Raw genomic sequence first — 103,922 nt, forward strand, 5'->3', positions numbered from 1 at the left:
AACTTTCAAGAAAACTGCATTGAAGAATGCAGAAACTGAGTTTATCTTTACCCTTTATTTTGTAATGGTGACCCAGAATGTTAGATTACTTGAGTAAATCATGGGTAAGCATGTGGTATGAGTTGTGCACATACTGTTCCCAATAATTTTATTTTAATGTATAGTTTGCTCTCGAGCTAAACTCATGACACATTTTTTCCTATGGGAATAGTCTGAAAGTACTGTATATATTGGCCCTCACTCTTGCTTTACAGGCCAAGAAACTAAGGTGGGTTCCTTCTGAGATTGTGTGCCACGCCCACATTCCTGTTGCAGGATAAGCTGCCTCTTACCAGACAATTGCCCTGGTCCCACCAGAAGAAATTAAATGATAATTTAGACATAATTATTGAACATGGACAGCTCCTGGAATGCAGTTACACAGAAGAAAATAAATTTGGAGGGCAATATTTACAGCTGTTGGAGTTGCTATGAACTATAAAGGCGTTCATGAGTTGGCTGAATTTGTTGCAAATCTGTTTATAGCTTTTGAAGCTTTGTAAATGACACTGAAAAAAGCCATGAGCTATTTCAGGATGAAATCCTTTTTCTGAAAGATGTAGTACTGCAAAATAGGCTGGCCGTAGAGTTGTTATGAGTGGAACAAGGGGGTGGGGTACCAACCTGGAAAGAGCAAACTCTAGGTTCCCTCCCTTAAATGTTGCTATCTGTGGAATGAAGGAAGGGTGCCTTTTCCATAGCAACTCTTACCTGGTGGAATTCTCTTCCCTTAGTATTCCCTTAGAATACTCTTCCCTTCAGCAGGTCCCCAGTCTCTTGGCCTTCTGGAAGGCTGCTAAAGGCTACTCCTTCCCCCTAGTGCTGGGATAGGGTGAGATTGGAACCTGGAGATGGTGGTGCTAGCTGCATTGGAGAAGATTGGTTGTGACTCCAAGTTTTTCTTGTTGCCATTATTGCTTTTTTTATTATCTTTTATCATTTTTTTCTATGACATTTTGGTTGTACAATTGCTATGAGCCACCCAGAGTTGCAGCTGAAGATGGGTAGCCATCTAGGTCTTATGAATAAATAAAACAATTGTCTTGTAGTAGCAGTGTAATGACTAGTCAAGTTATTATGGTGTAGATTCCGTGGAGAAAAGTCCTCATCATTATACAATTTGAGGGAAGATAGTTATAGATGGCTACAAAATGTAAAAAGTGCCATTTGTAACAATAGCAGTGAAAATGCAAAAATGAAGCTACCGGGTTAGACAATACAAAACAAGGCTGCCCTTGAAAACCAGCCAGAAGCTACAGCTGGTTCAAAAGGCAGTGGTGCCAGCAGTAACAGGCACTTCTCCCTCTACGCATATGTCACCCTGCTATGTGAGCTGTATCAGTTGGCTTCTGGATGTCATTCAAGGTGCAGGTTTTCACAGCTATGATTTGCTGGAAATATTTCTAAAGATGACTGATTAAACTAAATTCAGACAAATTGCTTATATACTGATCTATAAGGGTCTGCAGATGATTTTCTATAATTTTTCATCTGGCATTCAGGGCATTATAATCTACAGCAGGGGTGTCAAATTCGTGGGCATGGACAACGCGTAATGCTCTGGCCCGCAGGCCACAAGTTTGACACCCCTGATCTATAGCACAGAATAGCTAGCTAGGCTTATAGGCTCATCCACACATTGGCATTTTTTTCCAATTCTTGAGATGAGAAGAAAATATACTGATATAAAAACCATTTGTCTCACAAGATATTTTTCATAAGGGCTCAGTAAGAAGGCTGATACAGATAATTTTTGACTTACAGACCATTCATTTAACAATGGTTTGCAGTTACAATGGCCTCCGAAAAAGTTACTAATGACCTATCTTCAAAGTTATGACTTGCACTACCTTCCCCAGTCATGTGACTACAATTTGGTTGCTTGGAAACCAGATCACTTTTGCAATGGCCCCTGCTTGGCTCACACATTCTTACACTGTGCAAAATAGATTACAACAATGACTGCAACCCCACAGCAGTCCCGCCTGGACTACTGTAATGTTCTCTACATGGGGCTCCCCTTGAGGAGTACCCGGAGGCTCCAACTGGTCCAGAATGCGGCCGCGCGGGTGGTTATGGGAACAACATGGCGCTCCCCTGTAACCTCTCCTGCGCGAGCTGCACTGGCTCCTGGTGGTCTTCCGGGTGCGCTTCAAGGTACTGGTTACCATCTTTAGAGCGCTCCATGGCTCAGGACCTGGTTATTTACGAGACCGCCTTCTGCCACCGGTAGCCTCTCACCGACCAGTATGCTCCCACAGAGAGGGGCTTCTCAGGGTGCCGTTGGCCAAACAGTGTTGACTGGCGGCCCCCAGGGGGAGAGCCTTCTCTGTGGGGGCACCTGCCCTTTGGAACGAGCTCCCCCCAGAGATATGGTGGATCCCAGATCTGCGCACCTTCCGCCGTGCCCTTAAGACCTTTTTATTCCATCAAGCGGGGCTGGCCTAACCCTTTTTAATTGTTTAATTTTAATTCAGATCTGTTCTTAAAAATAGGGGTATTTTAATTAGTGGGCCAAATCTATTTAATATGTCTTTTAACTTGTTTTGAAATTTTATATTATATTTGTTTTATTTATGGCTGTTCACCGCCCTGAGTCCTTCGTGAGTAGGGCGGTATATAAATTTAAATAAACTGAAACTGAAACAGGAAATAATTTGGCCACATGTGTCTTCTACATTGGTGCCCAAATGGAAGACATGGTGTACAGATGTGGCTGCTCTTCCCAACTGGTGCTGCTTTCTACTTATCTACTACTTATCAATGGAAATATTGCTCTTCTTGAAGACCCATGACCCAAATTCAACTTTGCACTAGGTCAGTGATGGCAAATCTATGGCACACATGCCACAGGTGGCACGCGTAGCCATATCAGTGGGCACGCCAGCTCAGATCTGGTGCGCATGCATGCACTGGCCAGTTGATTTTCAGGCCTTCTGGAGGCTCTGGAAGCTAGGGACAGCAAAAAACATCACTTCCTGTCCCACCGGGAATTGGGAAATGGGCCATTACCCGATGGAGTGGGTAAGGCTGTTTTCGTCCTCCCCAGATGCATAGAGAGGATCTGGTGCCAGGTGAGAAAGAAAAACAGGCCTACCAGGCCATCACGAGCCAGGAGCGGGGGGGGAGGGGGGGTTGTGCACGCATGTGCAGGGCGGAGCGCATAGAATTATGGTTGTGGGCATGCCTTCCTGGCATGCGATGGCAAAAAGGTTAGCCATCACTGCACTAAGTTGACATTTGCCTGACCAAACAACCCAACAAAAAAGAAAATGGCTCATTACCAAAATGTTCTGGCGCAAAGAGCCATGGAGGCATAGCAAATGGTTAGGTAAGTGGGACATTTTTCTACCACAATAAATGGGCTGTTTGGGGAAGCTCAAACAGAATATTATGTTTATACACCAGATCTTGAAGGTAACATTTCACAATGCTAAAAATAAGTGATATTGAAACTGAATTGAGAGAGATTGTTTTATTGTGGTTTGGAGGCTGTAGGAAAGGAAGACCCACTAATGGTTTTTCCAATTTTTTGGAAAATAGTTTGTTACATAGTTCCTTATTACTGTTGGGGAAGACTTTTTGACATCACAATATTTGCATTCTTAAATGAATTAGCAACATACAACCTGAGTATATTTACATATCTAGTTATGTAGCTTAGGATGTAACATGCAAAATATTATGGAGATCAGATGTATCTGATTGCAAAGTGCAGTACTGTACTAAAGTCTGTACCCATTTCTAAAATCTCAGGCATTATATACTGTATGTATATGACTACCATATGTGGATTGCAAATCCAGAAAAATACAAATAATCATCACATGGAAGCAGATGCAAACAGTTCTTTATCCTTTGTTTTCATCTGGTGATTGCTTAATATTTTTTTCAGTTCAGATATGGCAGCCCTTATATACACTCACTTGCTTATATCTCTCTCTGCATTTAATGAAGTTGGCTGTCTTATGCCATACTGTAATAATTTTCCAAGTCTTTAAGATACAATTTTAATGCAAATGTGTATCTGGAAAATAACTAAAAGGAATTGTTGCAAGGTAGAATAAATAAGGAAAGTCTACATACCCCCCTTAAATTGCCCGATTCTTGAGAGGTAAAAAAAATCTGACCAAGATAAATCATTTCAGCATTCTTTCTACCTTTAATATAACATACAGTATAAGCTGTACAGTTCAATTGAAAAACAAACTGAAAACTTTTAGGGGGAAAATAATAAAAAAATCTTACAATAATATGGTTGCAAAAGGATAAAGGTGAAAGTAAAGATTCCCTTCACACATATGTGCTAGTTGTTTCTGGCTCTAGGGGGCAGTGCACATCTCAGTTTTAAAGCTGAAGAGCCAGCACTGTCTGAAGACGTCTCTATGGTCATGTGGCTGGCATGACTAAAATCCAAAGGCGCACAGAACGCTGTTACCTTCCCACCAAAGGTGGTCCCTATTTTTCTACTTGCATTTTTTACGTGCTTTCGAACTGCTAGGTTGGCAGAAGCTGGGACAAGTAACAGGAGCTCACCCCGTTACGCAGCACTAGGGATTTGAACTGCTGAACTGTCAACCTTTTGATCGACAAGCTCAGCGTCTTAGTCACTGAGCCACCACATCCCTTTGCATAAGGATAAACTAATAGTTCATTGATTTTCACTCTTTTGGGGTAAGAACCTATCAGCATGGCACATCTTGCCTTGGGAATCTTTGACCGCTTTTATTTGAAAAAGTGCTCCAAATCAGCCCGATTGTGAGGGCATCTCCTGTGCACAGACTTCTTCAGTTCACCCCACAGATTTTCAAATGGTTTCAGCCCAGGCTCTAGCTGGTCCATTCCAAAACTTTGATCTTCTGGTAAAGCCATTCTTTCCTTGACATGGGGGGTATGTTTTGGGTCGTTATTGTGTTGAAACGGGAAATTCCTCTTCCTCTTCAGCATTTTAGCAGAGGCCTGAAGATTTTGTGCCAAAATTGACTGGTTTTTGGAATTGTTCATAATTCCCTGCATCTTGATTAAAGCCACAGTTCCAGCTGAAAAAAAGCAGCCCTAAAGCCTAATGCTGCCACCACCATGCATGTATGGGCAGTGGTGAAATCTGAACCGGTTTGCTACCGGTTTGCTGGCTGCACATGCGCGCTGTGTGTCAAGTGCGCACTGCGCTTGCGCATGCATGTTTTGCACCAAATGTGCGCTGCACGCGCATGGGCACTATACACCAAAAGGAGGCTTGGGTAGGTAAGTAGAAGAGCTGGGGAAGGGCAGAATCAGCTGTGGCGTGCGATCTTGGGAACCTTTTTAAAAACTTTTTAAAAGCAATTTTTACTACTGGTTCAGGCGAATAGGTAGTAAAAAATGCTTTTAAAAAAGGAAAAAAAGGGTTCCGACAATCACAGCTATGCCACGCTAACGTTGGAACCTCTTTTTTTTTACTTTTTAAAAGCATTTCTTTACTACCTATTTGCCTGAACTGATAGTAAAAAAATGCTTAAAAAGTTAAAAAAAAAAGTTCCAACGATCAGCTGAGCGATGTGCGGTTTTTTTTTTTTTTTTTACTTTTTAAAGCATTTTTAACTGCTTAAAGCATTTTAAAAATGCTTAAAAAGTAAAAAAAAAAAAAAGTTCCGACGATTGTGCGTTGCTCAGCTGATCGTTGGAACTTGTTTTTTACATTTTTTTACTACTGGTTCAGCAAACCAGTAGCATTTTTTACTACCGGTTCAGGTGAACCAGCCCGAACCGGTAGCATTTCACCCCTGGGTATGGGTATGGTGCACTTTTGGTGATGTGCAGTATTGTTTTTGCACCAAACATACTTTTTGGACTTATGACCAATCTTGGGTCTCATCAAAACATAACACATTTTTCCACATGCTTTGGTCAGACTTGATGTCGTTTTTACATGAAGGTTTAGGGTTAGGGTGGACGTTTTTCCTTGTAAGAAAAATTTCCATCTTGCTACCCTACCCCAGATATATGAAAAATACAGGAGATTGTTGCCAAATACAACCGGTATTTGCTAGAAATTCCTATAGCTTCTTTAACATTGCTGTAAGTCTCTTGGCAACCTCTTGAACCAGTTTTCTTCTAATTTTTTCTTCAACTTTGAAGGGGCATCTAATTCTTGGTAATATCACTGTTGTGCCATATTTGCTCAAAGTGACAGTCTGTTGATAATAATTGTGTTGCATATAGTGGTAGGATTCAGCTGGTTTGCACTGGTTCAGTAGAACCGGTAGCTAAATTTTTCTGGAGTTCGGCAAACCGGCTGAAATGAGGGGCAGGAAGCCCTGCCATGCTCGGTGAGGGGGAAAGAAGACACAGCAAGAGGAGCCCCGTCTTGCTTCACGCACCCCAATGAAAGGCAGTGGCAGCCCGGCTGCTTCTCTTCCCCGCCCTCTCTGGCATTGGAAGCCAGCTGTCAGCAACACATGCAGTGGCCCATTCATCCCTCACTCTCTTTCTCTCTCTCTCTCGTGTGGCTCACCCAGTGCCACAGTCCACTATGCAGGCCGGGAGCCGCTCTGCCATCCTCCATGGGTTTGAGACACTGCTGAGGAAAGGTGCTGATGACCCCACGGGCCTCTCTCTCTATCTCTCTCTCCTCCTTCCACCACCACCTAGATGCCCGTGCTTCCCCCAAGAATGCGGGCATGGGAGGGAGCAAGCAACAGAAGAGGCAGAGTGGGTTGGTGCGTCAAACCAGAGGCCTTTAGGAGAAGCAGGGCAGACAAGGGACATGGGCGGGTGCTGCTCTCACGTTTCTTCTTTCACTTTGTTGGGGCTGGAGGTACTCGCTGCCTTGAGTTGCCCTCCTCGCTTTATCCAGTGACAGAGATGGCATTTTAGGAAGCCATAGTTTAATTATGGCATTCAGCACGTGATGGAATCCTCTTTCTTTGACCACCATTCTTGGGGGAAGCGAGGGCATCCGGGCGGTAGTGGGTGGGTAAGCGCCGCAGCACTGCAATGGAGAAACAGGCAAAGGAGTGGCCAGTGTGAGGGTAGGAGGCGGCCACTTTCCCTCTCCCTGCTCCTCCTCCTTCCCTCATGCCGGCCTCTCCATTTCCCATTTCTCCCTTGCAGAGCAGTGTCCAGGATCCACTATAACGGGGGAAGGGGGGAATTTAACAACCAGTTCGCCCAGGGCCAGGTTGGCTGTCATGGGAGGTTCATCCCACATGTGCAGTGGAGCTGGGGGATGGGGATGATCCACGCCTCCCACGATGGCCAACCTGACCCTGGGTGAACCGGTTGTTAAATTTGAATCCCACCACTGGTTTCATGGTATATCCAATACCTTGGGAAATTTTTATATCCTTCTCCTGATACTTTCCCACAGTAAGATCATTTTGATGCTTTGTAAGCTGTTTTTAGACCATGGCTTTTGATGGAAGAGGCAATTGCGTCAATGTCAGAAAAATCATATTACAACAGCTGAACCAATGGTGGGTTGCCCCCGGTTCACACCGGTTCTATAGTACCGGTAGTAAAACCGGCGGGAGGCTCCGCCCACCGATCCTGATGTCATCAAAAAGCTTCTGCGCTTGCGCGCGAGCGAAGCAAACACCCGCAGCCCTGCTGCGAACCAGTTGTAAAGGTAAGTAGAACCCACCCCTGAGCTGAACTTTATATGGGCTTGATCAGTGTCACCTTAATTGATGACAGGTATTACTTAACATCAGTTTGAACGTGATTAATTCTGAACAGTCACATTCCTACTTTTAAGAGGCTATGAACACTTATGCAGCCACATTCTAATTTATTTCCCCCCTAAAAGATTTGTTTTTCAATTGAATTGTACACCTTATGTGTATACTAAGTATGGAAAAAATTCCAAAGATCTTCATCTTTTTTTTTTTTTACATTTACAAAACACTGACATTTTAACAGGGATGTGGTAACTTTCCATTGTATTCATAAATACATTTATACAGAAAATCCTCCCCGTTCTTAGGTGGCAAGAAGCAACAAAGGTATGTTATTTATCTGTGAAGATTGAGTGAGTAACCAAAAGTTGAATCACTGGATTTAACAGCTGTTATACAATCGCAGTAATACAAATGAAGAATATAGTACGAATTCAGCAACGAAAAAGGTGTGCAATATATTTTCCAAATACACACCCGCAGTTAATCTGCATTATTTTCGTACAGAAGTACCTATGGAGCGTTTGCTGCAACTTTTCCTCTATCAAATACAAAATTGCAACGCAAAAAGCACCAGGAAGTAGTTTCCCGGTTCGGCGCATGCTCACTCCGAAAGCTCCTCTCTCTTAATCTTTCCATCACTTCCTTCATTCTGAAAACTCGCCGCTTTTCATCTTTTCCACCTCATCCCGTTGCACCAGGCCGAACTGACGCATGCGCAGCATCGCGGTAAACAGGGAAAAGGCTTCGCCCCTCCTACTTCATGGCACGAACGTTTCGCCAGCTTCCCTTCATGCGCTTTCAGACAGGAGAAACAGTTTCCCTCTTCGCTGCGTCTGCGCGCTGGCCTTTCATCCGGGTACTGGAAGACGATGAATGCTCCTTTCCAAGATGGCGGCGGAGGGAGGAGGGAAGGAGATGAACGAGATTAAGACCCAGTTTACCACCCGCGAGGGGCTCTACAAGCTCCTGAGCCACTCGGAGTACAGCCGGCCCAACCGGGTGCCTTTCAATTCGCAGGGCTCCAATCCCGTTCGCGTTTCCTTCGTCAACGTCAACGACCAGAGTGGCAATGGGGACCGGCTCTGCTTCAATGTGGGCCGGGAGCTTTACTTCTACATTTACAAGGGGGTCCGCAAGGTAACGCGCCGAAGAGGAGGGAGGGGAGCGCCGTTTGTCAGCACTGCTGGGGGTGGTGGGCGGGTGGGTGGGTGAGGAGGAGGCACAAGGGGGACGGGTCTTCCGGCTCTTTGCTCATCCCTAGCAAAGGGGTCGGCCGCGTGGTGTAGCAAACTCAGGCACACCGTGGTTGTCAACAAGGCGTTTCCTCGCCGGTTTATTTCCCCCCTCCCCCCGTTGATACAGGGTCCTACTCCCTTGTCGTTTCCGAATGCAAGTGATTTACCTCAGAAATAGGAGGCAAAATCTTGATTTTGCGGTGGCAAAGTTGTTACCGTTTAGCTCAGCCGGGCACATTACGCGGGATTCTAAAAGCTTAAAGAACGGGTCGGATTTGCTTTTGTTTTGTTTTTATTTTATTTTAAAGGTGGGGAGTACTTTGCAAAGTTTTGATCTCATTTCCCTAAGACAGCGCAGATGCTCTTTGAGCTTTGTGAAGGCAGGTATCCTCTAAAATAAATGTTGGATTATGCTTCTGAGGGCAATGATGGAACTCACGGTTTTTAAAAAATTTTTTTAAAAAAAGATTAGCTAAAATTGTACTTAGTCTAGTGCTCTGTGAATGTTGAAGCCGCAAGAGGAATATCTTTCAAATTAAAGAGAGAGTTGATCTGTGAACACCTTTTCTACTTGTCAAAAAAGCCTGGATTTGTGTGTTTGTTTTCCCTTGTGCAAAGTGTTAGATTTGATAAGGAATAATTTTCAGAGGTTGGAATAGTCCTTTAAGTACATGTATCTGTCAGAACTAGGTGTTTTACTGTTTGAACTTGGCATGTGTTGTTAAAGACCCAGGTTAAATAGCCATTCAATCACCAAAGTTAGTAGTAGTTCTGGTCCTACAATGTACTTCATAGCATTGTGAAATTATCGGAGAAGGGACTGCTGTATATGCTGCTTGAGCCTTTCAGGGAAAAAGCTTCAAATATGAATGTAATATGTTTAAAAGTACCTTAGTTACAGGGAGAAAAAGTATTTTGTCAGATAGTGAAATAGAAACAGGAGCAGACCTTTTCATAACTTTAATAATGTGATTATTATTTAGCTTTTTGATAATATACTTTATGAAGCCTTTACTTTGTAAAAGTGTGATAGATATATTTTGAGTCTTTGACTTAAGGTAGTTAACAAAATATTAAATTCTTCCTTTGAATGCATATTATATGAAGTAAATGTAACAGTTCATGTACATACTGAAACATGCAATATAGATATTATTTAGTTAATACATTGATTTTAGTTCTGATTAGTTTGAACACAATATGTCTTACGTGGTTTACCTAACGTGTTAGCACTGAATTCAGATGTGCTGCAGTAGTCAGGCTGTATATTTTACTAAAATATTGAATGTAATAGCTAAACCAAAGATAAAGGATTTAGATATACTCAGATAGATGCATTTGATGCTAAGGAATTTGTCCTAAGTATTTTAGCAGGTCAAGGGAAAATATTGAGAAATAGTGAATATTGAATGTATATTTGTTTAATAGTGAAGATGTTACACAGTGTTCAGAAAAGGCTAAATTAAATTCACAGTTCTGTGTCTTCCAATATGTTGGACAATATCTTCCATCATTAATAGGCAGCATGGCAATGCTCTTGTTAGCTTGTGACAGATGCCATAGTTAAGCGTGAGCTGTCAGATTGGAAAAAGTTGATGTAAAATATTCTGTAATAAATGATACATTGTCAAGCATTTGTGGAAATGTCACACTTCTACTATACTTGCTACTTTTCTGCTGTTGAAAGTAGATGTGCTCAGTCTTTTCAGTGGAAAATAATGTCTGCTCCCACTTTATTTAGAGTGCCCTGGATTTCAAAGTGATATGTGTCATAAAATATGGGTAGGAAATAGGAATCTTTGTTAAAGTTGATGCATACATAGCAACAAAGTCTTAACTTTTATATGTGCGTTGTACATCTTATGTAACAATTGGTGACTTTTAAGTTAAAAGATTAAAAACGAATGTTCATACTCTGTGACAACAGGATAGATACTGAATGGTGAATTCTTGTTTAAGAAGAGCCTTTCAAATCATACTGGATGTATCTGGAGTCCATCAGGTTGGTTAAGGTATCATATAGTCCAATAATGAATAAAAACCGGTAAGTTTACTACAAACTTGGTAGTGGAACATAGTCTATCTAATAAGTATACCAAATTACTAATTGCTTCTAGAATAAAAGTTTCATTAAAAAAAGTTTAAAACAATGCATCCATACAGATGTTTATGCCAGATTTTTAAATTGTTTATTCTAATAGTATGTTAGGATTAGGATTAATACAATTTAAATCATACAAGTTTTCTGACCTTCATTTAGACAAAATCATTGAACTATTTTGGCTTTCTCTACATACGATAATATACTTCAAATGAAGTAAGCTTCTAATAAGATACTTTTGGAATCAGAGGCAGATGTTCTACAATTTGAAATTATGTCCATCTGCCTCAGTCTTGAAAGAAACCCAGACTGCAGTTAAAATAACTAACAGAAATATATAGGTTCTCTGACTTTTACAGTTTTAAACTTCATATTTTTCTGCTCTTTCATTGTAATGATTATTATTTCACAGTCCTGTTAACATTCTGTTGGAAAACACATTTATGATCTTGTCTTATTAGTTTTTGTATTGCAAAGCTGAAATCATAATAGAGCTGGAAGGGACCTTGGAGGTCTTCTAGTCCAACCCCTTGGTCAAACAAGAAACCCTATACAATTTGAGCAAGTGGCCCTCCAGTGTCGTCTTAAAAACCTCCAGTGATGAAGCACCCTCAACTTCTGAAGGCAGGCTGTTCCACTGGTTAATTGTCCTCACTGTTAGGAAGTTTCTCCTTAATTCCAGGTTGCTTCTCTCCTTGATTAGTTTCCATCCATTATCTTGCCTTCTGGTGCTTTAGAAAATAAGTTGACCCCCCTCTTCTTTGTGGCAGTCCCTCAAATACTGGAATACTGCTATCATGTCTCCCTTAGTCCTTTTTTTCTCTAGTTTATTTGTATAAATGTCTTGTGGTATGACTGTGTGTGTGCATACTCAAAATTCTATTCAGGATTACTTAATATGTAAATATAAATACATTTTCTTAATTTGTTACAGAAAATACCTGAAAAAGTTATGTTCAGTTAACATAAATGTCAGTTTATGGGGCACTATTCAGGGAGTCTTTGACTTATAATCATTGGTTTGGTGACCATTAGAAGTTAAATGCACTGAAAAAAATGACTTAGAACCAGTTTTCACACAATGGTTGCTGTATCTCAGTGGTTCTGTGATCAAAATTCGGATGCTTGGCAACTGGCATGTATATATGGTTGTAGTGTCCAGTGGTCATGTGATCACCTATTGTGTGACAACCTGACAACCAAAGTCAAGGTTCTGGTTGAAGCCAGATTCACTTAACAACCATGGTGCTAAGTTAACAGCCACAGTGATTCACTTAACAACTGTGGTAAGAAAGGTTGTAAAATGGACCAAAATGCTTAACAACAGAAATGTCATGCTTAGCAAGAGACATTTTGGGCTCAATTTGTGGCTCCAAGTTGAAGACTGCCTGTAGTATATTGTGTATGGGACTGCCTTTGAATATTGCTTGAAAGGTATAATTGATGACAACTGTATTGCTTCAAACTGTTTTCAAATTTCGGAATACCACCCCCTTCCTCATCCTATTTGGGAGCTTAAATATGTTTCCTCCCTTGTGCCAAAAGAAGAAAGTGTCAAACAATTTCAATATTGTTGCCAACAGTATTAACAATATTGTCTCTTAAGAAAATTCCTGGAATCAAGCTTAACTTGAAAACCCCTTTTTCATGGGTTTGATGTATTATTATTAATTCCTACGTCCACAGTGGAGGGTTTATCAGTGGTGCTTGCCTTTGTCTGGCCTCTCTAGAAAGTCCCAAGATTTTTTTTTCTATGCCAGAGTTTGTTTTTGGATAGCAAATATTTTAATAGAACAATTTGTTCTGTTTCTTAATTTGTTTCTTTAGTTGCTTTTTGTGTTTTATTGTTTTATTTTCTTTCAGTATAAATGATTTAAATATTATTTCAGCTGTGAATACATTTGGCAAGCCCTATCCAAAACCAGAACCTTCTATGGATAGTTAGTTTGGTAGGATTATAATAAGGATGCTTGACAGTGTATTTTTTCTGAAATGATTTGCTTACCAATGGTATTCTGTATTTCCTTTGCATGTCTATCAACTGTTTAGCCATTATGAATTTTTATTTTCTTAACTGACTTGAAAGAACTGTCTGATAGAGAGGATTTTTTTTAGTATGTTTTATATTCTGAAAATAGGTTCTGTAAATTTGAATCTATTTCTGTATATCTGGACAATATATAGAACAATTTACCAGGTTTTTTTGCTCTATCCCAAATTTGTTCTTTTACTTTCTTACACTTGTACTGTATCATTCTGCATATTATCTTAAATTGTTTCCCATAATATGCTGGATATCTATCTCACAGCTGTTATACTTTATATAGATAAAATGCTGCAGTTTGGTTTAATTTGTCCATTGCTGTAATTAAATAGCCTAATGACTTGATACTATATTCTTGTCTCCTTGTCTTAAACACATTCCTTTTCTGTATTGTGAACTTTCAAAATTAGTGGTTTTCTGAGATTTTTAGCTAAATTAATTTGTGTCAGTGGTGAAAGGTTTTAGCTGAAATATACAGATATCTATATATATATATACTTTATATATATAAAAAATATATAAAGTATATATATACTTTGATCTCTTCCCTTTGTATTTCTTGATCATTTTCACAATGATGGAATTTATTTTAAAGCATAGATTAAATTCTTCTTTGTTTCCTGAGTAATCTCTTAGCAGTTTATGTTGTTGTTATGGTACAAATGATACCTTGCCACAAAAGAGAAAGGTGTAGTGTGGTTGAAATTGACAGTCACTCTTGCAGGTACTTCACTTGGATTGCCAGGTGGAAATCCCTTGTTAGGAAAAGCAAGTGCCATGGCACTTTTCCTAGTAAGGGAACAAGTAGGACAGTTTGCAGCTCTGTTCACTGGTTCCCTACTTTATTTGCATGAACTTTTGAGTTCATCTTATATGTCAAAAACATTATTTTCTGTCCATGAGAGAAAATAGAGAATGGTGGCTCCTGATCATGGAGGTGAGAAGTGTGCTACCAGAGGGTCTGGTTTCCATTTGTTTAACTTGTCCCAATATCATCTAGTCTGCCTGGGTAGGTGGAGAAACTGATCTGAACTCTGAACTGTTATCAGATTCCTCAGCCTGATTTATGAGGGTTCTGCAGAAATTATGTAGAAAAATAATCCAGAAAATTGGCTGAGGTAGTGTTGCTTTCTAGATCTATAACTATGTACAAGGAGCATGTTTATTTATTTTTCACACATTATACTAATATGACATTTCTTAGCGATATATACAATTTGACATGGACAGAGACTTTATTTTCTGCACAATAGGATAACTGCATTTATTCCTTATCTTGTTTATATCTATAGGCAAGAGTTCATTGGTTCCTTGAATCATGTCTCCAGAGATATTACAAGGAAATGGCTGTTCCTGCAGTAAACATGTTTCTTGTTGTAGTTAGTACAACTGTACATTTCTTTTATGGGAACAGTACATATAGTATGTTTTTTTAAAAAAATGTGGAAGATTTTGAGATAATCAGAAAAACAATTCTTCTATATTTTTTATCACTTAACCAATGTCTTTGTCTTAGCAATATTAATATCATGTATGTATATTCTATGGAAAATGAGAACTAGAATATTGCTCATGATTACAGAACAGTGTGGTGACTCTAGTTGGATCCTGTTTCTTTTTTGAGCAGCGTCCCAGGACTAAAGTGCTGTTGTATCTGGGAACCTTTGTTGTCTGGATATCACCATTGTCAAGGCACCAGGAACAGAATCTCAGATGTTTACTATATACAGAAGTGGATAAAGAAGAAACCTTTCTTCAGAATATCCCATCCCAAGCTGTTCAGGAGTTTAAAAGTTTATAACGGAACTCTTACATTGAGCCCACTGATTATGGGGAAACAGACTGAATATAAGAATAATATAATTTGATGAATCAATCCATGCCAATAATCTGTATTTTCTGTCTGTCTGAATAGCAATGCACTATGTATAGAAGATGCCATATTGAGAAAATGTAAATGCTTTTCTGCGCTCCTAATATTTAGAAACCAAACTTCTAAATGTTACTTGACCAGATTAACTAGTTTCCTTTTTTTGTTTCATAATCAAGGCTAATTACTTTACATTTGTTTTAATACTGGATTACTTCTTTTGTGGTTCTAGTTTTTTTCTAGAAAAAGCCCAAAATAGAAATTATTTTAGTAGATCTGTCAAAATTGAATTGCAGGCTCATTGATGATCTTATTCATGGGCTTTGACTTATTTTCTGCCTCACTGCTTATAGAATCTTCTCCATTTTAAGGAAGTTAAAACATTTTTCCATACATTTAAAAAACCCCAAAATAAATTGGATAGCAGAAATGTGCAGTGTTTCGGATTTAATTCAGAATAGGTACTTTGGCACATATGTGAGTACAGACATAACACCTGACTGCAATTCATTAAAGCAGTGAGCAGCCACAGATCCTGTAGAAAGACCCAGCTGCCTTAACACATTGCGGACAGCTGATGTATTCTTAGGGTTCCAAAGCATTTCTTCCTAACACAGTGCAAAACATTTTGCAGCTGCTACTAACTTGCAGCCTTTATAATTGTTGCCTGTTATTTAGCTTAGTCATTTGGGAAAGTTGATATTTGTAAGGTCAATAAAGGAGAAGGAATGATTGCAACAGATTTTCAACTTTGTAGCTGAATTCTATCACCTAGTTAAGATTTCTCCTTCCTAGTTATCATTGATGCTTTATTGTTGCTACTCCCTTCATGATTATATAATTGCCCTTGATTTATCTATCATCTTACTACCTTGTTTCCTGTTTGGAGAAAGGCAGCAGCAATGATCAAAGCTGACTATCCAAGAGAAGGAAAATACACTACTAGATTGTAGTAACAGCTTATCTCCTGAATACTGCTGAAAAAAGATTATGGAAGCTTGCATGTGTAATGCCATCTATGCTGGAAAAGGAAGAGAACGATCAGAACTATATTGATCAGTGTGTAAAAGTAGAATGAGGGACTATCTTATTGTTATGGTGGAGACCCTCTGCAAATTGAAAACTCTTGATTCAGTCCTAATATTACTATAAAACCAGAGGTTCATCAATAACATGATATTGATTTAAAATAGGCATGTGATTTTAATTCAGGATATAGTTTGATATGGTCAAATTCAGAGGCCAATCAATTTGTCAGGGTCATACTGAAACCAAAACTTTGTATTTCCCATTAATTATAATGAAAAATCCACAAGTATGCACAATTATTTACTTTTAAATCAGGACAAATTGAAAATTTAGGAGACTTTGTTACCAGGAAGAAGCCAAGATGCAGCAAATAGTTATAGGAGTTTGGATGATGGAGCTCTATAAATTATTTACATACAAAGATGCTACAATTTTACTTTTGCAGGCACATAGGTTCTTATTTGGAGATACATTTTACCAAATTTGAAATTATTGTGATACAGTATAGTTTTGGTTTGATTTTTGGTTTTGAAAGATGTATAGGATCTTGAACCACACAGATATGACTCTTATTTTGTTTGGCAGGCAGTTTGTATGAAAAGAATACCTATTGTAACACTTACCCCTTAATTAAAAGTTGAATGGTGGGTAAGTGTAGATATTTATTAGATACATAAGGAAGGAAAATTGAGGGGGCATATTTCTAAAAAGTGTTAATACAGAACCCTTATTAAAAGAACCCTTGTGTTATAATCCTGTCAGCAAGGCTGGAGAAAGAGGTAGCTTTAGGTGAATGAATAGAAAACAACATTGGATTGATACCAGGTTCTCATGCTATATATTGCAGTGCCTGTTACTCAATGACTGCAGTTCCATCACTCCTTCCTGGATTAAATACTTCAGAATGAGGTCTTCAGTGTTAGATATCATGAATGAGGCAATCACGGTAGCCATCTATGCAGCTGCAAGCCAAACAATTGCTACAGTGGTTAGATCATTGCTCCTCACTCTGAAGATCATTTGTTATGAGTTACTCGGGCTAAGAAGAGAGAGTGAAAGGAGCAGCATGCTGGCTAGCAGGTAGATACTTAAGTAGACGACCAGGACAGTAGACAGGACAAGGGTGCCAGAAAGAAATCCTTTTCTCTTTGAAATGGGGACTACTTGACTCCATAGTGTGACATTATCTAAAATGCATTTCTGGAATCCTTCAAGATAATCAAATAATATGAGATGCTTCAAGAAAATCTACATCCTGTTCTGTAAGCTGTGAAGGCAGTCACTCTTCATTTGTAAAGACATATAGCAGTGATGGCGAACCTTTTCGGCACCGAGTGCCCAAACCAGAACGTGTGCATGCCAGAAACCCGAAGCCCAGTCTGATTCAGTTTGGGATTCAGCAAAATTCAGTGTGTATTTCTGGTTTACATACTCTGTATTTCCTACTCTATCCTCTTACCCATGCATCCCGAACACCCATCATGTATTATTGAACCTGAGCTGGTTAATTGCTTTCCAAGATAATGTGTTGTTTTAAAAAGATCACAGATGTTATCTGTTATACATTATCTATAAACCTGTCCATTTCTATAGCAGTTGAGATACAGGAACAAGATAGGGATGCTACTGTTGCAGAACCCTCCCATCTGCACAGTGGCATCCTGGCCTGAGCTGTCAGTCTTACCTTAGGGTAATGATTGATATACCAAAGCTGTTTATCCTGTGTGGTTTCAGCACTTCATCCCTGGGGTAGTTCTGAGGAGTTTAGGATTTCATGGCTTCCATCGGAACAGTGGACTTGTCTAGGTCATCAGGTGCCTATGTGTGTGGGGGGTGGGGGGCATCCTGTCATATCTGATTTCTGTTGCAGAGTACTTAATCTGTCAGAAGAGAAAAAAAATTGTAAATAGCTCAATTTTGGTTGCTTTGATTTCTAGAATGGGTCTAGTTAGATAGATGCTTAAGCCCTCCTCCTGGAGAGAGTACATATACAGCCTGGGGGCATCTGACAGCCTAGGTCTAGGCAATTGTGAATGCTTTTCTATTGGGGGGAAGGTACCAACATTTATTAAGAGGCACCGATACATCTCTTTAATGTTTAGGTCCAGCTATTAATACTGATAAAACTCTTGCATCCATTAGATACTTAGTAACCTTCAATTGGGTATCATAGGACAAAACCTTTTCAACAAATGTAGCAGAAATAAATTAGCTTACAGAATGCTCAGGTCCTGTACTCCTGAGGAGATGAAATGTGGGGAATTTTTGGCTGCTTTAGCACCATTGTGCTGCTGGTGGTCATTGCTGGTCAGCCACAGTCACATGATCCTCATTTTCAACATTCCTTGACAGCTTCCCACAAGTTGATGGGGAACCTGAAAAGAATGGATATGATTGCTGTTGCTTCTTGCCATATTCCTACTAGGAAAGTTTTTGCTTGTGGGAGCTTTCAGGGAGAAGGTCAATGGAGAAATGCTGCACCTTCTACACCCAGTCCCTCTATACTTGCACTGCACCAACTACTCATGTACGCCCTCATTCCCTCACTCATCCAGCTGCAGTTATTTGCCTGCCAGCTGGCAAGGGAAGGAAGGAAGATTTCCGATGCTCAGAGCCAGCTTTCTATAAGGAAGCTCAATGGGGAAGCCATTGAAGTCAGTCGCTTCTGCTCCCACTGATTTTTTTTTTCTTGCCTACCTTGGTCATTCTGTCTGTGTTTAGGTAAAGAAATATTTCTGAAAATAAATAAGGAAATATTAATGAAATAATGAGCCAATGGGTCATGGATTGTCTAGTATTAATTAATATTACCTTAGTCTTCAAGCTTTCCCTCCTTGTTCAGGAGGTGGAGGGGTGGCAACTAAGATTCTGGAAGAAGTGATTATCTTAACCTTTACAGGTCCTGCCAAGCGATGAAAAATGGTCAATCTCACCAGGGACCCATGGAAGGCCTTGGGTAAGGAGAATGCAACTCTACTTGTCTTGTTCAACCTTTCAGTGGTTAATGATGGAATCCTTTTGTAATTTTTCCAAGAATTGGAAGTTGGGGGTACTCATAATAATTCTTCTCTTTCCTACAGTAGGTGGCCAGTTGAGTCAGTGTATGTGTTGGGGCAGAGAGATTAAGCCCTAAGGCCCTTCACTGACCTGGGGGGAGTCAACCATCTTTTCATCTAATTGAAGCTGTTATTCAATGGCTTGGGATATGGTGTTATCAGTGTGCAAATAATACTCAATTATACATCTCCAGACCAGTCAAGAGATAGAGTAGAAGTCATGACTTGATCCGAAGGTTATAAAGGTCTGGATGAGAAGGACCTACTAGGACCTAACTCTACCAGGACAGAGTGACTATTGGTTCAGAAGTCAAAGCTGGCTCTTGCTAAGATTGTGCTACAACAGAATTGGTGTGGAATTAAGGCCAGAGTTTCTCCCTGCTGTCCAGCAGAAATGAGAGTCCAGGAGAACCTTTGCATATAGTTAATGCACCAATTATAAGTAATCTTCAACTTATGATGGTTATTGAGCCCAAAATTACAGTTGTAAGTCATTGCAGTCATTAATAGAGGCATCACAAACTAGACCTGATTTTTTTTTTACATTTTTTTGTAGTGGCTGCTAAATTAATTTCCCCCAATGGGTATTTTTTGCTGGAAATCGAAGTAAACGTAGGAAATCAGCAAAAAAGTCACAAATCATGTTCATATGAATGTAGGGCCCTGCAAACAGCCGTAAAGCTGAGCCAGTTGCTAAGTGCCCCAAATGCGATCCATGACTATGGGGTGTGTGGCTGTCATAACTTTGAAAATGGGTTGTAAGTAGCTTTGGGAGAGTCCATCATAACTTTGAATGGTCGCTAAGCAGCAAGTTGTTGAGAAATACCTGTATGGTATTTTTATGGAACAGAAAACCAGCAGTAATTAGTTATGCACTTGTCACATCAAGGTTGCCCTTGAAGATTATCCACAACATATTTAACGCAGAATGTGGTGAGCTGCATGTTACCTAGTGGTGTGTATTTATTTATTTAAAATTATATCTTGCATTTATTATTTTTATAAAAATCTCAAGGCAGCAAACATGCTTAATAACCTTCCTCCTTTTTTCCTCCACAACAACTCTGTGAGATGGCTCGGGCTGAGAGAGGCCGACAGGCCCAAAGTCACCAGTTGCTTTCATGCCTAAAACAGGACTAGAACAACCAAGCTCAGAGAGCACCAAGGACCACATAATATATGTTCCATTGACTATATATCATGTTTATTACAGGGACCAAGCAGGGTGGATTTGATTTAAATCAAACTGATTTAAATCACGATTTAAATCACTAGTCAGTAAGGCTTGATTTAAATCATAGTTTTCTACATAAAGACTAATTCTTCCTGGTATAACTTTAATATGCAAGTAGATGAAGATTTTTAGAATAACAACTTTTCATATTAGTTTTTTTATCCCTAGTTTAATAGGTTCATCATTCATATTTGGATAACTTTTCTGTTGTACCGTATTTTCCGGCGTATAAGACGACTTTTTAACACATGAAAATCTTCTCAAAAGTCGGGGGTCGTCTTATACGCCGGGTGTCGTTCTCCTGTAACCAGGCAGACCAGCCCGAAAGGTTCTGATGAGCCTTAAATAGCTCTGGCGATCCAAACTCTGACGATCCCAGCTTTGCCTGCTAATCAGGCAACTCAGCTGGGATAGCCAGAGCCATGTAAAAGGAAAAAACTTTTTTCCTTTCACATGGCTCTGGCGATCCAAGCTCTGACGATCTGCTAATCAGGCAACTCAGCTGGGATCGCCAGAGCCATGTAGAAGGAAAAAACTTTTTTCCTTTCACATGGCTCTGGCGATCCAAGCTCTGACGATCTGCTAATCAGGCAACTCAGCTGGGATCGCCAGAGCCATGTAAAAGGAAAAAGTTTTCCCCCTCCAGCTTGCTTAGCTTAGCTGCTAGTCGCAACGCTTGCCTTGCTTCGCTTGCCTGAATCCATTCCATCAGCAAGCAACACCCTGCCTGCAATCAAGCAGGCAGGGAGTTGTGGACTTCAACTCCCAGAATTCCTCAGCCAGCAAAACAAAGCTGGCTGAGGAATTCTGGGAGTTGAAGTCTACAAGTCTTAAAGTTGCCAAGGTTGGAGACCCCTGTTCTATTGGGTAAGTTTTTTCCCCCTTTGGGATCTTTAAAAAAAAAAGTTAATTGGGTTTTTTTTTAGTTGTTCTTTTTTAGACCTAGCCATTTAAAGTTTAGGAAGTTTTAAATTTAGCTTTCATATAAAAATAAAAATAAAATAAAATAATATTTGTGCAGCTTTCTGAGATTTAGTGTGTTTTTGTAGTGTTTCACTCTAACTATACAAACACACAAAATCTCACAAAGCTGTATGTGGAATTTTGTGTGTGTAAAGTGTGAAAGTTGTTTTTTTGGGCTTTTTGTGGCTGTGTGAGGTTTCTGCTTGTTGCAGGGGCTATTTTGGGTCTAGCACAGCTGCTTTTACATTGTGGGTGAGCCAGTTGTGTTGTGTTGTGTGTGTGTAAAGTGTGAAAGTTGGTTTTTTTGGGGCTTTTTGTGGCTGTGTGAGGTTCCTGCTTGTTGCAGGGGCCATTTTGGGTCTAGCACAGCTGCTTTTACATTGTGGGTGAGCCAGTTGATGTTTTTTAATTTTTATTTGGTGTGTGTTGGAAGAGGGGTAGTCTTATATGGCGAGTATTTCCCAAACCCTATATTTTAACAGGAAAATTTGGGGGTCGTCTTATACGCCCAGTCATCTTATATGCCGGAAAATACGGTACTTAGGAAGGAGAAAAATAATCATTACCTTAATAATAACAATTTAAATAGATTTATTCAACTGAAACAATAACATTACAGCATATGTTATTTGCTTAAACAAACATCCATGTTTGTTAACTAATTTGGCTAAACAAAATATATATATTTTAAGAAACTTAGACTGTCAGCCCAGCCTACATATGAAAAACTTAAATACTGTCCTCTGTAGCTCACTCGTCATCGTCATCTTCTTCTTTGTTCATAATCTGGAAAAGAAAAACAAGCTTTCCTGCTTTATCGGGTCCCAAACGATTTCTCAATTTAGAATGAATGAGTCCAAAGGAAGAGAATATTCTTTCAACGCCTGCAGAAGAAGCTACTGCTGTTAAAAGTGAAATCATTACTTGAACAGTCTCTAAATTCAAGTGCTTAAGTGACTTCCACCAGTTCACTGGTGTGACTTTCTTTAAAATATCTTCAGCAAACATATATTTCTTGAATGGTTCCCCCTCAGCTTTGAAGTTTATTATAGTTGGCATTACAGATGGATGATTGCTGGATACCAGTGTCATAGCTAACTCCTCTTCCTCAGCACTTAAGTTTTGACCCTGATACTGGATATTGACAATATTTGCCAAAAAATGAGTTGGAGACAGTACTTGTCCCATTCGTTTTTTTAATGCTTGTAATTTAATTCTGTCCATGTGTAGTTCTGTTTTTAAGTGTTCACTCAGTTCCTTCCAAATTTCAACAGCATCAGCAATAAAACAGCTATTTTTCTGTATTTTGTTTAAAGCTTCAGAGATGGGTTTTAGGATGCTCAGCATATGTTCAACATTTCTCTTAAGGCCAATGTTGAGGATTTTGGCCGTGACAGTGCCATCTATTTTATCTCGATTTTCTTCACAAACTGTCATCAGAATAAGCCAGTTCTTGATATACTGCTCAAAACAGTCCACCACAGAGTTCCATCTAACATCTTGTGGGAGCGTTAGCTTGGTTCCACCCATCCTTTTCAGAGCTGCTGCAGCAAAATGATTGTTACGGAAGTATTTAGCAATTTCAACAACATTAGTCTTTATTTCTGGAACACTTAAGTCTTTGGCTAAGAGGTGCAGCAAACGAGCACTGCAACCATATGTTATTAGCTTTGTATTCCTTTCCTGCTCTTCTAAATTTCTTCTCATCTTGGATACATTTGCAGCATTGTCTGTGACCAAACTGCGTACTAGACATTTCAATTTTTGTTCACATGTTATAGCTTTTACTGCCACTTCTTGTAAGTATTCTTCTGTGTGTACATTTCCTGACGTATCAATTGTTTGTGCAAGGAAGACTTTCCCTTCTTCTGTTGTTATACAAGCACATACAATAGGATCATTGTGGACATTACTCCACCCATCAATACTTAGGTTAACAATTCTACCCTCCAGAGCTGTTGCACATTGCTCCATTTCTCTGTCATACACTTTATCCAGCAGTTTCCCTGCAACATCTGCTCTGCTGGGTGGACTGTATCTTGGTCTCAGTGACTGAACCATATTAATGAAACGTGGGTTCTCAGTCAGACGGAAAGAAGAGTTCATTGCATAAACAAACTGGGCAATTTTTTCATCAATTAACTCTTTCTAATCTGCTAGTTTTTATCACAAATTTATCTATGGTGGTTCCAGGAGGGAAGGGTTTTTTCTTTCTTTTAGGTGATAGTGATATGTGGCTGTGGGTGTCTGATGATGATGATGCTAATGAAGCACTATCCTGGATGGATAACTCTGAAACTGTAGAACAGGAGGATGGTGATCTTGAAGATGGATAGTTTCCAGAATCCATGAATTCCCCTAAACAAAAAAGTCAATGCTGTTATTTTATTGTTTATACAATTTCTGCTTATTGTACACAGCACTGCCCCAACAGGAATATTTGCTTTTCTTCATAACTGTACCAAATGACAGTAACATGCAGTATTAATAAGAAATATAATTTTGCTCAAACATGACAGTTCAAGGCAGTCTTTAGAAATACGATTCAATAAAAATGTTTACCAACCTGAAGATCCTGCCTGTTCAAATGTGTTTCTTTGGTCATCTTCATCACAGCACTTCTTATGATGTTGCCTCATTCGGGCCACCAGGCCTTGCATTTCTTTGTTGCAGTGTTTGCAGTTTGCAGGCATGCCTGCCTTACCTATAGGTAAAGGAACTTCATTAAAATATTGCCAAACTGGGTCTCTTTTACGGCCTGCTGCCATTATAGGTTTTTTCCTCCAAGGAAAGAATGTGATAAACCTCAGGTCATACACACAAAAAGATCCAAAGACTTGTCTGTCTGTGGCTGTGCAGTATTGTGCTCAGAAAGTTTCACTTTCATTTTGTACTGCTTGCTTGCACCTTCCTCCTCACACTTAGTTTCACTTTCTTCTTGTGCAGATCTATTCCACTCCAAACAATCAGAAAAATATTGTTTCTATTCTATTCACTGAACTTCTTGAAACTTAGCACTGAACGGGTTGATTCTGTATTCATAGATTTGTAGAACAATAGGATTAAGGTCTTTTTCTCAACTCTGTTCATGTTATAACATTTTTGCTGTGAAGAAGAGGCATGTGATCTCTGCTGAGTCAAATTCAGTTTTGAGAACTGCAAAAGTAAACCAAACATCTGTGATAATATCTTGTAGGCAGAGAAACTGCCCAATAATTTTACAAAAACCTCTGGAAGAGCATGACATTGTGAATGGATTAATGGAATTTATTTACCAAAAAAATTATACATATACAGCCTTATTCTACATAATTAAAAAACTAATCTTTATTTCATGATGGAATAACCTTTGGATGGTAATATATTTTCCTCAAAAAGCATTTTATTTAAAAAAATCCGATTTAAATAAAAAAAATCTGATTTAAATAAAAAAAATCTGATTTTTTTGATTTTTTAAAAAAAATCATTGATTTTTATCCACCCTGGGACCAAGTCTTTTGGAGCATTAATTCCCTTATATCTTCCCCTTGATTTATGGGATGGGAAGACATTAGTTTAACCTTGGCAAGAGTCCAACTATATTTTAATGTGGAAATATTTTTAGTGTAAGGTAAAATACTTTTGCAAATTTTTTCCAAACTATACTGAGGTACAAGATACTTCAGATGTTGCTTTTGCAAATCTTGGTGGGTGATGTCTAAAAGTATCTTTTGTTCAATTTGAGCATTTGCTGAGGAATAATCTAAACCTGATAAGCTTGTCAAATTAATACCTATTAGTTGCATGTTTCTTGTCCAGGATTGGTGTAATCATCTGAAAGGTCTAGTGCCAATAGGCCAGCAGATATTATAAAATACACTTTCCACTGTAATTTACTAATGGCTAACTAGGCTAAAATTGAAGGAGAACATACCATATTTTTCGGAGTATAAGATGCACCCCCCCCCCAAAGAGGATGGAAATGTTGGTGCATCTTATACACCAAATACAGCCCTTTCTACTGGAGCATGGGGCCAGTAGTCATGAATGGGTTAATAGCGACTTCCGTCCTGGACTGAGTCTGCAATTTGTGAAGCTCCTCCTCTTCCTCTTGCTTCCAGATTTCAGACTCAGTCAATCTGAATGGACTGTTTTTTGCTGAGCTGCCCATTCTTGACTGTTTTTTTCACAGCAATTTGACTATTTTTTGAATTGCTCTGTTACCTAAGGGTTTGCAGGGCTCCCAGAGACCTGGTAGAGCCCTGCCCTTTCCAGCGAGAAGGGCTCACACCCGATACCACTGAAGACTGCATCAGCAGTTTGGGCGGGCTCTCTCAGCTTGTCTGGTTGAGGGCTGCCCATCCCAGCAAGAACAGCCTCGGTTGGAGCCCACTAAAGGCTGCTCCTCATAGCAGTGGTTCTGCCGGCTGGCAGACCCTGGATCAGCGTCCCTGGGTTTCTCCCCTACATGCTCCTTTGCAGCAGCGGCGTTTTCCACAGCAATTCCTGCAGAACTGCCAGAGCGCCGCACGGAGGGCACTGGGACAGACGGTTTCCCCTGCAGCATCACCTTTTTGGTAAGCCTATTCCGATAGCTCCTGCTCCTGGGAGCGTGCTTCTGGCGGAGCTGGTTTTCCTCTCGGCTACCTCTGATGGCCGCCTTTTGTTTGATCCCTCGTGCAGCCGCCATTTTGAACGAGCCCTCGTGCGGCCGCCATTTTGAATGAACCCTTGTGCCAGCCGCCATTTTGTTGTCACTAAAAATTCTAACAGCGGCCGAATTTATTGCATAATATGGGCCGATTGCAGGCACTTCTAGCGACTTTGATGGCATCCAGGTCTTCAGCTCGCCTCTCCAAGAGGGCGTCGGCTAGCCAGTCGTCTTCGGAGCAAGCGGGGCCCTCTGATCTGGGACCATCTAAATGGGGCAGGGCTGCCGCCTCTAAGCCTCCAACTTCCCATAAGGCTTCTAAAGCCTGGGAAAAAGCTGAATCCCAGAGGCACAAGACCCTCGAACGGGTCATTGAGAAGGCCATAAAAGAGGCCACCAGGAAAGAATTCCATTATTCCCCCTCTGCCATGGTCCCAGCTGCTGAACCTGCTGTGCTCCAGGAGAAGCCTGTTACTCCTACAATCAGCCTGCCCCTGCAGCCTGGTCCCCAGATGGGGATCCTGTCCATTCTTATTCTGCACAGGCTGAGGCCAGCGCTAATTTATTTGGGGCCATTCATTCTTCACCAACTGTTCAAGTCCAAGGGGCTTCTCCTTCCCAGGCGGCCCCTCCTGCCCCATTGTTGCCTCAGGATCAAGGGGATTCCCAGTCACCTCCTGAGGATCTTACTAGTGGATGCATCCCAGTCTGCAGCTGGGGTCCTCCCCAATCAGTCCCCTGACTTAGCAGCTCTTATCCAAGAAGCAGTACAGCAAGGCATAACTGCAGAAATGCAACGTAAAACAAGTTCTTGGGTTTCAGAGCAAGCCAGGTCCCAGGGGACCTTTCAATCTCAGGATTCTGCAGATCTAGATCAGGTTCAGGACCAGGTTTATACTAGGGCCTCCACCAGTCAGGGGCCTGTAGTAGGAGATGACCTAGGGCCGTGAGGGCGAACCTATGGCATGCGTGCCACACGTGGCACGTGTAGCCATATCAGTGGGCACACCAGCTGAGCTCTGGCATGCATGCACGCGCTGGCCAGCTGATTTTTGAGCCTTCTGGGCCAACCAGAACTAGGAAAACAGGCTGTTTCCTGCCTCCGGAGGGGCTGGGGGTGGGTGGGGAAGGCCTGTTTTTCTTTCTTACTCCAGATCCTCTCTGTGCATCTGCAGAGGACGAAAACAGCCTTTCCCACTCCCTCGGAGGCCCTCCAAAGGTCTGAAATGGCCCATTTCCCAACTCCCGATGGGACAGGAAGTGATGTTTTTTGCTGTCCCCAGCCTCCAGAGACTCCTAGAGAGGCAAAAAACGTCACTTCCTGTCCCACCGGGAGTTGGAAATGGGCTGTTTCAGGCCTTTGGAAGGCCTCTGAGGGAGTGAGAAAGGCTGTTTTCACCCCTCCCAGATAAATAGAGAGGATTTAGAACCAGGTAAGAAAGAAAAACGGGCCTACCAGGCCATTGCATGTCAGGAGCAGGAGGGGGGGTTTGCACGTGCATGCGCAGGGCAGGGTGCATAGAATTATCAGTTTGGGCACACACACACGACCCTCCCCCGCCCCCCCCTCTCCTGGCACGCGATGGCAAAAAGGTTAGCCATCACTGACCTAGGGGAACCTGGTTTGTCTGATGATGAGGACCTTTCCCCAGATCAGCCTTCCTTCATTGGCCTGTTCAAACCTCAGGTCTTCAGGTCCCTCCTCCACAAGGCCAAGCTCACCACCAGACTAGGCCTCCCTTTGCCCAGAACTACCTCCTCAGGTGATGGGAGTGGGCCCTCTTCCTCCTTGTTTGAGGAACCTACCTTTGAGGCTGAGGAAATTCCCGGCCCCAAGATGTTCAAGGATGTGGTCACTCGCCAATGGTCAGCCTCTGTCCTGGGCCCTAATCCAAATACACTGGACAGACGTCTATATAACCTGGCTTCTGACATTTCTTCCATTTTGCAGGTTCCTTCAGTGGACCCCCCAGTTGTCGCTTTATCGACTCCTTCTGTCCTTACAGGTCCACCAGAGGAGGGTCTTCGGCCCGAGGACAAACACCTGGAGCATTCCTTGACAAAAGCTCACCAGGCAGCGGCTTGGGCCATTAAGGCATCGTCAGCTGCTTTTTTCTTTAACAGAGCTACCCTAATGTGGGTCAAGCAATTGCAGGATCGCTTACCAGTTGCAGATACCAGGGCTCACCAGGATGTGAACAAGATTCTGGCTGCCCTGGAGTACTTGGCAGATGCCACCCTAAACGCTTCGAGGTTTGCCGCCAAGGCCATTGGCTCCAATGTCACCTCCTGCCACCTTCTTTGGCTTCGCTCGTGGCAGGCAGACGCCAAAAATAAATGGCGTCTGGCGTCTTTCCCGTACTCGGGGGACAAGCTCTTTGATCCTCCCCTTGAGCCCTTGCTTACTGAATCCAAGGACAAACGAAAAATTCTTCCCAATTTATCCCGAAGGATGGACACTCGTCCTCCTTCTTCCTTTCGTTCCTTTCGGGGAACAACATTCGGCTTTTCTTCTTCCAGAATTCAGAGGTTTTCCTTCCCTAGACAGGACAGGTTCCAGGACAGGCAATCCAGTCCAGGTCATAGAGGCCAAGGCTGCAAGCCCCTCCCGCAGATATCTCTGACAGCTTGTTTGACCCTCCCATTGGATACTGCCTGGCGCTTTTCGTCAGCCAGTGGGAGACGTCGACCTTGGATGCCTGGGTCAGGGAGACGGTCACCCACGGCCTCTCCCTGGAGTTCCTCTTCACCCCACCGACCAGATTTCTCCGATGCCCACTGCCAAGGGATCCGTTGCAGAGACTCCTGGTGGAATCAGCAATAGATCATCTTTTACAGATTCAGGCCATAGAGCTGGTTCCGCAGGAACAACTCGGACAGGGCTTTTACTCCTGCCTGTTCATCATCCAGAAGTCTTCGGGGGGTTGGAGAGCAATTCTCGACCTAAAATCATTGAACCGTCGGATCATATACCGGCAGTTCAAGATGCAATCCTTGCAAACCATCCTGGAATCCATCAGGGTGGGGGATGTCCTCATGTCAATTGACCTGACGGAGGCCTATCTCCACGTCCCCTTTCATCTGGCCTACCACAAATTCCTTCGCTTCTGCCATGCGACTTGTCACTACCAGTACAGAGCTCTCCCTTTTGGTCTATCCTCGGCACCCTGAGTGTTTACCAAATTGATGGCTGCGCTGGCGGGCCACCTCCGAACTCTTCCGATAAGGATTCAGTTCTACCTGGACGATCTTCTGATCCAGTCCAGTTCAAAGCGGCTAGCGTGACAGGACTGGGACACCACCATTCGGGTCCTGCAGAGCCGCAGGTTTTCCATCAACAAGGCCAAGAGCCATCTGGTACCGACGACCCGCATTCAGCATCTCGGGGCAGTGATAGACACTATACAGGGCAAGGTCTATCTTTCCCAGGAGCGCCTGACCAGCTTGTGGTCACTGGTCAGGAAGGTTTCAACGGGACTGCCCGTTTCCATACAGCTGCTGTCTCAGCTCCTCGGGAAGATGGTGTCATGCATAGGCATTGTGCCGTGGGCACGTCCCCCTTGCAGGGTTCTGCAGTGGTTTCTCCTCCCGTACCAGCGAGCTCACAGGAGCTCTTCTGCCCGTCTGATTCGGTTTCCTCCCAAGGTTTCCCTCTCTCTCCGCTGGTGGTCCTCTCCAGCTCTGACCAAGGGTCAGTTTTTCAGGGATCCTCCTTGCCTAGTTGTCACGACGGATGCCAGCCTCTTCGGTTGGGGAGCTCACCTGGGCTCCCACTTCGCCCAGAGCTGGTGGACCCTGGTCGACCTGACCAACGGCATCAACTGGCTGGAGCTTCGGGCCATTCACCTGGTCCTCCGGGCCTTCCAGGACAAGGTGCAGGACCGTCATGTCCTAGTCAGGACAGACAATGTGGCCGCAAAAGCTCACGTGAACTGCCTGGGGCGAACCCACTCCCATCGCCTGATGCGGGAGGCCGAACGTCTGGGGCTTTAGGCGGAAAGACATCTGAGGTCCATCAAAGCCACCCACGTTTCCGGGTGGGCAAACGTGTGAGCGGACCTTCTCAGCAGGACCACGGGGGACCAAGGCAAGTGGCATCTGCTTCCATCCATCTTCCAAGATGTCATCCTACGGTTCGGCAATCTGGCAGTCGATCTCTTCGCCTCCAACACCAACAACCAGACGAGCAGGTTCTTCTCTCTGTTCCCAACTCAGGGGGCGGAGGGCTTGGACGCTCTGCGGAGTCCGTGGCCTCCAGGCCTACTTTATGCCTTCTCGCCTCTGGCAATAATTGCCAAAATCATCCAGAAGATGCTGGGCGAAGAGACCGAGTTGATTCTGATCGCGCCTCATTGGCCTCGTCGTCCCTGGTTCGCGGATCTGGTGGCCCTGTTGGTGGCCCCTCCTTGGTGGCTTCCCCTAGACCAGCGGGCCCTCAGCCAGGGGCCCTGACTCCACCCAGACGTCGATTGGCTCAAGTTAACCACATGGAGATTGAGCAGCAAATCCTAAGGGCCCGCAACCTCTCCTCTGAGATCATAGCCACTCTTCAAGCTTTGAGGTGGCCTTCCATCAACCGGATCTACTACTCCACCTGGACCACCTTCTGCCGCTGGTGTGATCGTCTTAACTTCGTAGCTACTGAGGTGTCGACGGAACAAGACTTGGAGTGCCTTCAGACTGGTCTGACATCAGGTTTGTCACCCAACACTCTGCGGAGACAGGTAGCTGCCCTTTCATCTGTTCTGTCATGTGGGTCCTCAGTACCCCTCACCAGCCACCCTCTGATCAGGCAGTTCCTCTGGGGGGCTACTAACCTTCGCCCTCCCACTCTGCATAGGTACCCTACCTGGGACCTTCCCAAGGTGCTCACCGCCCTGACCAGAGGCTCCTTTGAACCCCTGTGGGAGGTGGGTTTACGTTTCCTCTCTTATAAGGTTTCCTTTTTAGTGGCCATCACCTCGGCCTGCCGGGTCTCGGAGCTTGCTGCTCTCTCTACGAGACCTGACCTCTGTATCTTCCATATGGACTGGTGGTTCTTCGCTTGGACCCTTCATTTATCCTGAAGGTTAATTCCACTTTCCATAGAGCCCAAGAGTTGGTCCTCCCTAATTTCTGTCCCTCCCCGTCCCATCATCTAGAACTGACCTGGCATACCTTGGACGTCCGTTGGGCTCTCCGAATTTACCTTAAAAGGACTGCCGCTATCAGGCGATCAGAGAGTCTCTTCGTGTCCTTCCAACCATCCTCCTTGGGCCAAAAGTTTTCTTCTTCCACAGTTGGCCGTTGGCTTCGGGCAACTATTGCCACGGCTTACGAGGCTCAAGCCTTGCCAGCCCCACGCCGTATCACAGCTCACTCGACCTGTAGCGCCTCTACTTCCGCGGCCTGGTCCACTCAGGCCTCATTGGAGGACATCTGCCAGGCGGCCACCTGGTCGTCACCCTCCCCATTCATCCGCCCATAAATTGGATGCGTATGCATCAGCGGAGGCGGCATTTGGCCATTGGGTTTTACAACAAGTCGTTACAGGGGTGGCGGCTTTGGACCGGTCTACTCCCACTGAGGGGTCTGCTTTGGCAAGTCCCATTCATGACTGCTGGCCCCGCGCTCCAGTAGAATGGACGTTGTCTTACCTGAACGTCCTTTCTGCTGAGCAGTGGGGCCAGCAGTCATCCCCACCCTGGTTCTACTGGTCCTTGCTCGCGGGTGGGGCTGCTTCTAATCTTGTTTGTGTCAGCTCAGCTCTCCAGTCTGCAGCATCTCCTTCGTCAGAAATCTGGGAAGCAAGAGGAAGAGAAGGAGCTTCACAAATTGCAGACTCAGTCCAAGATTGAAGTCGCTATTAACCCATTCATGACTGCTGGCCCTGCTGCTCAGCAGAAAGGATGTACAGGTAAGACAACGTCCATTTTGGCTTCCTGAAGCCCCGCCTGCTCATCCCATTTTTGCAAAAAACGGGCCCGTTTTTGTGAAAAATGGGATGCGCAGAGGGTTTGGGAGCCCTGCAGACTGCTCCTGGTGGCCGGGGAGGGCAAAAACACCCCCATTTTTGCAAAAAATGGGGCACGCAGAGGGTTTGGGATGCCTGCAGAGTGCTCCTGGGGGCCAGGGAGGGCAAAAAACTTTTTTTTCTTACTTACCTCTTCGAAATCTTGGTGCGTCTTATACACTAGTGCGTCTTATAGTCCGAAAAATATGGTAAATCTGTTTCAAGAAACAAGACATACTGAGGACAGAATTTGGGACATGAGGTCCAAGGGTTCTGAAAATTTTTGCCATCACATCTCCCTTTAGTGTAACCTTAACATACATACCTCCCCTAAAAGTCCAAATGCCAAAATGAACACAATTGAGCAATACAACAATACATTGAAATTTTGGTAATGATGGATTTATTGTAAGAATGGTTTAGTGGTTAAGGCACCAGGCTAGAAACAACTAGACTTTGAGTTGTAGTCGAAATTGTAGTCCTGCCTCAAGGCATGTTGTGGGGAAAATAGGGAATATTGTGTGTGTTTGCCGCTTTGAATTATTCATGAAAATAATAATGGAGGAGTATTAAATAAATAAATATCTTATAGGTTTGGGAAACCCATCCCTAGACCCTCTTGCATATATAAGACAACCAAATACCCTCTTTCTCTCTTTATTAGTCAGACCACTAAGTGCTGTTTGGTCATAAACGTTCTTAGTTGTGCAGAAACTCGATATATGTAGAAACCTATTTATAAAAATAGTGATATACCAAATAAATTTTAATTAAAAACTAAACCTTTGAAAAGTCATTGTATCACATACACCAGGGCTGTCAAACTCCAAGCCCACGGGCCAGATGCATCACATGATGGCCACGCCCACACCTAGTTTAGCGATGGGGGGGAAAGTCCCGATACATCTTGTGACGCCGCTGTAATGACGTGAGTTTGACACCCCTGACATAGACTCTTTTACATTGTAACTTGTTGCTGTATCCTTACGATTTATATTATTTGCTAGTATGATTTGATTGCTTATTTGTACCCTATGACTATCATTAAGTGTTGTACCTTATGATTCTTAACGAATGTATCTTTTCTTTTTATGTACACTGTGAGCATATGCACCAAAGACAAATTCCTTGGCCAATAAAGAATAAAGAAAGATAAAGATAACTAATGTATGTTGGAAGCATACAAATACATGTCATACTTATCAGGTCTTTATAAGGTATTCTTGTGTGACTTCTGTTTTGCCTTGGTGTTGTATTAATTCAACTTCTTCATGTCACCTTGATTATGAATATGTGCCATCAAGCCTTTTTCGACTCCTGGGCCACATAGGTAAATTTTCTCCATGACAATTTATCCCTAATTTGTTCTTTCAAGTCTCTCAATGGTGCACTCATTGGCATTGTCACTGAGATTATCTACCTTGCTGCTGGTCTTCTTATCTTTTCCAACTTTCCCAGCATTAGAACCTTTTTCAGACAGCCGAATCTTAATGTGCCGAGAACAAGGTAATCTGGACCAGGTCATTTGTGCCTCAAGTGAGAACTCTTCTTTTTTGCTCATCCATTCATTTATTTCTTCTAAAAAATTTAATTACCATATTTTTCAGACTATAAGTCGCACCTGACTATAAGACGCACCTAAATTTAGAAGAGGAAATCAACAAAAAAAGGTTTTGGCATACGTGCTCCCCACTTTCGGGCCTTTTTTCAGGCCTTTTCCAGCCTTTTTTCGGCCCATTTTTGAGGCTTTTTTTCTGAAAAAAGTGGGCAAAAAAAGCCTAGAAAATGGGCCAAAAAAAGTCTTGAAAATGGGCTGAAAAAAGCCAGAAAAATGGGCCGAAAAAAGTCTCAAAAACAGGCTGTGCGGAGGCAAAAACAAACAGCCAGTGGGTGGGCAGGGCTTCAGCAATATTCAGTCTATAAGATGCACAGACATTTTCACCCCCTAAGACAAAAAGTGCATCTTATAGTCAGAAATATACGGTAGTATATTCAACATTGTCAGAAAGAATGAAAGAATTTTGAAATTGATGTGAAGGCAGTTTTATCTTTTAACTATGAAGCAGATAGTTATGTTGATTCAAGTAACAGTACAGAACTTTCAAATCATCATACATGTATAAACCATCTGTATTCCATTTTAGAATTTAAGCAATTTCTTAAAATGACATTTTGTTTATATATACTTTATAATTAAGATGTTTAAGAATTTCTTACATATAGTACATCAAAACAATTTTCCTTCCTTTGTAGATATGTTTTTGTAATCTACAGTAGAAAATTATTCAAACATTTCCCAATTCTCACTTATTTTTATTGACAAATATGAATTTAAACATGACATCCATCAAGTGTGGCATGTGTGATCGGCATTACAGAAATTTTATAAATAAATAAAAATAAATAAAATAATTGAATCCAATTTGTGATAAAAACAAGAACAAAAATAGGTAAACTAATTTCACCATGTTGGAATGTTTCCATAACGATACAAAATAACATCTGAACAACTTGCATTTCTGAGAACATTCCCATTTAAGTAAACTTTGATCCAAGTTAATTTTTGTAATGAGCACATTCTTTGACAGAATAAACCCTTGCAAACAGATTCTTGTAGACTGAATTTTATTGCAATTATATTCTGTAGGAGCTCAAGCAGTATTCACGATTCTCCTATATTTAATTGCCATTATTGGCAGGAGTGAAAAAAGTGTGGTATTCCACATTGGTTGAATCATATTATCCAGCATTTTACATATTGGCCATCTGTTTGAAGCTGTAGTTGTAACATTTGGATGGTTATAGTTTCTTTATTTCTGTTATATTGAATTCATATAATTATAAAAAATGTTAACTCTCTGGAATTTCATTAAAATTTTATGCATGTACTCATTTCCGATATATTTAGATATTTCCACTTGAGAAACAAACCTTAGCAGTTTAAGGGCTGAAATACAGCTTTAAAAATAAAAATCAATATTGGGATGGGACACTTGGAATAATAGAAATGCCTAATTCTTCTGGCAGCTAACTTTCCTTCAATATAGCCTTCTCTCTTTAAAACTTGTGGAAGGATGGGGTTGGTTGAGAAGGTCAGCAAGTAGTTGAAGCATTATATTCCTGCTGTTACCCTACCTTCAATACCTTCATCTTGAGGCTGCTTTTGATGTTTTTGTAAGATTCATTAAAAGTCTTGTAAGTTTCATAAAATTCATAACTATGTATAGTGTTTACTTTTTTCTCAAATCCAGCTAGTCTGACAAGAGAAAAACAAATCAGTTGTAATAGCTTAACAAATTTTTGTACCAAACAAAAGAACGAAGACCTTTATGCATTCATGTAGCACAATTACATGGTGCATTGTGTTTAGTTGCTATCTGAACAATGTAAGACAGAAGATAAAAGTTGATGTAATATGTAATAGACAGTGGCGTTATGCAGATTGAATGAATGTTTTAGATTATGACCCCAGTCTTCAACTCCATTTGTCTAAAGTTATACACATTTTGGTAACATAAAGTTGTGTTAAGAAACGTTCATCATATTTGGACCTATGGCTTAAATAAATATGCAGAGAATTTTTAAAAAGAGGGGATGGTCTGGGGTGGAGATGTACAGCTGAGTGTCATCAGTGTACAGATGGCACCACACCCCAAATCCATGGATGATCTCACCCAGCGGCTTCACATAAATGTTGAACAGGAGAGGCGAGAGGACCGACCCTTGTGGCACCCCACAAACAAGGTGCCTCGAGGTCGACCTCTGCTCCCCAGCCAACACGGACTGCGACCGGTCGGAGAGATAGGAGGAGAACCACCGTAGGACGGTGCCTCCCACTCCCAACCCTTCCAGCCGGCGCATCATGATACCATGGTCAATGGTATCAAAAGCCGCTGAAAGATCTAATAGGACCAGAACAGAGGAACATCCCCTGTCCCGAGCCCTCCAGAGATCATCAACCAAAGCGACCAATGCCGTTTCCGTGCTGTACCCAGGCCTGAAGCCGGACTGGAACAGATCCAGATAGACAGTTTCATCCAGGTACTGTGGGAGCTGTCGCGCAACCACACTCTCAACAACCTTCGCCACAAAGCGAAGGTTGGAGACAGGACGGTAATTTGCCAAAACAGCCGGATCCAGAGAAGGCTTCTTGAGGAAGGGCCTCACCACCGCCTCTTTCAAGGTGGGAGGTAAGAAACCCTCAGTCAGAGAAGCGTTTATAATCCTCTGGAACCAACCTCGTGTAACCTCCCGGGTAGCCAGCACCAGTCAGGAGGGACACGGATCCAATAAACGTGGTTGTGTTCAACCTCCCCAGCATCCTGTCCATGTCCTCTGGAGTCATAGGATCAAACTCCTCCCAGATAACATTCTCAAGACCTGCCTCGGACACCTCGCCTGAACCCACACAGTCAGAGTCCAGGCCGTCCCGAATTTGAGCGATTTTATGGTGCAGATAATGCGCAAAATCCTCAGCACGCCCTTGCAAGGGGTCTTCCCGCGCTCCCAGGTGGAGAAGGGAGCTGGTCACCCTGAACAGGGCAGCTGGGCAATTATCTGCCGACGCGATAAGAGCGGAAAAGTAGTTACACTTTGCCGCTTTTATCGCCACTAAGTAGGTCTTGATATAAGACCTCACTAGTGCTCGGTCAGATCCAGAATGACTAGCCCTCCAACTACTCTCTAGGCATCTTTTCTGGCGCTTCATCTCCCTCAGCTCCTCGGAGAACCAAGGAGCTGGGCCGATTCGGCGCCGGGTCAGAGGCTGCAAAGGCACGACCTGATCTAAAGCACCAGCAACAGGGATGAGCTCCGATCCTTGCCCCAGCTTCTGCCAACCTAGCAGTCCGAAAGCATGTAAATAGAAGTAGATAAATAGGTACCACTTCAATAGGAAGATAACAGTGCTCCACGACATTATGCTGGCCACATGACCACAGAAATGTCTTCGGACAGTGCTGGCTCAATGGCCTTGAAACAGAGAAGAGCACCTCCAAAGCTATAGTTGGCAATGAAAGCAGAGTAAAATCCATAGGGACCACTTTATGAAAACATATTTATCTGTCTGAAATAGATTTCAGTGTATTAATTTAGACAATTTAAATAAAGAGATGTATAGTTTGTTACTGTCAGCTCTCTTCTGCTGCTCTATTTTTGCTTATTAACAGAATAACAGAGTTGGAAGGGATATTTATTTATTTATTTATTTATTTATTTATTTATTTATTTATTTATTTATTTTTATATGCCGCCCTTCTCGGGAGACTCAGGGCGGCTTACAATGCGTTAAGCAATACCCTTCATACTTTTATATATTTTATACAAAGTCAGCTTATTGTCCCCACAAACTGGGTCCTCATTTTACCCACCTTAGAAAGGATGGAAGGCTGAGTCCACCTTGAGCCTGGTGAGAATTGAACTCGCAGTAATTGCAGGCAGCTGGATGTTAAATGCTGCCTTAGTAGGAGGCGTTAGCCTCCTACGCCACTCAGGCTACTCTTGGAGGTCTTCCAATCCAACTCCTGCTCAGGCAGAAATCCCTATACCATTTCAGACAAATAGTTGTCCAATCTCTTAAAAACTTCCAGTTTTGCATGAAGAAAAATTTCTATTCTAAGAGCAAATCCAGTAATGTCCGGGAAAAAGAATTCTTTCCAGTTCCAAAATTACAGATATTTCTCTTCTGAGCACGCAGATTAAATACATTTCTGCCCACATGATTGCACTGTTTATCCTTTGACAACTATCTGGGTTAACAGAAAAATTGTAGTAGAACTATCAAACTTTACAAATGCAAAGAAGATTCAGTTCATAAAGAACTGGATTCTTCTTATGTGAAAACAGCAATACTCTCTGGAGACAATAATGCAGCTTTATCTTGTATGTAGTGTTCTCAGTGGAGGGGTTATAATGATTCTGTGAAGAAAAGAGTTTCTGCGGCAGTTTTTACCAGTATGGATTTGATTCAAATATATTTAATTAAACCATGAACTATTCACTATTCAGCAATAATCTATAATCAGATTTTCTAGTAAAAATACAATTTAGTTTGATGTAAACTAAATACATGTTGTTTAGCTCTTAGAGACCAAGATTTCTTTTTGAGATGATGCATCAGATTTTTTTTTCAGTTTAATTTTAATCTCAAATGGAAATAAAGGCTTTAATATAATATTTTGATAGCTCCTTGATGAGGGTATTGTTTTCTGCTTGCTTGTTTGCCTGGAGCTAATCCCTGCTTATCTGGGTGCTGGTTACTGGAGAAACTGTGTTTTGGTCTTTTTATTTCTTCCTTTGCTTTTTTATTGCCTCTTTTGAAGAAGAAAACCGTATTTGCACCCATTACTAGTTGAGTAATGGAACATCTGCAAGCAAACCACCAAGCTCAGAGATCATTGAGACTCTATAGTTGAACTCTGAGATATATATATTTATTCCCTTCTATTGGAAGTAATGAATTGAATTCCAGTTCAAATATAGTTGTGGATGTTTGGGAAAATATTTTGCCATAATAACCTGGGAGAAAAGCCATTATCCACTTTTATTATTAATCTGGCTAGTTTTCCCAAATGACAATTTTTGAACCAAAATGTCCAAACACATCCATTTCAATGAAAAACCAGCAATTTAAATCAAGTCAGAAGAGGATGGCAAATTCAGCTTTCATCTTTTGCTTTATGCAGATGCTGAAAAATAAATAGGATTCCCAGGATTTTCTCTCCTGGCCGAAAAAAACTACTGCTGCTAAAAGTTGAATTAGTGCAACGAGTATTTCTGGATCCCACTATTTAAACTAGGTATTTCTATCAAAGTGAATTTCTTTAAACAGTCATTAGCAGGCACACATGGATTACCTTTCCCCCTGAAATGTATTAGTTGACATTGTAAGAGGATGATTGCTCAATGCTTATATCAAAGCTTGTTCAGCTTTTCCTTAATTAAAAAGTCTTATCCTGGTACTATTGAAAATATTGGCTAGAAAATGAACTTAGTCCAGTACGTACTTACTCCATTATTGGAGCTTGTCTGTTTCTATTTATTACAGTAAGTTCCTTTCAATAAATTTGTTATTTCTCTTCATTTATTCAACGTAATAAAACTAGACTTTAATGTATGTGATGTTTTCTTTAGCCCCATAAAAGAACTTTGGTCCTTATTTCTTTATTATTTTGTTCACAAATTGCTGTCACAATAAGCAGTCTTTAACAGACTGTTTCAAACCATCCATTAATATGTTCCAGATATCTTGTGAGAAAATTAATTTGGTTCCCCCTGCTTTCTTCAGCGTAGCTGTTGCAGAGTGTTTATTGTAAAAATATGTAGCAGTATATATTACAGTGGCCTTTGTTGTTTTGAACACTAACGTCTTTTGTTGAGAGATATATTAAATGAATATTGCAACCATACGCTGTGAGTTTGGTAACTGTTTTACTTTCTCTTAAATTTCTTCTTGACATGGATATATTTATAATATTATTTGAGAAAACTTGCATAGAAATGTCATTATTGTAGCTGATTGCTATTGTTTGTAAATATTTAGTAGTGTGTTCATTTTAGCTGTTTTTAGTAAGGAAGGCTGTCCTGTCATGGATTAATAATGCTCTAACCAGCTGGTACCAAGGGTTACATTTTTCCAGTCTAGATTATTTGTACACACCTGAATCTTCCTGATATTCTTCATCCAATAACATTCCCTTGCAATATCAGATGTGTTGGCTAGACCAGGGGTCCCCAGCCCCCGGTCCTTGGACCGGCACCAGTCCACAACATATCAGAAACCGGTCCGTGCCAACAAGGGAAGCAGGATGCAGGCACCACACGAAACCACCACCCCCCCCGGTCCATGGAAAAACCTCTTTCCACGGAACTGGGCAAGATTCTATCCTGGTCAAACCTGATTAAAGTATATTGGTGAAGTCTGTGTTTTCATCCAAAACAGAAAGAGTTTATTGCATAAATAAAACCAAACATTTTTTATCAATTATTTTTTTTGCTGGTGTTTATTGTGAAGTTCTTTATATCTATTTCAACAATATATATATATATATATATAGTGTGTGTGTGTGTGTGTGTGTGTGTGTGTGTTCTGAGGTTTTCGCGGGTATTTGTATGTAGGTCTTTGGTTATTCAGGTTTTCTCCCATGTAAAATTGGAAGTGGCTTGGTGTCTTGACGACGTTTCAATGAAGTCTCATTCGTCATCTTCAGGCTGGTGTTTTGCTCCTAGAAGCACAAAGCCGAAAACACCAGCCTGAAGATGACGAATGAGACTTTGTCGAAACATCGCCAAGACACTTCCAATTTTACACAGGAGAAAACCCGAATAACCAAAGACCTACGTATGTATGTATGTATGTATGTATGTATGTATGTATGTATGTATTTCTCTTTAGCCAGGTTCTTCCTACGTAAACCAAGATTTTTCTGCAGCCCTAGTTCAGTGAAATCCCAATCCACTTGTTTCTAGGCTTTTTTTCTCCAGCAGCCAGCAAGCTCCCTGCTGCCCATTGGGAGACTAAGGAGACTAAGGTAGATCTATTTCAGGCTTATAAGCTCTCATATATATATATATATAGTGTCAGTATATAGCCACTATATATATAGTCAGTATATAGCCACTATATATATAGTGTCAGGAAAGCTGCTATAAAATCCTTTTGAAATGGTAGATGCTGATGATACGGAAGATGGTACAAATGGAAAGCATTAAGATTTTATATTTTGAGGATTGATTCACATAATTCATGGGGTTAATGCAGTTAGTGTACCTACTGTTTGTGACTAATTACATCCACGGAGAGACTTGTAAGAGTAAAAGGAATATCTGATGCCTAACTGAATTAATTGCCATAATCTAATAACATATACTTAAGTTCATACAAGACAATTCTAGTGGTAACTTGAGAAACTATGATTGAAAGTTATGACCAAATACTAGAGACCTCCTTAAAAAAAAGAACGTAATTAATGTTATAAGAATATTTATCAACATCCAACTTTCATGTTCAGTCATGCTTCTTTTAACATCTTCAGAGCAGACACAATATTCATTCAGGCAACCAAGACCTATATTTTTACCACATCATTTGCATTGCTTGACTATCTCATTCACAGCTATAAGAACATCATTAAAAGATTCCCAAATGAGATCTTCTTTACAGCCCACTGCTGTGATATAGAACCAGAAATAAATTCCTCAGATCTTCATAATTGTAGAAATCTGTGCATGTTCTCATTTTCATTCTCTTTCAACCAGTAGAATATGAGAAATTAAATTATGTAAAGGAAATGGGGACTTTGTCACCTCACTGGGATGATAATTATCTGAAAGTTCAACAGAATGGGATCAGATTTGTACTGGAAGGTGAGCTTGCAAAAGGAGTTTAAAAATGAGCCAATTAGGCTAGACTTCCAAAGGAAAAAATCCCAAAATTTTCCCTAATATGTTTTAATGAGACCATTGGAGAGCAGCTTCAAATGTTGGTAACTGCACCATGTTAATTCTCTCACTCCATTTTGATATGATTCTATGCTGCCCAATCCATGTCTCTCAGTGCACATGTACACTCATACTGGTTAAGAAGAGTCATCAAGTTTGTGAGGACAGAAGGACGTAACCTAAGAAATACCAGTTAAGAGAAAAGGGCATTTTAGAAAAAGAAAAAAGAAAACATTGTTTCAAAATACCACTTGTTTAGGGCCATCCTTTGTATGGGGTGGCAAAGATGGCCAGTCAAGACAGATTGTACATTCTGGGATAATTGTGGCTCTCCAGAGGGCATGGACCATGGAGTGATTGCTTGTTGCAGAATACTGGCTGATTTGCTCATTAGAAGATAAACAGAAAGAAATAGCAATCAATAGTGAGGAGGAGGCCCTAAAAAGTGAATGAAATTTGGCAAGAAGGGAGAAAATAATACAAGCAGTTCCATTAAATCACATAGAAGAGAGCATTTGTGGCTCAGTGTTGAATTGTGGAGTCCTTGGTTAGTTTGGTTGTTTTCTTTCAGATGTTTCATTACCCAACTAGATAACATTCTCAGTGCTAGAAGGTAGTGGCATTTGCTCTCTGTTTATATATGGTGGTTTGCCCTGTCAATGTTGATGGGAGTGGGGGTTTTTTTGGTTGTTCCTTGATTAGGCTGTTGTGTACTGTTTTATTTTTTTGACTGAATTGGTAGTTTTTTGATTGGGGTATTGTTTACTGCTTGATTGTTGATCTGGTATTAATTCTGATGTTAATCCCTGCTTATCCACTAAATCAGTTTGGAGGCAAGTTAAGATTAGAGGTACCACCACTGGATTTGCCATTACCCTAGCCATTGGCATTGGAAGACTAAATCGGTGTGGAAGAGGATGGATTGTGCTGGCATCAGTTTTGTGCTGTAAGAAATACCAGAACTCTTGAAAGTGTGACATGTTTCTCCATAGTGTAGAAATGGGAGGTGCCAGGCTGGGTTATTCTATTCTCTAGCTCTATGAACTGAATTGAAACTCTTGAAGGTCCGCCTCCCTGGTCCCTGGGCTAAATTCATGATTTACTAATGGCTGCTGCATACCTTCTCCAGCAACAGCACTGTGATCCACTACTTTCCACACCCTGGGTAAAAAGTACTGTAGAGAGAAGATTGCCTCCCCTAGTGGTGAGAACTTAGGTTTTCCTCGCTTCATGGCATTACAATGATTAAAAAAAGAAGCCTGGGTGGAGAAATTAAAATGATGTTAGAAAGCAAGAAGTAACAGACTTTAATTGGAGGATTGTAGGGATGTGTGATGTAGTGAGAGAGGGAACTATGTGGAGTAGCCCTCACCACTTTGCTGACTGGGGTGCCTGGGAGGGAAACTGACTTGGCTATTAGTGACCCTCATATAGTTTTTTTTAGCCTGTAGTCAGATGGTAAGTTATATACATGGAGATCTTAAGATGGGGAAATCAGTATTCATTTATGATACAATGGGAAAATATGACAGGATATTTTGAAAGACCTGCAGTTTGTTACCTGTCTCAACTTCTGTCTACCTGCCTCACTCCTGGATTTGGCAGACTGGATCTTTAAAGCCACATGTAGCTTGTATTTCAGACATTCTCAGGGCCAGCACCACCAAGTGTAACTTTCTGTGGGATACAGACCATTTCTTTATGATGGTTTCCACACTGGAATGGCCTCACAACAGAATCAAGCTGCTATCTTTCTGAAATGCAATAAACTTTGGTAGGACCTTTGAATTATAATTTCTTGCTGTGTAAACTAGGGTTAGTGCCATGACTATAATTGCTTCTGTTCTATTAGTCAAGTCAATAATTCTTGTTTTTATCAATTTTATGTTTAAATTTGATTTTACTGTTTTTTGAGTTTTATTTGCACAGCATAAGTACCACAGGTAAGTTTGATTTGATGGAAAGTAAATATAATTAATAAAAGGATTGAAAGAATTCTAGAACCCATTACATTCTAAGCTTTCCCTACCTTTTAAAAACATTTTTTTCTCTTCCTCAACTCCTGCATTTATATTTAGCCTCTCTTGGTTCAGAGCTGTCCAGTCACATCAGGTTTTCTATTCAATGACCTTTATTCTTGCACTTTACTACAATGTTTATTGCAATAAATATTCTACAGTTCTATTGTATTGTAATATTCCCTGCAGACTATTACCTTCTCTGGCATAGTAAATTCCAGGATCTAGTCTAGTAAAAGCTTCTTGAAGAGCGGGTACTTTTCAGCCTCATTCAAGGCCAAAGGGACTGCCTCTTCACTGAAGAAAGCCAACCCCACCACATGAACCCAACCATCATTTATCTCCTGTACGGCTTTAACCATCAAAGATAGACATGAATCTAATAAGCAGCTGACCAGGATACCGGATGTGAAAACCCTATCAACTTCCTCAGGAATCACAGAGTCAAACTTACTACAAATAATCCCTTAAATCCATGAAGCAGGCATCTCAATCCAAATCTGACAAGATGTCAGTTTTTGCAAAATAAATATAATATTCTTCCCAGCGATATGCTGATGTCCTGAGCCCTATCTTTCCCCACAAGGACCAGGTCACCTTAAAAAGGGCTGCCAGATAATTATTGGCAAGCCCTCCCAAGTCCAGAGGAGAGGTTCCCTAGAAGGTTATAGTGAATAATAGAGCCAGGTTTCCTCTAAGGTTGCCAGATCCAGACAGAGGCAGATATTAGCCAGTCAACCAAACATTGTGGTAATAGACAAACACCAGAAGATCGCAATGGTGATATATGTAGCGGTGCCAAGTGACAACAACATCAGGAAGGAGGAGTATGGAGAAGGATCAAGGCCTGAAGGAAGAATTGGAGAGGATGTGGAAAGTACAGGTCAAAATGGTCCCAGTGGTGGTAGGAACATTTGGGGCTGTGACTACTAAGCTGGGAGAGAACCCAGGAATGAGGTCAGAGCTCTCTGTCCATAAGAGTGCAGTGCCGGGGAACAGCTAAGAGACCACAGAGAACCCTCAAACTCTGAGGCCTCTGGTAGAGAACCCGAGATTGAGGAAAATACTTATCACTCAAAGGCATGAGCAGGGAATTTGTGTGTGAATTTCAGATATTGAGTTGAATATGTAATAAGAGAGAGGCAGGGGAATTATCTGATCCTCACTTTTCAAAAAGAATTTGTAATACTATTAGTACTTACTTGAAGCAACATTGAAGTATATACAGGTAGTCCTCATTTAGTGACCACACTTTGAAGTTACCATGACATTGAGGAGTCCTCAGAGTTGTAGTTCCAGTGTCTCCATGGTCATGTAATTGCAATTCAGGAGCTTGTCACCCAGCTTACAATTACAATAGTCACAATTTCATGTGGTGATGGCCTCACCATTTGTGACCTTCATTTTCTGGCTTCTGATAAGCAAAGTCAATGGTTTGCAAATGACGAGCATGCGACATGCCAAAGCACTGCACAGGATTTGACTAATGACAGCAATTGGAACTAACATAGTAAGTTGGCACAGTCACATAACAGGATAACAGCGTTGGAAGTGACCTTGGAGGTATTTTGCTTTATAGCTGCATCTCTTGGCAATAGAATTCTTGGTCCCAATTACTATTGTTTTTTTGTTTTTGTTTTTGTTTTGCTTTAATTTATATGCCGCCCTTCTCCGGAGACTCAGGGCGGCTTACAATGCGTTAAGCAATAGCCTTCATACTTTTGTATATTTATACAAAGTCAGCTTATTGCCTCCACAATCTGGGTCCTCATTTTACCTACCTTTGAAAGGATGGAAGGCTGAGTCAACCTTGAGCCTGGTGAGATTTGAACTTGCAGTAATTGCAAGAGCAGATGTTAATAACAGTGTTTTAGTCCACTGTACTACAGGCTCTTAAGTAGTTGGAGGACTACTGGTACTACTGCAGTAAATATTTCTTGATACATACTTGACATATTTAGATTTTAAGATTTTCAAATGTTCTGATATTACAAAGAATTTTCCATGTGAAATACTGATGAAGTAGTAATAACAACAGTCCAGTATTATTTGTTTTGTCCTTGATTTCTGCAACTTGGCATTAGTTTGTAGGAAATTGTTTTGCATTTTGAAATAATTAACATAACTAACTCCAATCTTAGAAATAATACTTGAATCCAAATATTTATCTTATAATTGAATCTTATACTAGTTTTGTGCATGTTTAATATTTGTAGGTATATTTTATCCATCAGTGCATTGTTTTGTTCCATATTTCTTTAATGTTTCAATTGAGTTTCACTTTAAAGTTGGAGTTGATGTGAAGATGAACCATTTATATGCTCCTTCCACGTAAAACTCCAGTCTGATTGGCTGCTCTTTGTTGTTGAATGACAAAAATCTACAGCCTTTCTATCTAGAACAGGGATGTCAAACTTACAGCCCATGGGCCACACCCACCCCGTTTTAGCGAAGGGGGAAAAGTTGAAATACGTCATGAGACAACATGTCGCAAGTTTGACACCCATGATCTAGAACCTTTATCTGAGCAGATTGTGGCTTTTATGTGCACATTCCTTTTGTTTAATGAAGAGACTCACTCTAACTCAGACTAACATTTGAGAGCATACTTGGATTTGCCCCAATGCTTCTTATGTTCAGTTTTCAGTGAATGCTTTCCTAGGCTTTGTTAGCTATCCACATAGCCCTTAACAGTTCACCTATAACTTCCTTCTTCATCCTTCCTCTGTCCTTAAACAAGGGTAGAGTCACATGTATGTTTATCTATATTAAACTGCCAATATGGAGTTAAGATGTATCATTATGTTTTAAAAATAAAACAGATACAAGAGTGTGAAATTTAGTAGATTTATAGTGGTTACTGAGGGTTGCATATCCTATATCCAAAACATTTTTTCTGCACCGTAATAATTGAGAATCTCTTCTGGGAAGTTTACTGATGCCCCACTCAATACAGAGATTTAATTAGTTCTTGAAATGTTTGCTTTAATTGGTTAATCAAACATGACCATCTGCCAGGAATTGCATTTGTCATCTAGATTCAGTAACAAATGCTTATAAAGGCATGGTAAAAAGTTCATTGTTTGTATTTGTAGTGAAAAATATTATAAAGAGTAAAATTACCTCTTGTACTTTATATGCATAATCTGTGTCCATATTTTTTATGAATCTATGTTTCATCTGCAAAATGCAGATAGTATGAACTTTAATTACAGAACATGACTATTAACAGTTTGTGGCAGAAATACATCAACTCCCCGATGAGAGTTAAGAAAACAGTAATCCCTAATTATACAAAAATTTGGCAAATTTTAATACATGGTTGAATAAGGACATGACTGGTTTCTTAAAAAGTTCTGCTTTTTAAATCTGTCTTGGTCGCTATAAATAGTTGATTTGCTTTTTCTCTTAGCAAAGAGTCAAGAGTTAGCATTTTAGACTGAAGTATTAACCATTGCTAATCCCAATTTCAATCTTTCTTGCAGGCTGCTGATTTGAGTAAACCAATAGATAAAAGAATATACAAAGGAACGCAACCTACATGTCATGACTTCAATCACTTAACAGCCACAGCAGAAAGTGTTTCTCTTCTAGTGGGCTTCTCTGCAGGACAGGTGCAGCTAATAGATCCTATTAAAAAAGAAACTAGCAAGTTATTTAACGAAGAAGTAAGTGAATGTTAATCTTGGTGCATGCAAATGTGCTTGCATTCTTTACAACATTTTCTTCATGTGTGGCATAATTATTTTTTACTTGGAAACAATTTTCCCTGGTGAATATTGAATATGACAATGTATATTTATAGTACTATTGCAAAATGGATATATTGGCTTTTTCTTCCAGATATTTCTCCAACTTCCTATCCTTACAATAAAAAATGCAAGAGTACAATGCTAAGGTAGATAAGGGTATACTGTACTTCAATTGTAGTCAGTTTTATACCAGTGACAATTATTTCTCTATCTTAAAGCTGTGTGTTCCCCAGTTTAAATTAGCATTTCATATGCTTCATTGAAGTTGCTAAAATAGTTTGTAATCATGGTTAGAAATATATTGCAGACTAAATAATAATAAAATAAATATGTGCAGAAAGCTTGCATGAATAAGTGTTTTTAGGAACTTTTTTTGCTTTTTTTAATGCTATGAAAAATGAGCCTTGGCATGAACAATGTTTTTCATGTACATTTGTTCAGATAAAAATAGGGTAGGTTTAGCTATTAGATTCTTGTTCAGCTATGGCATCCTGTCAGTGAAAGGTAATCTTCTGATAGACAATTCTTCTCATCCAAACTATTTCTCAATTATTACAAATTCATCAAAACAGATAGAGTATAAGCTGGGGGGAGGAAGCTTGCAGTGAGAGGAGAAGAGAAATTGAAAGGATGAAAATCAATGTATGTTTTCCGAGAAATTACAAGTTATGCTAGCTTTCATAGCACAAAACCCCATACAATTTTGTTTAAACACCCTCTTCTCCCCTCTATCACCATTACCTATTCACTGATTTAATCTTTTATTCAAAGCAATTTATAGCAGGGACTCTTGCAGCTTCTATATCAGTTTATCTGCTGGACTATAATTCAAGACTGTTCTTCCCAAAAGTTTTGGTACAGTTTTCCTTTAACTCACAATCAGCACCAAAAATTGTAGCTCCTGATGAGGAGAAACTAGCATTTTTGCCACCTACTTACTCATCTATAAATATAGCCTATTTAGCTCCAGTTGTACAATAAAACACAACACACTCATGGTGTCTATTCTAAATAAAAAATAATGGAAGAAAAAAAATGCCAAGATGGAATTATTCTATTTCATGCTTCTCTAAATATTACAACAGCTATGTAAATTAATCCAAGTATATCATAACTTGAATAATTGGGGGCAGTACTTTTATTGGGGCCAGCTTAAGTTATATTAAATCATTTCAGGATTTTTAATTTCAAAACCTTTTCATAAGGGAAGTTGGTTAAAATTAAAATGGTAGGTGGATGATTTTGGAGCTATAATTATATTAATTTACATTGTTAGGTGTAATGGGGAGCTTCAGAGTTACAGATTTTTGATTATAATTAAAATTTTCTATTCTAATTGGTGAGAAAATAGCACAAGGATATGTTTTCCAATTCTTTATTTTTAATTTTATTTTTAATTATTTCTTCACTTTATTCTTCAGTCATCTTACGATAAAGAGATCTTAAAGCTCAAGTGTTGGTAATATTGTAATTTTGTACAACTTCAGAGCATTGCTTCAGTGAATTTTGGGATTTTTTTCCCATGGAAGAAGGCTTTGTTGCTTTCACAGGACGAGAATAAATTTATTTTGTTTTTATAAGTAGATAACAAGAATCCTGATGGGTTGTCCACTATGACACCTGTTTGTTAAGAGCTCCAGAATACATCTATGAAATTTATATCCCAGTTAAAACCAATATTATACTTTTTTGGAGAAAGAAGCAATTTTGTTATTTTTAGCTGCCTTTAAAAATTGTTAACACTTATATGACTTGAAATGAACAATGAATTGAATACTGTAATAGTTTTAAAAATATTGGAAAATAAGTCAGAATTTAGTAGATTAGTATTTTTTCTTTGGAATATGTGTAATTTTCTGAGCCTGATTTTATACTAAAAATGTTAATGACAAATCTGGCTGGTTATTATATTCATATTTATAAGAAAGATATTCTTTTAACTTCAGTACCATTCAAAGTCATAATGAGTTAGTTGTCTTCAAGAAGAAATATGTATTTTTGATAAAGAATTATTACATGAACAATGCAGAACTGTGTTAACTATATTTTTCTTTTGTTTTTCAGAGACTAATAGACAAGTCCAGAGTAACTTGTGTAAAATGGGTGCCTGGTTCAGAAAGTCTCTTCCTAGTAGCTCATTCCAGTGGCAATATGTACTTATATAATGTGGAACACAACTGTGGTACCACAGCTCCACACTATCAGCTACTTAAACAAGGAGAAAGTTTTGCAGTCCATACATGCAAAAGTAAATCTACACGAAATCCTTTACTTAAATGGACAGTAGGTGAAGGTGCTCTAAATGAATTTGGTTTTTCTCCAGATGGAAAATTCTTGGCATGTGTAAGTCAGGATGGCTTTCTTCGTGTATTTAACTTTGATTCAGTTGAGTTGCATGGTACAATGAAAAGCTACTTTGGAGGACTGCTGTGTGCATGTTGGAGCCCAGATGGAAAATATATTGTAACAGGTGGAGAGGATGATTTGGTGACTGTCTGGTCTTTTGTGGACTGTCGAGTGATAGCTAGAGGCCATGGGCACAAATCATGGGTCAGTGTTGTGGCCTTTGATCCATATACAACCAGTGTAGAAGAAAATGATCCAATGGAATTCAGCGGCAGCGACGAGGACTTCCAAGACCTCCTCCATTTTGGACGAGATCGAGCAAATAGCACGCAGTCAAGATTATCAAAAAGGAACTCTACAGAGAGTCGCCCAGTAAGTGTAACGTATAGGTTTGGCTCAGTAGGTCAGGACACGCAGCTATGTTTATGGGATCTAACAGAAGACATCCTCTTCCCACACCAGCCCCTCTCAAGAGCAAGGACACATACAAATGTCATGACTGCCACAAGTCCTCCCACAGGAAGTAGTGGAGCTAACCCAGGAAGTAATGGAAATAGCATCACAACACCTGGAAACTCTGTACCACCTCCTCTTCCACGTTCCAATAGCCTTCCACATTCTGCAGTTTCCAATTCTGGCAGCAAAAGCAGTGTCATGGATGGTGCCATTGCCTCTGGTGTTAGTAAGTTTGCAACCTTATCATTACATGACCGGAAGGAAAAACACCATGAAAAAGATCATAAGCGAAATCATAGTATGGGACATATATCTAGTAAGAGCAGTGACAAACTGAATCTAGTTACTAAAACCAAAACAGACCCAGCAAAAACTTTGGGAACGCCTCTGTGCCCCAGAATGGAAGATGTTCCTTTGTTAGAGCCTCTTATCTGTAAAAAGATAGCACATGAAAGACTGACTGTGTTAATTTTTCTTGAAGACTGTATAGTCACTGCTTGTCAGGAGGGATTTATTTGCACATGGGCAAGGCCTGGTAAAGTGGTAAGTTTTAATCCTTAATGCTGCATCAAAGAAATAGAACTTGAATAGGTAGTTTTTTTTCTCAAAACATAAGTGAATGTTGAATATAAACAATCTTTACGCTTAATGTAAAAATTATTTCCTCAGAGCCATACTTTTGGATACTGCATGCCGTATTTCTGAACAATTTGAAGTGTCTGGCCTAGGTGAAGTCCTTTTGAAATACAGTTGCCTTCCAGCCAGAGATGTGTTGTGTATCCAAAGTGTCAGTGATAGGTTTCTTATATTTTCAAAACTATTTTTATATGAACATAATTGAAACAAATCTAAATTACTGAGGGTAAAGTTGCAAGGGCATTCAGGAATATAGCTTACTAGACTGTAATTTGACCTAGTGTGACATTTTGGAAAGCTGAATTTCAAATAGTTAACTGATAGGAGTCAATAAACAGAAGATATTCTCACCTTTTTCGAAAGCTATTCATAGTGATGGGTTTTTAATTCTACAGTGATCAGGATAATTTATAGTGTCTCCATTTAAAATTTGAATGAACTGATATTAAATATGCATTGTAATATTCTTGACTTTTAATATTGACTTCTTCAAGTATTTTTGTGTGTAAAATCACAAAAGTCCCTTAGCAGAATGTATCCCCATCCCATAATTTTCCTTGTCAGTTCAGATTATTTTCATGTTAACACTATTTTTAACTCAAGCATTGTTCATTAAATCCATAGGCTTAAATCTGGCAGCGGTAATCTTTTATTTCATATTTAACAAAATTAGCTATTTAATTTTTTTAGCACTTTATGCTGATAAAGGTTGACTTCAATGTTTATTGGCAATTTGAAGGCTGTAGCTAAGATTAAAAAAAAAACTTGAGGTGATTTCTGTGCACTCACTTGGCCATCCTGGGCTCAGTCTCGACAAACTGATTCCTTATGTAGCCACATATAAGGCTTTGGGGAAATCTTTTGTTATATAGTCCAACACAATAGAGCTAGAGCTAGAATCAGAACTAGCACAATCTCATTTGTTATTGGGCAAGCTAGAGAAAATGATATCTGAAATGGCTGATGGTTGACTTTTTTTAGAGATGTAGCATTGGGCGCTTTTAAAACATCTTCCAGAGAATAAGCCATGAAGTACTTGACAGTTGTCAATTCCTGGAGTGAACAGACTTCAGAAAATTATTGCAAGTAGAGTTCTTCCAATAGAAATCAAAGCCTATTGGGATTTACAGTTTCATTGTTGCTCTGTAATGTGTAATAAATTTTATTCGTTAAATTCTCAACAAACATGCTCTGATATGTGGTCTTTCCTGTATGCCTTATCTTGGATAGACAATCTAAAAATGTGACATTATTTTCATGTGGGTGAGAGAAACAAATTACGCGGATAAAATCTCACACTTCATTCATTTCCGTTAAGATAATTTCCATCTTAGTCTATGCAGGGGCCAAAGAAAGCTGATAGTGATTTTGCAGATGTGTGTTGATGAAATTGGAAATTATTGCCCTTCTGTTTAATGTACCAGAGATTCCAAAGTAATTTAACACTGGCTCTTAGGTTGCTTCCATTTTTATTAGATTGAGATTCTTAAAGGAGCTGAAGTGAACTAATTAATACAACTTGCATTTAGCAACAGTTTAATTTGGAGGACATTTCAAATATTTCAGAGATAGAGTATGCAGTATCAAAAGCTAGGATTTCTATATTTGGCAAATGCAGAAATCTTTAAGGTAAGTTTCATGCTGATAGTATTCATGAGGTCTCTGAAAACTAATATTGCACACTGTTGTAAATGCCATTTTATTTAGGATGCGTTTACTTAGGATGGGTTTCTTATTGCTGTTGTTGTTATTCTTTATTTTGCAGTTGGTGAGCTTACTTAGCTGGCCTAAACTAGCAAATTAGGTGATATGTTTACAGGGTTCTGGCCAGGGTGGTCATTGTAACAGAAACCTTGCTTTTTGTTTTATAGGAGAGCACTTAATTTAACTCTATGCCTATTTAATTAATCTTCAAAACAATGGTAACATATTTCTTCCCCCGGGTTAAACACTGCCTACATTTATCTTATCCTAGGTTTACTCTCTTTAGCTTCATTTTAAAGCCTTTAAAGCTGCTGTATTCCTGCACTGTTATTTGTTAACAATGATCCTAGCATATAGTTTCCACTCATCCATTTTCTGCTGCTAAAATTGTTTTCTGCCTTTGTCAGAAGAATTCAGTTGGATAAAAGGGTCACAAACCTCCAGGTTGAGGAAAACCAATTTTGCAATTTGAATCTTCATTGCTACTGAGCCAGCCTTTTCTGTCTTCCCGACCGTCCCGCTTTGCCAGACTGGTGCAGCAAGCTTAGCAGAAGAACAGGTTAAAATATTTATTCATTAGAATAAACTCCTTTGGTCTGGCTGCTCTCTGCCTTGGCTGAAGTATCTAATTATGGTTTCAGTATCAGGAACCCATAGGTTAGAAAGAAACACTTTCAGATTGGAGTAAGAAGATTTACACTACAGCCTTAGGTTTTCTTACTCTGCATTCGCATGTTTTGAGCTTCCTTGTGTCCTTTCTTTTTCAAAATACAGTTTAGACACATGTTAAAATGTAACATTGTGTTCAATAAAAACACACAGTAAAGTCATTTTGCACATAAAAGCAACATTTTAGAACTGTGCTGATTTATGGGAAAGCTGCCTATTCTACTGGCATGAAAGTTTTTCAGTAATGCTTTGTAAAAATAATTGTTGCATCACTAAGAAAGTTAAGTTGCTCATGAATCTTTTGACCAATTCCTTGCTTGCTAGTCTGGTGGAAACAGCAAGAAAGTTCTTGGATTTCTTTTGGGATGCTAGTCACACCTAGATTTCTATCAGGTATTGCCTTCATTGACAGATTTTATCCAACGTGATAATTAACCACTTGTAATTTTCAGAAAACCTGCAGCTATTTATCTTTGCATATTCTTAGTATGATTTGACTAACTATAAAGGTTGAATTGAATGAACTGGCAGCATATACCCTGGCAGAGTAAATGTGTTACCAATTTGTATAATAAAATCCACATTAAATTTACAACATTTATTTGAACCATGTTGTACAAGAAAAAAAATTAGATCTAAATTGTAGAACATTTTCCAATAAGCAGCAACTGTAGTTCAGCATCATTATTTAACTTAGTTCTGTGCTAAAATATTGTACAGATATTTTGTGATGCTATATTGGAGTGTGATCAATTGCATTTGAAATGAAATTTTCATTGGCAAAATGGTTTCATTGAATGGAAATATAAAATGCTGTGGAAAGTGCTAGCTATGATTGGCGTAATGCTAGATTTAATGATTTAAACAGGATCTGGGGATTCCTTGAAAAGTTTTTATACATAATTGTTGGGATGAATTAATATGAGTTAACGATACCCAGTCAAAAATTAGCCAGTTCCTTCTGTGAAGCCAAAAAAGAGTAATTGTCTCCACATGGTTATCCAAATTAGAAAGAAAAGAGTCATGCTAAAATATTTCAGAAATGCTTCATTTTTTGGAACTAAGTAATGTACTTGAACAGACCATGTATGTTTCCCTTCCATCACTTTAAAGCTACTAAAGAATAATTGCTGGCCTGCATTATGTTGAAAGAAAGAAAACCAGCTAATTTATTGTCATATAACTTGTATAAAGTTTAAAAGCAAGATTTTTCCCTGCATTTATGAAATCTGTATACATGAATTTGTTAAGACTGACACGTTAGGTTATACTGTACAAAATTGTAATGATATAGTGAAAATCAACAGTAAATTCATATGTATTTTCTTTATAAACGTCCATCTGATTTCTTGGCAATTTAAATAAATTTCATAAGAGCCTTTCTAACATAAATTGTTAATCTAAATTGACTGTTGCAATAATAATGAAGCTTTAATAAGTATTGTTCATATATTTATAATTTTTAAAAATCATGTTTGTTTCATACTGCTTATTTTTTAGCATTTTATGTCACTGTTTCAGCTGAAGAACCCTACTAAATACTTGACGTTACAACTTACCGGGGTTGTCCTCTGTATACTGACATTAAATAAAAAATGAGACTGAATTGTAAAATATAGTTAACTGTCAGTAGTGCTTCTCATGCCTGAAGTTGCAATGTTGTTTTGCCACAGCTGATACTTCACTAAATGCAACAGGCGGCTTTCTGAAAAACTGGCCACTGTAACTGCTGCTTCTGTAATTGCGGTTTTTATAAATGAGCCTAAATGAATGATACAATTTCTTGAGTATTTCATACCCATCTCAAATATTGGTTTGAGTTCTTTTATCATATTAATATATCATAAGTATATCCTGTTCAGTTATTATTAATTGAAGGTGCACCTGATACATTGGTATTTCCAGTTTGAATGACAAAACCATGGGATGAAGAAGGTTATCTAAATCTAAAGAGCTATTGAAATGAAAACATGATATCTTCTGGATTCTATAGGAGCTCTTTTATTTATCAACTGTGTTAGTTAAACACTATGAGTTGCTTATCAGAATTAGGTGCATAAACAGGCAGTCCAAAACTTAATTTGGCAGAATCCTAAGTACATATCAATTTTCATATGGATTGCTGACATTGCTAGATGTTGCTGACCAATTTTAGCTTTCGTTGGATTGCTTTAATCATTTTGGAAAATAAGGTGTGTTTTCAAGGTGGTACTTTCAAAATGAAGTTCCAAAGCACACCCCTCCTCCCCCAAGTTTTTCATCTAACACATTCACTTTACTAATAATTTATTTTTGGGAAGTACGTAATTCTCTTCACTATTTTGTTACGGTATAAAAACTACAAAGCACTATTTAAAAGTCACAGGTGAATAAAACAATTTCTTCCTACTGACATAGAACACTAATACTAGTTGGGACATTGTTTTATCTTATCACAATAGTAAAAATTACCTTGTCCTTAGATTCTAACTATATCTTTCATATATAAGGCCATAGAGATGGTTTATGAAGATTATTTAGATTAATATTAAAATAGATTGGTTTGTTTGAAAATTAAGAAAGTCATAGAGTTTTCAGAGGTGACAAGCAATGAGAAAAAATGCACACTTTGTAAATACTGTGACTGCCCCCTGGGAGTATACTGCATTGTCCTAAATTAAATGCTATGTGGTGATACCCTGTGTGTAGAGATAAATTGTATTTACCATATAAGTGTGATTGCCGTGATATTATAAAACACTGGTCTAGTCATATGGGATTAGACCTTCTTTTAAAAGTTACCCAACAGTTACCCGACTTATGAATTAAGCGTATGCAGTTAATTACTTTTAGGAATGGAATTTTTATGCAGAACCTGATGTTTTGTTTAACGTTAAATAAAATGAGTCCCCCTAATGTTAAACAAAATGAATTCCCTAATTTTAGAGCAAATTAATCTTGTTCTTTTGTTCTTATATGTTGTCAGACTTCATCTATATCCTTATTTGTGTGTGTAGAGAGTGACCTACCTTATTTCTTTTGTCTAAATCTTGCTTCTTCAACTGGAATATTTATTTGACCAAGAAAATTACTTGATTTATTCATGACACTGCATGCATGCTTTTATTTGTTAATCAACTTATACTTGGTTTTTAAAAAATATGCTTGATTAAAAAAATAATATTGAATTGTAACATTCTTTTTATGAAGATAAATTATGAAAAGTGCTTTGATAAAGTATATATGAAAAAATAGATTCAGAAAACATTATCTCTTAAAATTAGTTCCATCCTCAAGAGAATGTGCCCTTCCCTTTCACAGATAAAAAAGCATCTTATTTTCTCTCTGCCGTGCATAAAAATGAAGTCATTTAAGAAGAGAAAATTGTACTAATGAAAAGTATTTATTTATGTTCCCTCTGGTAAGGAACTCAAAAACATTTTAGTGTATTTAGCATGCATAGTAAATACTAAATTCATTTCTGATCTGTATTTTAAGCATGCCAGCCCACTGTATACTCACTTACAGCCCACCTATGTGCACCAGGAAAAGCTCAGCTGGAAAAAAAAATTAAGCTAATTTTAGCTGAAGTAGTTATCAAAGAGAATGTGATGATTCACATTTCTGTATTGTTGGTCCTTTTTCAGTAAGCTAGAGGAGGGGATACTTTTTACTTTAAAAAGTTGTTTTCTGACCAGTTACAATCAAATTTCTGGGCCTAACAATGCCAGAATGTGAGTAATGCTGGTATTGCTGCACAAGAGAACTTTATTTAAATGAAATGGCAGCACCTTACAATTGTAGCATCTTCATTGTCAATCAAGTGGTTTATTTAACAACCATTTGGCTTCTAATTTAAAGAACAAGTAGCAGTCACTAAACAAGGAGAAGGTGTATTAGCATCTGTTGATAGCTGAATGGTGAATAATACGTTTGAAACAACAAATCTAAAACTAATGATGAACTAAGATTTCTTCTGGCTTGTTTGGAACTTCTTAATGATCTTTTAATTTTTTAAAAAAACATATTTTACAGTAAATAGTCTTATACTCTGACAAAACATAAGATTTTAAACAAATCTAGGCAAACAACCAAAAAGACTATAGGTATTTGCACAGCGTTTGCAGAAATATATGTGTAGAAAATTTAAAACTAGGGAAAAGGAAATAGGGAAATAATACAATTACATTATTACTATATCTGAGATCAGGAAATTTGGAGAGAAATTTCTTAATTGCACAGTAATGTCTATTTCTCACAAGACTGGATTGTCTGTTACCACTGATTTTACTTTGGGGAGGGAGCTTGGAGAAATTGCTGTCATTAAAGTACTTAGCAGATTAACAGATTGCATCTGATTTCACATTTGCTTATTTTTCGTTTCTTCTATTGAATTCTTGTTCATGCTATACTTTTTTTAAAAAGTGGGTTCAATCTTACTGATACCTTTTCCCGAGTTTAAATATTAGTACTGTATTGAGACTAAAGTTCCATGCTGAATTTCTAATGTACTAGGCAAAGTAATATTGTATATTACAAAGGATGCCTAGCAGAATAATTATTTACTTCTGGCCTTAAAACATATAAGGTGCTCTAAATCAGGGTTTGTCTGTTTTTTTGTTGGCTTCTACCAGAAATAGCATCTTAGCTAAAAAATAGGTGCTAGATCTTTGGTGTATATGAAAGTGTTGAAACGGATTCTGTTGGCTTACCTTGTTTAGGGCAAGAGTTCATTGTAGAACTTTCTGGGTACAAAAACATGCTTGTTTCTTAGCATTTTATCATTATTGGGAAAAAGTAAGAAAGAGCTCCTGTAGATTCCAAAGATGTAATTAATTCTATATTAGAAGTGGACTTTAAACTTGAGTGTGACCAACTGTAGCTGTGTGATACAAACTAAGAAAAATATCTGGAAAGTCTGTATTTTAGAGTATGAAGGATTCCATCCCCAAACATTTAAAGCTTTTATTGATGTTATACTGTTTGCAGAATTGTGAAATGTCAGAGGTTTGAGTGCATATCAGAAATTTATCTCTTGCTCATATTTTTAAACCTCTGTTGTCAACTTCAAGAATCAGTTTCTGATCACAAAAACGATGGCTTATTAAACCATAAACTAAAGACAAAATCAACTGTTAGAGGAAAATATGACACGTTAGTTGCTTAAAAATTAGTGGGCTGCAGCTACAGTTCACATCAAATTTGGGGCAGAGTTGCTCATTATGTTTCATTCATGGAGGGACATTCTTCACTAAAATGGCTCATATCCTAGAGATTTTCCATGTAATGTCTGAATGAATTACATATCTGCTGAAGAAAAACAGAACATCTGTCAGGTGAACAGACAAAGCCAGAAATGTTTACCTTCCTCATCTAACAAAAAAATTAAATAGATTGAAGCATCTGTTTCTGTCCAAAGAGTACATAAATTGGCTGAGAATCTTCAAATTGCTATTTCAGGCATCAGATTGAAAACCCATTCATTAATAAAAATCTCAGTCTGGTAAAAATTGCTTATGAGTAATCGTATTTTATGAGTACAAACTATAAACTGTAAGGAGTATAAATAACCTGAAAGGCAAATTACATCAGCAAATAACTAATTTTTCCCAGCAAAGGGCTCATAATTCAGACACATTTCCTTTTCTTAATATTATAAATAACAGAAACTATTCTGTGCAGCTTTATCACATTTTCTGCATAAAGAAACCCAAGTGTTCTATGATTCTGATAAACTCAACATCTGATACAGCATGAAATCTCTATTGTAAGAGTTTCCTGTGAGATGTATGAGGATATTTCTGAAGCCAGTTTGGGAAAACTTGCAGAACAAGACTTCTTGTTTGTTATACCAGACTACAACTTGTTATTGCCTTGATCTTCTTTTCATATTCTAAATCTTGGAACTTGTTTTGTTATATCCAAGTAGTATATATTCACTAACATTTTTGAACAATATGATCTAAAATTATAAATTGAGTATGCAAATATTCTGCAAGAAAAATCTGCAAACATAAGTGTTTAGCAAAGTAAATGTTGCATTCTCTTGCTGGATTAATGTAAACTGCTTTGTTTGCAGGGTGTTTTGCCATCCCAAAACCAGGCCAATTCTCCAAGTGGAACTGTAGTATAGCCATCACACTCCTCCTAGCAAACCTTTGAACACAGAACAAGAAGTAATGACAATGGAACCAGGAGCTGCTGTTCAGCCAGAAAGCATCACAAATTCTTAAAAGGCAGAGTGTTATGTGAATCACATAGTGTTTTACAAAATAATTCTGTAATGAGTTATATTTTTACATCTAATACTTTGAGGCTGCTCACCTAAGGAAGAATTTTGCTTAAAAATGCTTCTTTTGGTGCTACAATTAAAATTCACAATTGCTTTATATTTCTCAATGTAATTTAATCACATACCTACATTCACACACATCTACACGTGTAAAATAAAATGTTTCTTAAATCCAAGTAAGTTTAATGGTGTTATAAATTAGAATACTACTGTTGCGTTTTTTTCTTTGCACTGCTTTTTTAAAATCAGAGATGGTTAACCTGAAAAGCTCTCATGGGAAATTAAAGTCATTACTTTCTGGCTCCACAAATGTAATTCAGGAAGATGGATGCTACAATCATAGGTTTTTCTAAAAAAGATTGTTTGCACTTAAATAGCATAATGCTAGTGGATAATTACTTTTAAAATGGGTGTTTGGGCACCCTCTAAAGTTATGTTATAAAGAAACAAATCCTTTGTATCAAACATTTTATTTTAATAATGTTTCAACTACAGTCAATCTGTATTATATATGTAAATAATGTAATTCAGTGATTGGGGAAATCATTACACTAGTAATTTTAATCATTTAAGGAAGTGATATTTCTAATTCAGAAAATACATATTAAACTATCTTGAATATGCAGTTTTGTTTACTTTCTGTTTAAATCACCTTTGATGTAACTTTTTGAATGTAATATTTTTGGTATGGACATGATTTAAATTCTTGTAGAAGATGTTATTTCTGAAAACACTCAGGTCAGATTTAGGAGCTATGAACTGGGCTTTTTATTAGTAGGTGTTATTTTCCTGCACTTTATTCTAAATGGCTTTTCCTCAGTACGGTTTAGAACACTACAAAGTTCTTAAGCCTAGTTTTTTAAATATATGTTAATTAACAGTGGTAGTCACCATTTTCATGCATTGGGAAACTATAATATCTGTTAATGTGATTAGTAACACTAAAATGTTTATTTAAAATTATTGTAACAACAATAAGTTGCCACTGTAGAATAATGTGCCAAAGTACATAGTTCTCCTGTTTCAATGAAAAATGGATGCCTTGTTGGAGGATAAATATGAGAGTCTGCGTAATTAAATTGCTGCTTGGTTAGTTCTATTAAACTAATTTTGAACACACTAAAATCTGAAGAATTCCCTTCAGTTTTTTTTGCTTGAAGAAAATGCTGTCTGCTTGATAGTGGAATTATGCGCCTGAGGATTCCTCTCTGGAGATCAGATCAAGAGGCAGAACTTCCCATATTCTTCTCAAAGTAGTATCAGCATTTCAGCCATTGTGAAGCAAGCCCTGCCCCTTTCTTGTAGGCCTGGAGCCTCAGGATGCACATAGAAAAAGACGCAGAACTTGCATTGCAACCATCCGCTGCTGCTTTCTTCACATCCTTCCCGCCCCCTGCCCATCCCCAGCTCTATCAAAAACCCTGATGTTTGGAAGGGTTTTTTTTCTTGGACTGAGATGTTGCAGAGGTATTTCCCTCTTTATCCCCATGCCAATCTTATATTTGATGGCGGTTCTGAAGCAGAACAACGGGGGAAGCAAAGAGCTTATTTGAATACTTGCGGTTGCCACGTAGTCTCCTCACTTTCTGGCTATGGAAAAAAATGCTGAGTGCTAAAGACTACAATTCCCAGACCACTTTTTGATAAATAATGTTTCAAGGTTGTAGATTTTATGTATATGAATGTTCGTGCAGATAATCCTGCTATTTGCTGGATTTCCACAGTTCCATATTTTTAACACTGCCCCGCACACTCTTTGAAACAGAGTTTCAGTAGTGTCTTTGATGCATTACTATTCATTGGACTGCATATAAGCCCTTTTGACATACTTAAAAGTGTGTTTGGGCTTATAGTAAATACTTTCAAAATTAGTTCGAAATAATTAAATAGTGCCAGGCTATTTTTGATTGCATAATACAAACTGCTAGTGAAAGCAAAATAAAAGTGCCATTTTAACTACTGTGCATTGGCAGGTTTAAGATCTTAGGCAAGACATTTTTTATGCCTTAAGAACAAACCATAGCTTGCTTCACACTTTGATAAGCCTTAAACATGAATTATATATTATAATGGCTGGATTCATACATCATGCTAAGCCAAAACTACATAAGCCATATTATGGCTCAGCACAGTGTGTGAACCAGATGCTTAAACCCAAAATTTGGATTTAACTGTGAACACAATGTTTCTCTCCACAGAAGGCATTTCATCCTGTGGAGGCAGAAGGGGCTGCTTTTGCTGAGTCTGTCTCTGCAAAAATGTATTTGGGGGAGGGCAGTCATCACAGAATTGCTTCTTCCCTTTCTGCCGCTGTGAGTCAACTCTGGAAATCGGTATGTATAATTATACTTTTAGAAGCAAGAAACACTAAGTGGTTCAACCAAACTATCTTCTTTAGAAATAATAATAAAAAAATAATAATAAAAAAATCACAATTCTGTAGTAAAAGTGCTGTAGAACTAGAAAGCAGGAAAAAAAAAACAGGCTTTAAAAACAGTTCATAATCCTGTGATCTAAGGAACACAAAGTGCAGAGAATCCGTTTTTTTAGTCTAAACCCGTGTCAAGTAATCCCTCCGAAAAATTTTATGTATGGAGAGAGCGGAAGTCACTTGTCTGTGCTTACCTTTGCCTAATTCTGAAAAAGTCCTCACTTTTGGAAAACAAGTACAAAATTACAGCTTTTATAAAATAGAATAGTCTAGCTTGTCAAGTATCAGGGTAGACTTCTAGATAGTGCTATGCTAAAGCATTAAAAAGCTGAACAGGAACATTTGGGGAAACTTGTCTTTTCTCACTATGCATGACACTCAAGCAGTTGTGCAGGTCTTTGTGCTACCATTTCTTGATTAGAAAGTTACATGCAGCCATCCTTCTGCTTACCTTTGCAATTATAAAATCTACAAGCTTTAAAAAAAATATTCCAAAGCTGAAATTGACCAACATTCTATTATTCTATTCTATTGAATAACATTCTATTGACCAACATTAACTATTTTTAGTGTTTGATCTCATGCAATTCAAAAGCACTTACATTGTACTGTATTACAAATTATTAATTCAACATATGAACAGAGGTTGCCTTATTGTCAAATATCTAAGCATACCTAAAAGCAATATATGTTCTGAATTTTCCTTTTGTTTCCAAAATTGTCAAGTAATTTGTCCTCAACATTATGTTAATGGGAGATGAATCTCAGATTTAGTTTCCAATGAAATGTGCTTCTGATTATGCATATATGTAGAGAATAATGTGAGAATATAATGTACAAGGGTTTTTATTATTGTTTAAGGGATGAAATCATAAAGTATATTATTCTATCAAATCAGACTTCTTCATAATGGGGGTATTTAGCCTGGTATTGCCTCTTTGGGATATTAAACAGAAAGATTTTGTCATCAACTGTGGGAGATTGCACATGACTGTCAACAGGCAAAATCTGTTCTTGAGCACTTCCTTCTTGAGTGCTCTTAAGAGTAAACATCTCCATTTTTTTGGCTACTTGAAGAGAGTTTCAGATATCTAAAGGCAAAGTAGCTGCTTAATACATAATCTGAATCATTATTTTAGAAGTTTGTAAATTGACTAGAGATTCTATAGTATTTCAACTCTTTAATCAAAACACAATGCACTTTATTCAATACTGTAGATGCCTTGTTTTAAATTACAAGATCCTAGAATAAACTTCTAATGTTTTGGATATGACTAAAGCCAGTAACTATATGAAATAATGCTTATGCATTATGAACATAAACATTTTTAAAGGATATTTTTCCATCCTTGTTTAGCACAGTACCATGGCTTGTTCGGAACCAGGCCGTGCAAGCACTGGGCGAGTGTGTATGTGAAGCTCCACCTGCATGAGTGGTGGGTGTTCACACACGTGAGTGCACACAAAAAGCTCCATTTGTGCGAGTGGTAGGCACACGCACATGCCTGCTGCTGGCCCAGAATCATCCCCTCTTTCCCCATGAGTCTGGCATGCTGGAAAGGTTGGGAACCGCTGCTTTAATATTTATAGGTTGAGATCCAGATTACATTTGAGAATTTTACTCAGAATTTCCTGCTGGAGAGTTTTTTGGGAGGGGGAATGAATAATAGAGTTGGAAGGGACCTTGGTGACCTTGTCCAACCCCCTGCTCAAGCACAAAACCCTATACCATTTCAGACAAATGGTTGCCCAGTCTCTTCTTAAAAACGTCCAGTGTTGAACGTTTTCAACTTCTGAAGGCAAGTGGTTCCACTGATTAATTGTTCTGTCAGGAAATTTCTCATTCATTCTAGGTTGCTTCTCTCCTTTATTAGTTCCATCTATTGCTGCTTGTCCTGCCTTCAGATACTTTGTGGAAGCTCCTTAAATATTGGAACACTGCTATCATGTTACCCCTAGTCCTTCTTTTCATTAAATTATACCTACTCAATTCCTGCAACCATTCTTCAAATGGTTTAGCATCCAGTCCCCTCAGCATCTTTATTGCTCTTCTCTGCACTCTTTTCAGAGTCTCAACATCATTTTATATCATGGCAACTAAAACTAGATACAATATTCATCCAGTTACAAAAATGCAGATGCAAAAAATAATGCTCCTCAAATTCTAAATTTTAAATTAAGTTCCTATCCTTCCCAAAAGAAAACCTTATCCTAAAAACTTGAATGATTCTGTGAAATAATATGAAAATTCTTCAAAATAAATCTCAATCCTTCCATAGTTTGGTTTGTACAGAAATAATGGCAAGATTACATTCCACCAATTTATTATGACTACTGAATCCTCAAGCAAATGATTGCCTTCATATAGGAAGAAAAATACAGCAGTTTTAGGACTTGCTTTATGTTTTATATTTCATTTGTGTTCTTTTTGTGATTTTTCAGCAAACTTTACCATTGTGGTTTTCCTCCTCAAAGATATAGTCCAGTCTTAGTTATCTTTTTGCCACTTTATTGAAGCATTGCTATTTGGCTGTTATTTAAGGTGCACCTGTTATACAGTATCAATATTTTTTACTCTAGTGCAGTACATCATTTTTTTCTTGTTACAGAGTAATGGTATTTGACAGTTCTTTGTGAGAGGACATGGTACTTGATCTCATAATCTATAAAAATCTTCTTAGTCCTTTAATAAATTTATTTTTACTGATACTTCTATAAAAGCTAACTTAAATGCCCTTTAGACTGGATTATTTCCTCCAGCACAAGAGTTTCAAACATCATGGCCTTTTCAAAACAAATGTGTAACATTCTACATTGAACTATGCCAATATGCCAATATACATCTACCAAAAGCTTACTTATAGTTTTCCATACAAGAGAATATTGAGTAATGACTGATCTTTTTCATCCACCATCCATACAAAGACCTGCTAATTTATATTATTTATTTCAGAACACAAATTTTTATACTAGGTTATATTTAAATTTTGTACTTTCTAAATGATAAAGAAGATTGGCTCTGATTATCCTTATGGTCACATGTACAACCCCCTCCCCCAGAAATTCACTTTTATTATTTATATTTATATATATATATAAACACAATGTAGCATTTAATATAAAAGTTGGAATAATTCACTCCTGCCAATACAACACCATTAAATATATGATCACCATAGAAGAAAACTTAAAAAAAATAGGAACTCCTTTAAAAAAATCAAAGTGCATTCTGAGCTATAAAAATGGTGGTTACATTGTTGACTTGTAAAAAAAAGGGTAAGTCCCAAAGAACAATTGTTGTAGCTTCTTGCTGCAGCATTTGAGGTGATAAGGCACTATTGCCATTTGTGTACTGTTTCAAAAAATCCAGACAGCTCATGAGTGTTTTGATCCATCAAAATCTTCCACCTCGTCTTTCCAGAGCAGGCAGGTGGTACTGTTTCATAGGAGATTTAAATTCCTTCTGTTTTTCAGACTGTTGATGAGACAATAGAAGTTAAAATGGGCTATAATCTACTTGTACAAAATAGCATGTAATCTAATAAGCAAGGCAGAATTACCTTGCGATGTGTCCCAAAATATGTTATAGGCTGCAAAATCTGGACTTGTCTGTTGGATGCTGGGAGGGTAAAAACTGACTGAAATGAAGGATTAGGGTAAGAAGTCAGGTTGGTTACAGCAGGAACTGTCAGTTTTGGCAACTCAACTGCATTGGGAAGTCCATGATGTCCCAGTGGATTCTCCTGGGCTTGCCTAAAAAAGTTCTTTTAAAATAAAAATAAAAGTTCAATTTTTAAAAATAATGTTATGTAGGCTAAATGTGTTTGATCACCTCCCATATGCTTTAGGATGGTTTAGATATTGCCACCTGTGCAGTTACTCCCAAATATATGTAAAGTTCTACGCAAATGTTTCTTAGGGAAGATTGCAGCTTGCCTTTGGAATGATCTCATCATATGGAAGCATGGTGTCAGTGGAAGCCTTTATATAAAGGGGAAGAGGATTAAATGGTAGCAATTACATTCTATATATTTTTAAAAGAGTAACCAAAGGTTAACATTCCAGTATTTTCAGACTTTCAAAGGTGTATATGTTGAAAGTTGATATTTGTTTGGAAAATTGGCTTACAGACTTTGATGGTTTATTTGTAAAATTGATCCTTAGAAGATGTCTTCTTGGAATCTATCCTTAGAAGATATCTAAGCCTTAGAATGACACAATTTCCTTCTTTCTTATTCTTCTATTGGCATAAAAAATTATCCTTGAGTGTGGAAACAAGGCAAGGAACATCCACCAGATTTTACAAAGAATTAGATAAACCCTAGAAACTTTGTACTGCTAGCTTAAATCTGGTGTGTCTAGAGTTCTGCAACAAAATACAAGAATGTACTATAATTAATTTTTGTTCTCCAATTATGATTCTGGTTTTTTTGGAGGGGGAGATGAGGGTAGAGAATGAGTTAAAATAAACTTTGGGAATTATTGGACAGATTTGTTGATACCCTTAATATTCCCAGAATAACTGGGAAGTTGGCAGAATCAAACACTCCATAATTATTATATATTGATTGCATGAACCTAGATATAAATTGGATAATTTCCAGAAAAAGCATATGACTAGTTAATTCCAGCACTATTTTGAATGTCCTCAAAGAATTACTACAAAATATCAGGAGCCATATATAGCATCTAAAACTAAACTATCATACTATTCCATGCATTGCATGCATAAGAGATAATGATATAAATTTTAAAAAGCCTTTCTAAACCTGTAAATCACAATTAGGTGTCCAATAGTTAAAACAGCAAAAATTCATTAAAAATGCTAGAATCTTTTGCTACCAGAATTTTGAAACATGTTTCAAAATGTTTCTAGAATCATTAATTAAAGCACAAAATTGACATAGAGCTGTTCTGTATGTGTGAACAAAAATGGCAGTACTTGAATAGGTTTATTACTCAGTCTTTGATTTAAAGATTACCTGCCTTTGATCCTCCTTTGAAACACGCCGCAAGCCAAGAGAATCTCTTTCTAATGGATTTTCTACTAATCTCATTTTTCGGTGTATGGTTAAAGCTTGTTTCTCTGCCAACCTGTTTAGAGTAAGTCAGATAAAATACCATATATGACCTTTGAAATACTTTTCCATCAATTAGACAATCAAACCACTCACTTCACTCCTTTAGACATATTAAACAATGCCTTGAAATGCAAATACTAAATACTCAAACCTAAGTATTAACTAAAATTATTAGCTTAATTGATCAAGAATTATCAAGCTTAATTATTTTAAATCTTAGCTGGCTAGATACATTTTCAATTGAATATTGATTCAAAATCATTTCACATTCCCTTACCTTAATTCTCTGAAATAAGGGTGTTGCAGTGCTTCATGAGCACAGATTCTCTCATCGGGATCATACTGTATCATTGCATACATAAGTGTCAGGCTCTTATTGGACAGGTTAGGGATAAATGGAGAGATTCCTTTTCCTTTTCTGATGGGGAAATCAAAACTCATCACTCTTGACCTGCGTAAATCCAGTGAAAGAAAATGCATTTCTGTCAAGAATCAGCCTTATTCTTGAAAGAATATAAAAGAAATTGAAATAGAATTTTAAGTTTCAAAGCATTCTTTGTCCCTGTAGTCAGCCATATAGAGCAAATTACATGTGTATGACTATATCATGAAATGATTACAATTTAATGCTTCTCAAATTTAGAATACAAATATGATTGAGCAGACTTGTATTATGGATCCATAACATCACAGTGGTTTTCTTTAAATCCATTTGATACTACCCTCACTTGGACATGGGAAGTCAAAAGTAATTTTAAAATTTGACTTCCAGTTCATCCAGGTGATAACTGTTGAACTGGAATAAAAGGAGCATTTAATAATAAACATCCCTTAAAAAATTATTCAATAAAGCTAGTTAAGTCTATATAGCAGTAGTAATAGTAGACCCTGGCTATATGCTGGTTACCACCTTTAAAGAGCTGCATGGCATAGGACCCGGGTACCTTCGAGACCGTCTTCTGCCATCAATAGCCTTCCACCGACCAGTCCGCTCCCACAGAGAGGGTCTCCTCAGGGTGCCATCGGCCAAGTTATGTCGGCTGGCGACACCCAGGGGGAGGGCCTTCTCTGTGGGAGCCCCAGACCTGTGGAATGAACTGCCCCCGGAAATACGTAAGATCTTCGACCTCTGGATGTTTCGCTGTGCACTGAAGACCCTGTTGTTCCGCCAGGCCGGGCTATCAACATAATAGTTTTAAATTGGGGTATTTTAAATTTCTGGGGTTTTAAATTGAGCCAAATCTATTTAATCATTTTAAATTTTAATCACTGTTTTGTCTTGTGTTTTTAAATAGGCTGTACACCGCCCTGAGTCCTTCGGGAGAAGGGCGGTGTAGAAATAAATTTATTTATTTATTTATTTATTTATTTATTTATTTATTTATTTATTTATTTATTTATTTATATGCTTTGTAAGATTTGACTATAGTCAGCTGTAAGGGTAATAAACACACTCTTCTAATGTAATTTTAGGCAACTTTACTTAAATAAAATGCAGTAATGAATATCAAGGGAAGCTACACTTACTGTTTGAACTTATGAAGAATCTTCTTAGGAGGGGTACCTATGATATCGTGGATTTTTGATATTTGGTCCAATTCATTTGATCCAGGAAAAAGCGGGTGGAAACTGGGAACAATAAAGAATTGATAATGTGATGAATCCCAACCTCTGTGACAAGCTTATGTTTTTATTATGAGAAAGCTGTTCATCCTCAGTACTAAATAATATTGTTGGTACTAAATAATAACATTAGAGCAGATAGTATTTTTAATCCCATTTCCCACCTGTGTATTATATAACATCTTTCAAAATAAAAAGGGAAAAAGCATCAGAGACAAGTGCTATGAAAAATGTTATCTGTACAATTCAGCCGGTAGGTACCTAAGAACATAAATATTTCATCAGCTAGAAATGAAGTATTTGTTGCTAAAGCCTATAATCCCCAAAATTCAATACAATATGCACATGGCATGGCTTTGCCTCAAGGGTCCTACTTAGAGACATGTTTACTATTGTCTGCAGCTAGATAACATAGCCACTCTTGAAGCCTGGATATCACATTAGGACTCTCAGCTAAACTTCAAATTATTTTTCTTTTATTCATTAAGCTGCTGATGTTCATTTTTCTAACCATTGACTAAATCCAGATATACAGCAGCAAGGTTGCTGTACTATACACTTTTATGTTAAGATGAACCACAAACCCCTCAGTTAAAACCATTAAGTTCTACGCCAGATAAGAACACAATGATTAACAAACAGTGACAAATACCCAAATCTTTTTTTATTGAGATAGATTTAAGTCTACCTTCAAAGTGTTAAATGACTTTCCCTGTGCCATTATGCAATTCATCCACTAGCCGTGCAAACATTTGAACTAGAATTTTCTCCAAGTGTGTTTCACTGTTGAACTTCAAATCTTCCCCAGTGTTAGATTTGTATTTTTTCCATAATACAGCCTATTACTATCTCATATCTGCACAGGCCTATACTTCAGAAGAGTTTATTCTTTTTAATTTAGCCATTTTTCTTCTGATAAGTAACCTACCTTGCAATTTCATAAAACACACAGCCAGCACTCCAGATGTCCATTTTATAACTGTAGTAACCATCTGTAAGAAGACATTCAGGTGCCCTATACCAGCGGGTAGAGATATATTCTGTATATGGCTGCTTAGAATGTATGCTCCTACAGGATCCAAAATCTCCAAGCTTGAGAAGGTCTTGCTACAATAAGACAATTTGTGCATCTCAAATGATCAGGCATTAAAATGATATTTACAAATAATGAACTACTAATAATACGTCAAGATTAGACTAATTTTTTTAATGGTCTAAATTGGCTGCAATTTATTTTTGAATCCTTGGCCACAAAGCAGTCTTTGGAATAAATGTGAAAATAACGTATAGGTAGTTCCAAAGATGCTTTTCCAAAAGGCAACCGGACTTTATTTTTTTCTTTGAAAATGTTTCCCTTCTCATCCAAGGAGTTTCTTCAGTTCTGTATGAGAAAGGAAACATTTTTAAAGAAAAAAAAAAAACCCAAGAAAGTCCAGTTGCCTTTTGGAAAAGCACCTTTGGAACAACCATAATCTGGATGACTGAGAATCTCCATAAACATACATACAATTCTTTGTTAAAGACTATTTGTTCAGCAACCATTTGAAGTTGCAATGATTCTGAACAAATGGTACTTATGACTGTATTTCAGCAACACATTACCTCCATGGCATGTGATTATATCCATGCACGTGGCTGCACCACATCCATAGTACTCACCTGCCCTCCAGCCTGCTTGCAAGCTGCCTGGAACTTGCAACTTTCAGTCTGCTTCCTCATTGACTCTGCTTGTGGAAGCTGGCAGGAAGTTGCAAGTCATGGTCACATGAAATCCTCACTTAATGATAGCCAAAGGGAATGCTAGGATGCTGTTGCTAAATGATGCAGTCGTCGTGGCATGTTTCATAACTGCAGCATTTAGCGATGGAAATTCTGGTCTCAATTACCATCAAACCTTTGAACATTAAGTCTTCAGAGAATTGCTAGCACAAGTTACTTAAGAAAAATCAAATTTGATTTTTTTACAGCCTGTTTCAAAAATGACTGACTGATCTAAAAACATATTTTTTCCATGAGTAATAAAAAAAAATCTGATGCTAAAAAGCAAGAAAATATTAAATCTAAAGCAAGTATGTGACAGTTAATCATCAGAAAGTTGAAATGCACTTTTTCCTATAGACATAGGATGCATATTCAAATACCAGTTCTAGAACAAACATTTTGAAACATAAGAATTTTGATACATTCATATTGCTCCTGTTTTAAAATTATCAAAGACAACCTACCTTTATTAATATGTTTTCAGGTTTCACATCTCTGTGAAATATTCCATTTCTGCATCAAGATAAAAATCAAAGGAAAGGTGAGTATTTTTATATTAAGGCTCTGATGCAGAAAGCTACACATCCCTTGGGAGTACTCAAGCGTACTCCTTAGTTTCAGTATAAGTTGTTGCACCCAGCCCACAAAAAATATCCATAAAGTTCTAAAGATATTCCAGAGAACAGATGACAACTAGAAAAGAAAAGCTAGTCAAAGCCCATGGCAACTTTATATACGCTAGATACATGAATGAAAGTCTACAGATTCCAGCCCATTTACATAGCCAAACTGTAATTTTGCAAGCAAATAAGTAAAAAAGCTTCCTACCTGTGTATATGATCAAGAGATTTGCATAACTGGTACATATAATTCGTTATTTTCTTTTCAGGCAATGGTTTTTTCCTTCCTGGAATTTGGAAATCAAGTTTAGTAGTTTTTTTTTTTTTTTTCCAAAATAAAGATCGCTTGAATATAAAAACAGCTTGCAATGATTTTGGCTAATTAACTGATCTTTAAATCTAGTTATGAAATTACCTATGACCTATAACCATGTCCCCTAACTTAGCCAGGATATTCAAAGCTCTTCTGTTCAGAGCACCTTGTGCATCTTCAGGGGGTGCACCATTGGTATGGTTTCCTAAAAAGACAGACCTGGCTACTGGACTCATATCTGAATCACTGTTAAGATTAGATTCCTACAATGTGTCCTCTATAAGGCTACCTTTAAAAAGGATTTGCAAATTGCAAGTGCTATGAAACACAGTGGGCTAGGATGCCTTTTAGACTATATTCTACTATCAGTTGCAATGGTTTTCTATTGTAATCTGAAAAATTTAGAACAGGACTCAAGCTTTTATATTTCATGCAGTTATTCATTTTGAATCATGAGTATTTGGAAGCAGAATAAACCTTCATTTTATATACAACTGCTATAACAGAGATAGCAATTTTATATCACAATGAAGTAGTTTTCCAGTTGTTGACATACAATTGTCATCTTTGACTGATTATCCATGCTGCCTTGGCTTTGGTTGATGGTAAGGGTGGGGGCATAGATTTAACAATTCTTAATATAGCAAATACATGCAGTGATTAATGAACTATGTTCTCCTTCTTAAATTTTCTTGCAGACTGGCCCTTCTTTAGGATAGCATTCTCTTTCAATATATGTAATTATGGAGATACTTTCCCATATTCCAAAACCTCTCTCTGCCTTAACTTATTCTGAAGGAGATCAACTGCTACCAGAAAGAGATTCTATGTACATCCACGCTAATCTGAAGGTTTTTCCATAACTGCAAGTAAAACACATCTTTTTTCAACATGCAACAGAGTCTTACTTAATATTTGGTTAAACTAAACATGCGTCTGTCTCACTTGTGAAAAAAATTGCTTGAGACGTTTTTCAGATATTGTATACGCTACATACCTTTGATCAATTCATAAATATTCATGTCCATAAGTTCACATATTAATGCAACAGCACCAGCTTTCTTGTCACTAAAAAGTTAATTTTAATGGAATTGTATGAAAGAAAGAAGAATAAGTTGTATAAGCACTTAAAAAATGGGACGGATTTTTCAATTTTTTAAAAGTGGTTTTACTATTATTAATTTTCTGTATTTTCCATTAGCTTTTACATGCACGAAAAAAATACTGTATGTTAAATAGAGCAGTTATATGCCACTCTGGAGATGAGCAAGCTTTTTATCATTATGCATACTGACTCAAAATTGCTGAAGAACAAAAGGAAAATCAAGTTCATTTCGCCATCTCATCTTTCATGATTCTGAAAAAGATATCTGAAAAGGCTTATGAGGATGACTCTCTTTAAAAATCATCTTCCTCATCAAAATTGTTTACCAACTTCCCCAGCATTTTTTTTACAGAAAATCAGAAATCAAATGTTCTAGGAAACAAGGGTTTCCAGGAGATTCATACTCATGCACCTTTGCTACTCTGCTGAATCAGTTTCTCAATAATAAAAAAAAGTCTAATAAGTGGACTACTGAATGACAATTGTGAGGAGGAAAATCATCCCTCTTTATCAGCATGATAGTAATAGTGGGGGTATGAAAGAGAAGAGGAAGAACCTATAGCAGAGGACAAACCTTTGATAATCTCATGTGACTTACAAATTGCTCATCCTTATGTACAAGATAATCAAAAGTAAATCCATGCTGTACATATATTTTATTTAATTAGAACCAACATTATTTAAAAAACAAAAAAGAAATGCTTTTGATGTTAAAATTTTTTTGCCTGCCACAATCAACTATAGTTAGATTTTAATTTAGCAACAGAATAACTTATGAACACACAAATATGCCTTATAACTCATCTTGACCAATTCTGTGGTCACACCTGCGGATCTTTCTGAGCCCTGGAACTTGACAAATAACTGTAACTGGACAAGTCAAAATTAAACTTGATACAATTCTACATGCTGTTACTGAAGTACAACTTTCTGCAATAGGAGAGGAAATTGCCTTGCTCTATGAAAGACTTTCTCCCCGAGAACTGGATATAGACATCTGCAAGATTCTGCTGCTTATATCAAATTGCTCTTTTTGAATATGCATGCAACAATATGACACATATACAAAAGGACCAAGGGTTTGTTTCAATGTTGTTTTTGTTCTTCCCCCACCTCTTGGTGCCCCAGAAGCCACTGAACCTTGATATTTATTATGTGCCTTCAAAAATTTATCTTTTTTAAAATAAAAATATTTATATTATATTATCTCTTTTCAAAAATGGTTAAATAGAACAGTTGTCTGGCAAAAATGTGTAGTGAGGATTTTTGAGGATTGTGAGATTTTTCTTTCATGGTATCAAAATACATTAGCATGTTCAGAATATTCTTTATTGTCAACTGATCATCTCCATTAGGCAGGTGACCAGATATGATTTTTCATACGATACAATGAACAGAATCTAATGACACATATCTTCAAGTAATCCCCCGCTGCAAAATCTCAAATCAGCACCTACGGGAATGAGATTGGATTCTACACATTGCCCTTTAAACACTTGTTAAGAGGCCAATTATGAACATAGAATAAAACTAATGTGATTTTTAAAGTCTTTATAGATTGCCAGATCAATCCTGAGAGCCTATGTCACATACTGTCAATAGAACAGAATGATGGTTCAATGACTACAGAAAGATATATTATTCAACTCATATTAAGTTCCAAGGTTAAGTAGTCCACACAACCTACTCCCTACTTGCTGTCATCTTGAGAAAAGGTGCAAGAAATGACAAAATCTGATCATCCTACAGTGAAAAATTCCTCTCTCAAAATAATTTTAATCAGAATGAGATTTGTTTGAGAAATAATAATTGAACATATAAAATATCTGATCAATATGAATGGTACAGAATGTGAATCAACAAAAGCATGCATCACTTACAAAATCACTTCATGCAATGTAAGGATATTTGGATGTGGATTCAATCGTCTTAATGCTTGAATTTCTCTCAGGTTATTCACATGGTCAATGCTGGTAGAAAAGATTAGATGAAAAATAAACAACTGTCTTTTACACATTGTTACATATATTTTCCTGAATCACACAAAGCATAGGCTGTAATAGTCTTTTGTAGCATGTTGCCAACTTGCCTGGGTGCAGTGTGACATTTCATGGGTCTATTCTGTATGAGTATTGTATGAGATACTACTTGCAAAGTGCCATGTTTTCTTATATGGTGGCATAGAAAATGGTAGAGTACACACTTCCCTGTCTTTCAATTATTATGAGCTCTTGAGAAGGAAATCTCAAATTTGTGCAATGCTGTATTTACTGTGCACTGTAGGGTATGCTAGGATCAAGAATTACTAGTTTGAACACACATTATTTAAGGCCAATAAGACATGTCAGGAAAAACAATCTTGATCTCTAAAGGCAGAGAGATTTTACATATGTATTTACAAAAAATATTTGTTTTAAATCCAACTTTTGACAATGGAGATTTAAACATTTATATACTGAAGCTAAACAAGAAATTAAAATGGAAAAGAATCAGACTTTACCTTTCAAAATGCTGTTTCATTTGTTTACAAGCATAGCAACGTCCATTGTTTAGACTCTGTACCTTCAGAACATCAGAAAATGTCCCCTCTCCAATTTTACCAATTGTTTTGTATTCTAAAAAGATTATATTGGAACAATAAACCAGAAGGTAAATTTATATATTTAAATTCTGCTTTATCAAACATGTTCATAACTGTGGTTTACTTATTCTAAGAGCACACTTGTTTCCTCCCCAGATATACTGTATGTCTTCCCAATAATTTCCATATTATCACTATAGTTGTTTAAAATTAAGGTTGACATCTCTGCACTGGGAAAGTGCATATATATCTTAGGGCATTATCAATAATCATGTAATAATGTTCCAAGCATGTAAATTTGAAGAGCTTAACTCTAATGTTATTCTATATGAACAAGAATAACTTATGAATCAAACTAATCTATGTGTTATAGGCCCACAAACAATATTTGTCCAGATACATTGATCCTCACTCATTCATTTTTTTTAAACTTCTCTGCTGAGTTATACATATGGAAACTCACTCAATTCTGACTATTTTTTGTATATACCTTTCTGCTCTAAAATTTGGTTTAGTCTTCTCCCATACATATCACTGCTACAGCACTTCCTATAATTCTCCATTGCCTAACTTCTGTGAGAATTAACTTCTTCAGACTGCATCTAGCTGTAAAGAGAAGCATTTCCAATATAATTGTACTAGTAGCTCATCATATTTAATAAGACTTTCCCCTAACTATTGCCATGTTTCATGTTTTTTAAAAGTATCATATTCTATAGTGAAGGAAACTTCCATTTATGGTTTGTTTATAGTATCATATAATCAAAGGGTTGGAAGCAACCTTGGAAGTTTTCTAGTCCAACCTGCAACTTACTTTATATAAAACATCCAATGTTTATTATTTGAATTCCTCATTTTTATTCAAACACAATCTTTGTCTATGATAAAGTCAGCTATTGTATAATAGAAAGGAATTTGTTTTGTTGATACAATTTTTTCCTATATGAAGAGTTAAAATGTAAAGGAAGAAAAATCAAAAGACTGTGTCCATAGTACACAGTTACATACTCATATGTACGGTCATGTGAAAAAGAAAGTACACCCTTTTTGAGTTGTATGGTTTTATGTATCAGGACATAGTAAAAATCATCTGGTCCTTAGCAGTTCTTCAAAGTAGGTAAATACAACCTCAGATGAACAACAGCACATGACATATTACATTATGTCATTCATTTTACAGCCAGAATAGAGAAGCTATGTGTGAAAAACTAATTACAGGTAGTCCTCAACTTACAACAGTTCACTTAGGGACCGTTCAAAGTTACGACGACACTGAAAAAAGTGATTTATGACCATTTTCCACACTTAGGACCTTTGCAGAATCCCCATGGTCCCGTGATTTACATTTGGATGTGACAACTGATTTATATTTATGACAGTTGCAGTGTCCTGAGGGCATATGATCACCTTTTGTGACCTTCTGACAAGCAAAGTCAATGGGGAAAACAGATTCGCTTAGCAACAGTGTTACTAATTTCACAACTACAGTGATTCACTTAACAAATGTGGCAAGAAAAGTTGTAAAATGTGACAAACTCACTTAACAAATGTTTCACTTAGCAACATAAATTTTAGGCTCAGTTGTGATCATAACTTGAGGACTACTTCCACAGGTATGAAGAGGCTAAGTAGCAGCCAGGTGCTGCTAATCAAGCGCTCTTGATCAATTGATCATCAGCAAGTGTGACTACCTCTATAAAAAACAATGTTTTAAGACGGGTGTCAAACTTGCATCGACACGGTGGCATTGTGTGACGTATTGGGACTTTTTCCCCCTTCGTTTGCGGGCATGGCCGGCAAATGATGCATCCGGCCAGCAGAGTGGGAGTTTGACAGCCCTGTTTTAGGAGTTTTACTAGTCTCCAGCATTGAGGTGTGTGTTAACACAATGCCAAAGAGGAAAGACATCAGCAATGATTTTAGAGAAGCAATTGTTGCTGCCCATCAATCTGGGGAAGACTATACGGCCATTTCCAAACAATTTAAAGTCCATCATTCTACAATGAGGAAGATTATTCGCAAGTGGAAAACATTCAAGGTCGTTGCCAATCTTCCCAGGAGTGAATGCCCCAGTAAATTCACCCCAAGGTCAAACTGTGCAATGTTCAGAAAAACTGCAAAACACTCAAGAGTTACATATCAGACTATAGGTTTTAGTTAGCATGTTAAATGTTAAAAGTTCATGACAGTACAATTAGAAAAGACTGAACAAGTATGGTTTCTTTGGAAGAGTTGCCAGGAGAAAGCCTTTCTCTCTAAAAAGAACATGGTAGCACGGCTTAGGTTTCCAAAGTTGCATCTGAACACATCATAAGATTTCTGGAACATTGTCCTTTGGACAGACAAGATCAAAATGGAGATATCTGGTCATAATGCACAGTGCCATGTTTCATGAAAATCAAATACAGTGTATCAACACAAACATCTCATGCCATCCGTCAAGCACAAGGGTGAAGGGATGATGGTTTGGGCTTGTTTTACAGCCTCAGGACCTGGGCTCCTCACAGTTATTGAGTCAACCATGAAGTCCTCTGTATACCAAAGTATTCTAGAGTCAAACGTGAGGCCATCTGTCTGATAGCTAAAGGTTGGTTGACACTGGGTCATGCAACAGGACAATGGTCTCAAACACACCAGCGAATCTACAACAGAATGGCTGAAAAAGAAAAGAATCATGGTGTTGCAATGGCCCAGTCAAGTCTGGATCTCAACCCAACTGAAATGCTGTGGTAGGATCTCAAGAGAGATGGGCATAAACAAGTGCCCATAAACATAAATGAATTGAAGCAATGTTGTAAATAAGAGTGGGCCAAAATTCCTCCACAATGATGTGAGACTGATACAGTCATACAGGAAACAATTATTTCCAGTTATTACTGCTAAAGGTGGTTCTACAAGCTATTGAATCATAAGGTATACTTAGGTTTCCACACATGGCTTCCCAATTTTGGCTTGCTTTTTGTAAAAAAAAATGATATAGTATAATATGTTATGTTTTCTTGTTCATTTGAGGTTGTCTTTTACTTACTTTTAAAAACTGCTAAGGACCAGATGATTTTTACTATGTCCTGATATGTAAAACCATAGAACTCAAATATAAACACACACATACATACACAGAGAGAGAGAGAGAGTCCTAAAACCAGATAAAGAGAACCCAATTAAACAAATTAGTCAAAAACATTATACTTGTTCATTTATTTATTGAAATAAATTATCCAAAATTATATATTTGTGTGTGGCAAAAGTATGTGAAACTTTGCTTTCGGTAACCGGTGTGCCTGCTTGGGGCAGAAATAATAATTGTTGATTAGTCTTGCACAACAGCTTGGAGGGTTTTTAGGCCATTCCTCTTTATACATCTTCAACTCAGGGAGGTTGGTGGGTTTCCTTGCATGAGATGTCTGCTTCAGGCCCTTCCACCATATTTTTATAGGATTAAAGTCACATTTTTCTTGCCCATTCCAAACTTTTGCTTCAACTATTTTATATATTTGGAGTTGTTGTCTTGCTATATGACCTACAGTGGATATAGAAAGTCTACATACCCCTGTTAAAAACATTCAGGCCTCTGCTAAAATGCTGAAGATTTCACCTTTTAATTCAATGACCCAAAGCATACCTCCAAATCAGCGGTGAAATCCACTTACCTTTGCTACCGGTTTGGGAACGAGAGCATGTGGGAACCTCTTCTGCACATGCGCAGATGGTATAAAAATGGGATGTAATGACGTCCCGGTGGGTGGGCAGAGCCTCCTGCCACCGGCGCTATTGGTTCGGCGAACCGGATAGAAGCGGGGGGGGTGGGATTTCACCGCTGCTCCAACAAAAGAAAGGCTTCACCATAAGAAGATCTAAGTTTTGGAATGGCCCAACCAGAGTCCGGATCTCAATTGAAGTGAAAATCCATAGGGTGACCTGAAGAGGGCTGTGCACAGGAGATGCCCTCACAATCTGACAGATTTGGAGCACTTTTGCAAGGAAGAGTAGGCAAAGATCCCCAAGGCAAGATTTGCCATGCTGATAGGCTCCTACCCCAAAAGACTGAATGCTGACATAAAAATCAAAAGGTGCTTTAACAAAGTGTTATTTTAAGGGTGTGCATCTTTATGCAATCATGTCATTATAATTTATTGTGATTTCCCCCCAAAAAAGATTCAGTTTTTTTCAACTGAATTGTACAGCTTACATCTTATATGATATTAAAGGTGGAAAGAATCTGAAGTGATTTCTCTTGGTCTGATTTTTTTAAATTTTAGAAACCTGGCATTTTAACAGGGTTATAGAGACTTTCTATATATGTACTTTTTCTTGAGCTTCAGTTTACAGATACCCTGACCTTTTCCTGTAGAATTTGCTGGTGTAATTCAAAATGCATAGTTCCATCAATGATGGCAAGCTGCCCTGGTCCAGAGACAGCAAAGCAAGCCCAAAATATATTGCCACCACCATCTCTCACAGATGAAATGGTCTTATGCTGAAATGTAGTATTTGCCTTTCAGCAAATATGCTTTTCATTCAAGCCCTTCGCTTCGTTGCGAAGGTTGTTGAGAGTGTGGTGGCGTGGCAGCTTCCCCAGTACCTGGATGAAGCTGTCTATCTAGACCCGCTCCAGTCCGGCTTCCGGCCTGGGCACAGCACGGAAACGGCATTGGTCGCGTTGGTGGATGATCTCTGAAGGGCTCGGGATAGGGGTTGTTCCTCTATCCTGGTCCTGTTAGATCGCTCAGCGGCTTTTGATACCATCGACCATGGTATCATGTTGCGCCGGTTGAAGGGGCTGGGGGTGCGGGGCACCGTTCTGCGGTGGTTCTCCTCCTACCTCTCTGACCGGTCGCAATCTGTGTTGACAGGGGGGCAGCGGTCAACCCCGAGGCGCCTTGCTTGTGGGGTGCCACAAGAGTCGGTCCTCTCACCCCTTCTGTTCAACATTTATGTAAAGCCGCTGGGTGAGATCATGCGTGGCTTTGGGGTGGAGTTCCATCAGTACGCTGATGACACTCAGCTGTACATCTCCACCCCAGGCCACCCCAACGATGCCCTTGAAGTGATGTCCCAGTGCCTGGAGGCCGTGCGGGCCTGGATGGGGAGAAACAGGCTCCGACTCAACCCTTCCAAGACCAAGTGGCTGTGGCTTCTGGCGTCCCGATATAGCCAGCTGGTGCCATCGCTGGCTATTGGGGGCGAATCACTGTCTTATGAATGCTGGCATTCACCAATACAAGAGAAGCCTTAGATGTTTTCCTGGGGCTGAGACCTCATGGAGGATTATACACCTTGCTCTAGCTTGTCAATCACTTCTGGGGAAGGTAACAATGGTGTTGAATTTCTAAACTATCTATTTAACAATGATTGGTAAAGTCCAAACTTTTTGGAAATAGTTATATAACCTTTTCCAGCCTGGTGAGTATGAGCACCCATTTTTCAGAGGTCCTCGGAAATTTCCTTTGTTTGAGCCATGACACACTTCTACATACCTGAGTTGTGAGTTCAGACTTTGACAATGTATAGCAAAAATTCTGTTCTTTAAAGAGAGGCATGATTTCCCACATTTGCACCTGATTATCATCCCACTGATTGAAACACTATGATTATAATTACCACTTCAAATCAACTGATAATCTTAGAGGTTTATATACTTGTACCATGTGCAAATACGTAGCTTTGGATCAATTTTTCCTCAGTGTTTTTGATTCATTTGTTTAACTGGATTTTTTATCTAGTTTTAGGATTTGTGAGAACAGATCATATTTCAGATCGTATTTATGCAGACATGTTGAAAATTTGAAAGGATTCATAAACTTTCCAGTATTACCGTGTATCAAAGAAGTGGATGGAACCATACTTTCTACATTTTTCAGGCTTTGGGCAGTTACTACATGTTTTTATTTGTGTACACACACAAACATTCATAGGTGAAGTCTTACTCCAATTTTGTTTGTTTCCTATCTCAACATAACTTGGAAATTAAAGATGCTGATTTTCACGATTGAGATCAGAAGCAATCCTATAAATTTCAAGGAGGTGCCTATGGACCTATGATCTTAGATTAGATTAGAATAACTTTATTGTCACTTTGAACATACACTAATTGGCATACATTAAAATGAAATTTCATAACTTGCCTATACACCTCTATCATTCCAGGCACTGAATCTAGTTTATTTACCATTCTTACAAGCGATATACGGCACTATCATGTGACCTTTACTATCTCTCCTACGGTAATATAAACCTGTTTTTTCCTATTTCAGCAAAATGATTTATGATTGGAACTGGGAACTTAGTTTTATGAGAGACTGAGGGAATTGGATATGTTTAGTTTTGAGAAAAGACAATCGGGAATATGAAAATAATTTCTGACTATCAGGAGCTTATTACAGAAGAAGCTCAAGAACCAATTATTAAAAAAAGGTTGATCTTTATTGAATATCAAATTTCAGGCTGGGCAACTATCTGTCAGGAAATGCACTACACAAGAAGTAGACTCGGCCTAAACAGATTATTCCAATGGAGCCTATGATTTATATGTGTATAATTTTATCCTTTATTTTATTCAATTTATATAAATATAAATTATTTTATTTATAGATTATACAAATTATGACTAAAAAAAGATTACTCTATCCCTTATTTCTACATCGCTGTCTTAACATTTGCTTAGTTAGTTTACTTTACTTTGGCATTGTACCTTGTACAACAAAATTAAATGTCATCTTCAGTGTACATTATACATAAAAAATAAAACAAAAACACACACCCTTCACATTCTATATAATTGAATTGAAAAACCCTGATATTGCATTAATATTGCACTATACAGTAGAATTCAATATAGTTACTGCTCGGGATAGAAGCTATTTTTCAGCCTATTTGTCCTTGTTTTTATTGTCCTGTACCGTCTGCCAGATGGTAATAGTTCAAAAAAACTGCCCGGGTTGAGCTGGATCTTTAAGAATGTTTTGAACTTTCTTAAGGCAGCGGAAACTATAAAGCTTTCCAGAGAGGGGAGAAGACAACCAATGATCCCCCGGGCAATGATGTTAACCCTCTAGAGTGCTGTCCTATCTGCCACTCTGCAATTGGCAAATCATACACAGGTGCAGTAAGTTAAAATACACTCTATGGTGCAGCGGTAGAAGGTCATCAACAGTTTTTCATTCAGTTGTTGTTTCCTGAGAAGTCTCAGGTAGTATAATCTGCTGGGCCCTTTTGACCACTGCTGCAATGTGAGCACCCCAGATCAGGTCCTCTTTTATGATAACACCCAGAAACTTAAACTAGCCACTTGCTCCACTTGGTCTCCATTGATAACCAAGGGCTGGATGTCTGATCTTAACATCTACCAGTATGCATGTGATCATTTTCACATTAGTGTATGTATATGTATGAGGGACCATTAATCACCTGCCCAACAGATTTAAAGCAGAGATTTTTCCTAGGCAGGCTATTTCAAATTCTATAATAGGATATTGAAAACTGTTGCTGAAATTTGTACACAGCATACAGAAACATGTACTTGAACTGATAGGATTCCTCTAAAGTTGCTAGCTTTTATTTGTTTTTACAGATATGGATAAACTATTAGAGCAAGAAAGGACAACCTGTGGCCTCCAAAACCATTTTAATGTTTGTGGGGAAAACAGGAGACCATCTTGAGCTAATATACATGCATAGATTGACAAGACAGAGATACTGGCAGGATAAAAACTATAAAAGCCCCTTACTGCAGTTACTGAAAACTGATGGTGCATTTTTGAGACAAGAAATGAAAACAATAACACATTCCTTAAAATAGATTTTTTGCATCTAATAAACAAGAACCCATCAAGACACCTCCTGAAATCTCATATCCACCAAAAAGCTATATATTTCCCATTTTAAGATTATCATTCTATCTGCCTTAGTCCTTACTTCCTCTAAACAGCCTCCAGCCCTCAAAGGATTTCCTTGTTCAGCGTTAAGGAATGGATTCTAACAACCAAGTGCTTCCTTTTCATTTCTGAGTTCAGTGAAAACTATGCCCAAAGAAGAAGCTTGCAAAAACAAGTCTAGGCTAGTATCACAGGAAGAGTGCTTAGGGTGGAATACAGCCTGCACATTTACTGAGGTTTGATCTTTCATGGACCATTTCATCGAGTTCACCGTGTTGTCCAAAATGTCTTGGAGCAGAGTTAATAAAAGTAATACGGTATCCATTCAAGCTTGGCTTGGGAAAGGCTGAAGGACACTGTACACTCCTACTTTTGTTATCCCTTTTAGGGATAGGTAAGCTGTATTTGTGTCAAGAACGGAAAGAAAAATGCAGAACCACTAGAAAAACACACCGACACACTTCTTACTGTTGGAGCCAGATAGGAGCCCCTATCAGGGTGGTTGGAGCGGATCAGCCCCGGTTCTGGAGACTCGTTTTTGCACCCGCTCAGGGGGTTCCACGCTATTATCCCAAGACCCGCCGGGGGCCACTCTGCCATACTTGGCGGCCTCCCTGAAACCCCTCCCGCCGGGTGCAATAGCGGCAGGAGAGGGCGAGTTCGTAACGCTTCTGTCCAACCACGGCCCCCAACCCCCGTGGCCTCGACTGCGGGTCCTTGTTAGCCCCAATCCCAACAGGACGCCCTGGTGGAATCTCCGAACAGTAAACGAATATGCCAAGTGCTAAAGGCTGCTTCTCTCTTTCTCTCTCCGAGTTAGACGCCCAATTTATGAGAAAAGAAAGAAAGGGTTGCGGCGTCTCCCCCCGTCCCCGCTCTTTTCCTCCACACCAATTCTACGCACGCCCCCCTCCCCAAGCCGTCTCGCCGAGCGCTGTTTCCGACCTATTTCCACCACGTGCCGCGAACCACCACTGCGCCTCCTCCCTTACTGTTCATCCTCCGAGCCCGCCTCTCCCGCAGGTTCCCGCCAGGTCAAGGGGTGGGGAGGGGAGGGGTCGAGGACACGGGTCCTCTCTGAACCGCCAGACCCCCTCCCCACGACAGAACTTGTCAGCGCGCCATGTTGTATTCCCGTCACCCTGGCAACCCCAGAGCATCAACCACCTCAACCCAGGAAAACGACCTAGCCCCACCCTCGCAGCGGTGCGGCCTCTGACAGAGTGGCGCAAGCGCAGTTACTAACCTCCGCCCTCCCCTATTGACTGCGGCAGGCGAAGGGCAGGATTCATGTTTGCGGGCTTTCAGGATTGCGCATGCGGAGTGTTCAATTTACTCCTCGCCCGCCGGCTCCCAGCCCCTCTCGGCTTTGCGCATCCTCAGTCGTTACGACTGTCTCAGGAGGGTCTCTCACAGTCGTCCCTCCCGTGCCGAGTGCGGGTATGCGGTACGGGTTTTTGTCTTAGGGCGAAATCCGCCATTGGTATTAGTTAAGGAGGCAACAGAGTTGAATATGTTTTTCCTGGGAATAAGCCCTGTTCCAGCCGCCCATTAAATAGTGAACTATGAACTAAAACTATGTTTTAGTGTAGCGTGGCATGGAAATCGACCAAGCTCCATTTTAGTCCATCATTTGGTGGTTGGCAATGGTCAAAGAGATGCGGGTGGGGTGGGGCAGAATGAAATGGCGTGGAGACATAACTCTCCTGCAGGTGTACTTCTGCATTTGGTACTTGCAGACCTAGTGCAGCATATGGTACTAGGAACCCAATAAATTGGGTTAACTGTACAGTCCTATTTTGTTATCCCTTTGGAGGTAAACTCTATTATGTAAATGTATTACGTATATGTATTATGACAAAGGCAGGAGGAAAAGCAGATTAAAGCAAAGCACAATCTAGTTCACACCAACACCGCTCCATACCCTTCCATCCTTGCAAATTATCCTTGACCCACTGTCCATACGCTTCATATATTGCCTGTTGAACCTCTTTGAGGATTTCATCAATTCTATCCAGTCAAGTTTTTTCCAGTTGTCCTCTTCCAGTTTTTACCCATTCACTTTTCCTTTAAACTTTCAATTTGTTATTCAGTCCTCATTCATTCTCTCTATAAGAAAATATTTCTTTTGTATTGACTGCTGTCTTTTGTATTTGACTTATGTTCATTCAGAATCCATTCTTTCTGGACCCTACTGGTTCTTGTTTTACCATTCAAATAACCCATTAAATAACCAACTCCAGTTGCATTCACCTTTTGGGACAATTGTCACTGAGTAGATAAAACCATGCTCTTATATAGATAGATAACCTTTATTGTCATTTTTGGGGTCATTTTTTACTGTGGGCATACTGGCACATATTAAAAATGAAATTCTGTTGCCTACTTACTTGTTACACATAGATACTGGTAACAAACATATACAGATGCTACCGTATTTCCCTGAAAATAAGACCCAATCTTATTTTGGGGGGCTCCAAAAGACCCATTAAGGCTTATTACACCCATACATATAAATACATACATACATACATACATACATACATACATACATATTTATTAATCACTGTCTATCTTGAATACATTCTGAATTCCTTAGAAAGAGGAAGCTTGAGAATTCACAATGTTCACATACAGCCATTTAAATTTTTTCAACAAACATTTCTTACAACAAATCACGGGCTGTTCATTTACCTTTCTACCAGCATTTATAAATCTTAAAAACCCACTCTCTTTTTCTCCATTTTTATAAACATTCTACACTATCAACATACACAAATTTATGATTACTCTCAGTTTTCACCATTTGTGCATTATTTACAATTGTTCACTCCATTTTACCTGTCGAACAGCTATCTTGGTCTTTGATACATTAATTTACAAATCCATACTCCTGGTTGCATTGTATAATCTGTTCTAACATTCATTGCAACTCTTTTGGATTCTCAGGTAACCACACAGAATTATCGGCATACAAAAGTGAATGAATTAATATCTCTAACTTCATCTAATTTCTTATACATTTATTCCTACCAGTATATACATGAAACAAGCAAAAGGATATCATGCCTCCTTGCCTTAGTCCCTGCTGACTAGTGAATCATTCTCTAAGCATTACATTTATTTTCTTTCATGTTTTGCTTCTTATCATATCTGTGAATGATTCAAAGCATATTCTAAATAAATTGGATCTCATTCCGCAAGAGATAAAACCTGGCTTATCTGAATGAAATGAAAAGGGGAAACAGGACTGGCCCACTTATTACTGTACTCTGATGGAAGATCATCAGGGCATTAGTGTAAATGAGAAGTGAAAAATATCAAAAATACTGCCAAAGCATTACTATAATGCTTTGAAGAAAATTGTGTGCTTCTGCCTAAGTAGTTATCAGGAATTGTACTTTACTCCATGGTGTCCACAATTCCCTGGATTTGCTACAGATAGTCATCAATTTATGAGCGCAATTGGGACCAGAATTTACATTGCTAAGCAAAATGGTTAAGTGAATCACATCTGAATCACACCTGATGTTTTTTTTGTTTTGTTTTTTGCCATGGTTGTTAAACAAATCACTGCAGTTGTTAAGTAAATCACACGCAAATCCAATTCCCCCCCATTGACATTGGTTGTTGGAAACTGGCTGGGACGGTTACAAATGTTGTTCATGTGACCCTGGGACGCTGCAACCATCATAAATATATAGTGCCAAGCATCCAAATTTTGATCATATGACTGGGAATGCTGCAATGGCATAAGGGTGATGAATGGTCCTAAGTCACTTTTTACCTGGGAAGGGAGTTGTAGCTCTGAAAGAGTGGTTGTAGGTCAAGGAGATCGTGAAACTGACATTATAAACTAGGACAGACTAAAAGAAATCTCAAAGAATTCCTTGAGATTTAGTAATAAGTAAATGTGCTTAAGAGAACACTGCTTATTTAAATTCTGACTGAAATAACAGATTGGGTTTGATATATTTATCAGATGAAATAACACTAATTATTAGTAGCACTAACTATGTGATGCTAGTAATAGGTTATTGTAGAATCAGGACTGAAGAGATATTAACTTTAATGTATTGTTATTCACTTTGCTTCATATGCTCCACATATTGAAAAAAAATGTGTGAATGGAAATTTGAAAATTCAAACTTTGAAGCTGTGTGCTGCTGCAAAAAAGCTCGTTTGTGAAGAAATTAGCTATGAACTTTTATAGCATTGCTAACATTCTTTGCGAAAGAATCTGCTACTGTATGTACTTTTCCTTTGCTCTGGTGTGGGATTTGTAGTCTGACAGAGAGATCACATAAGATAAGTTATAGATGTTAAGTGCTGAGTTATACAACGGAAAATTAAAATAAAAAGAAAGCGAAGAACTTTAAAAATAGTTCCTACCCACTTTGTTATCGAGATTTAATAACAGAAAGAAGGTAAAATAGAGCGCTTTAACAAGATGGCCGGTTAGCTCAGTTGGTTAGAGCGTGGTGCTAATAACGCCAAGGTCGCGGGTTCGATCCCCGTACGGGCCATCGGGATGTTTCCTTTTTCATTGAAATTCAAATAATAGAGTTGGGCATATACCTTTAATAACTTCAAGAAATGAACTAATATACCTCGAAAGCAAATATGTCTTGCTTTCAATTAAGTTGATTATTCGGCATTGTGTGCATGTGTTCATCTTTAACCCTCTCCCAGACTTATAACCTAATAGCTCTCCGTGCAAAGCGAGGAAATCAAAAGACGTCCGATTTTAAAACCCCATGAAGTTCATATGAACTGAATGGCCGTTTGTATCTTTAAACAGTGCAGTCCGGGTGCTGTTTTGGGATTGCCTTCGCAAATTAAGTACCAGTCTTCGAGAAGGCAAAGAAAACCGCAACAGTCGTTTTTCTTGTTCTCCGCCATCGCTTCTAAAGGCGGCTGAACTCAACTCCTTTTCGGATCGGGAGACGCCAGACGGCAATCATCGGCACGACACCAGATCTAGCTCCCCGGCAGAGCTCCCGCTGCAGCGCTCGACTTCCTTCTCCGCCCTTCCCGTGACGTACCGCAGCGAACCCAGCATACCCGCCCGCTCCGGTGTTCCCCGAGACCTCCTCGACTCCTGAGGCGCGAGATGGGGCCTTCCCCTCCACCACCTCCCTCCTAGGATGTCTTCTCCGGGCTTCAGGAACGACGCTGCTGCTGCTGCTGCTTCTGCTGAGGGTCCGGCACCAGGCCCTCCTCTGGGCGAGAGCCTGTTGACGCCTGTCCCTGAACTCCCCCGCGGGAAGCCTCATCGGGCGCCCGAGGCAGGGACTCTTAGAGGTGTCCCGGGAAAGCTACAAGACGAGGGGCTGCCTTCACCGGTCGAAAAAGCGACGGAGAAGGCCGGGGACCGTCGTCCCGCCGGGGCTGCCGTATTACCTCAAGGGCAAGGCAGCCCCTGGCCCCCTCCCCTCTTGCTGGCTCTGAGTTTCAACCCCTCGCCTTCGGGGTCTCGTCTGCCGACGGTCGGCACCCTGCACAGCCTTTCGCAGCCGGGGCAGGATGGAGCTCAGGAGGCCGGATCCGAGACAAAGCCTCTTCCTTTGACGGGGCCCCTTCTCTCCGAGGTAGAAGCCTGCCATGTTCGTTGATGGCGCTTCCCAGGAAATCGTAAAGGGAGTCGTGAACGCGAATTGTAGAGTTTGGCGTGGTGTTTTATCCCGCGTTCCTTGGTGCTTGTTTCAACTGGACCTGGCTTAAAGGATCGCGTGGATCGTGTGAAAAGTCACACCTCCCCGCCCCCCTCGCTTTCTGGCCTTATCGGTTTCCGCTTGCAACACTATATATCCAGTTCTGGAGACCAAAGCAATCAGGAATTGGAATGAGTTCAGCGGAGGGCTACCAGGAGGGTGAGGGGACTGGAAACGCAAGTCCTTTCAGGGGTGAATAAAGGAATTAAGCACGTTAGCTTGCAAAAGAAAGGGAAAAAAAACTGAGAAAGGAAACACGATAATAATAAGGATCAAATATCTGAAGTGGTGGATCACACAGAAAAGAGTGGTGGATTTACTCTTTATTGCCTCCCAGAGGAAATCCTGAATCTGTAGGTTAAAAACTCCAAGGGAGTAGGGCTCAGGGTAGATTGACTGACTGACTGACTGACTAACTTATTTATTTATTTATTTATTTATTCATGCATGCATTAGATAACATATAAGTATAAACATAATTATGGATACATGAGATGGATAGGAATAAAAGGGGACATTAGGACAGGGATGGTAGGCAGGTTGGTGTGCTTATGCACACCCCTTACAGACCTATTAGGAATATCAGGAAGTGCTTTGAAACTGTTGTGTTCTCCAACGATGAAATGGGTTTAACACAAATGTGGTTAAATGTGTAAGTTTTCTTTCATGGATGTCTTGAAACAAGCACTCAGTGCGTTATCTGTCAGAAGCGCCCTAGGGCAGCATTTCCCAATCTGGACAATTTTTGAGATGTGTGGACCAATTTTCAGAATTCAACTCATATTTGCTGGGGATTTCAGGGAGTTGAGGTGCCCATATCACAATGTTGTTTCCCAAGTTTAGAAATTCTACACTAAAGAGGAGCCAGACTAGATGACCCTCTTAAGATTCCTTCCAAGTGTATGATTCTGCAGTGTCCTGTTCCTATTTGACATGTTTCTTATTACTTGAAACTGAATGAACTTATGAATAGGCTCAATAGAATCTAGCTAATTCAGTATTCTAGACTGAAAAGCCCACTGAAAAGAGATTGAGTTCATTCACCACAGCATTAAGTTATAATTTGGCATATTTGTTTTGGGTTGAATGTGATATGGACAATGTAAACATGGCATATTGAGCAAACCATAGTTAAAATTACTCATGTCTAAGTGTGAGCCAGTCAATTGTTCTTTTGTTGTTACTCTTCAAAATTTACTACAGGTAATTCTTAATTTACAACCATTTATTTAATGGTCATTCGAAGTTACAAAGGCATTGAAAAAGTGACTTATGACCCTTTTCATACTTACAACTGTTGCAGCATCCCTAGGGTCACCTGATCAAAATTTTGGCACTTGGCAACTGCCATGTATTTATGACAGTTTTGCTATCCAGACGTCATGTGATCACTACTTCTAACCTTCCCAGTCAGCATCCAACAAGCAAAAACAATGGGGGAACCTAGATTTGCTTAACAATCACATATTCACTTAATTACTGCAGTGTTTCACTTTACAACTGTGGGAAAATAGTTGTAACATGGTGCAAAGCTTACTTAATAGCTGCTTTGCAGTAGAAATTTTGGGCTCCATTTTGAAGATGAATGAAGATGAATTCATGTATGTTGGGGGTGAAGAAAATTTCATTTTAAAAATGATCCATAAAGTTTGTATTGTTTTCCAATGGATGTACAGTATTCTCTAAGCCATATTAGATGCAAGTGTCACTGATTTTAGTGACTTTCAAGGTGCAACTTTTCTCTATTATTATTTTTTATAACAAGAATTAAAATGCTGGATCTGGCTGTCTTGATCTGAATTCAGAAGCTCAGAAAGGTGGAAAGGGTTAGGGTGCATGGGAAACCTCCAGGGATATCAGGGCAATGGAGTACACTGGAAATTAAAAAAAAAAACAATCCTAGAGGAAGGCAGGGCAAACCACTATTGCTGCCAGGATAACCACAGATAGTCCTCAATTAATGACCAGTCTCATAGCAACCATTTCAAATTACAACGGCTACTTACAACTGGTTTTTGAAATTCCAATGGCCGCACACACAGCCTGCAGTCACATGATTATAACCAGCTCACATTTATTTATTTTCATGGCTGCTTGCAGCATCTTGCAGCCATGTGACCACAATTTTCTACATTATTTTTTTTTAATTGGTTTCTGGGAAAAAACTTTCACTGATAAAAAGGAATTCAGTTAACAACTGCTGTGTAGGCTTAACAAATGCAGCATTCACTTAATGGCCATCACAAAAAAAGGTCCTAACATTAGGCACAGCCATGTGGTGTCTCACTTAATGACCACAGCTTACAACCATGATTCCAGGCTCAATTACAGTCGTGCGTCAAGGGCTATCTGTACATGTTCATGAATTCATCCAATGTTTAATCTGTAATCTGCATGGGACTTTATTTAAAACGTTACATAACTAGCAAGTTTGTTACCTTTTTTGCTTCCAAAAAAGTTTCTAATGTATAGGATCAAAATAAAAGGAAAAACATAATTGTAATTAGAAAATGTTTATGGTCAAATCTTATCTACTTGATCTTTAATCTTTCCTCTCTTTTTTCATAAAACAGATGGAAACCACTCATGTGCAAGTAGAGTCTGATCATCAGATAAAAGAAAAGAAAAGTTTGGAATTATTTTCTGCAACAGCTCTGTCTAAAAATATAGCTGGATCTCAAGCAGTTGAGAAGAATTCTAAGCCTTTAGGACTCAGTGCCATTAATCCTGAGATTTTTCAGATACAATCTTTTACAGGCACTGGACCTCAACAATTTTTCTTATGTAATTCTTCTAAAACTACAGTTCAACTACTTCTTCCGGCCCCCCTACATCCCCTTGGACAAGTACCAGTAAATAAAATAATTACACATGGGCAGAAACATAAATCCATTACAAAAGATAGAGAAGATTCTTCAAATGTTTCTTTGGTTCCAACTTGTTCAGCAAAAACCCTTTTAAATGAGGGGGAGCAGACAAAAGAACAAAAGATTAAAAAATCTCTGAAAGTAACAACTCGTTCTGGGCGGATTTCTCACCCTCCAAAATATAAAGTTAAGGACTACAAATTTATTAAAACAGAAGACTTGGCTGACTGTCACCCATCTGATTCTGATGACTATTCTGAGTTGAGTTTAGAAGATGATGAATGCAACAAAGTAAAGGAAGTATGTGAATTATTTAACCCCTTTAACTATGACCTGCGGCCAAAATTGTTTAAGTGTCAGAACTGTGAAAAATCCTACATAGGAAAAGGAGGATTATCACGGCACTACAGAATAAATCCAGGTCATGGGCACCAAGAGTCTTCAGAATCTTCTCCTATAAATAGATTTTCTAGAATGACACAGCTGGAATGTGCTGAAAAGTCAAATTGTGAAAGCAACCATCAACCTTCTTCACCTTTACCAGTTACTCTTGCTTTAGTAAGCAAAAATGGACTAGCTACAGAATTGGAAAAAAATCTTCAAACAGAAAGTGAACAGCAGGTAATACATATTCTTTGTTAATGCATTTAAAGAGAATGAACTGTAATCTGGTGCTACTACCAGTATTTAAGGGTGATATCCCACTCACTATTTTAAAAAGACCTAAACCAATTAATAAAAGGAAAGAATAGATGCAAGAAATTAATAAAATAATATAATTGCAAAATAATCATACAGATAAAAGGAGGGGAAGGAGTCTGGCTAATTATCAATATAAGAATTCTAAGAAAAATGCCTTGTAGGATCCAATCTGGGGCAGTCACACTGGGATGAGAGGTTTTGTCTTATGAGCTTTCGGACTCATGCTGGAACCCATCTTCAGGAAACTTCTCTCTAGCCTGTCTTTTGGAGCCCATCTTCAGCCCATCTAGCTAGAAAGAAGTTCCCTGAAGATGGGCTCCAGCATGAATCCGAAAGCTCAGAAGACAAACCCTTGGTCCTGGTGGTCGACTCAGATTGGATCCTGCAACATTACCTTGGGACATGTATATTCACCTTCATTCATGGGAAAATGACTATTTGTTGAAATTGCCAATACAAGAAAATATTTGTAGCTCAGGCTTGAAATGGGGGGGGGGGGTCTTTGTGCTCTCTGAGCTTGGTTGTTTTCTTGTTTATTTATTTATTTATTTATTTATTTATTTATTTATTTATTTATTTTTCATATTTGTATACCGCCCTACTCCCGAAGGACTCAGGGCGGTGAACAGCCATAATAAATACAAATACATATAGAAGTTAAAAAACTATTAAGAAACAGATTAAGTAATTTAGGCTCAAAGATTAAAAAAAAACATCCAAATTTATCTAAAGAGGTTTAAAACCCAATTTAAAAGACAGTTTAAAAGCCAGTTAAAAAGGGAGAGTTAGGCCAGACCAGCTTGTTGGAATAGAAATGTTTTCAGGGCTCGGCGGAAAATGCGTAAGTCTTGGATGTTTCGTAACTCCGGGGGAAGCCCGTTCCAGATGGCAGGTGCCCCCACAGAAAAGGCTCTCCCCCTGGGGGCCGTCAGTCGACATTGTTTGGCCGACGGCACCCTGAGGAGTCCCTCTCTATGGGAGCGAACTGGTTGGTGAGAGGCTATTGGTGGCAGGAGGCGGTCTCGTAAGTACCCTGGTCCTGAGCCATGGAGTGCTCTAAAGATAGTAACCAAAACCTTGAAGCGCACCCGGAAGACCACTGGGAGCCAGTGCAGCTCGCGCAGGAGGGGGGTTACATGAGAGCGCCACATTGCTCCCATTACCACCTGCGCGGCCGCATTCTGGACCAGTTGGAGCCTTCGGGTGCTTCTCAAGGGGAGCCCCATGTAGAGAGCATTACAATAATCCAGGCGTGAGGTGACAAGGGCGTGAGTGACCATGTGTAACGAGTCCCGATCCAGAAAGGGATGCAACTGGCGAATCAGGCGAACCTGATAAAAAGTCCTCCTGGCTACGGCCGTCATATGCTCTTCAAAAGACAGCCGTGAGTCCAGGAGGATGCCCAAGTTGCAAACCCCATCTGTGGGGGCCAACGACTCGCCCCCAATAGTCAGAGATGGCGCCAACTGACTATATCGGGATGACGGAAACCACAGCCACTCGGTCTTGGATGGGTTGAGTCTGAGTTTGTTCCTCCCCATCCAGATCCGTACGGCCTCCAGGCACCGGGACATCACCTCGAGGGCATCATTGGGGTGGTCTGGGGTGGAGATGTACAGCTGGGTGTCATCAGCGTACTGATGGTACTTCACCCCAAAACCACGGATGATCTCACCCAGCGGCTTCACATAAATGTTGAATAGAAGGGGCGAGAGGACCGATCCTTGTGGCACCCCACATATAAGGGGCCTCGGGGTCGACCTCTGCCCCCCTGTCAACACAGACTGCGACCGGTCAGAGAGAAAGGAGGAGAACCACTGTAGAACAGTGCCCCCCGCCCCCAACCCTTCCAACCGGTGCAGCATGATATCATGATCGATGGTATCAAAAGCCGCTGAGAGGTCTAATAGGACAAGGACTGAGGAGCAACCCCTGTCTCGAGCCCTCCAGAGATCATCAACCAATGTGACCAATGCTGTCTCTGTGCTGTACCCGGGCCTGAATCCCGACTGGAACGGATCTAGATAATTCGATTCATCCAGGTACTGAGGCAGTTGTCGTGCAACCACACTCTCAACAACCTTTGCAACAAAGCGAAGGTTGGAGACAGGACGATAATTTGCTAATACAGCTGGATCCAGGGAGGGCTTTTTGAGGAGGGGCCTCACCACCGCCTCTTTCAAGACGGTGGGAAAGACACCCTCACTCAAAAAGCATTTATAATCTCCTGGAGCCAGCCTCGTGTCACCTCCCGGGAGGCCAGTACCAACCAGGATGGACACGGGTCCAATAAACATGTGGTCATTGTTGATGTGTCATTACTCAAACTAGGTAACATCATCAGTGCTAGTGATGTTGTACTAGTTATGTAGTTTGAGTAATGAAATCTCTGCAAGAAAATAACCAACACAGGTATCCCTCCTTTTCCTCAATGTTTTGTCAAAACAAAAAAATAAATATTAACAATCCATTGCTGCAAATCACAGGAGGATGTCTTCTTTCTTCAGTGTTGTGCTCCAAAAGCACAAATCTTGATATCCAAATTCCAAATACTAGGAATATAACCAAGAAACACAGGCATATCATGAATACAGCCTAGCTGATTCAGAATTATATTAACCATCCCCTTGGTATCAACTCGAAGTATAGAAATAGGATAAGTGTAATCATAATTTAAATTTCCACTTCCTTAGCTGGATTTCCAACAATAGCTAAACAGGTAGTCATTGAGGATTAGCCAGTTAGGGTACCAGGTAAGAAACAAGGAGATTGAGAATTCTAGTCTAGTTTTAGGCATGAAAGTTGGTGGGTTGACTTGGACTCTTTCTCAGCCTAACTCACCTTATAGGATTGTTGTTGTGTTGAAAATAGGAGGAAGGAGTATTAGGTATGTTTCTTCTTCTTCAAGTTATTTATAAAAATAATAAAGGTGGGATAAAAGAATGCTAAAAAACCACCCAATGTTACTTATTGTGGGTGTCTGATGATGCGATCACTTGCAGCTCTTAATGATGACTTAATGAACATCATTTGCCAGGATTGTTTATCAACAACTGCTTCTTTGAGTTATAGCAATAGTACTATAGCAATAGCACTTAGACTTACAGTATATACCGCTTCATAATGTTTTACAGCCCTCTCTAAGCGGTTTACAGAGTCATATTGCCCCCAACAATCTGGGTCCTCATTTTACTGACCTCGGAAGGATGGAAGACTGAGTCAACTTTGAGCCTGATGAGATTTGATCTGCCAAACTGCTGGCAGCCGGTAATCAGCAGAAGTAGCCTGCAGTACTACACTCTAACCTCTGCGCCACCACGACTTTTATGTAATCTCGTGGATGTTGTCAGCGATAGTATATAGGTAATCCTCGACAATTGGGACTAGCATGCCTGAATGAATAAAAATGCATGTCTTCGAACTAAGATGCTGGAGGAAATTGTCAAGAATCCCTTCAGCCATAACAAAAGAAATAATTAAATACTAGATAAAACAAATGAAACTTTCATTGGAAACATTAACCACAAAGCTAAAGTTTAAACATTCTGAGTGCATAATGACTTGTTGGAAAAGCTTGCAAAACCAAAGGCAATTAAACAAGCCAACAGAAGACAAAGTACCTATTCAAGTAGTCCTGGACTTATGACCAGTCATTTAGCAATTGTTAGAGTAAAGCAATTCACTTAACAACCGCAACTGGAAGAGCTCTTGTTAAGTGAGTATGCAGGTTGTTAAAAGGAGTGCCAGGATGAAGGGCGCTCTCCCCACCATACCCAAGTCCACTTAGCCCTGCCTTTTCTGTAATTGCAGATGCATCCAAGGCATGGTCTTCCTAACAAGGCCACCTTACGCCATCCTACAAGCAGCCTTCATTTGCCGTACCTTTCTAAGCATCTCCATATCTTTGTAACTCACTTTTTTTAATTGCAAGCAGCTCACTTTTCCATATCTTTCTAATCTTCAGAACAGTGATGTTTGCTAGATTTCTAGCCCTAGAAAGGCGACAAAATCCCCTGGTGCCCTGATGGAACAGATCTTTGTTTCTGAAGGCCACCAAGGGACTTCTCCTTGCTGCATGAAGAGGAGGGGAAATCTCCTGGTGCGCTGCAGGAACAGACCTCTAATCCCCATCCCCTCTCCTTACAATATACTGGCTTGCCCACTGAATTTCTAGAGAAGCTGGCAGATAAGATAGCAAAAAGCAATCATATGATTGCAGGTCACTTGGCAACTGGTCATAAATGCAAGTCAGCTGTCAAGCACAGCAATGCGCGGGAGTTGGAGCAAACTTTTATGAAAGCCAGAATTGCTTTACTTTGAAGAGTTGCTAAATGACTGGTCATAAATCCAGGATTACCTGTATAGCTGTTTTGTCTTCTGTTGACTTGTTTAATTGTCTTCAGTTTTGTTAAACATCAGTGACTTTTCCAACAAGTCATTATGCACTCAGAATATTTAAATTTTAGCTTCATGCTAAATGCTTCCAATGAAAATTTCATTTTGTTTCATCTAATACTTAATTATTTCTTTTGTTGTGGCCGAAGGGATTCTTGACAATTTCTTTCAGCATCGTAATTCAAACACATATCATTTTTATTCTTTCAGCCATGCTAATAGTCCAGCTGTCAAATGTTAGCTCTGTGAAAACCATAGTCTTGATAATACTTTTGTTGTCAGGGTGATATTTCTGCACTTTAATATTTTGTCTAGAGCTATTTTCATAATCTTTTCCCCAAATGGCAAATGTGCATTTCATGGTCATAGGGTCACCATCCCTATGAATTGTTGAGGCCGAGAAGAAAAGTCTGTTACAATTTAGCCTCTCAGTCCATTTGTACTGGGTTGGCTTTGCCTAATTGATGCAATTTTTCCTTTGCTGCCATCGTTTATGTTCACATATTTAATCTCAATTTTACAAAGAGCAGGACATCTTGTTTCTTTTTTTAATGCTGACCACCAGATCAGTAATTGTTCTTTCATCTTCAACAGATTCCTCCAGTCTTACTGACTTCCAGGCATTAAATGCTATTATTTATAGCGTATTTAACATACACGAGGGCATAAATTATTCTAATCTAAAATTAGGAAGCATGACAAGAAAGGAATAGTACTTACTCTATGTGGTGCGGCAGGAAGCATTGATGACTGTTGCTTTCATAATTATCTTGAATGTCAAATATGAAATAAAAATATACAGATTACCACTTCATAATTTGAAAAAGTTTGTAAGTTTATTGCTTCTCAACACATTTTTGCTTTTTACAATACTACGTTTCAACATTTTTTATCCATAATGTCATTTTTTTTGTTTCAAAAATCCATTTGCTATCTTTGAGGGGTTTTAACTACCTTTATATGGTGAAATGTAGATTTATTACTATAATTTCAAACTGATTGATGAATATAAAGCAAAACATTTTAAAGAATTCTAATGAACATTTTTTTTGAAGTCTGACATTTCTGCAGAAGATAGAAAGTCTGAAGCATACAGCACCCATTTGGGGCCTGGAAGAAGAAAACGGCAGAGAAAATCGTATCAACCAAAGATGGCTAATAGATCAAGATGTTCTACAACATTTAGCAGTCTTGGTCAATTATCTTCCAATTCTCTTAATAGTATCTCAGCAGAGCATCTTAGTAGATTTAAAAGAAAAGCTAAGCTAAAAGAGGTATTGTTCCTTTATATTATTACTTATTCCTATTTATCTGCATATTAAGAACACTTTATGACATTTCTAAATAAATTATGTTTTTTAACAGCTGATTCAGCAGTGCACCAATGAAGAGTTTATGGAACTGGTGGTTCCACGTTTGACAACAGTTGTTACTGTATTTGAATTCCTGCTGATGAAGGCAAGTCTTTGAAAGTTGGTATTTTACCCAAAACCATATTTTGTAGCAAGTAGGAAGAATTCGATCTAATGTCAGCAAGGCAAGTATGATATTGCCTAAGAGAAAATGGGATTTCCAAGGAAAGATTCAAAGAGCCTGCTGAATAGTATTAGAAAAAGTATATATGTGTAATCAGATGAAGCCAGTTCCATTATAACAGAAATGGAAAAGAAATCAAAGATTGTAAATGAAATGTACAATTTTTATTTGTGAGCTTGCTTATACTTTTATATAGCTTTTGTTTTTGATCAGGCAGAGAAAAAACGTTCAACAAAAGCAGCCTTTCCAGATATTTACCAGGAGTTTGAAGAGCTCCATTCAATGGTAAAGAAAATGTGTCAAGATTATTTTAATAATTCTGAATTAAAGCAACCATTAGAAATAAAAAACCATAAGGTAAGCATAATTCAGAGATTTTTTTGTTAGCAAAAGCTTTCTCAGTCAAATTATGTGTAGATAAAATGGATACTGCATTTCCTTAAAAAAGAAAACAATGAAAATACTAGCAATGTAGTTCATTGAAATGATCATTGAAAATACGAGCAATGTGGTTGGCAAAGTTTTTTTTATCAAATTCCTCTATATATGCATTCCTCCATCTTCACATAAACTATGCTGGATTAATATTCTGTTCCTATAATGGCCCATCAAATGGTTATAAAGAAAACAAGCAGGATGTGAATACTATACACTTGTCCCAATATAATAATCTCTGCAAATTGATCTGCTTAAATAAAACAAATGAAATAAACACTTATTATTTTGTTTTGCTGTGCTGAACTAATCAACAAAGTAAGAATAAAAACATAAAAGAGCAAGACAATCTCAAAACTGATAATCATATAAAGAAAATAATGCCAAAAATGAAGATACTGCTCAAAGGTTTCCCTTGCCCCTTTTTGGAGGAATTCAAGCATTGACAAACAATACAGTGTATATGTTGGTCAGTCTGGTATACATTTCTCCTTTCACTGTTATATAATAATTCTTTTAGTCAAACCCTAATCCTAATCTTAACCCACTGTTTTTGATATTTTGTTTAATTCTAAAAACTGGGAAATGTAGGAGAGAAGATATATGAATATAATGTAAAGCAGTGCTGTCAAACTCACAGCCCGGATGCGTCACACCAGGGGTGGGTTCTACTTACCTTTACTACCAGTTCACAACGGGATCGCACTTGTGTGCTTGCTTTGCTCGCGCATGCGCCTTGCTTCTGCGCATGTGCAGAAGCTTCTGTGAATGCGCAGATCACTTCTGATGATGTCAGGGTCAGTGAGCGGAGCCTCCCGCCGGTTTTACTACCGGTTCTATAGAACCGGTCTGAACCGGGGGCAACCCACCACTGCGTCACATGCTGGGCCCAGTTTAGCGAAGGGGAAAAAAGTCCCAATATGTTATGTGATGCTGCCGTGAGGCCGTGAGTTTGACACCCTTGATATAAAGCATTCTGGAAGAATTATTTTTGAAATGGGTGAAGCAGATATGACATACTTAATTACTCAACTTCGATTTTCTTTTATTAGTAAGATTCTTGATAAACCCTGAGTAAATCATTGCATTAGATTTTAGAAAAAGTGTGAAATCTTTAGCATGTAACAAACAGAAATGCAAAATCCTTGATTGCTTTTCATGATTACTATATGAATGACTGGTTATTTTCTACAGATGGCACTTTCAGTGAAGTTTTATTTTTGTGTGTTTTTAACAGGTAGCTGCATCATTAGGAATTACAGATTCTTTTCCTGAATGTACTGAATCTACTGATGAGCCTATATTGCTCCATATTTCAGGGCAGAAATGAGCAGCTGAGGTATAACATAAATGAATTTTGTCACGGTAACACGTATATATTTTGCAACATTATAAACATGATAGGATGCTCTTATTTGTTATAAATCTATCTTCTGCTAAATATCAGCAATGGATTGAAAATCATTTATCTTTTTGTAAAATTTGAACTTTGCCTATATTAATGGGGTATAATATTTTATTACACAGCATTGCTTCTTAATGTTCTCTTAATAGAATTAGTATTAGAGTGTTTCGTTTGAGTGAGATGGGGTGTGAATAATCTCTTGCTTTGGATTACAGTTATCCTAATTCCTGCCATTAACCATTTTAGTTGCAGTTAATGGCAATTGTAGTCCAACAGTAAGGGCAACTGAAAGGGCATTATCTACTCCTGCCTGTTTTTTGTTTTGTCTTTTGTATTGCAGCTGAAGTAAAAAAATATTGAACTTTTGCAAAATCTTCATTCAGCAGCCTCAATTGCAATGGGCAACTCTGTAGTTAAACAATTGCTAAGTGATTGTGCTTATGGCTTTACTTCAGCTTTCCTTGCTCTACAGTTCTGTGAAAGTCATCAATATTTACTTCATCATCATTGTAACTGCATATGGTCACTAAATGATAGAAATGTTTGATTTGACTGAAAGCTAGTATAGCTTTTTAATTGGGAGCCTGAGTTGATTAAAAGATGGGCAGCTACATAAATGTTTTAAATATAACAGCTGTGTTTTAAATTCATGGTTTACTACTGAGTGCTGCTTTGTTGCAGATGTTTTTTAAAATGTAATTTTTACCAGGTTTCTTGATAGAAAATGAAACAATTGCCTAGGGCTTTTACATGAAAGAGGTACCATCAATATTAACAATATTGATAAATAGAATCAGCTGCAGGCAGATGGGGCACTAGAAAGTTGCTCAAGTGATTTTTTTCCCTCCTACATGGAAATATATTATTCAATTCCTCCATTTATTACTTGCCTATCTCTACTTTCCTATTGGAAAATAGTCTTCAGTTGCTTATTCATGGGTTTGAGAATAGATGGGGATTTCCATTCCAAATTGAAACCCCTTATATTATATGAGAAGCCATTCTTCAAGACCTGTGGCCTCTAGAGAATAGAATTCAATCAGGCACAGTGGAATATAGATGAAAGGAAAATCACAACCCTCTGTTTTATGCATACAAAATACACTTCATATTTTAGCCCTATGACAAAACCAAGTGCAAAGATTCCTAGGGGGGCAGTTTGAGGACAAATTACAGATATTTCTAAATGAAAAAATAGAAACAGGTGGAGAGGTGCTTGGAAATACCATATGAAGCCTTATTATGTTCGGGCAGACTTTTTTCATTCCTAGAGCCAACAGTTTCATACAGCTTTAAGATTAGTTAGATCTACTAATCTAGTAGTTAGATTAGTTGCTGCTTCATGCATTTACAATTTAGTTTTACACGCCTTTTTCACCTTGGCAATTATTCAAGGTTTTCAATAAAAATACCAAATTTTATGCATAGTGAAAGAAATCTTATCTTGCAGTGTTCTATATTCAAAAAGCTATATAGATTATTCTTTAAAATGTGCATTTAAATTACAGCATTTTTGTGTGTTTTCTTAAGTTTTAGAAATGTTCAGCAAAAATTGTTCTGCAAAAATAATATGGAAAAAAGAAAGAATATGAATTGCTTCAACCAAGAATTGTGGATGATAAAGCTAATACAGATTTATGTGATCAACACACTCAAGAAAAATTGAATGTTTACAGCCTTTAAATATACCAGGGTTAGATATTATTTAAGATGCCCAACTGACCATAGAGGACACAAGAACAACAAAGATAAATTCAAGTTGGACACAGTAAATGAAATGACTTCTTATATCTCTTGAAACATCTGGAAAATACAGTCATCATTCTCCTTGGTTTCTTCATGAAAAAACAGTAAAAATAAAATATAGCAAGAACTTAAGAAAAATGCTGTTAACAAATTCCAAACTTTCTTAAAACTTTAATAATTTCAACCATATTAAACATCACAGGAGTAGTTCATCAGTTTAGATTTCAGGAAATTGAAAAGACCAGCTTCATCCTTCCTTGAAAATATATGATTAATCAATTTATTAGTATTTTAGTGGAAGAAAAGTAGAGAATGTACTAAGGACAATATGATAATGTTAAAGATTATGGAAACTGGGAACTTTTCTTGGGGGTATGGGCTTTGCTTCTTTCTGGTGCTATATGTTATACATCTGTCTGTTTGTAACACAATTTGCTGGTGCTATGTACATTATACAAATTCTTCGGAAGTTGCAGTACTTTTAACAGTGATACTAAAATTAAGCCATTATAAAAATATTTTTTGAAACAGTTTTGAAAGTCTATCGGAAATGTATATTAAACATGAATTTGTTTTTAGTTCCACAAGCTTGGCCATATTTAAGATATAGCACAAGTTCTAAAAATATCCAGGTTTAGGTGTTACCTCCCCAGAATGATGATTTTGCTAATCTGGTTCTAATAATATTGTCTTCTCTTCAGGTATTCAGGAGCATGACACCAAAATGATAAAACATGCATTGGGATGCTACCATGCAAGTTTTATGCTTTTGTACTTGCATTGCCATATTGCCCACAATTACATAATTTATAGAGTTTGCATCATATCACAATGCACTTTTGTCACTTTGTCCCTACTTGCACATGCCTTTGTCTGCATAAGAGAAGATGTATTGGTTTCCTAAGAGTCAATATTCTCATAATGGCTGAATGAGTCAAATCTGCAGGAAAGCTAGCAGCACTTAAAACACAATGTTAGTGAGGGGTTTAATCAGTGGTACTATAAGGAGTTAATAGAAAATGAATTTCTCCTAAAAGACAAATATATTGTACCAATTGCTATGGATATATTAATGCTTGACTACCTACAGTACTGTATAAAATTAAGGACAGCTGCCAGAATTCCTTTAAAAATGGACGTTTAAATTCTTGTGTATGCTAACCTAAATAAACTTGAAAACAAACCACGGTGCTTTACAGATTGCTATTTCTATCAGATTTCCAATTTAATTTTACTTTTTTAAAATGTAGAACTAATTTGAGATTTAAAGTGCTTACAAATTGCTTTAAAGATATCTATTATTGGATAATAAACAGATAGTCAAGGTTTTCTTAAATATTTAGTTTACAACATAGAACATGTATACATGGCTTGTTTAAAATTAAAAATTCATCTACTTAACTTTTTCAGATGTGTCCTATTCTACATATGGTACTTGCAATTGTAAAATATATTGTTAATTTTCCCTAATCCAAGTTACTCGGAAAACACTTTTAATCCATAACACCTAGAGAATCTCAAATATTTGGAAGTGAAGAGTTCAAGAGTATGACATAAAAGAAATATTATAAAAACATTGAATAATTTATGTCATGTCATATGGGAGTTTTAAAGCCCACATTCACCAAATGTTTGGTGAAGTTTGGAAGGCATATGCATTGATAGACAGACTACATTTGCACTTAATTGCACATCTTCTGGTTTCTTAATGCATAACATGTCCATATCCGCTCTTCCTATAAACAGGGAAAATATGAGCAGCTTCCTGGAAGTGTTTTTTAAAAAATATATTGGGTAACAATGGACTTAGCTTGTTTCTGAAACAAGTCAGGATTCCTTAATTGCGTTGAATATTAAATAGCTATGAGGAAGATGTCTGCATTTTGTTACCCATGCCTGATTGAAGAGAAGCCAGCTTATTATGCCTCTTAACGAGACATAACTGAGTTTATCATGTTATGTACATGGCCTTTTAGATCCCAAGCAAAAGTCTAAGCAACAGCTCCTTTAAAAAAATAACATGGAATAATCCACACAGAGCTGACCAAGTGTGCTGTAATGCATCATCCCACATAATAGCAATTCTAAACAAGTTAGGGAAAGTATACGCAGTATAGTTCTTTAATTCTTTACAAGTACTCTAACGGTGATTATAGGAGATGTCTGTATATTTTTTTATGTAACCAAGTAATTCATAGCATCTGTACCTGGGATACAGGATGGAGGGACTAGATGCACCATTCCAAGCACAATTCCCTCTCACATAGCATTGGGGATTTTTTTTCTAGAATTATTTTCTTTGTAAATTCCATGCCAGATTTGTTCCCATTCTCAGGTTTTTTTTGAGAGTCATCCTGCTGATAAAGAATTGATTTCCTTTATTATCATCTTTCCAACATTTTGTTGGAATGGAAGAAGTCAAAACAGATTATACATACAATCTGAACAGACACTGAACAGTTATATACTAGGACACTATCATAGGAGAGATTCATCTAGCATCTATGTTGCCAAAAATCGAAGGGAACAGTGCTGATTTTTACATACCTGGCCACTACTGCCTTTCCTTTATCTTCTAGAAGTCTGTAACCA

General features: G+C 38.6%; 3 protein-coding genes and 1 non-coding gene across 7 annotated transcripts; 3 read left to right on the forward strand and 1 right to left on the reverse strand.

Moving 5' to 3' along the window:
* Nucleotides 1-8,499: 8,499 nt before the first annotated feature.
* WDR20 (WD repeat domain 20) lies at nucleotides 8,500-71,859 on the forward strand. Of its 4 annotated transcripts, XM_070942033.1 has the most exons (7): nucleotides 8,500-8,834; nucleotides 18,876-18,932; nucleotides 46,793-46,975; nucleotides 49,124-50,404; nucleotides 61,340-61,474; nucleotides 70,522-70,578; nucleotides 71,669-71,859. In XM_070942033.1, the coding sequence occupies exons 1-7, from the start codon at nucleotides 8,571-8,573 to the stop codon at nucleotides 71,687-71,689; spliced, it is 1,998 nt and encodes a 665-aa protein (XP_070798134.1). In that variant the 5' UTR covers nucleotides 8,500-8,570; the 3' UTR covers nucleotides 71,690-71,859. The 4 variants fall into 4 exon arrangements, with proteins under 4 accessions (XP_070798134.1, XP_070798112.1, XP_070798119.1 ...); XM_070942011.1 differs by lacking the exon at nucleotides 18,876-18,932; XM_070942018.1 differs by lacking the exons at nucleotides 18,876-18,932; nucleotides 61,340-61,474; nucleotides 70,522-70,578; nucleotides 71,669-71,859 and adding an exon at nucleotides 58,929-59,317.
* Nucleotides 64,931-75,219, reverse strand: MOK (MOK protein kinase). The gene is made up of 13 exons (XM_070942044.1): nucleotides 75,147-75,219; nucleotides 74,576-74,690; nucleotides 73,956-74,045; nucleotides 71,968-72,038; nucleotides 70,866-70,944; nucleotides 70,502-70,550; nucleotides 69,936-70,013; nucleotides 69,205-69,383; nucleotides 68,181-68,282; nucleotides 66,931-67,104; nucleotides 66,555-66,666; nucleotides 65,133-65,336; nucleotides 64,931-65,047 (listed from the first exon to the last, which is right to left on the reverse strand). Exons 1-13 carry the CDS (start codon nucleotides 75,217-75,219, stop codon nucleotides 64,967-64,969), a joined length of 1,407 nt encoding a protein of 468 aa, XP_070798145.1. The 3' UTR covers nucleotides 64,931-64,966.
* Nucleotides 75,220-86,982: 11,763 nt separating this feature from the next.
* Nucleotides 86,983-87,056, forward strand: TRNAI-AAU (transfer RNA isoleucine (anticodon AAU)). The gene has a single exon. It is a non-coding gene; the product is annotated as a tRNA-Ile (tRNA).
* Nucleotides 87,057-87,677: 621 nt separating this feature from the next.
* On the forward strand, nucleotides 87,678-102,511 carry ZNF839 (zinc finger protein 839). Its single transcript, XM_070936168.1, has 8 exons — nucleotides 87,678-88,121; nucleotides 90,818-91,732; nucleotides 94,948-95,022; nucleotides 97,264-97,482; nucleotides 97,574-97,670; nucleotides 97,962-98,101; nucleotides 99,417-99,518; nucleotides 101,115-102,511. The coding sequence occupies exons 1-7, from the start codon at nucleotides 87,678-87,680 to the stop codon at nucleotides 99,507-99,509; spliced, it is 1,983 nt and encodes a 660-aa protein (XP_070792269.1). The 3' UTR covers nucleotides 99,510-99,518; nucleotides 101,115-102,511.
* Nucleotides 102,512-103,922: the final 1,411 nt, after the last annotated feature.

Source organism: Pituophis catenifer, unplaced genomic scaffold (genome assembly GCF_029215685.1).
Source record: "Pituophis catenifer annectens isolate HBS135680 unplaced genomic scaffold, rPitCat1.0.hap2 SCAF_1, whole genome shotgun sequence".
In the NCBI taxonomy this organism is placed as follows: Eukaryota; Metazoa; Chordata; class Lepidosauria; order Squamata; family Colubridae; genus Pituophis; species Pituophis catenifer.

What these genes read in the sequence shown, in the direction of transcription:
- WDR20 (XM_070942033.1), top strand. Translation starts at nt 8,571, where the DNA reads ATGCTCCTTTCCAAGATGGCGGCGGAGGGAGGAGGGAAGGAGATGAAC. An exon ending in GGACCCATGGAAGGCCTTGG is followed by an intron (nt 18,933 to 46,792) that starts GTAAGGAGAATG and finishes TCTTTCTTGCAG; the next exon opens with GCTGCTGATTTGAGTAAACC. An exon ending in GCAAGTTATTTAACGAAGAA is followed by an intron (nt 46,976 to 49,123) that starts GTAAGTGAATGT and finishes TTTGTTTTTCAG; the next exon opens with AGACTAATAGACAAGTCCAG.
- MOK (XM_070942044.1), bottom strand. Translation starts at nt 75,219, where the DNA reads ATGGAGAATTATAGGAAGTGCTGTAGCAGTGATATGTATGGGAGAAGA. An exon ending in GCAAGCAGGCTGGAGGGCAG is followed by an intron (nt 69,384 to 69,935) that starts GTGAGTACTATG and finishes GTCTTATTGTAG; the next exon opens with CAAGACCTTCTCAAGCTTGG. An exon ending in ATTCTTCATAAGTTCAAACA is followed by an intron (nt 67,105 to 68,180) that starts GTAAGTGTAGCT and finishes GGATTTACGCAG; the next exon opens with GTCAAGAGTGATGAGTTTTG.
- ZNF839 (XM_070936168.1), top strand. Translation starts at nt 87,678, where the DNA reads ATGTCTTCTCCGGGCTTCAGGAACGACGCTGCTGCTGCTGCTGCTTCT. An exon ending in AAACAGAAAGTGAACAGCAG is followed by an intron (nt 91,733 to 94,947) that starts GTAATACATATT and finishes AATGTTTTACAG; the next exon opens with CCCTCTCTAAGCGGTTTACA. An exon ending in ATTCCTGCTGATGAAGGCAA is followed by an intron (nt 97,671 to 97,961) that starts GTCTTTGAAAGT and finishes TTGATCAGGCAG; the next exon opens with AGAAAAAACGTTCAACAAAA.